Below are 144,179 nucleotides of genomic sequence, written 5' to 3'. Positions count from 1 at the left end.
TATCCTCTTTTCTCTCTCATTCCTTAGCCTTCTATCTTAGATCTAGGGAATTATAGGCGTCTTTTTGGGATTTCGGAAGTGGCATAGCGATCCAGGCGTCGTAACGGAGACGTGGCCTAGTTTTGTGGCAATTGTCATCAGCGGGCTGACGACGGACGCATGTATAGCTATGATCTCCTTAAATTATTTAGGAGTATGCAATAGCTTAGTTAAGGCTTTTAGAGCTTAATGAATGATGCATGGGTAATTTTCATAGTAGAGTTGATGATAGTCTTGGAACCTAGAGTGGGACTGCTAGGACTGCCTGTAGTAAGGTACGTAAGTACTGACTGAGATTGCCAGCGGGTATGCATGCTTATATGTTGCATTTATGTGTTTGCATGTTATTGCATGGATATTGTTATGTGGAATGTACATATCATATTGTGTCTGTACACCTTTTGAGATGAGCCAGTTAGGGTTGCTCAGCCCTGTTTGGACATTTTGATGTCGAGTACACTTGCAACCAACGGGCTTAGCCAGATACTGGAATCTAGAGGACTCCGTGGTCCGCATCCGAGGTTTGGGAGTGAGTGGTCACGCACAGTGGTTAGCGATACCGATGTGACGAGCTCATGTCCCAGGCGCCAGTCTAAGCAGTTTGTATACAGTTATCCTAGATATGGATACCCTATCATTTGCATGCATCATATTTGTATGTTTTACCCGTGCTTTGGTATTGAGCTTAGAGCTCACGTCCAGTATTTTCTGTGTATATGGAAACCCCATTCGACGGGGCAGATGTAGGTGAAGGGTTGAGCACCAGGAGCTTGGAGTAGCCAGTAACCTTGAAGACAGCAGGCTTGGCTGTAGGTTCTACCCTTAGGATTATTTGTAATTTGATTGGGTTGTATATTGTTTTATTTAACCGATTATATTCTGCCGGTCAGTTTTTATTTATGTCTTCCGCAGCAATTTATTTAATGCATGCTTAATTATGCTCTTGACTGATTAGGTAGTGGATCCGGGTAGGGTCGTTACATTTATGGTATCAGAGCTGCATGCAAGAGACTTTGGATATAGTATTGAGACTTTTGGGTTATTATTGTAGGATTGATGAGACATTTAATGAGATGATGACAAGGCGATTAAGTTGCCCAAAGACTAGCATCATCGGCAGGAATTTTATTGATTTAGCTTATGGGATTCCAGCAAGTGCGGATAGGAGCGATGGATCGTGTCCGAGCTTTCGAGACTTCTACTCATATGGATCCTAGCTTTGGATCGAGTACCGGATGCCAGAGGCAGTGCTAGAGGATTGGTTGGGACATACTTGATGTTTGCATCTGTACAGTCCATACCATGATGATACTACTCTGAAGATTCTCCAGTCATAGTTGGAGATATTGTCAGATAGACCTTCACCAGAGAATGCCTCAAGTGTTTAAGGCATGACTGGTTGTGAACGTAAGGTCATTAAATTCATGCAGGACATGATTTTATCTGTATTCTTGTATCGATGCTTTCGGTAGGCACACGGGAAACTTCATGTTCAAAAGCATGTGATGGATACAAGAAGAACGCTGACGGTAGATCGTGAGCAGAAGAGGTCGACTGACAAGAACTGATGCAGAGCATATCTGGTTAGCGAGCACGGATAATTTCTTCGGATGTCTTTGCAGGAGGACGGGTAGAGAGATTTGGTCAGGAGTACGCTAGCATTGATTAATGTGTCTATTAGAAGCTTCATGCTCAAGAAACGAAGATTAGTACGATGATTTAAATACTGTATTGTTGTAATTATAAATAGTATTTCAGTTGTAATGAATCATCAGGATCCGGTTGTATCATTCCAAGTTGTTGGTTGCACATTTTCATTGTATTTTGATATACTGTTACATGGGATGGTAATAAAGAAATTGTACATAACTTGAAATAAATGACACATGTATTATTTATCTAGCAATTGTGAATGATTTCAAGTGATTTTGCTAAGATTGGTTTGGTTCTAGTTGATTAGCGTTCAACTGTGTTACTCATAGGTTTTTAGTAGGCAGTTGTAACTGCTTGACGAGTGGTTAGTCTAGGTGTTTCCTAGGATTAACCTAGTTAGTCACTGGACTAAGTTAGTTCCTGGGATGAGTGGATTCATTTGGAGGCATGGGAATATGGTTCGGTTTGGGACTTTGGGCTTTTTCTAGGTTTTTTCCTTAGAACGGTAGTCTGTCTGACCTTCGTAAGGTTGAGACTAGTGATGATGGGTTTTCATCAGGATGCCAGGTCCAGTATATGCCGAGAGTTGTGGACTATGACCATGACTAGGTGTGATGGGGCGCGACCCTATGTCAGTATTACTCTGGGAGTCTTTGTACTTCGGAGGTTTCCTGGGAGCCTTCGTGCTTCAGGATTGGCGGTGGGAAGGCTACTCAGTCTAGAGTTTTGGTAACAGTCACGACGGGGTATGACCCTGGAGTAGATACCCGGTTTGGTATCAGGATTTAGATATCGTCTGGCTTTTGTCAGAGATATTAGTTTGAAGTTTATGTTTTGAGAATCAGTCTTGGAGGGATTTTGCTTGACAAGTGTGTACTCTGAGCATTAGGTTTGACCTGTGAAATACGGCTAGACTAGTGGATCTAGTAGATGATTGGATTCTCTTGTGATAGGGCTTATCCAAGAGATGAGATTGTAGACTGTCTGGAATGTTGACTCGGAAGTGAGTATTTTCCAGCGATGATAGTTTTCCTCAGTGGTGGATTATATCATATGCTAAGGATTTTTTAGGACTATTTAAGACGAGAGGGAAGCATGGCCTATGCCCATGAAGCCTTGGTGATTGTCTAGATGGGTTATCGAGGTAAGCTACCTCAGTATTAAATTGTTGCACAGTCTTAGCAAGGAATATAATCAGGAGCGTGTTCGGAGATTGTGAGAATCTTTTGGATTTATTAGTTGTAATTTTTGAACTTGATGAACCGTGGCGTTCATCCTGAATGAACGAGAAAAAGGATAGTGAGTCATGTGATTGCGCTAACCATTGTCTGATGTTTTCAAAATTAAGCGTAGTATTTTTTCCATGGAATGGAAAATGGTTTAGGTTGATAGATCGCGTGCGATTCTTGGGCTTAGTTCGTCTTGATGTTCGCCTGAGGTGAACAAGACAGTGATTAGTAGTGTTAAGGTGGCACGGGCATTGTGCTAATGATTATTAGTGGCTATTGGCTAACTCTGTCAAAGGTAGGGTGATTAAGTCAAGTGTACGAGGCAGCTGTCAGTAGTAAGGCGCGAGATTGTGTCGATAGACTACTAATAGCTATTGTCTAGCTATCGAGCGTAGGCGCATTGAAAGCAAAGTGATTTGGGTATTCCAAGTGTTGGAAATAGTAGACTTGTGACAGTTGAGTTAAGACTATTGATTGAGACACGTAAGTCTAGATGATCAATGGTAGTCTGATTTGATTTCACTACCCAGCTAAGGGTGGGCCATAGTAAATCGACGAGGTCGATAAGATGAGTCCAATCAGTGATGATTAGGACATAGCAAATCGAGAATATTTGGATAGTATTTTGTCGCATAGTGCTTAAGGGGGGAACTAATATTGATTCCAACAATTTCTTAGTGATAGCAATTTTATACTCGGGTTGAGTAACGGAAGGGATCAAGTTTCTGCTTCATGTAGGAGTTGTCTAACAATGATATCAAGGGTGTCAACCGAACATTTTGACGAAGTGTTCCTATGATGACATCTAAGTGTACTGTGGTGTTTGGGATCCGACGAGTTTTTGGAAACGCTAATGGACATTAGTAAGGAGACATCAGTTGTCTGATTGTGATATGTGACATTAGCTAGGATATAGTTCTCGAGATCTAGCTGGTTGTGTCACTAATCTTTCAGCGAGTGATGCGCAATGTCTATGGAGTGACCGAGATATTCGATGATCAACTTAGTATCCAACAAAGTTTGCCTTTGGGATTGAAGACTTCACAAGATCATGACGAATCGAATTCGTTATTTCCAGTCAGTGAGTCCCAACCGTAAGGACTGCTTGTCAAGGATATTGCATTTTAGCAATGGACAATGGTCGGATGTGTGTTAGGTAGCTAGTGATGATGGTGTCATCAGAGACTCCGATATGGGTTATACCAGATGCAATGACTATCGAGTTTCGAGACAGGATAGGAAGCGTTTCCATATGCCAGTGCACTGTGGAATGTCCCAGTCGAGTATTTTGGATGGGAGCTTGCCTTAGTCTTGATGTGTGTATAGTGATTGCTAATATGTATAACTATCAGGGGGATGTCCATCGATTTGAATTCATGGGTAAGTAACATGTGATCGAGATGATGGAAATCATCAGTGATGCGATGATTTCCATTGCGGCATATGCATATGAGTTCCACAGTACAATTAGTAAAGATGATGTAACGCCATGATTGACAAGTGATGATAGTAATCATCGGGGCACAATATTGAGTTATACTGAGAAACGTGAACTGTGGTTAGTATTAGACTTGGTGGTCTGAGTTCCTAAGTAATGTTTTAGAATCTTGTTGTTGCTTCAGGGGAGCATAGGAGGAATGAACCATTTTGGGAACCGTGAGAAACAGTTACGTTGAAGTATAGCCAGGTATCGATCAAACTCTCGTGAGGAGAGATTCGGGTATGCTGTGACAAGAGTAGCATTAGGGTGAGTGTTTCCTAACTATAAGTGTTCTGCACCCGTTATGGTTGAGGAACCAGAGAATGATTGGACAATGGTGTGAACCAGTTGGGGTTTAATACGTTCTCAAGGTTTTACCCTAGATTTCGAGGACGAAATATTTTAATGGGGAGAGAATTTAGTGACCCGTATCCAGAATTAAATATTAATTGTAATTAATCTTTTGATCATATTTAGATTAAGTAAAACATGATTAAGGAAATTCCAAATGGATTGAAGGAGTCCGGAAATGGATCCAGAACATTCAAAAATGGTCCCAAGGGTTGAGCAAGATCGGACGATCCGATCTGGGATCGGACCATTCGAAGTGGCTGTGTTCGGAGCTAGTTTGGAGGATGCGAGTAGTTTGGACGCTCTGAAGTCGGGTTCGGACGATCCGAACTGGAGCAAGGACACGTGTGTTTGTATCATTGGATGGCTAACATCACGGATGATGTAATATTGAGTTCGAACAATCCGAAGGGCCAGATCGGACAATCTGAACAGTGTATGGGACAGGTGTATGGTTGCATGCAATTGGTTGGATGCGTGGCGGAGATCGGACAATCCGATGGGCGATCGGACGGTCCAAAGTCACGATCGGACCATCCGATCGTGCTCTATAAATAGAGGGCCGAGGAGTTCATTTCAACTCGCCCCTCTCCTCTTTTCTCTCTCATTCCTTAGCCTTCTAGATTAGATCTAGAGAATTCTAGGCGTCCTATTGGGATTCCGAAAGTGGCATAGCGATTCAGGCGTCGTAACGGAGCTGTGGCCTAGTTTTGAGGCAATTGTCATTAGCGGGATGACGACGGACGTAGGTATAGCTATGATTTCCTTAAATTATTTAGGAGTATGCAATAGCTTACTTAATTCTTTTAGAGCTTAAAGAATGATGCATGGGTAATTTTCATTGTAGAGTTGATGATAGGCTTGGAACCTAGAGTGGGACTGCTAGGACTGCCTGTAGTAACGTACTTAAGTACAGACTGAGATTGCTAGTGGGTATGCATGCTTATATGTTGCATTTATGTGTTTTCATGTTATTGCATGGATATTGTTATGTGGCATGCACATATCATATTGTGTCTGTACACCTTTTGAGATGAGCCAGTTAGGGTTGCTCAGACCTGTTTGGACGTTTTGATGTCGAGTACCCTTGCGGCCGATGGTCTTAGCCAGGTACTGGCATCTAGAGGACTCCGTGGTCCGCTTCCGAGGTTCGGCCGGTGACATTGAAGACAGCAGGATTAGCTGTAGGTTCTACCCTTAGGATTATTTGTAATTAGATTGGGTTGTATATTGGTTTATTTAACCCGTTGTATTCTGCCGGTCAGTTTTTATTTAAGTATTCTGCAGTAATTTATTTAATGTATGCTTAATTATGCTCTTGACTCTGATTAGGTAGTGGATCCGGATAGGGTCGTTATAGTTTTCATCAGGGATTGGATTCATATTGGTTGGTTGTATGATTTCGATTCTAAGTATTTTTCCCTAAACCAGTTGATCGGATTTAACCTTAGGTGGGTTGCAAAGTGATGATAAAATGTCATCATGGGCAGAGTGATGAGTTATATCAATTAGTGTGAACTGTGAGGATTTATGACTAGACAAAGATGAAGCGCGACCTTATGCCCATATTACTCTAGAATCCTTTCGTGCTTCAGGGAGAAGGCCAGGTGTACAGGGGAGGCTACCTTAGTCTGATTGTTTTGCAATAGTCATGTAAGGGGTATAGCTGATAGATATTTGGATTCTCTCATAAGAGATATAGTTTGGTACTAGACTTTGTATAAAAGGAAATTATTTATCGACTGACTTCGTCAGAGATTCAGATTAAGAATTTATGTTGTCAGAATAGTATTGGAATGGTCCAAATGGATAATCCTCGACGAGTGATTGTTCTGAACAGATAAGTTATACATTTTTTATTGGGATTTAATTCCGCATTTACTCTGATTATGCTTATTTATAGATTAATTGCATTCTTAAGTTTCTGATTAGTAGGTGATCTTGGTGCGGGTTACTACATTTATGGTATCAGAGCATGCAATAGGATTATTGGGGACATAGTATTGACACTTGGGTTATCCTTGTAGATTAAGAGTTGGATTCAATGACGATAGCAGCGACAAGAGTTGGAATATCAAGATACCTAGGCTTTTCCGAGATAGTCATCACCAAGATTTTCATCAGAGACTCTCCTTATGTGGATCCCATCAAGATTGAGCGGGAATGGATGATCCAGTTTTGAAATCCAGGTACTTTTCGGGATTGGTTGGAGCGCATGAGACGACGATATCCACAATAGGGTATGTGAGCCACCTCTTGGTGCTACGGCGCAAAGTGCTACATACCTTGACGTCGAGTCTGTTTGATCAGAGTTTCTTGACCTTGAGTCTTGGTACCCCGTACACTTGCATTAATTCTTATATAGTATTTGTATACTTATCCTTGCGTGCTTAGCGTAGCTCACTCAAGTTCATTATTTTATGTTTCCTTGGACACCCCATTCGACGAGGCAAAACTTAGGTTGTATGAAGAAGAAAGCTCAATGAGGACTTAGTGCTAGTATTGGCAGCTGGTGGGAGTTTGTTCAGCAAAGATTCTATCTGTATTTTGCTGGTTGTTTGATTTTTAGATAGTTATTTTCAATTGGGTTATAATAACTTTAGTATTCAAATTTCTTTTGCTTGGGTTCGTTTAACTTTGATGTTTTCTGCTGTTAATGTTTGAGTAAGTTTTTAATTAAGATTATTTCATGTTTAAGATTTTGACTAGTAGGTGATCACGATGCGGGTTACTACACACATGGTATCAATACGGATATTTCCAGCGTGCTTATGTCCTCACTCACACACACCCTGAGAAACTTCTCAGGAGGTCACTCATCCTATAATTTCCCAAAGTCAAGAACACTTAACTTTGGAGTTCTTACATGATAAGCTCTCAAAAAAGAGATGAACGTTCTTGATATGAGTAGTATCTATCAAATCTTTTAAGCTTTCCTCAAACCATGTAGTCTCATACCTACACATTCTCAGAATCTCTCTCGTTCCAGAACGGGATCAGTTCATTCATGCCTCCCTTTGCCTAGAAGCTTGTTAGGAATCGCTCGTTGTCCATGCAACCTCTTGGCACCGACGATCACTCTCCGCCCTCTTTTCAATCCCGAATGTCAAAATTTCCATCTGCCCAAACTATTATTAAGGAACTTAACAATTCAAATGATATTTTCAAGACTATAGAACAAGTTTTCGAAAATGATGAGGTATAATTAAAATTTTATTTATAATTTATAATTGATGTATTTATTTGTATTATTTATAGGTTGGTAGTTTTTGGGTGCAAGAATAGTATTTGTGAAATCTAATGGAAATTGGTGGTATTTTAATGCAAAAAATGTCCTAAGAAAGTTAATGTGGTGGGTGAAAAATTTTGCTTTGAAAAGTGTGACCATTTTGATACTCAAGGAAATATTAGGTTTGTTCCAAAAAAATATGACCAGATATATCATAATTAGTGTATTTTACTCTCATATATGTATCAAACATATTTTTTTAAACATTCGTTTACTAGGTTCAAGATGCATTTGAGAGTTGTTGACATTACTGGAAATGCAGTTTTTTACTCTGGGATTAAGATTGCACTGAACTTATTGGAAAAACAACATTAGAATTGAAGACTGAAATGGAAAATCAGGTTTTCAATATAAGTTTTTCATAGTATAATGTGTTTTTTCTTTATAGATGTTTATAAAATAGTAATCCTTCATATATTATTTCAGGATATGGATGCTACAGAAATGCCAAAAAAATTGAATATATAGCTGATCGAAATATTTTATTCAAAGTTCAAGTGAGAACCAATCAGATTCGTGGATTTAATGGGACATATACCGTCATGAAAATGTTAACAGTCCCTAATATTGTGAAAAAATATTCTGGAGAATTTTTGTGAGCCACGTTTAATAATATATTGTCTTTGAATGTCATTATTTAAAATTTAATATATTATTTGTTAACATTCTCGAATTACTACATGAATTTGATTTGTTTTTAAAAGTAACGTGGGAGAAAATAAATTAATTTCTTATTTTTGTTGGAGTACAATACATGTATATATATATGTATAGTACAAGAATTATAATTAATCCCATAAATTAAGTATAATAAAATATTATCCTACTAAAAATAAAAGATAAATTATTTTCTAAATTATGCTGCATCGATATCAAAGATTTACATAATATTTGATGAGATTTATCTAAATCTACACTCCCCTCAAGCTTGGATGTAGATATTGATAAGACCAAGCTTGCCCACAAGAAACTCATGAGCTTGTTCTGAAAGTCCTTTTGTCAATTAATCAGCAAGTTGATGTGAAATGGGTACGCAGTCCACATTGATCATGCCTTGCTCCAGTTTTGCTTTAATGTAGTGTCGGTTGACCTCAACATGCTTTGTTATGTCATGCACATGGTTATGAGCTATATTGATTGTTTATTTATTATCACAATAAAGATTCATGGGACCTTTAAATTTTATTTTCAATTATTCCATCACTCTTCGTATCTAAATGAGTTTACATACTCCTTGAGCCATAGCTCGATACTCTGCTTCTGCACTACTTCTTGCAGCCACAGATTGTTTCTTACCTCTCCAAGTCAATAAATTTTACCATATGGAATTACAATACCCAAATTTTGATCTTATATCATTAATGGACCATTCCAATCTTTTTGTCAATGCTTTAACCCCTCGATCATCTGTTTTTTCAAAGAGAAGACCTTTCCTGATGTCTGCTTCAGGTATCTCAAAATTATGTACAATGCATCAAGATGACCTTGACATGGGGAATGCATGTGTTGACTCACTGAACTTACTTCAAAAGCAATACCTGGGCGAGTATGAGATAACTAAATGAGCTTCCCAACAAGGCGTTGATATCTTATTTTATCCACTTGCTTTCCCTCAAGCATTCTATTTTTATTACCTAGCTCAATTGGAGTTTTTCTAGGTTTACAGCCCAGCGTACCAGTCTCTTTAAGAAGGTCTAGTGTGTATTTTTGCTGTGAAACTGATATAACTCTTTTGCTTCTAGCAATCTCCATTCTTAAGAGTATTTCAATGGCACATCATCGATCCCTTTAAGGTCATTTCTAGTTACAATAATGTCATCAACATACACTATAAGAATAGTTATTTTCCCCTTCTCTGAATGTTTGAAAAATAGTGTATGATATGTTTGACCCTGGCTATATCCAAATTTCTTGATTGTCATGGAAAACCTGTCAAAGCATGCACGTGGGGATTGTTTCAACCTATAGAGAGACTTCTTGAGTTTAAATACAGTTTTATCCCTTATTCTCTTCAAATCCTGGAGGTTGACTCATATAGTCTTCTTCTTTGAGTTCTCCATTCAAAAAGGAATTCTTGATGTCAAGTTGATGTAATGGCCAATCAAGATTTGCCGCCAAAGACAAAAGAATCCTAATGGTATTGAAATTGGAAACCGGTGCGAATGTCTCAATATAATCAATGTCATAGGTTAGCATGAATACTTTGGCCATGAGGCGTGCTTTGTGCCTTTCGGTTGATCCATCCTCTTTGTATTTGACTGTAAACACCCACTTACACACCACTGCACTCTTTCCATGTGGCAACTCAACTAATCTCCATCTATTATTCAGTTTTAATGTATGCATTTCATCAAGAATAGATGCTCGCCACTCAAGAACAGTCAATGCCTCTTGGATGGACATGAGAATTATAAGACTGGACACACTCGAGTTAAAGGAATGAAATGTAGAGGATAAATTTGAGTAAGATACAAAATTATAAATGGGGTGTTGAGTGTAAGATCTCACACCTTTCCTGATTGGAATCTGAATATTAAGCTCAATGAAGGTACCTGAATGAGAATCTACCACTGGTTCATTTTATTGACCGTGGTTAGGATTCACAACATCCGCATCCACTTGAGATTTTTTCCGCCTTGAGTAGACTTGAAATTCTGGTGTTGGTGTTGATTCTCTCCCTAATTCTAATACAAGGCATGGATAAAAACAGGTGGATGAGGACTGTTTTGAATTGGTTCGGGGTGGAGAAAACCGTGGTGTCCAAATTGACACCAAGGAGAGTTAGAGTATCCCAACAAGTCTCTTGATCTGGTTTCTGCCATTGAAAAGAATTTGGAGAGAAATATGCCTGGTTTTCGAAGAATGTGACATCCCTAGAGAAAAAGTTTTTTCCAGTTTGAGGTTAGTAGAAATGATAGCCTTTTTGAGTCGGGGAATACAAAACAAAAATTATTTTTATGGCTTGAAGTTCAAGTTTACTGTGATTATGATGGATATGGACAAATGCACTTCACCCAAAATTTCTTAAGGGCAGTCTATGGGAAGTGGAGACATGCAGATATGACTTGTTGAGAAGTGACAATGGAGTATCAAAATTGATGATTCAACTGGGTGGACAATTTATGAGATAAAAGAAGTGAGAATGGCATCCCCCCATAGGTATTTTGGATAATTCATTGCGAACATAAGGGCACGAGCTACTTCTAGGATATGACAATTTTTCCGTTTGGAGACACCAATTGTTGTGGGGTATTGACGCAAGAGCTTTGATGAACAATTCGATTGTTTGACAAATAGTCACCGAGAACAGTATTGACATATTCTTTACCATTATCAGTACGAAGTGTCTGAATTTGAGTGTGAAATGGAGGTTGAATCATTTTATGAAAGGCTTAGAAAGTTTTTCTTGTGTCAGATTTGTTAAGAAGAAGATAGACCCATGTAGCCCGTGTATGATCATCGATGAATGTTATGAACCATCATTTGCCATTAGATTTAGTGACCGGTGAGGGACCCCCCAAATATCACTATGGATTATTGAAAAAGGAGCTGAAGGTGTATAAGGTTTGCGAGGGAAGTGGAGACGAGTGTGCTTAGCTAATTGACTGTAGTGACCCAACCCGGGATCACTAACTAATCAGAGATTTAGCATGAAATTAAGTCTTAAATGAATATTAACAAATCCAGCAAAAACTTAAACCATAAATACAACATACACAGGCAGAACAATCGGGCTAAATAAAAATATTATACAACCCCATCGAACGGAAGGTACTAAAAGTCCAATCTAACAACCTGAACAAAAATAGGATCTCCATGCAACCACTACAGCTCAACAACTGCTGCCACTGGGTCCGTCCAACCTAAGTCCTGCACCATCGAATAGGGTGTCCAACACAAACACTTGGATGAGAGAAAAAATGCTCAGTATAGAAGTACGAATATACATATATCATGCATGCACATGAAATATGAAAGGTACTGGAAAACCTATCCAGAATACTGCTCAGTCAAGGCGTCATGGTATGTAGCACGCTGGGCCGTCGCATCAAAAGGTGGCTCTCATACCATAAAACTCGTGGATATATCCGGATTCAAATCCATGGAATCCATCCACTAAAATACGGGGGTGAGCAACCCCTACTATAGGCTATGCAAATCAAAGCATAAATCTCAACGTGTACATGCATGCCGCATAATATCAATGCACATAATAATGCCACACAAAAAATGCAAACATAATACATGTATATTCAACCTGGTATCCCGGATAATACGTCCGCACCTCTATTGAGAAAATCCAAGCATTCTAGAAACTCTAGCAGTCCAGGTACTCAAAATCCACGCCTATAAGCAATAATAATTATATCACTTATTTTTCTCTAAAAGCCTTAACTAAGAATTTGCATACTCCCTAATCTCTATAGGGATCCAAAGTTATACATGCGTCCGTAGTCAGCCCACTGATGGAGACTGGCTCAAAACTTAGACACAGCTCTGCTGTTATCCCCAAAGTGCACCGCCACTCCCGGATTTCTAATATGACGCCTAGAAACCCCTAAAACTGAATAGAAAAAGCCAAGAATGAGAGAGAGAGAGAGAGAGAGAGAGAGAGAGAGAGAGAGAGAGAGAGAAGAGGGAAATGGGCAAGGGAGAATGAGCCTAGGCACCCCCTTTTATAGATGGCGATCGGAGCCTCCAATCGCACGTTCGGAGCCTTCGATCCGATCAGAGCTTCCGATGGACACATGCCAACAGTAGATCGGAGCCTTCGATCCCCCTTCGGAGCGTCCGATCTCTGACGTCACTGCTTACGCATTAATCCCGATAGCTGGCCACGGTGACGATTGGAGCGTTTGATCGTAGTACGGAGATTCCGAACTAAGCATAGATTTCAAACTTGGAACAATGGCTTCGATCTGTTCGAACCTTCCGAGCCCTGTTCGGAGCCTCCGATCTGCTCAATGATCAAAGCTCTTACCAGACCAATTTCTATCGTTCTATGTCCATTTTTAAACTCCTTAGACTCATTTGGATACCCCTTAATCATGTTTTAGCCAATTAAACATATTTAGGCGCTTGATTAACTTAATTTGGAGACTGTTTACTACATTCTTTCCAACTTAAGAGATTTTGTCCTCGAAATCAGGACTAGGATAACAGAACACAATGCTGAAACATCTTACTACAATACTTGTGACGCCTAGAATTTTCATAATTTGAGTTTTATGCCTAAACCTGTTTTAATATTTATAATTTTTTTAATTTTTGGTATTTAATTGCTTAGCTCAGTTTTAAATTTTATATTATTTAATTATTTTAAATTTTCGGTGTCAGTCGCTTTTAAATTTAATTTTCCCGCACTCTTGAGCTAACTCTTTTAAATTTATGCGAGGATTAGTATTTTAATTTCCGGGCTATCGAATTCGATCTTTTATATTTAATTGGAAATCCTAGTGTGTATTTTTGGTGCGAATTAATTTAGAAATGCGAGTTATTTCCTTAGTTTAACACTTTAAATTTTAATTGATATTTTGACCTAGGGTTGAGTATAACCCTAACAATTAAACTCACACACACGCACGCAATACACAAACTCACTCATCGCGCTTGAACCATTTCCGCCTCCCCTGTTCTTGAGCGAGTTCTCTGCCTCACAAATCTTCACAGGAGACCATCGATTTTTCCATCCTTTCCCTCCAAAAAATCGTTCCTGAGCAAGCTAGAATGGTGGTTTGAGCTCGGGACCAGTGATTCTCTTCCGTTTTCCCCCTCGCCTCACTCATGCCACAGCTCCATTTTCTGCTCGGGATTTTTGATTTCTTGTTTAATCCAGCTAGGCAAGATTGTGGTTTCGTTCTTGCATTTTATATACGATTTTTATGTGTTATATTGTGTTGATAGCTGCTGCCCTCCCCATTTTCGAAAATACAAAGCATATGCGTGCCCTGTTCTTCGTTCTTTTTTTTCTGTACGGTTGGATGATTTTTTTTGGGATTTTGATTATTAGTTGATTCAAAAATGTTCATATGTGAATATTTAATGATTTAAAAGCTTGGGAATGTCATTATAATCATGCTAGCTCATTTTCAAAATTTCTGAGTTTGCTGGGATATTGTTCTTCGAATTTGATGTGTGTATTTGTTTGTGGTGGATTGGTTTGGTGATTTAGGAACTACCACGGTTGATATGGAGTTCACGTGGTAGCCATAGAATGATTCGGTTGCATTTTGAGTTTGTGTTAGGGGCTGTTCGATTTATGGCAGCACTAAGAGCTGTTTTGGGGCTGTTCGGGATTGAGTTTTAGCAAGGGAGATTGGCGTCTGTTAAGGGGATTGATGGATGAGTTTAGATGATATTTGATGGTAGGACTGTGGTAGGGCAGCGGTATTAGGACTAAGGGACCATTTGGTAGGCCTTGGGTGAACTAGTTATAGGATGGTTGAAGTAGATTTCTGGGAGAAACCTTGCTGCCCAGATTTATAGGTCCGCAACAGGGTTAGTGGCTGAGCTTGGAGGAGGCTCGAGGCTGGTGGATACCTTATAGCGTTAGGAAATTGATGTTTTGAGCGGAATTTGAATTGGTTGAATTTCCTCTAAGCTTTAGGCCTTAAGTCTTAGGAAGAGTAGAATTCTAGGCAAAAAGGGCTTGCTGTTCGGGTTTGAATATTATAACTAGTGTTGGGTTCAGAATTTGGGTTTGGTTTCGGGGCTGGAAGTAACTCGAGAAGTTAGGATTATGTCGTTTCAAGCGGAATTCCCTTCGGGCAAGTATTGAGTTAGTTATAAGATTTGAGGGAGTACCGCTCCTTTTACCTAAGTGCGTTATTCATGGTTTAGAATCCCACCCCTGGTACTTTCCTAAATCACCAATTCCAGTCATTCACCATCGAGTCTCTTGCATGTACATTGAGTAAACAGATTTTCTTTGAATTCATTACTTTCACATGTGCTTGCTAAGTCCTATATCCAATAAAGAAAGAAAATTACTTTTCGAACGAGGTGAACTGATTGTGACTATAGAAATGACGTGTATGTGTGGGGTTGAGAGACTGTTGTGAAACTTCCTCGCAAGCGTACGAGTGTCAAGTTTTAATATAGTGATAAAATCAAGTATCGATCCCTCAGGGAGTAAAATGAAAATAATAGTGCTTGTAATTAGAATAGTCCAAACTTTATCTAGAAAATCAATAATCAAGAATTTTGCAATTAAAATAAATAATCAGTTGATTTAAAAGCACGCACACAACTTTCAGATTAAAAATCAATCAAAGAAAATGATCTAGAGGTATAGATTTCACCTGGTTTCAACAACAATCAATCCTAATTAATTAATCTTCATGAATTTCAAATAATTAATAGCCAAGAACACTTACGTGTATTATTCCCTCTCCCGAGTGCCGAATAAAATATATCAACTACAATTCAATTCCAATATCCCTATTAAGAATCTACTTGCAGTGATCGATTCAAAACTATGTTCTCTTTAAAAGCTCTGTTAAAATTATACACTCTCCCGAGCGATATAAACAATTAACAGTGTATTTTCCAATGGTCCTATTCAAAATCTCCTCTCCCGAGTGCCAGATTTCAAATAAATATTACAAATCAATTATTGATCAGATAATTGAAAAGACAATCAATTCTAGAAAAAACAATTAATCTAGAAGAAACTCAATTAAATAAAATCAAGAATTCAAGAAAGTGTCTACACCAGGTTCCATCCGACCTCTAGAATATAAAAATTAGTTCATAATAAAATTCTGAATAAAACAATAATCCATAAATTCAAACATATTCAGAATTAAATAAAAGATAAAAGAAACAAATCCGTCGTCGACGCCGTGTCCGGTCAATCAAACTCCGTCTTCGTTCTTCACGATAAAGCTCCAGAAAATCCTTCCCAAAAGTTCTCGATCAAATCTCTGATTCCTACGTACGTGTGTGGCGGCTCCCCTCCTCTTAGTCTGATGAAAAATTGCCTTTTATATCGTCTCCCACAGCCCACTCAAAAGCCCACAAAATATAGAAATTTCCTTCCGATAAAATATTTCCAAGTTCAGAAATTCGCGACAAGCGCCCGCTCATCAGTCCACACGCCCGCGTATAACCCTCTGATCTCAAGTTTCTCACCTTCATGTGTGTCTTGAGCGATAGCTCTTCTTTGAGCGCTAATGGGAAGCGCGGATCTTTTGGCCCAATAGAAGCCCATCACTGTTCCTTTCTTTATTGTCTGTACGTTTCTTTTCTTTTCTTTTCTTCTTTATCTTCTAAACTTCTTATTTTTCTCCTCAAAATTCCATAATTCACAAAATCTCCATAATTTCCTACAATTACAAAAACAACACAATACCCACATAAATCTGCTCGAAACAAATATTTAACAATTAAAATCATATATAAATTAAGTGTATAAAATACACTTATCAAATACCCCCAAACTTAGACTTTTGCTAGTCCCGAGCAAAACTATTAAATTCCAACAACTCATTCTATCAAACCCACAAAAATAGTCAAGAAATATTATGGAACAATGGCCTCAACAATGATTTCAAAAATATCAAATCCAAATCATATCCAACCTACTAACACTTGAAAGTTTTAGCCAATCACAAAATAATAACCGCATAAACTCACAATCTCCGCAAATCAAGTTCAAAACACCATTCTCCAAATTCAATTCAAACATTCATAGATCATGAGGACTTTTCAAGGATAGCATAGGATCAAATATAGGATATTAATCAAAAACACTCACAATTAGGTAAATGCAAAGAATAAACGTGTAAGTGTTTAGATCAAAATTCATAATCATTAAAAGCATCAATCAACAGTCCATATGCTAAATTCTCGCAACTCTTCTCCACTAGTATATTGGGCAACTGAGACTCGGTCAATAGGACTTATTCAGCTTATAATGTAAGGCCTGGCTCATGGCTACAAATGAAGGAAAAGAATTCAAAATAAGGAGTAATTCATATTATCAAACTCAATTACGACTTCTTTTTCATTCACAATTTCACATTCTTTCAATTCACTTCATTTCTCAACTTTTTCACAACTCTTCTTTTCAGAACTTTTTCAACTCTCTACCACATTTTTCAACTCTTTTTTTCTACTATCTTTTTTTTCATCTTTTCAATTCATCCACCACACCAATCCTTTTTTCACAAATAAAGCTAGGAGCATACAACATTTTAGCATTTAAATTACTCCCTTAAAGGTAGGAAATAGTGTTTAGGCTAATTAGGTAGTCAATGTAGGACCTTGAAATAATGACGAATGGGGGTATAATCACACGTTTACACGCATGCCATTCGATTTTCAATAAAGCTCAAACAAGGTACTAGGGATAAAATAGATAATTAGGTAGCTTGAAAGGCTCAAACGAATTCAGAAAAATCGCCTAAATCATTCCTAATCTCAGTTTTGCTCGTATTTCGCCTCGAAGAGTGTCCGAACTAGTTCTAGACAAGTCTCAATCCACAATTAAATTATACAAATTTAATCAGTGCAGAAAAAGAATAATCATCAGCAGTTAAAGATGATTTTCAACAAATTTCATATTTTTCGTACCTCAATGTACTAATATACAAGTGTAGCTCAAATGGGCAACTAAGGATAAATTCAATGAAAATTAGGCCCAAAAATTTCAAACAGTGCCTCAATCATATCTATGTCTGTATGTCTCAAAAATCAGATTCAAGCATTAATCACAGAGTATATAGGAAATTGTTCATCTAATTGGTTCCATTTTTTCAAAAATATTTGTTAGATAAGTGGACAATCATGGATTTCAGTTATAGCACAAAAATATTTTTCATTGGCCATGCATCCATTTCTTTCTCAACTCAACTCAATTCAACTCAATTCAACAAAAACAACAATTAAAAATTTTATCTATAAAGCACACAATAAAATTTAACTACTCAAATGTCAACCAAACAACTAAATCACTAAATCAAAAACTAATTCTCCCCCCAAACTTAATGTAATCATTGTCCCTAATGATTAAAAACAATAAAAAGAACAAGGGACTCATACCTTCGACACCGAGCATCAGGACTCGGCGTCATCATCATCATCTCCATGGAACGAAGGTGCAGCAGCAGCAGCAGTATCATCAGAAGACCACTGCGGAGGAGCTGGATAAGGCACAATAGTGGGCGGATAATTCTGGGCAAGAGCGGCAGTGAAGTCATGCATATATGTCATATGTGCTCGCATCATCCTCCACTGCTTCTTCATCTGAGAAAGCACGGACGTAGAATCATCACGAGTAGAATACTCAGGGGCCGGATGTGTCGGTAGTGACATAAGTCCTTCCAAATGGGAAGGTGCTGGCTCAAAGTGTGGTAGTGGCTCCGAGGGTTGCGGTGGTTCAGCTGCCTGTTCAGAAGTACTGCATTCTTTCTTCTTTTTGTCTCGTCTCAATGCACCAGTAATTCTTATAGGACCTCGAATTGGAAGAATCTGCTCCGTATCATCCCACACAACACCGGCTAACCGGCAAAGTTGAGTAATCAAGGACGAGTGGGGTAAACTGATAGTCGAGGAACCCCTAACTGCAGCAATAATAGACTCCTGAATTACTCTCCCAGCATCAACGGATTTCCCTGTCACAATGCAGTACACCAGTCCAGCTCTAACCTTAGTCACATCGGATGTATGCCCAGATGGCAACATCCTGGCAGCCACAAACTCATGCCAATTATTCGCTTCTCGTCGAAGAAATATGGATGGAAATGTAACAACTTCATCCTTCGCATTCTTCTTCCATTCCGCCCCATCCTCACACAAGGTCTGAAGTAAAATGTTATCTGGATATGACTGATTCTTAAATACCTTATACTCATCATCTGCAATGTCCAGATCCGGCATTTCATAGAGACGGTTAATTGTACTCTTATCAAAAGGCACCAATTTCCCTCGAACTCGAACTTTCAGATTCACGTCTTTGACCATCAAATTTGCATAAAACTCATGAATCAATGATATAACAGCATCTGGTGGACTCCTAACAAATGTCTCCCAACCTCTTCTCTTTGCTTCAATTAACGCCGGTGCACTATGCTCTCTCAAACTCATTCCTCTTTCTTTGTGCATCCCTCGCTCCATGACATCAAAACAATACTCCTCTGCTGTGGCATTCCAAAATCTGTGTCTATCATATGAAGCAGCAGAGGACGAAGAAATTGCTCCTTTCCCTTTGGTTTTTGGTGGCATTGTAACTCAATAATTCAACTCACTTCAAATCAAATGCCTCAAACAATGCAATAGACTCCCAACAATTCCAGCAACCAACGTTTAAATATAACTCAAGAAATTCAACAAACACTTGGTAGGCACTAATACAATGATATAGAATTTCACTGCCGCAAACGTACTCCAATCCACAACTCAGACAAAACTCAGATAACTCAATAGCCTCAAATCACAACATTTATCAAAAATCAAATGTAAGAGATAAAATTTCAGCTTTTGTACCGTTCACGAATACATTTTCCAAATTCTTCAATTTCCCATTTCTCGACAAGCTGAGATGGAGCAAGATCAATTTTGAGACTCTCTGCCTTGTAATTAAGATCACAATCCTTGAGCTGATGATATTTTGTTGAGTAGAAGATTTACGATGATCATGCCCTTGCGTGAGATTTAAATATGGACTGGGGATCGTGATTTAAGTCTGGGAGGAAGACTCTGCAATGGGATTTTAAACTCCTGGAGTAATTCGTGCGCGATAGCGCTGTTCAGTCGCGCGTTAGCGCTTGATGTTGCGCTAGTGAAGTAGCGCGATAGCGCTTGATGATGGCGCTATAGGAGCGCGTTAGCGCTTGATTGTTGGGTGAAGGAGCGCGATAGCGCTTGAGATAGCGCTGTTGGTGAGCTTGGAGCGCGTTAGCGCTAAGTGAGGCGCTAATGGGTAGTGCGATGGCGCAAGGCGTAGCGATGTTCGTGTAGCTTCAGTGCGTAGAGTGGAGGCGGGCGCGCATAAGCCTCTGATTTCAACTCCCAAATCTTGAGCGGACGCCTCCAATCTTGGGCGAGCGCCCATAATGCGCTGCAAGAAGACCAAAATCCTGAAAAATAATTCAACAATTTTAAAATTAGGCCTCCAAAATTATCAACAATAATTCAAAAATCATAAAATTAACTAATGAGCAAAAAATAAAAATAAAAATAAAATAAAAATTAAAGCAGAAATTTAAATAAAAAATTTAAAATAAATAAAAAATAAAACCAAAAAATTTTGGGTTGCCTCCCAAAAAGCGCTTGGTTTAGAGTCGCCAGCCCGACTTTCAAAGTATTAAGTCTTTCCTTTCTCTTTCACGCGCCAAATAAATTCCACGAACCGCCTTTTAAATTTTGCTTTTTTCGTGGCCTTCTTTGGTGGTTTTGGCGCTCTCTCATTCGATGAATCAACCGCAAAATCAGATCTTTTACAGTTCTCCCGGTTCATAACCGGTTCAATTGAGCATAAGTCTTCGATGGATGGATTAGATGTCTTCATGAATAAGTTGAACATCACTCTCTCGCCTTCCACACCCATCGACAACGCACCCTTTTTCACTTCTATCTTGGCATCAGCCGTGGCCAAGAATGGTCTCCCAAAAATGAGCGGAGCACCATGATCTGCTTCTATATCCAATATCACAAAATCCACTGGTAAGATGAATTTATCCACCTTGACTAGAACATCTTCAACAATTCCTAGTGGATATTTAATGCTCCGATCCGCCAATTGCAATGAAATCTTAGTCGATTTCATGTCTCCCAACTCCAAGGCCCTGTAAATAGATAATGACATTAAATTAATACTGGCCCCTAAATCACAAAGTGCATTATTAAAATGAGAACCACCAATAGAACAAGGAATAGTAAAACTCCCTGGATCCTTAAGTTTCTGTGGCATCCTCTTTTGTAGCACCGCACTGCACTCTTCCGTCAGATTGACCACCTCGTTCTCTAGCAGCTTCTTCTTTTTTGACATCATCTCCTTGATGAACTTTGCATAATTTGGAATTTGCTCCAAAGCTTCAGCAAAGGGGATGTTGATGTGAATTTTCTTGAAAACCTCCAAGAATTTGGAGAACTGCTCGTCCAATGCTTTCTTTTTGAACCTCTGCGGGTAGGAAAGTGGAGGCTTATACATCGGTTTTGGCTCCTTCTCCTCAACTTTTTCCTCAAATTTCTTCTCTTCAACAGCAGGTTCTTGAATTCCAACTTCTTTTCCACTTCTCAACTCTATGGAATTGCACTGCTCCTTGGGATTTACCTCAGTATTGCTAGGGAACTGGCCGCGGTTGTTGTCCTTCAGTGCGTTCGCCAACTGCCCTATGCTGGTTTCCATGGATTGCAACACATCACCCATGTTGGTCATGTGCGTCTCCAAACTGTCAAGTCGAGACTCAGTTCTCGCCATCCTCTTACCTGATTCCTGCACAAAAGTACTAACCACATCCTCCAACGACTGCTTACCCTCATCCTTGTTTGTATTGAATCCCGAAGGATTCAGCACATTTTTATTGTTAGCATACGAAAAATTTTCATGATTACGCAAGCTAGGATGATAAGTATTTGGGATAGGGTTACCTCTGTACGCTCCATAACCTCGGTAGCCATTAGGATTTATATAATTGACTTGCTCTATGGCCGGTGATCCTTCAACTCCCGTTGAATCTGCAACATTAATTTTATTCAAAGAAGCTACCTGTGTAGTCAGTGCAGATAATTGAGCAGTGATGGACGTGAGAGGATCCACTGCATATACTCCAGCCCGCTTCTTTACTCCTATATGCTCAGATGGCCATTGGAAACTATTGACCATCATCTCCTCCAACATATCATAAGCCTGAACATGATCCTTCGCAAATATAGTACCTCCAGCCGCTGAGTCCACATTCATTCTCGTAGGTGCATTCAGTCCGTTGTAAAACCACTCAATCTGTTCCCAATCTGCAAAATTGTGGTTAGGACAACGTCTTAATAATTCTTTATACCTTTCCCACGCCTCGTATAACTGTTCAGTGGCCATCTGTCGGAAGGTGCTGATCTCGATCTTCAGTTGGGTGGTTTTGGCAGGAGGAAAATATTTTGCAAGAAATTTTTCTGCCATCACCTCCCAAGTAGTGATGCTTCCAAGCGGCAGTGATTGCAACCAACTTCTGACTTGATCCCTGAGAGAAAACGGAAACAAGTGTAAGCGTATAGTATCCTCAGATACACCATTAATTTTTACCGTATCGGTTATCTCCAAAAAAGTGCGTAGGTGTAGATAAGGATCGGCAGTGGCGCTCCCATTAAATTGGTTCTGTTGAACCATGTTGATCAATGCAGGCTTCAGCTCAAAATTGTTTGCATTGATAGTTCCTCGAGCGATTCTAGAATAGTGAGCCTGGATCGTCGGTCTGAAGTGATCTTTAATAGGCACTAGGGGAGCTTGGTTTGCTTCTTGTTCAGCCATTCTTTCAAGTTCTTCTCTTCTAGCTCGTCTTAAAGCACGTGCAGTACGCTCGATCTCTGGATCAAACAGTAGAGAATTAGAACTTTGAGATCGTCGCATAGACTGCAATTAAAAATAAGAAGAAATTAATTAGCAACTAAAAAAATAAAAGAAAAAAACTCTAAATTAAAATCTAGACTAATTGGTAACAAGACTAAAAATAATCAAAATTTACTCCCCGGCAACGGCGCCAAAAACTTGTTGTGAAAATTCCTCGCAAGCGTACGAGTGTCAAGTTTTAATATAGTGATAAATTCAAGTATCGATCCCTCAGGGAGTAAAATGAAAATAATAGTGCTTGTAATTAGAATAGTCCAAACTTTATCTAGAAAATCAATAATCAAGAATTTTGCAATTAAAATAAATAATCAGTTGATTTAAAAGCACGCACACAACTTTCAGATTAAAAATCAATCAAAGAAAATGATCTAGAGGTATAGATTTCACCTGGTTTCAACAACAATCAATCCTAATTAATTAATCTTCATGAATTTCAAAGAATTAATAGCCAAGAACACTTACGTGTATTATTCCCTCTCCCGAGTGCCGAATAAAATATATCAACTACAATTCAATTCCAATATCCCTATTAAGAATCTACTTGCAGTGATCGATTCAAAACTATGTTCTCTTTAAAAGCTCTGTTAAAATTATACACTCTCCCGAGCGATATAAACAATTAACAGTGTATTTTCCAATGGTCCAATTCAAAATCTCCTCTCCCGAGTGCCAGATTTCAAATAAATATTACAAATCAATTATTGATCAGATAATTGAAAAGACAATCAATTCTAGAAAAAACAATTAATCTAGAAGAAACTCAATTAAATAAAATCAAGAATTCAAGAAAGTGTCTACACCAGGTTCCATCCAACCTCTAGACTATAAAAATTAGTTCATAATAAAATTCTGAATAAAACAATAATCCATAAATTCAAACATATTCAGAATTAAATAAAAGATAAAAGAAACAAATCCGTCGTCGACGCCGTGTCCGGTCAATCAAACTCCGTCTTCGTTCTTCACGATAAAGCTCCAGAAAATCCTTCCCAAAAGTTCTCGATCAAATCTCTGATTCCTACGTACGTGTGTGGCGGCTCCCCTCCTCTTAGTCTGATGAAAAATTGCCTTTTATATCGTCTCCCACAGCCCACTCAAAAGCCCACAAAATATAGAAATTTCCTTCCGATAAAATATTTCCAAGTTCAGAAATTCGCGACAAGCGCCCGCTCATCAGTCCACACGCCCGCGTATAACCCTCTGATCTCAAGTTTCTCACCTTCATGTGTGTCTTGAGCGATAGCTCTTCTTTGAGCGCTAATGGGAAGCGCGGATCTTTTGGCCCAATAGAAGCCCATCACTGTTCCTTTCTTTATTGTCTGTACGTTTCTTTTCTTTTCTTTTCTTCTTTCTCTTCTAAACTTCTTATTTTTCTCCTCAAAATTCCATAATTCACAAAATCTCCATAATTTCCTTCAATCACAAAAACAACACAATACCCACATAAATCTGCTCGAAACAAATATTTAACAATTAAAATCATATATAAATTAAGTGTATAAAATACACTTATCAGAGACGTTCTGACCTACCTTACCAATGGACGTGTATGTGTGGGGTTAAGAGACGTCTTGGCCTACCTTACCAAATATAGACATGTAAGCGTGGGGTTGAGAGAAATCTTGGCCTCCCTTACCAATCACAGGGCAAGATGAGTTTAGGAGACATCCTGACTTTCTTGCGGCATAATGCACTGCAGCCATGATCATGATCGAAACCACAGGGTCACAACTCAAGGATCTAAGTTTGCTATTTATATGTTTATGTTCAGAACCATGTTATGCAATTTATTGATTTATTTGACTTAGCCTTGCACTTGTCATACTCCTGCACTTGCATCTTTTACATGTTTATTACTTTTAAGTTCAGGGGCACTAACGGTTATTTTATTACGCACTATTTTGAATTCTGTGTGTGCTTGTAGTTATATAGTACTTGTTATCCCCCCCCCCCCCCATGATCTTCCTGGGTCTTTTAGACTCACCCCACTTCTTTCTTCCTTTCAGGTGAGGACGAGTATCAATGGACTGAGGGGCAAGATCCCATGGGTGAGGTTCCCGGGGGCGCAGGCCTGTGACCGTGGCTCCATTTATTTTCCGCTGTGTCCTTTCAGTCCTAGAGTCTGTAATAAATATACATTTCGTACTTTCTCGTTTACTTGGTAGCAGGATGTGTTTCCCTGCTTAGGAACTTTTACCTTGTTTCGCTTTTACATTTGGTCGCCCGGTGTGGCACTCTACTATCATGTTACTTGTTTGTGGTACTGGATGATTGTTTGAGGAGTCTTTATTTTGAATATTTTTGAACTGTTGTCTTTGTTGGTGGTTTGTTCTAGAAACAAGCGGGTCATGTCGAAATTTTTAGAAAATTTTAATTATTTAGAAAATCCGCGTATTATTATTTTCTATTTATTTTGAGTTTTAGTAGCTAGTCTTTACAGTTGGTATCAGAGCCTCGGTCTTGGTTGGGTCTGTGCCTACTACCGGTTGCCGAAACTCAAAGGGATCTCGCCTCAAAGTCTGTAAGATTTAAGTACAATGATTTTTATTTTAAGATCATTTCCGCGTATCCTTTTAATTTTCGAGCTTGTAAAAGTTTAAAGAAAACTTTTTTTAAGGCATGAAACTTGATTGTGGGAATTTGAACTTGCGTACAGATGGCCGCTCGTCGTGGACGTAACCACATCCACCGCCGCCACCTCCACCAGCTGGAGATGTTGGGACGCAGGTTCTAGCAGGCTTAGCCCGTATCTTGGAGCGACATGTGGACGCTCCGAGGCCTGGACTTGGGACTATTTATGAGCAGTTAAGGAAGATGAATCCGAAAGACTTTGCTGGCACCACTGATCCACGGGTAGCGGGGGGATGGATCCGATCTCTTGAGGTGATCTTCCACTATATGCAGTTGGGAGATCCGGATCGAGTCCGATGTGCTGTCTTTCATCTCCAGGACGATGCTGCCCTCTGGTGGGAGGGAGTGGTGAAGACAATAGACACAGCTAACCTGCCTTGGGCTGAGTTTAGAAGACTCTTCTTTGAGAAGTATTTCACTGCTGATGTGAGAGCCCGTTTGAAGACGGAGTTTTTGAGTCTGCAACAGGGAGACTTATCGGTGGCTGAGTTTGTGGTGAAATTTGAGCGAGGTTGCCACTTTGTGCCTCTGATTGGGGACGACAAGGCAGAGAAGCTCCAACACTTCATTGTGGGGCTACGACCCACTATTCGGCGAGATGTACTCATGGCGGAGCCAGCTGACTATGCTTCAGCGCTCAGACGAGCTTTGAGGTCTGAGCAGACATTGAGGGACATTAGTGATGAGGAGCAGAGTAAGAGGCCGCTTCCATCTCATGGCCCGCAACAGCAGCATGGGAAGAGGCCATTCACTGGGCCGCAGTGTCAGCAGGGACACTTCAGGCCCTAGGGACATCATGTTCAGCAACCCCAGGGTCAGCCAGCACCGAGACCCCGCTCCTCCCAAGACTGGGGAGAAGCCATTTTGCCCAAAGTGCAAACGTGCCCATTATGGGAAGTGTTTGGCAGGCGCTGGAGTTTGTTATCGGTGCAAGAAGCCGGGGCACGTGGTCACAGATTGTCCATGGCGTGAGATGTCGACTCAGGGGAGAGTGTTTGTGATGCAGGCCGAGGAGGCCGATCCTGATATCACACTCGTCACAGGTAATATTTAGAGCTTTTGGATTAAGGTGATTTAATTGATTCATAGATGCAATCTTCGATTTTGAGCTTTTCCTTTTCTTTTTTTTTTGGGAATAAAAACTTGTTATAGGTTGCATGCTCCGGGCTAATTGGTCGTGCTGAAATAGATAATTATGAGTGTGGAATTTGTTGGCTTAGAATGTGCCTTAGACTTGCCTTATTTGTTTTCAATCTTTTTGTGGTTGTAATCACCTTTAATGCAGGTAGAATTTTAGTAGTCGGTGTGGCCACTAGAGCCTTGTTAGACTCAGGGGCTACCCATTCTTTCATATTGGAAGCTTTTTCTCGCAAGCGGAGCATTGAGTGCGAGGATCTGGTTGGTGGATTCACAGTGACCATCAGGGAAGAACTGTCCACTAGGAGGATGGTGAGGAATCTTGAACTGCTGTTGCAAGGGCAACCAGTAGTTGCAGACTTGATTGTATTGCCCATGCCTGATTTCGACTTGATTCTTGGGATGGATTGGATGACAAAGAATGCAGTGGTGATAGACTTTCAGCTGAGGACAATGTTGGTCAGACCAGAGGGGGAAAACCGTTTCAGTTTGAGGCTATCAGGGGTTCGAGGAAGACACAGATCATATCTTTTATGCAAGCTAAGCAGATGGCGCATGAAGGATGTGAGGCGTTCTTAGCCAGTATATCTTTGACAGAGTTGCCACCACGTCCAGATATCTCAGATGTGGATATTTTCAGGGATTTTGAGGACGTTTTTCCAGACAATGTTGTAGGCATTCCGCCTGATAGAGAAGTGGAGTTCTCTATCGACTTAGTACCAGGTACTGTGCCAATTTCTAAGGCACCGTACATATTGGCTCCTACGGAAATGAGGGAGTTAAAAGAGCAGATTCAAGAGTTGCTTGACAAAGGTTTCATACGCCCTAGTTTCTCTCCTTGGGGTGCACCGGTCCTTTTTGTGAAGAAGGACGGAAGCTTAAGGCTGTGCATAGACTATCGGGAGTTGAATGGAGTTACGGTGAAGAACAAGTACCCACTACCCAGGATTTAGGACCTCTTTGATCAGTTTCAAGGAGCCTTAGTATTTTCGAAGATTGACCTTCGATCCGGTTATCATCAGCTGAGGGTGAAAGAATCGGATGTGTTTAAGACAACTTTTAGGACTCGTTACAGTCACTACGAGTTCCTTGTGATTCCATTCGGGTTGAAAAACGAACCAGCGGTTTTCATGGACCTTATCAATCGCGTATTCCAGCCGTTCTTGGACCAATTTGTCATCGTCTTCATTGATGATATCCTCATTTATTCCAAGGATAGAGAGGAGCATTCTCAGCTTTTGAGGACTGTTCTAGAGGTACTCCGGGGACGGAAGTTTTTTTCTAAGTTTGACAAATGCAAGTTTTGGTTGGAGAGAGTAGCATTCTTGGGCCATGTCATTTCCGAGAGAGGTGTTGAGGTAGACCCCTCCAAAGTTCAAGCAGTCAAGGAGTGGTCAGTACCTAGAAACGCTTCGGAGATTCGCAGTTTTCTTGGATTGGCTGGTTATTACATGAAGTTTATCAAGGGATTTTCATCCATTGTAGTGCCCTTGACAGCATTAACCAAGAAGAATGCTAGGTTTGTTTGGAGTTCCGAGTGTCAAAGGAGCTTTGATGTATTGAAGGAAGCTCTTACGACAGCGCCAGTATTGGCTATGGCATCGGGGCAAGGTGATTTCGTGGTTTACACTGATGCTTCCAAGTTGGGATTGGGAGCAGTTCTTATGCAGCGTGATAGGATTATTGCTTATGCTTCTAGGCAGTTGAAGGAGCATGAGAAGAATTATCCTACACATGACCTGGAGTTAGCGGCGGTAGTGTTCGCTCTCAAGATTTGGAGACACTATCTCTATGGAGAGAAGTGTAAGATATTCACCGACCATAAGAGCCTCAAGTACTTCTTCACCCAGAAGAATTTGAATATGAGGCAACGGATATGGCTAGAGTTGGTGAAGGACTATGATTGTGAGATCAGTTACCACTCGGGTAAGGCTAACGTGGTCGTAGATGCGCTGATCCGGAAGACGGCAGTGATTGCTTCCATGTCAGTGGCTAGACCGTTGCAGGATGAGATTCAAAGGTTTTTATTGGAGTTCTATGCTGAGGATAGGGCTCCTAGATTGTCAGCCTTGGCAGTGCAGACCACATTGTTCGACCGTATCAGAGTTGCTCAAGCAGATGATGAGCAGCTAAGAAAGTGGAGACAAAGAGATGAGGAGAAAGACAGTGGTTTGTATTTTGTAGTAGATGGGATTGTGAAGTTCAGAGATCGATTTTGGGTTCCTGTTGGTGACTCTCTGCGAGCTACTATCATGGCAGAGGCACACGCATCACCGTACTCCATTCACCCAGGTAGTACGAAGATGTATCGGGACCTTCAGCAGTTGTATTGGTAGCCGGGCATGAAGAGTGACATTGCCCGATTTGTGTCAGAATGCCTGGCCTGCCAGCAGTTCAAGGCGGAACATCAGAGGCCTGCATGATTGCTTAAGCCACTCCCTATTCCGGAGTGGAAATGGGAGAACATTACTATGGACTTCGTTGTTGGTTTGCCGAGGACAGTGAGGAATTCAAATGCTATTTGGGTTATAGTAGACCGACTCACAAAGTCGGCACACTTCTTTCCAATGAGGACGAACTTCATGATGACACAGTATGCGGAGTTTTATATCCGGGAGATAGTCAGACTACATGATATCCTTGTTTCCATAGTGTCTGATAGAGACCCACGGTTTACTTCAACTTTTTGGAAGAGTCTTCACGCAGCTTTGGGGATGAAGCTTTCATATAGCACTGTCTTTCACCTGCAAACGGATGGACAGTCCGAGAGGGTGATTCAGATTCTAGAGGACCTTTTGAGAGCTTGTGCCATTGACTTTCAAGACAGTTGGGAGTCGAGACTGCCATTGGTGGAATTTGCTTATAACAACAGCTTTCAAGCCACCATTGGTATGGCGCCTTACGAGGCACTCTATGGAAGACCGTGTAGATCTCCGGTGTTGTGGACCGAGATTGGGGAGAAATCGGAGTTGGGACCAGAGATTGTTCAGCAGACTGCCGAAGTTGTAGCCAAGATCTGTGACAGGATGAGGAACTGTGACGCCTAGAATTTTCATAATTTGAGTTTTATGCCTAAACTTGTTTTAATATTTATAATTTTTTTAATTTTCGGTATTTAATTGCTTAGCTCAGTTTTAAATTTTATATTATTTAATTATTTTAAATTTTCGGTGTCAGTCGCTTTTAAATTTAATTTTCCCGCGCTCTTGAGCTAACTCTTTTAAATTTATGCGAGGATTAGTATTTTAATTTTTGGGCTATCGAATTCGATCTTTTATATTTAATTGGAAATCCTAGTGTGTATTTTTGGTGCGAATTAATTTAGAAATGCGAGTTATTTTCTTAGTTTAACACTTTAACTTTTAATTGATATTTTCACCTAGGGTTGAGTATAACCCTAACAATTAAACTCACACACACGCACGCAATACACAAACTCACTCATCGCGCTTGAACCATTTCCGCCTCCCCTGTTCTTGAGCGAGTTCTCTGCCCCACAAATCTTCACAGGAGACCATCGATTTTTCCATCCTTTCCCTCCAAAAAATCGTTCCTGAGCAAGCTAGAATGGTGGTTTGAGCTCGGGACCAGTGATTCTCTTCCGTTTTCCCCCTCGCCTCACTCATGCCACAGCTCCATTTTCTGCTCGGGATTTTTGATTTTTTGTTTAATCCAGCTAGGCAAGATTGTGGTTTCGTTCTTGCATTTTATATACGATTGTTATGTGTTATATTGTGCTGATAGCTGCTGCCCTCCCCATTTTCGAAAATACAAATCATATGCGTGCCGTGCCCTATTCTTCGTTCTTTTTTTTCTGTACGGTTGGATGATTTTTTTTTTTGGGATTTTGATTATTAGTTGATTAAAAAATGTTCATATGTGAAGATTGAATGATTTAAAAGCTTGGGAATGTCATTATAATCATGCTAGCTCATTTTCGAAATTTCTGAGTTTGCTGGGATATTGTTCTTCGAATTTGATGTGTGTATTTGTTTGTGGTGGATTGGTTTGGTGATTTAGGAACTACCACGGTTGATATGAAGTTCACGTGGTAGCAATAGAATGAGTCGGTTGCGTTTTGATTTTGTGTTAGGGGCTGTTCGATTTATGGCAGCATTAAGAGCTGTTTTGGGGCTGTCCGGGATTGAGTTTTATCAAGGGAGATTGGCGTCTGTTAAGGGGATTGATGGATGAGTTTAGATGATGGTTGATGGTAGGACCATGGTAGGGCAGCGGTATTAGGACTAAGGGACCATTTGGTAGGCCTTGGGTGAACTAGTTATAGGATGGTTGAAGCAGATTTCCGGGAGAAACCTTGCTTCCCAGATTTATGGCTCCGCAACAGGGTTAGTGGCTGAGCTCGGAGGAGGCTTGGGGCTGGTGGATACCTTATAGCGTTAGGAAATTGATGTTTCAAGCGGAATTTGAATTGGTTGAATTTCCTCTAAGCTTTAGGCCTTAAGTCTTAGGAAGAGTATAATTCTAGGCAAAAAGGTCTTGCTGTTCGGGTTTGAATATTATAACTAGTGTTGGGATCAGAATTTGGGTTTGGTTTCGGGGCTGGAAGTAACTCGAGAAGTTAGGATTATGTCTTTTCAAGCGGAATTCCCTTCGGGCAAGTATTGAGTGAGTTATAAGATTTGAGGGAGTACCGCTCCTTTTACCTAAGTGCGTTATTCATGGTTTAGAATCCCACCCCTGGTACTTTCTTAAATCACCAATTCTAGTCATTCACCATCGAGTCTCTTGCATGTACATTGAGTAAACAGATTTTCTTTGAATTCATTACTTTCACATGTGCTTGCTAAGTCCTATATCCAATAAAGAAAGAAAATTACTTTTCGAACGAGGTGAACTGATTGTGACTATAGAAATGACGTGTATGTGTGGGGTTGGGAGACGTTCTGACCTACCTTACCAATGGACGTGTATGTGTGGGGTTAAGAGACGTCTTGGCCTACCTTACCAAATATAGACGTGTAAGCGTGGGGTTGAGAGAAATCTTGGCCTCCCTTACCAATAACAGGGCAAGATGAGTTTAGGAGACATCCTGACTTCCTTGCGGCATAGTGCACTGCAGCCATGATCATGATCGAAACCACAGGGTCACAACTCAAGGATCTAAGTTTGCTATTTATATGTTTATGTTCAGAACCATGTTATGCAATTTATTGAGTTATTTGACTTAGCCTTGCACTTGTCATACTCATGCACTTGCATCTTTTACATGTTCATTACTTTTAAGTTCAGGGGCACTAACGGTTATTTTATTACGCACTATTTTGAATTCTATGTGTGCTTGTAGTTATTTAGTACTCGTTATCCCCCCGCATGATCTTGCTGGGTCTTTTAGAATCACCCCACTTCTTTCTTCCTTTCAGGTGAGGACGAGTATCAGTGGACTGAGGGGCAGAATCCCATGGGTGAGGTTCCCGGGGGCGCAGGCCTGTGACCGTGGCTCCATTTATTTTCCGCTGTGTCCTTTTAGTCCTAGGGTCTGTAATAAATATACATTTCGTACTCTCTCGTTTACTTGGTAGCAGGATGTGTTTCCCTGCTTAGGAACTTTTACCTTGTTTCGCTTTTACATTTGGTCACCCGGTGTGGCACTCTACTATCATGTTACTTGTTTGTGGTACTGGATGATTGTTTGAGGATTCTTTATTTTGAATATTTTTGAACTGTTGTCTGTGTTGGTGGTTTGTTCTAGAAACAAGCGGGTCATGCCGAAATTTTTAGAAAATTTTAATTATTTAGAAAATCCGCGTATTATTATTTTCTATTTATTTGAGTTTTAGTAGCTAGTCTTTACAATACTGCAGTTAAAATTACAACTTAACTGCGGAAATAAAATACAATCAAAACAACTCTGGATGTTCAGAATGCATATGACTCTTGAGCTCCCAAGTAGCTTCCTCGGTACCTCGACACTGCCACTGAACCATGACCAGAGGGATGCATTTATTCCAAAGTACTTTTTCTTTCCTGTCAAGAATTCTGAGTGGTCTCTCCACATACAAAAAATCAGGCTCCAGCTGAACCTCTGTTGGATGCAAAATATGCGACTCATCTGCCACGTACAGACAAAGTAGCGACACGTGGTACACATTTTGAATACCGGATAGACACAGTGGCAGCGCCAAACGATAGGCCACATCCCCGACTATCTCAAGATCTCGAACGGACCAATTAATCTCGGCTCTAGCTTTCCCTTGAGACCAAACCTCATCACCTTCCTGAAAGATAAAACCAGAAAGAATACATGCTCCCCTATCTCAAAATTCAAAGGTTTGTGCTTGGTGTTGGCGTAACTGGCCTGTCTATCCTGTGCAATCTTGATTCTCCTCTTGATCAATTCAACTTTATCCACAATCTGCTGAATCAAGTCCGGTTCCTCAACTTGTCTCTCCCCTAATTCATCCCAAAATAAGGGTGTTCGACAACGAAGACCATAAAGAGCCTCAAACGGTGTCATGCCAATGCTGCGATGGTAACTATTGTTACATGCGAACTCTATCATCGACAAATGATCCTGCCATGATAATTCAAAGTCCATCACTGAATTCCTCAGCATGTCCTCCAATGTCTGAATAGTCCTCTCGCACTGACCATCAGTCTTCGGATGATATGATGTGCTGAGACTCAAGGTGTAGTACCTAAAATCCAATCTACTAATTCGCATATATTTAATTAAATAAATATTATGATTATTATTTTTTTAAGTTTAATTGATTTAAATTCTTTATTTGAATTATGTGTTAATAGAATATCATTTATTTATTCAAATGATTTTATTATGCAACTTATTTATTTTAAATATTTTAAAGGTATAAGCTTGCTTATTTAAATGATTTTCAATGTCTAGCTTATTTAGTTAAATTCTTTTATCTGTCCAAATCATTTTAAAGGTTTTTATACTGCTTGTGTATTTATTTAGATTACTTTTAAACGTTCGTCTGGTTTGTTTAAATTATTTTAATCGCTCTGTTTATTATTTAAAAATATTAATTATCGTTGCGACATCAAAATATTTAAAGTGTTGATTTTAATTCCTAAGATAGTGCCTAAATTCATTTTCAATAATTATGATTTTAATTGCTTGAAATTAATTGTTTAAGTTTCCTTTAAAGTTGAAGTGCAAAAATATTTGAAGTTATTTATTATTGAGATTTTTGAGGCAGTGACTTTCGGTTCCGGTGTTCGGCGATGTTGGATTTCGGCGGTAAACTTCAAGAGTTTATTTTAAAAGTTTAGTAGGAAGGTAGGATGATATTAGATGAGATTTTGAAAGTTAGAAGTTTCCGGGTATCAGAAAGCATTTTTTTTATTATTGAAATATTAGGCTTATTCTTTAGCTTTTTAAAAATTTAGAATTTTCGTAAACCCGGATTAGTAAAACCCGATTTAATATTTTTAATTTGGGGTGGTTTTTAAACTTAGGAATTTTATTAGTGTAAGTTAGTAGGTAAAAGTTGTAGTACTTTAAAGTTGTACTATTAAAACAACACTCACACCTACTTTTACATGCTTACACCTATACATATACACACTTGTTCACCTCACACACACACCTTTTAAACACAAAATAAAATATTTAGCAAACCCTAGCCCCCATTTCCCTTAGAAGCCGCCCCCTCTCTCCCATTTTTTTCTCAAAATAAATCGGCCAACTCCTCCTCCTTGCTCCAGCCGCCGCCGCCCTTCACCACCGTCGTCGTTGCCGGGAAGTCGTCTAGGGAGGTTTAGCTAGGGTGTGGTCAAGTGTTCCAGCCCTTTCCCCTCTTCATTTTCGTTTTTTTGGTTATTTACAAGTCAAAGGCAAGTATAAACATTTCCTTGGGCATTCTAGCAAGCTATTTATGTTCTTGTGCTAAACCTTTATTTAAATTTCAAAATGCCTATGTTTTTGACATGTATGGTTTTGTTTTAAGCATTTTTCAGTGGGGGTTATGTTTAAATTTTGGATTTTTAGCTATGCATGAAGTTTAAAGTGTTGTATTGGTAAATTGTAACTTGAGACATGAAAGGTTTGATGCATATAGCAAATTTTTGAATTTTCCAGAAGTGTGTATGCCCAAATTTTGAGTTTCATATGATGTTTGGGCTGTTTTTGAAGTATATAGGTGTATTTTATTGGTTGGCAATTGGTCTTGATTGATTACTCATGAGTTGGAGGCTTTTTGATGCATAATCTTGATATTTTGAATTGTGGTGTTGAAGTGTGGTAAGGGGCTGCCTAGATGTTTGTGATAAGTCCTAGAAGATGGTATGGAGTGTGTTTAGTTGTTTGGAAAAAAGTGGGGGTAAGGAAATAGGTCTTGGTGGTGTTTTCTCAAGGTAGAGGTGTTGTAGAGTGAGTTTGGCTTGGACAGGGCAGTTTGGTTTTGGGGCAGGGGAGGATCTGGACGAGGTCTGGGCATGTCTAGGGCTGGTCCTAAGTCAAGTTCAGGACGTTTTGGTCGTGTCGGTATAAAATGGGCTTGTTTCGGGTAAGATTTCATCAAGTTATGGATTTTTTAAATTAAGATGTCGGTGCAGAATTTTGAGGGCAAAAGTGGGCTGTCCAGATTGGGTTTTTGTTCAGGTTGTATAGGCTGTCAAATGAGATTGAAAACAGGTCATATGGTTAGTTTGTAATGTTTGGAGAGTGTCGGTTTGAGCGGTGTCGAATTTGGCTAAGGGATGATAGAGTTAAGGGCTTTACGGTTTGGTTGCTCGGTTTAAGGCAAGGTTGAGGAAAGTAAAGAATAGTTGGGCTTGTAGCTTAGGGGCAGCCACTCACCCACCTTGCACCCATATTTTTTATTTGAGTTCCATTTTATTATTTGCATATTTGTGTGCGTGAGTTTCATCTTTGAGCCAAACAATATTTTCAAAGGAAGTCGTTACAAGTTCTTGCATGCTAAGTATTTTGAGTCGAGTCAAGGAAGGAAAAAAAATATTTTTGAACAAAGTGAGTTTTTTGTGACTGGACAGGGCAATGTGGGCTGAGGGATGCCTCACCCACTTGCCATAGACGTGTAGTAAGCGGTTGGAAGACATCTCACCTCCCCTACCAAAAGAGACGTGTAGTAAGCGGCCGGGTTCATCTCGGCTCCCCTACCAAAAAGGAAAGTAAAGGGGAAAATCGCGTCGGGAGAAATCTCGGCGTCTTGCCGGCATAGTGCACTGCAGCCATGATCATGATCGAAACTTGAGTCACAATTCGAAGATCCAAGTTCTAAAGCAAAAAAAAAAAAAAAACAAAGTTAAAGTTTCAAGTATCAGTCGACTCGTCTCAATTTATTCAGTTTTATGTTATGCATGCGTTTCAGTTAAGTCAAGAAAGTTCAAAAGTTTCATAGCGTGAGTTGGCGTGAGTTCATACTTGCATTTTGTCTCATTTCCCTTATTTCACGCATGTTTACAGTTTAAGTTTCAAAGTATATTATGTATAGTAGTTTGAGTATTGCATGGAGTATTTTAAAACCCTTGTTATATCACTGTTTATACTTGATGGGTCATTAGACTCACTATGCTTGTTTGTTTGCCAGGTGAGGAGGAGTTTGTAGGGACCGAGGGGCAGGGTCCTTGAGAGGAGGTCTCCGGCGGAGCGAGGCCCTACGACCGTTGCTATTTCATGTTTCCGCACTAGTTTATGATTGTAATAAAGAGTTTAAACTTATGTACTTTTGGTAATAGCCAGGATGTGTTTTTCCTGTGCCTAAATTTTTAAGTCTTGAAACTGTTATCGCTATCATTTCCGCAACCGTGTGGGGTTGCTTTTACTTTGAAAGTTACGATTATCGAAGTGGTTATCTTTTTGCCACATTTATTGCGTTTGTTTAGATTTGTTGTCTGTGACAGGGAGGTTTTGCTTACTTTCAAACAAGTCATGGCAAAATTTTTAAAAAAATCTGTAACTTCTTTTATTATTTATTTAAGTATAGAGGTTAGGGTCGTTTCAGTTGGTATCAGAGCACGATCTTGGTTTGGGCTGAGCCTACTGCCGGTTGCCGAAACTCAAGGGATCTTTCCTCAATGTCTGTAAGTTTTAATGAATTTTATATGGTAGTCGTAATTGATTTATTGCTTTAAATGTTTTGATGTCATATTTTTAAGAATTTTTTTTTATAATAGATGTTTAAATCCTTTAAATGTGTAATTTCAGTGTTTAATTTTGTTTAAAAATGTCTTTTAGTAGTTTAAAGTTTGCCATTCAAATGTTTATTTTTTTTAGCATGCGACTTCAATTTAAACGGAGTTGGTGTACCAATATTCCTTCCAGTTTTGGACAGTACAGGAGAATTGTTTGAGTTATTAGGCAGTGTTAACAATTCTTGATGAGATTGTAGGAGTTGGTTGAAAACATTAAACTTGCGCATTAGGAAATATTAATTGATGTGTCCTTGTACTAATTTATTCTCTTATGGATGGAATTTAGTCGGATAAACTAAGTGTATAGTTTGCTTAGAAATTTATAGATGTATGTTTTGTCAGTTAAGTTGTGAATCGAACTGGTGTGAAGACTTGAGGTATATACTTTGTTTACATTATTATGGATAGTTTGGGTTTTTCTTTTGTTATATGGGCAAATATGATTTTGGAAATAGTGAGTCGGTTTCTATGAGCCTTTCAATTATATGAACTATTATTTCGATCATTAATTCTTTTTTCATCTTTTGTGTTCATATCCATTGCAATGAATACTTTTGAGTATCCGAAATTCTGTGTACATCCTTTGTTAATTTATGGATTCGTATGTCATCAGTCAACGTTGTATTCTGCTACTTTGACATAGGTTGAACTTTTAATAAGAATTTATTCTTATCTTACACTTCTTGAAATTTTTCTTCGGTTCTAGATTCACATGTTGATGTGAGTGAGATTCATTTTGTCCTTATTTTTGGTGATCTGCTTATTTTGTGGTTGACATTCGAATATATCTTGGGACCGTTGTTTCCCCTGATTATTGACTTGTGTGGACTTCTCTCGACTGAAGTCACATCGATTGCTCTTAATCATGCTTCGATTGTTTGAGCATGATTTCATTGCTCATGGACGAATGATCACGAGATTTGTATCTTGTTGGCTAATATTCATTATTCTTGGAGCCTCCATTATTATTCACCCATCCCTAGAATTTAATTATGAGTTGGTTGTTTTCACTTATCTAGATTTCCATTTTCAGCTCGTTTTGTTTGTAATTCTTGCATCATTTCATTTCACATTAAGCAGCATTACTTATATGTCTATTTCCTTTCATGATCCATCATGATGAGGATTTGGGTGGATCATAATTTCAATTATTATTTCAAATTCTTGTGTAGAGAATTGGCTCGTAGCCGCTTAGTGAGCGTTTAGACTGTTGGAATTTAGCATTCATACTAGATAAAATCCTAAGTTATTGTTGTGATCCTAGGAGTGGAGACTATCAATTGTATCTAGTTCTAGTGAGTAGGTTGCTAGGTAGTAAATTATTTGAATGGGTTGTTTCAATTTTAAATAGGATCGTTAAGAGTAAACAGATTATTTTTGGTAAGCTGAATGGGTGAACAGTTGCGAGATAGGAAATAGAGTTGTCCCTAGAGACTTTTGGGTACTTTATATTAGCATTCAAGGTTTTGTGAATGTCAACCGGTAGGACTATTGCACCAACTATGGGAACAAAATGACGAATAAAATATTCAAGCGGTTTACCGGATAAGCTGTAGATGTAATTACCGGTGAAATACTAAGGTACTAGGGAAATACTGAGGAAGCATATACGACCGGGTTACAAACTCTTCAAGGTGCCTAATTGGGTATTAAGTTCTTGAAATATAAATTCAGGTTGTAGATATAATAATTTGGGAATTTTGGATTTTCGAACTTGCTGTCGAATTGAACTAGGGATTTGAGAAATGTCTTCAGGCGATATGTAAGAATTGTTTGGTACTTAAAGGCTATCTAATCCAATAAGTGGATAATAACTCGTGGTATAATTTGACTTGAGGTGTAAATATGGATCTCCTAGTCGTTGCATCTGGGATAGAAAAGGTGGATTAATCCGTTGGAAGATTTTAACTAAGAATTAAACTTTCAGGAGAATCAAGAATGCCTAAGAGACGAAAGTATAAATTGGTGAATGAATAATTGGGATCTGTGTAGTTGCCTATTTGGATTCTTTATATTATTGGATAACATCTTGGAGCTGAGCAACAATGGATTATATGGTTATATTTTCTTATCAATGATTAATTTAGATTTATTTAGAGAAATGGGTCAATCAATCCTAAGTTGAGGAGAGTCATTTGTTCCACTTAAAGGTTAGCTGAACCAGAGTCGTTGCTTAAGGGAATTTTAATCATCCATAGAGGCGTTGTGGGATGTAGTAACTAATAAGGGATTGAGCATAGTCCAAGAGTATTAAGCAAATCATTGCTAATAAGTGGTGTAGACCTTTAGAATTTCAAAATGGTTGTTAGGTTGTTTTTAAAGGTATCATTGTTCGATTGTACTATTGACTTGGGTATATAAGAAAATTAACTCGATTTGTCGGTCCTTATGCAGTTGATTGAGGAGACAGGTAATTTGTTTTATCATTCGAGCTGGCACAGAGTTGTTAGTGATACATGATGGGTTTCCTGTATCGATGTTGGGAAAATATGGGTCAGATTCATATCTTATTTCGAGGTCTAATGAGGTAGAATTGTATAGTCACTTAGTTATCCTATTTAGAAAAGTTTGGTGTTTAGTTGCTAAGTATTCTGGGAACTTGTGGATTTCTCAAGAGTTCAAGTTCTGGATTATATGAGTTAAGTTTAACTGGTGAATAGACATTAAGCATAATTTCGTGGTTATAAAGCTTCTAATTTATGGTAAAGATCGACATAAATTCTTTATTGGGTATACAGAACTTTAATACTTAGAATTTGCGATCCAGGATTTAAGGTTATCGAACCAAGGCAGGTATAAGATATTTTAGGACTTTAGGTGACGAATTAAAACTTTTAAAGTCACAAGAGAGCAGTGATTTGAAATCTCTCTTAAGAAGCAATCATTTGGGAACAAATAAGAATTGTGAATATGTATTGCTGTAAGAATTAGTCCGATTCTTGATGATATAGACACTAATAAGTATCAGAGTATACATCGTAAGCTATTTAGCGTCAACTCATGTGGGCGCTCGGTAAGAAAAGTTAGTGCCAACTGGGTCTAATGTATCTGGACCTAGTTAGTAAATCCTGAATTTCGAGGACGAAATTTCATTTAAGGGGAGAAGGAATTGTAGTACCTAAAATCCAATCTACTAATTCGCATATATTAAATTAAATAAATATTATGATTATGATTTTTTTAAGTTTAATTGATTTAAATTCTTTATTTGAATTATGTGTTAATAGAATATCATTTATTTATTCAAATGATTTTATTGTGCAACTTATTTATTTTAAATATTTTAAAGGTATAAGCTTGCTTATTTAAATTATTTTCAATGTCTAGCTTATTTAGTTAAATTCTTTTATCTGTCCAAATCATTTTAAAGGTTTTTATACTACTTGTGTATTTATTTAGATTACTTTTAAAAGTTCGTCCAGTTTGTTTAAATTATTTTAATCGCTCTGTTTATTATTTAAAAATCTTAATTATCGTTGCGACATCAAAGTATTTAAAGTGTTGATTTTAATTCCAAAGATAGTGCCTAAATTCATTTTCAATAATTATGATTTTAATTGCTTGGAATTAATTGTTTAAGTTTTCTTTAAAGTTTAAGTGCTCAAATATTTTAAGTTATTTATTATTGAGGTTTTTGAGGCAACGACTTCCGGTTCCGGTTTTTGGCGATGTTGGATTTCGGCGGTAAACTTCAAGAGTTTATTTTAAAAGTTTAGTAGGGAGGTATGAGGATATTAGATGAGAGTTTGAAAGTTAGAAGTTTCCGGGTATCAGAAAGCATTTTTCTTATTATTGCAATATTAGGCTTATTCTTTAACTTTTTCAAAAGTTAGAATTTTCGTAAACCCGGATTAGTAAAACCCGATTTAATATTTTTAATTTGGGGTTTTTAAACTTAGGAATTTTATTAGTGTAAGTTAGTAGGTAAAAGTTATAGTACTTTAAAGTTGTACTATTAAAACAACACTCACACCTACTTTTACATGCTTACACCTATACATATACACACTTATACACCTCACACACACACACCTTTTAAACACAAAATAAAACATTTAGCAAACCCTAGCCCCCATTTCCCTTAGAAGCCGCCCACTCTCTCCCATGTTTTCTCAAAATAAATCGGCCACCTCCTCCTCCTTGCTCCAGCTGCCGTCGCTGCCCTCCACCACCGCCGCTGTTGCCGAAAAGTCGCCTAGGGAGGTTTAGCTAGGGTGTGGTCAAGTGTTCCAGCCCTTTCCCCTCTTCATTTTTGTTTTTTTGGTTATTTACAAGTCAAAGGCAAGTATAAACATTTCCTTGGGCATTCTAGCAAGCTATTTATGTTCTTGTGCTAAACCTTTATTTAAATTTCGAAATTCCTATGTTTTTGACATGTATGGTTTCGGTTTTAAGCATTTTTTAGTGGGGGTTATGTTTAAAGTTCAGATTTTTAGCTATGCATGAAGTTTAAAGTGTTGTGTTGGTAAATTGTGACTTGAGACATGAAAGGTTTGATGCAAATAGCAAATTTTTGAATTTTCCAGAAGTGTGTATGCCCAAATTTCGAGTTTCATATGATGTTTGGGCTGTTTATGAAGTATATAAGTGTATTTTATTGGTTGGCAATTGGTCTCGATTGATTACTCATGAGTTGGAGGCTTTTTGATGCATAATCTTGATATTTTGAATTGTGGTGTTGAAGTGTGGTAAGGGGCTGCCTAGGTGTTTGTGATAAGTCCTAGGAGATGGTATGGAGTGTGTTTAGTTGTTTGGAAGAAATTGGGGGTAAGGAAATAGGTCTTGGTGGTGTTTTCTCAAGGTAGAGGTGTTGTAGAGTGAGTTTTTCTTGGACAGGGCAGTTCGGTTTTGGGGCAGGGGAGGATCTAGACGAGGTCTGGGCATGGCTAGGGCTGGTTCTAGGTCAATTTCATGACGTTTTGGTCGCGTCGATATAAAATGGGCTCATTTTGGATAAGATTTCATCAAGTTATGGATTTTTGAAGTTAAGGTGTCGGTGCAGAATTTTGAGGGCAAAAGTGGGCTGTCCGGATTGGGTTTTTGTTCAGGTTGTATAGTCTGTCAAATAAGGTTGAAAATAGGTCATATGGTTAGTTTGTAGTGTTTGGAGAGTGTTGGTTTGAGCGGTGTCGAATTTGGCTAAGGGATGATAGAGTTAAGGGCTTTACGGTTTGGTTGCTCGGTTTAAGGCAAGGTTGAGGAAAGTAAAGAATAGTTGGGCTTGTAGCTTAGGGGCAGCCACTCACCCACCTTGCACCCATATTTTTAAGTTGAGTTCCATTTCTTAATTTGCATATTTGTGTGCGTGAGTTTCGTCTTTGAGCCAAACAATATTTTCAAAGGAAGTCGTTACAAGTTCTTGCATACTAAGTATTTTGAGTCGAGTCAAGGAAGGAAAGAAAATATTTTTGAACAAAGTGAGTTGTTTGTGACTGGACAGGGCAATGTGGGTTGAGGGATGCCTCACTTATTTGCCATAGACATGTAGTAAGCGGCTGGGAGACATCCCAGCTCCCCTACCAAAAGAGACGTGTAGTAAGCGGTCGGGTTCATCTCGGCTCCCCTACCAAAAAGGAAAGTAAAGGGGAAAATCGCGTCGGGAGAAATCTCGGCGTCTTGCCGGCATAGTGCACTGCAGCCATGATCATGATCGAAACTTGAGTCAAAATTCGAGGATCTAAGTTCTAAAGCAAAAAAAACAAAGTTAAAGTTTCAAGTATCCGTCGACTCGTTTCAATTTATTCAGTTTTATGTTATGCATGCATTTCAGTTAAGTCAAGAAAGTTCAAAAGTTTCATAGCATGAGTTGGCGTGAGTTCATACTTGCATTTTGTCTCATTTCCCTTATTTCACGCATGTTTATAGTATAAGTTTCAAAGTATATTATGTATAGTAGTTTGAGTATTGCATGGAGTATTTTAAAACCCTTGTTATATCATTGTTTATACTTGATGGGTCAATAGACTCACTATGCTTGTTTGTTTTCCAGGTGAGGAGGAGTTTGTAGGGACCGAGGGGCAGGGTCCTTGAGGGGAGGTCTCCGGCGGAGCGAGGCCCTATGACCGTTGCTATTTCATGTTTCCGCACTAGTTTATGATTGTAATAAAGAGTTTAAACTTATGTACTTTTGGTAATAGCTAGGATGTATTTTTCCTGTGCTTAAATTTTTAAGTATTGAAACTGTTATCGCTATCATTTCCGCAACTTTGTGGGGTTGCTTTTACTTTGAAAGTTATGATTATCGCAGTTGTTATCTTTTTGCCGCATTTATTGCATTTGTTTAGATTTTTTGTCTGTGACAGGGAGGTTTTGCTTACTTTCAAACAAGTCATGGCAAAATTTTTAAAAAAATCCGTAACTTCTTTTATTATTTATTTAAGTATAAAGGTTAGGGTCGTTTCACAAGGTAGTACCCAAGGCTCGCTAAAAACTACCCCAAAAACGTGAGGTGAACCTCGGATATCTATCACTGACAATGCTCAACGACACTCCATGCAAATGCACAATCTTCTGAATGTAAAATCTCGCCATGCGATCAAAACTGAACTCGCGATTGTACGGAAGAAAATGAGCAGACTTTTAAAATATGTCCACACCAACCAAATAGCATCACACTGTCTGGAGGTCAATGGTAAGTGAGTGACAAAATCCATCGTCACATATTCCCACTTCTATTCTGGAATCTCCAAACTATGCATCAAACCACACGATCGTCGATGCTCTACCTTAACCTGCTGAAAAACAAGGCAACGAGAAACAAACTGATACACACTATGCTTCATACCTTTTCACCCAAAATCTGGTAAGTAGATCCTTGTACATCTTGGCACTGCCTGGGTGCGCGGAAAATCTACTACGATGTGCCTGAGATAAAACTTCATCTCGCAGGGCTGAGTCATCAGGTATCATGACTCTGCCAGACAAACAAAATAATCCATCTGTCTTAAAATGGAAACCCGGTGTGTTGTCTCCCTGAGCAAGTCTTTCTAATTTCTGCGTCTTTGAATTATAGAAATGTACTTCTCGGATACGAGCAAATAAGGATGGCTCAATTAGCACTGAGGAGACTCATATTCCCTGTTGCCCTTTCTTATGCTGAAACATAAACCCTGAAGAACAAAATTCTTGAATGGTACTAGCCCTTGCACTAATATTGAGAGCACTGATACTCACGTTCCAGCTAAGTGTGTCCGCCACTAGGTTAGAAGTACCTGGATGGTACTTAATCTTGCAATCGTAATCTTTGAGAAGATCTAACCATCGATTCTGTCGCATGTTCAGCTTCATATGAGTGAACAAGTATTTCAAACTCTTGTGGTCCGAAAAGATCTCGAACCTCTCGCCATACAGGTAATGACGCCAAATCTTCAGCGCAAACACAATTTTTGCAAGCTCTAAATCGTGTACTGGGTAATTCCCTTCGTGGGTCTTCAATTGTCTGGAGGCATAGGCAATCACATGCCCATTATGTGTCAACACACAGCCTAACCCTTGAAGATATGCATTGGTATAAACCATATAGCCCCCCAGTCTGATGGCAATGCAAGTACAGATGCAGTAGTCAGTTGGCCTTTCAACTCGTCGAAGCTCTGCTGCACTCGCTTGACCAGACAAAAGGAACATCCTTTCTTGTCAGTTGCGTCAGTTGTCTAACAATTCGCAAGAAATTCTCGATAAATCGTCGATAATACCCTACCAATCCCAAAAGCTACGAATCTCTAAAGCTGTAGTCGAACGCGACCAATTCAAAATCGCTTCAGACTTACTTAGATCGCTTCAATCCCGAACTCGACCTCTCTGACAGGAGAAAACCATGGAATCTCATCTATAAAGACATCTGGGTACTCACAAACTATTGGTAACTCATCTACAGGCCTGTTACCTACGAATGTATCAACCACATGGATAAGGTAACCTTCCCCACCCGTCTCTAAAGCCTGACCAGCCCTCAAAGCTGAAACCAGAGGCATAAGGGGTCGCGCTCTCTCACCATAAAAAAAACCAACTATCGCCCTCAACCGGACGAAACTGAACAATCTTCTGATAACAATCCACCGTAGCTCTATAAGAGGTCAAGATATCAATACCCAAAATACAGTAAAAATATTTCATCGCCAGAACCATAAGGTTTGCTAACAACTCAGAGCCCACAAACTCTAGTATACACCCCAAGACTAAACGCTTGGGCAAAGCCAAATGACCAGTCGGAGTAGACACAGATAACACTACGTCTAGAGGTATGTATGACAACCTATAGCGCTTAAATAATCTTTCTGAAATGAAAGAATGCGATGCACCAATGTCGATGAGAACAAATGCAGGAATGCCGCATAAAAAAAATGTACCTGCTATAACGTCCTCGTTCTCTTGATGAATCTGATCCTGACTCAGCGCAAACACCTGTCTGAAAACATGAGTTCTCTGATTGGTACTCCCAATAGACTGTCCTTGAGACCTCTGACAAACGGAAGGGTGAGAACCAGATCTAGACGTTGATCCTCCGGCAGCCCGTGGAAAATCCCTCTTCATGTGGCCAATTTTGTCACATCGAATACAAGCTCCTGACCTGCGACATTTCTCAGTCGGGTGATGGCATCCACTAGTAGCACACTATCCCTGGCCCTTCTTTTTCCCAAAGTGGTGAACTCTACCTGAATCGGAGCTAGAAGAAGAAGAATACACGCCCTGATTTTTGAACGATTGAGTCCTCGGACCCAAAGAGCTAGCTGGCCTGGAAGAAGAGAGAAAGAACCTGTTACGCCGAAGGCTGTCCTCCGCCTGATGACATCGGCTCACCAACCCCTCGTAAGTCATGTCATCGCCAACCGCAACATGGTCATGGATCTCCGAACTGAGACCTTGCAGGAAAAGGTTATACTTAATCTTGGTGCTGGAATAGATCTCTGGGAAATACGATAATAGATCGAAAAACTTCTGCTGATACTCATCAATATTCATCGTGCCCTGACGCAAAATTATCAACTCACTGGCCTTCGCCTGTGGGAGAGCAGGAGGAAAATACATCTTGTGGAAAGCAATGAGAAACTCTTTCCAAGTAGCGGTGTCTCGCGCGGCCACAAAAGGAGTATACATGGACTTCCACCACTTTCGGGCACGACCCTCTACAAGAAAGTCAGTGGTCTCCATCTTCTGTTCCTCCGTGCACCGAAATTCACGGAAGCAATTCTCCATGCGTTCCAGCCAGTTCTCCGCATCCTCCGGTGATTCTCCTCCAACTAATGGATTGGGACCCATCTGCATGAAACGATGCATACTAATACACCTGAGATCATCTCGACGATGATGGTGGTGGTCCCGATGATTCCCGCTATCGTCCTCTTCACCCCAACGTGCACCACCGCTGTCGTGGCTTTCATCTTAATCAGCCATCTGATCAAAGGTAATAGAGGTTATCCCAAAACGGTCTTACTAGATCCCAAAATTAATGCATGCCCTGATACCAATAAATGTAGTGGCCCAACCCGAAATCATTAACTAATCAATGATTAAGCATGCAATTAATTCTTAAATTGAATATTAACAAATCCAGTGGAAACTTAAACCATAAATACAACATACACCGGCAGAAAAACAGGGCTATATAAAATATTATACAACCCCATCGAACGGAAGGTACTAAAAGTCCAATCTAACAACCTGAACACAAATAGGATCTCCACGCAACCACTGCAGCTCAACGACCACTGCCACTAGGTCCGCCCAACCTAAGTCCTGCCCCATCGAATAGGGTGTCCAACACAAACACTTGGACGTGAGCATAAACGCTCAGTACAGAAGTACAAATATCCATATACCATAAAACTCGTGGATATATCCGGATCCAAATCCATGGAATCCATCAACTAAAATACGGGGCTGAGAAACCCTACTACAGGCTATGAAAATCAAGGCATAAAGCTCAACGTGTACATGCATGCCGCATAATATCAATGCACATAATAATGCCACACAAAATATGCAAACATAATACATGTATATTCAACCTGGTATCTCGAATAATATGTTCGTACCTCAATTGAGAAAACCCAAGCACCCTAGCAACTCTAGCAGTCCAGGTACTCAAAATCCACGCCTATAAGCAATAATCAATATAACACTTATTGTGCTCTAAAAGCCTTAACTAAGATATTACATACTCCCTAATCTCTATAGGGATCCAAATTTATACCTGCATCCGTAGTCAGTCCGCTGATGGCGGCTGCATTAAAACTTAGGCAAAGCTCCGCTATTATCCCCGAAGCGCTCTACCACTCCTGGCTTTCCAATATGACGCCTATAAACCCATTAAACTGACTAGAAGAAGCTAAGAAAGAGAGAGAGAAAAGATGGAAATGGGCAAGGGAGAATGATCCTCGGCACCCCTTTTTATAAAAAGCGATCGGAGCCTCCGATCCGATCGGAGATTCCGAACCTTGCTTTCGAACTCCCTCCACCAACCACGTGTCTAAATTCTAGAGGACTCTTGCCGATAGTAGATCGGAGCCTCTGATCCCCCTTCGAAGAATCCGATCTCTGACGTCACTGGTTACGCATTAATCCCGACAGCTGGCCACGGTGATGATAGGAGCGTTCGATCGTAGTTCGGAGCTTCCGAACTCAGCAGAGCTTCCGAACTTGGAACAATGGCTCCGATCTGTTCGGACCTTCCGAACCCTGTTTGGAGCCTCCGATCTGCTCAATGATCAAAGCTCTTATCGGACCAATTTTGATCATTTTGCGTCCATTTTTCAACTCCTTAGACTCATTTGGAAATCCCTTAATCATGTTTTAGCCAATTAAATATATTTAGATGCTTGATTAACTTAATTTGAAGACGGGTTACTACATTGACATATCTTAAAATTAAGTAAATTCAGAGTTTTATTATCAAATAGCGAAGGAAAAAATCTCTTTAAATATGAAAAATTGGTATGACCTGATCGATGGTGCCATAACTAGATTTCCTTAGTACTGGAGATAGAGTTGGAAGCAAAACTCGACACCAAGGCTCGTGGATCATTTGGCAGAGTAATTTCAAGATATTAGAGGCCATTGTGAGTCCTAGCACTGCCAATCATCCTCCCCCGGTGGTAGTTCTTGAAACATACATGAAGAAGGCAGAAATTTAGCCATGCAATGAATATCATGAGTGAGTTTTTGTACAGAGATCAGATTTCATGTAAGGGAGGGAACATATAACAATTATTTCAGCACAATATCTTTGGACAGTCTAATGTTTTCAACCCCAACAACTAGGCTTAAAGAACCATATGAAATTTTAACATTAGCATGATTCGAGCAACGAGTATAAAAGTAAAATAAACTCGAGTCTCCTGTCATGTGATCGGAGGCTCCATAATAAATTATCCATGAGGTTGGATATGAAACATTTAGAGCTGGGTGGAATTTACCGGATTGAAGTAATGATCAGGACCCAACAGTGGTGTTTGAAGGCTGGTTAAGAGAATTTTGGCGAAGAAGACATCAATACTGTTCGATTTGCTCAATCTGCTCCAGTGTAAACGGATCAGAAATACCAGAAGTTGCAGGTTGTTCAATCTTGGATTGGGCTTTATAGGCATGCCTAGGATGCTTCTTTCGAGGATGCCAGTTAGCTGGTTTGCCATGAATTTCCCAGAAACTATATTTCGTATGGCCTGGACGATGGCAATGGTCTCACCATGGTCTTTTGGATGCACGCTGGTTATTGGTGGAAGCTTTATTGGACACCAAAGCAGAGATATCAGATTGAAGCAGAGGATATTCATCAGTAGGCATGGCCTTTCGACTTATTTTCTTACGATGAACTTCTGCAAACGCATCTTCAGGTAATGGAAAAGGATCCTTAGCCACAATATGGCCCCAAACATCATCGAGATTGCGATTAAGACCGGTCAAGAAATCGAAGACACATTCTTTTTCAAGAGCATGCCGATTTTTGACAACACAATCAGCGCATGAAGAAGTATCATCTAGAAAAAGGTCTAACTCTTGACAAAGATCTTGAAGGTCAGCAAAGTACTGGGTGAAAAAATTTTGGTCCTGTTTCATGTCTTTAAGCTTTTACAAGAGTTCAAACATTTGGGAAGAGTTGCCCAGGTCAGAGTACATCTTCCGTGTTGCATCCCACACCTCCTTTGCGGTCTGAAACCAGAGATAACGACGACTTATGCTCATCCCCATGGAGTTTGTTAACCAAGCAAGTACGATCGAGTTCTCAACTATCCATATTTTGTACGTTGGGTCTGTCGATTTTGGTGCTGAAGGATCACCCGTGAGATAGCCCAATTTGCCTTTGCCGCATATGGAGATCTTGACGGACTGGACCATTGAAAATAATTTAGGCCATTTAATTTATGGACCGTGATGTGGAGCGAAGAATTATCTCCCCAGAAAAGAGAGGGAACATCGGATTTCAGATTGTCGGTTGCATCGATGGTGGAGGAATCGAAAGATTTTGTTGAATCAGTGGACATCGTTGACTCTGATACGGAGGAAGAATGCGTTGATGTTGAACCCGCTAGCTCTTGATACCATAAAAGTAACGTGGGGAAAATAAATTGATTTCTTATTTTTGTTTGAGTACAATAAATATATATATATATATATATATATTACAAAAATAGAGTGGCACACAATATTGCTCGCTTTGTTTTTTTTTCTTCCCATTCATCCTTTGTATGGGTGAATGGTGATTTTCCATCTTGGTTAGTTAGACTTGTAATTGATGATTTTATTTAATAAAATTACGAGTTTTTCCCGTAAATATATATATATATATATAGTACAAAAATTATAATTAATCCCCTAAATTAAGTCTAATAAAATATTATCATATGAAAAATAAAAGATAAATTATCTTCTAAATCATGATGCAGATCGATATCAAATATCTAAAGAATATTTGACGAGATTTATCTAAATCTACAGTTTTCAAAATTGAAAAATACCAAAACTGGAGATGTGGAGGTGATTATCACGAAATTAAGTATAACATCTAGATGAATTTTATATATTACCAAATATAAATTTTTGTTTTGACAGGTTCTTTCGTCATAAGTTGAAGTTTCTACACACTTAAAATCTACAAGTAAAACGGGGATTTCACAAGATGGTTTGAAGGATTCTATGCTGAAAAAGAACACTGATTGATGAGTTCTCATCAACGACAACAGAAAAAAATTTAAAACCTACCATAAAGAAAGAGAAGGATTGAAAATATATTTCTTCCAATAAGAATGTTTATTTCCAATTTTATGTAAGGTTTGGAGTTTTAAGCGTCAGTGATTTAATTTGATTGATTTAGATGTTCTGGGATTTCGAGAATTTTTAATTTTACTGTTATTGTTCAAATAATTCAAGAAATAAAATTTAAATCAAAGTGTAGATAATTATTATATATGAATATCAATGAGACCGGCTCACTTCTTTGAAAAATATTTGTCTTGCAAATCAGTAAACTCAACATATTACCCTTAAGTCTCATTTATTGAATAAATAGACATGATATTAAATAAAAGAAAACAAAAACCAAAAAAAATTTAAAAAGGTTGTTGCAGCCGTTGAAGCCTTTAGCGCAGCCTCCGCTATCGATGGTGACGTTTAATTCAAGTGGTGGCGTCCACTTGCGTTACTTTTGAATTTTTTTTAATTTTTAATTAAAAAAAATTAGACGATCTGATGTATGCTTTATGTACCTGATTTGTTATAAAAGTAATATTATATGATGATTAGATATTTTCAGTGACAAATTGCACATACTAATTTCAATGTATTATGGTAAATTGAACATTCGTCAAATTTCACAAGGTTCGATTTGATATGAATCTTATGTATGAAAGGCAACACGATTTCAACGAATCGCACCTCAATTAGATAACAAAAGAATTCAATAATGTTGTCCCGACTTTGAAACAAGTAACAGATTTTGGAATCTCCACCTCTAGTTGAACCTGTAACTAGCAATAGAAAATTCACGATAAAAAACAATCAAAGATTCAATTAGACCTTCAAAGGAACCTGTCTTTGACAACCCAATTGAAAATCGATTGACAAACGCCACAAAGCTATGAAACTTTGATAAGTTTGATTTTGGGTAAAGCAAAAGTTTTGATAAAATTCTAAAGAGAATTTTGTATTGAATAATCAATAATCTGAAAATCTTAGTTATCATTAAAATAAGGAATGTTGTAGTATTTATATTACAATCCAAAATATTGAAAAATAACGCAAAATAAATCAAAAATATATCAAAGATGTCTCCTAAAGTTTCCTAGTAGGAATAAAAAACCTAAAATAAACAAAGTAAATCCAAAATATTAAAAATCCCGAACACACACAAAACACCCTCAGTGCTGTAAAAGGGCATGGCGCGGGCGCGCTAGAGAGAGGCGTGGGCGCACCGAAGTTGCGTAGACAATGGCGCGGGCGCGCGATAAGGTAGCGCGGGCGTGCCGAGAGTTCGCAAAAACATCGTCAATTTGGCATCCGTAAGCGCGGGCGCACTTCTTCTTTGCAAAATAATGGCGCGGGCGCGCCTTGGCTTCGAGCAGGGTCTTCAATTTCTTCACTTTCTTGACCTCCTTTGACCTCAATAAGATTATAACTTCCTCCAAATTGAATATCAAGAAATCCAACGCCCTCTTGTGTCTTCAACAACAAAGATTGAAGTGCTTCCTTAAACTTCTGAGTTCGGCCTCTCGTAACCGGTCCTCGTGGTATCTCCAACGGATCCTTAGTCACTTGATCAGCATGCGAGCCATCCATGATCGCATCATCCTTCCCTTTCTGAAAAGGATTTGTCCTCTAATCTTGATCATCACCTACATCAAATGGAGATAAATCAGAAACATTAAAAGTAGCACTGACATTATACTCACCTGGCAAATCTAATTTGTAAGCATTGTCGTTGATGCGTTCCAATACTTGAAACGGTCCATCGCCTCTAGGTAGAAGCTTTGAGCGCCGTTTTTCAGGAAACCGCTCTTTTCTCAAATGCAACCACACCAAATCTCCTGGTTCAAACACAACTCTCTTCTTTCTCTTATTTGCTTGCTTTGTATACTGCAAATTCTTTTTCTCAATGTTCGCCTTCACTTTTTCATGCAAATTTCTCACAAATTCCGCCTTTTTCTTACCATTCATGTTAACCCTTTCACTCATAGGTAAAGACATCAAATCCAACGGGGAATCGCTCCTTCCTCAAATTCAACCATACCCAATCACCGGGTTTAAACACAACTTTCTTTCTACCTTTGTTCGCTTGCTTTGTGTATTGCAAGTTCTTCTTTTCAATGTTCGCCTTAACCTTCTCATGCAAATTTCGCACAAATTCAGCCTTCTTCTTACCATCCATGTTAACCCTTTCACTCATAGGTATAGACATCAAATCCAAAGGAGTTAAAGGATTAAAACCATACACAATTTCAAATGGTGAAAAATTTGTAGTAGAATGCACACTACGATTATATGCAAACTCAACAAATGGCAAACATTCTTTCCAACTCTTCAAATTCTTTTTAATTATAGTACGCAACAAAGTTCCTAACATTCTATTAACAACTTCAGTTTGACCATCCGTTTGAGGATGACAAGTAGTTAAAAACAGTAATTTAGTACCAAGTTTGCACCATAATGTTTTCCAAAAGTATCTCAAAAAATGAGTATCTCTATCAGACACAATACTCCTAGGCATGCCATGCAATATAACAATTTCATTAAAGAACAAGTCCGCAACATGAGATGCATCATCAGATTTATGACACGCAATAAAATGAGTCATCTTAGAAAATCTATTAACCACAACAAAAATTGAATCCCTCCCCTTCTTAGATCTCGGTAGTCCTAAAACAAAGTCCATAGAGATATCTACCCACGGTTCACTAGGAACAGGAAGTGGAGTATACAAACCATGTGGTTGTTGTCTAGACTTTGTTTTCCTACAAGTCACACATCTTTCGCAAATTTTCTCGACATCATGCTTCATATGTGGCCAATAAAAATGTTCATGCAAAGTTTCATAAGTTTTAGCCACTCCAAAATGCCCCATTAAACCACCATCATGTGATTCCTTAACAAGTAATTCACGAATAGATGACTTAGGAACACACAACTTATCCTCCTTAAAAAAATACCCATCATGCATGAAGAATTTATCTTTTGGACCATGCAAAAATGACGCATACATCTCACCAAAATCAAGATCACTAGGATATAACTCTTTCACATACTCAAATCCTAAGAATTTAGAATCTAAAGTAGATAAAAGTACATACCTTCGTGATAGAGCATCCGCTACCACATTTTCCTTCCCTTGCTTGTATTTGATAACGTAGGGAAAAGTTTCCACAAATGCCACCCACTTGGCATGTCTCTTGTTCAGCTTTTGTTGTCCTTTGAGATGCTTCAAAGACTCATTATCTGTATGAATCACAAATTCTTTTGGCCTCAAATAGTGTTGCCATGTCTCAAGTACCCTTGCCAACACATAAAACTCCTTGTCGTAGGTAGGATAATTCAAGGACGCCCCACTTAGCTTCTCACTGAAGTATGCAATCGGTCTCCCACCTTGCATCAAGACACCTCCAATCCCTACACCTGATGCATCACATTCAATTTCAAAGGTATTAGAAAAATCAGGTAAAACAAGTAAAGGAGCATTAATTAATTTATTCTTGACAATATTAAAAGACTTCTCTTGCTCCTCGCCCCAATGGAATGGAACGTTCTTTTTAATCACCGCAGTCATAAGTGCCGCCAAAGTACTGAAATCTTTCACAAATCTTCTATAAAAACTTGCAAGGCCATGAAAACTTCAAACTTGACCAATAGAAGTAGGCGTTGGCCAATCTCGAATTGCACTTACCTTGTCCTCATCAACTCTGACACCTTGGGAACTCACAACAAAGCCAAAAAACACAAGTTCTTTTGTACAAAACACACACTTTTTCAAGTTAGCATACAAATGTTCAGCTTTTAGTGTGATTAGCACAATTCTCAAGTGTTCGACATGCTCATCCAAATTTTGCTATACACCAAGATATCATCAAAATATACCACAACAAATTTTCCAATATAAGCACACAACACATGATTCATCAATCTCATAAAAGTGCTAGGTGCATTAGTTAGTCCAAAGGTCATAACTAACCACTCATACAAGCCATATTTAGTTTTAAAAGCAGTTTTTCACTCATCACCTTCTCTCATCCTAATTTGATGGTAACCACTTTTTAAATCAATTTTACTAAAGACGCTAGAACCATGCAACTCATCCAACATATCATCTAGTCTAGGAATAGGATGCCTATACTTGATGGTAATGTTATTAATGGCTCTACAATCCACACACATTCTCCATGAACCGTCTTTCTTAGGAACCAACAAAACAGGCACTGCACAAGGAGACATAGACTCACGTACAAACCCCTTATCAAGAAGTTCACTTACCTGCCTTTGTAGTTCTTTTGTTTCCTCCGGGTTGCTCCTATATGCTGGACGGTTTGGCAACGCACTTCCGGGCACAAAATCAATTTGATGCTCAATCCCCCTCAAAGGTGGTAATCCTTGAGGCAAATCCTCCGAAAATAAATCTTCAAATTCCTGCAAAAGAGAAACAACATTGCTCGGAAGATTTTCGGCTATATTACTTGTGTTAAGGAGAAATTCCTTATAGAAAATCAACACAAGTGGATTATGCTCATGTAAAATCTCTTGCAACTCACTCTTTTGGGCCATAAATATTTTTTTATCGGCCTCTTTCCTCTCAATTTTTTTTTCATCTTTTTTTCTCTCAATATTTTTTTCTAAGGCCATCTCACTTTTTTGTTTACTCTTTTTTTCGGCCTCTTCTTTCTTTTTCTTTTTCAAATGGTCCTCCAACACTTGATTTGGAGTCATCGGTAACAATACAATAGGCTCCTTTTTCAATGTAAAAGAATAACGATTTTTAAAACCGTCATGTATCACCTTCCTATCAAATTTCCACGGCCTACCCAACAAAATATGACAAGCTTGCATAGGCACCACATCACACAACACTTCATCTACATACTTACCAATGGAAAACGGTACTACCACCTGCTTATGCACTCTCACCTCCGAGCTATCATTAAACCATTGCAATTTATAAGGTTGAGGATGCTTTATAACAGGCAAACTCAACTTTTCCACCAGCTCATAACTCGCTACATTAGTGCAACTCCCACTATCAATAATAACACTACATACTTTGTTATTCACAAAGCATCTAGTATGGAATAAATTCTCCATTTGAGTTTCTTCCTCCTCCTTTTGTTGTACATTCAACACTCTTCTGGTCACTAACAATTCTCCAACCACCGCATCATATCCATCTTCATCAAGAGCCTCCAACGCAGGCATACTATCATATTTCTCATCCTCACTCTCTGACTCAATCTCACAACAACATTCATAATCATAATTTTTTTATTAGGACACTGACTGGCAATATGACCAAGTCCTTGACATCTAAAACATTTAATATCCCTAGAACGAGTATTAGTAGTTTCAGGTGTATCTTTACCCACTTGTTTTGGTGCCTCCAATTTGGTGTCAAATTTTGGCTTGGACACCGACTTGTTGTCCTCCCGTTTTGCAACGCTTGGATGCCAAGGAGTTGACGATCCTCCACCGATAGGAAGTCGACCAGCTCCTCTCCTCTTGAGCTGCTGCTCCACCTTCATGGTTGTCTGCACCATCTCATCCAAATCAAAACAGTGGCGAAGCTCCACTTGATCTTGGATTTCTCTATTCAAACCGCACAAAAATCTGGCCATTGTAGCTTCATTATCCTCCTCAATGTTGGCCCGGATCATTGTGGTTTCCAACTCCTTATAGTAATCCTCCACGCTTCTTGGACCTTGCTTCAGAGTTTGTAATCGCCTGTACATGTCACGATACTAATATTTAGGCACAAACCGCTTCTTCATGACACGCTTCATCTCCTTCCACGTCTCAATAGGCGGCTCTCCACACTTCCTTCTAGTGGTCACTAATTGATCCCACCAGATTAACGCATAGTCTATAAACTCAACCATTGCCAACCTCACTTTCTTAAGGTCAGAATAGTGATGGCAATCAAACACAAACTCCACACGCTTCTCCCATTCCAAATACACCTCCGGGTCAGACTTCCCATGAAACGCTGGAATTTTCATCTTAATACTACTAATATTTCCATCCTCCTTACTGCACTCTGTATGTTTTTCTCGTACTGCTTCTCGCCTATGTCTAACCCCATGTACTCTTCTCTCTCCATCCCAATTCTCATCAAAACTCTCCTCATCTCCTTCAAAATTATTCCCCTTCCTATCTTTATTTTTTTTCCACTACCACTACTCTCCTCCAATCTACTCATCCGCTCATGAAGAGGTTCCAACTCCGACCTCATCACCCTTGTAAATTGTCCCATCAACGCCTCCATTTGAACCTTGGAAATTCCTTGGTTCACACTTTCACTAGCATCTTTATTAGGATTCATGGTACCTGCAAGAAAAAGGTTAGTAGTAAAATTCCTCACACAAGTTCTCACAGATCACTCCAAACGAATCACTCCAACACTCTTTTTCTTTCCACTCAATTTATGCAGGCTTTTGCTTTGTGTAAAAGTGAATCAAACTCTCAAGTTCACAACTTTTAGATGCTTGAAGATCGACTCTCGAAGATCGACAAAAACAAGAAGAAGAAATTTATGGATGCTCGAATTTTGACTCGCACCTAAGGATGAACAAGAACGAAAATTGTCCACAAGTTATCTTGCTTCTTTTATATTTTTCTTTTTTTTTTTGAAGCCCCTTTTTTTTTTTTTGAATTTATAACTTGTAGCACAAGACACGAGACTTGGATAACAAGTTTGAAAGAATGACACAGAAATTTGAGATGAGATAGATGAAGAACGAAGAATGACGAACGATGAACGAAGAATGAAGAACGAAGAAAGAATATAGATTAAAGAAGGATACGACTTACTTGAGTCAAAACCTTAAGCTTTGATACCAAATGATATGAATCTTATGTATGAAAGACAACACGATTTCAACGAATCGCACCTCAATTCGATAACAAAAGAATTCAATAATGTTGTCCCGACTTTGAAACAAGTAACAGATTTTGGAATCTCCACCTCTAGTTGAACCTGTAACTAGCAACAGAGAATTAACGATAGAAAACAATCAAAGATTCAATTAGACCTTCAAAGGAACCTGTCTTTGACAACCCAATTTAAAATCGATTGACAAACGCCACAAAGCTATGAAACTTTGATAAGTTTGATTTTGGGTAAAGAAAAAGCTTTGATAAAATTCTAAAGAGAATTTTGTATTGAATAATCAATAATCTGAAAATCTTAGTTATCATTAAAATAAGGAATGTTTTAGTATTTATATTACAACCCAAAATATTGAAAGATAACGCAAAATAAATCAAAAAGATATCAAAGATATCTCCTAAAGTTTCCTAATAGGAATAAAGGACCTAAAATAAACAAAGTAAATCCAAAATATTAAAAATCTCGAACATACACAAAACACCCTCGGTGCATGTAAAAGGGCATGGCGCGGGCGCGCTAGAGAGAGGCGCGGGCGCGCCGAAGTTGCACAGACAATGGCGCGGGCGCGCGATAAGGTAGCGCGGGCGCGCCGAGAGTTCGCAAAAACATCGTCAATTTGGCATCCGTAAGCGCGGACGCGCTTCTTCGCAAAATAATGGCGCGGGCGCGCCTTGGCTTCGAGCAGGGTCTTCAATTTCTTCACTTTCTTGACCTCCTTTGACCTCAATAAGATTATAACTTCCTCCAAATTGAATATCAAGAAATCCAACGTCCTCTTGTGTCTTCAACAACAAAGATTGAAGTGCTTCCTTAAACTTTTGAGCTCGGCCTCTCGTAACCGGTCCTCGTGGTATCTCCAACGGATCCTTAGTCACTTGATCAGCATGCGAGCCATCCATGATCGCATCACGATTGATCACACAAACATTAATAAAAAAAACCAAGGCAATTTGCGACATTAGACGTGTGAGATACAAAAGGTACTGGAAAAGGTGCGTGAGTTTGAAACTTAAAAACACATGGAGTTTCTAGCTAATACTTTTTCATAAGAGAGATTTGAGCAAAATTGAGATATCATGATGGTAGTTTATGCACTTTTTCTTAATTTATTTCTTTAATCTCATACATAAATTATTAAATAATAATAGAGGGTAATTTAGTAAAATCTTAACTACTTTGATCGTGTGTTTGAACCTGAGAAACGTGTGCAACTTCTATAAAAACACAAGGGCTAGGATGCCTATTTAATTTTCATAGGAGTGAAGCGTGTATTTTTGATATTTCACAGTGAGTTTGAGGACAAAAAAACTCATTTAAGGGTTATTACTTCTGCTTAGTTTATTTGTTTCGATATGTGATGTTGTTTTTCTTGGAAGCCTATTGAGAGTATTCCTAAAAATAGAAGTCTTGTTTTGTTTTTTTTATGGAAAAAGTAGAAGCAGTAATCTTAACGACAGTAATCTACTGATTTACCTTAACGACGGTAATCTATTAATGAATTTGGATCTAATTTATAACTCTATATAATATTTTTTCCTTTATATAAATTTTTGAATTTTAAATTATTATATCACACGTCATAAAATTATTGTAAAAAATCATTTTAATTCTATTAAATATTTTATTATAATTTATAGATTTTTTAAAAAAATTTATTTAACATAAATATGCTAATTTATATCGCGTGCTACGCGTAATAACAATATGACGACGACGATAATAATAATAATAATAATAATAATAATAATAATAATAATAATAATATTAATAATAATAATAATTCATTTTTACTCTCATTCTTTAACTAACATAATTGTTGATGTATGCTTCTATCAGCTCGACTGGGAAAGATAGGATCAATGAGTACAGATCAGATGAACTTAGTAATCAGATAAGTTCATGGTTGGATAAAATACTGGGATCAGATCGAAGTCTTTGAGTAGATTAGTTCTTCAGATGAGTTCAAGCAGATCGAGTGCTCGGATACTGGGACTTGATTAAAAGTCAGATCGATTGTCCATAAAGCTGGAGTGAAGCTTGAAGGCAGATCAATGTATAAGAGTAGATCAGACTGATGTTGGAAGATTTATCGAGTTGGACTATGTTGACTTTAAGATTGGGCCGTAGTAAGTTGTTGACCTAAAAGCCCAAGAAAAAATTCGGTGTATTTTCTCTATATAAGCAGATGAAAGCCAGCCTTGATGGAATAATGAACATAACAGATTCTTAAATCTCTAGAATAAGATTTCGAGAGAGAAGAGAAGAGAGAATTCAGAGAGAGAGAACTGAGGCGCAGATTGTGACGGGAAAATTCAAAGTCTTTAAGTTTGAATTGAGTCTGTATTTAGCGTTAGAGTTTTTTGATCTGGATTGTAATAATCTCTGACCTGAGTTTGGATTTCTCTGGTTCTTGATTAATAAAGTTGTTGTGTTTCTCTCCCGTGGATGTAGTCAAATTCCTTGTCGAACCACGAAAATACTTGTGTCGTTTAATCGTTGCCACGTGAGTCGGTGTTTGATCTGTGTTTTGTGATTCTGTCTTGGATTGTGTTCTTGAGTTTGCTGTGTGTGTTGTCTGGTGAGTTCTCTGGTATATCGAATTTGTTTTGATTGATTCCTAACAAGTGGTGCCATCCGTGGAAAACTAAGCAAAGATGGTAGGATCAATGAAATTTGATATTGAGAAGTTTACTGGAAAGAACGATTTCTCACTCTGGAGAATCAAGATGCGAGTGATCCTGATACAGCAAGGTTTGGTGAAAGCTCTCAAGAAGAAAGAAGAGATGTCTGACGATATCAAGAACAATGATGAATTTCTCGAGAAAGCACACAGTGCAATAATTCTCTGTCTGGGTGATAGACCTCTTCGAGAGGTGGCGAGAGAAGAGTTTGCAGCGGCTGTGTGGCTTAAACTTGAGAATTTATACGTGACAAAATCCCTGGCTAACCGTCAGTACATAAAACAGAGGTTGTATTCCTTTGTGATCAAGGATGATAAGAACCTTGAAGACCAGATCGAAGAATTCACCAAGATATTGGATGATTTAGAGAATATTGAAGTAAAGCTTGAGGATGAAGTTCGGGATTTGATACTTCTGAATGCAATTCCTAAAACCATGAAAACTTTAGGGATGCATTGATCTATGGAAGAGAACAGACAATAACGTTGGAAGAGGTTATGTATGCTATTCAATCCAAGGAACTTTAGAGAAAGTCAAACACAAACACTAAATCACATGGAGAGGGTCTTATGCTAAGGGGCAGGCATGATAAGAGGACATCCAATGGTAAATATAGGCCAAAATCCAGATCGAAGAGTCAAGGAAGATACCAAAACAGAAATTTGGGGAATATGAAGTGCTTTGCATGTCATAAGGTTGGGCATCTTAGGAGAGATTGTCCAGAAAAAAAAAGGGAAGCAACAAGAAAAACCCAAAGATGATGGTACTCTGGTCATAGCTTCAGATGGTATGACTCAGCAGAAATATTGGTGGTTTGTAAAGGTGATGTAAACCACAAATGGATACTGGATTCAGGGTGCTCCTTTCACATGTGTCCTATAAGGTCCTGGTTTGAAAAGTTAGAAGAATCTGATCAGGGCCTGAGCTGAAGAGAAACTTGATATCATTGGGAACACTTGATGCTCAGGGATACTCATTTAAATCAGGAGCAGAAAGTCTCTCAGTGTCTAAAGGGTCTCTGATTATTATGAAGGCAGTAAAAAGGAACCTCCTATATGTACTACAAGGTGAGATAGTCACGGGAAGTACAAGAAGTATTCAAGAACAGCAGCCAGCAGGATAGAACCAAGCTATGACATCTGAGGCTTGGATATGTAAGTGAGAAGGGATTACATGAGCAGTCTAAACAAGGTCTTTTGGGTGGAGACAAGATCGAGTCATTGGAGTTGTGTGATAACTGTGCTCTTAGGAAATCTAAAAGAGTATCATTTGGTCTAGGAAGTCACACAACTGAGAAAACATTGGCCTACATTCATTCAGATCTATGGGGTCCTTCTCGGACAGAAACTCATGGTAGAGGCAGATACTTCATGTCTTTGATAGATGATTACTCAAGGAGAGTATGTATATTCATCTTAAAGACTAAGGATGAAGCTTATGACAAATTCAGAGATTGACTGCTGGCAATTGAGAACAAGAGTGATCGAAGAGTTAAACAACTGAGAATAGATAATGGGCTGAAATACTTATCAGATAAGTTTGTTAAGCTATGTAAGGAGAAATGCATTATCAGACACAGAACAGTGGCAGAAACACCACAACAGAATGGCCTAGCATAGAGAATGAATAGAACTCTTCTGAAAAGGGTCAGATGTATGATGATAAATTCCTCTCTTCCTAAGTCCTTCTGGGGAGAAGCATTATCTATTGCTTGCTATTTGGTCAATAGGTGTCCATCCAGTGCAATTGGTTTCAAGACTCCAATGAAAAAGTGGAGTGGGACACCTGCAGACTATTCAAACTTGAGGGTATTCGGATGTCTTTCATATGATCATCTAAAATAGGACAAGTTGGAAGCAAGGGCAGTGATATGTATATTCATTGGGTATCCGGATGGTGTGAAAGGGTACAAAGTTTGGAACCTGGAGTCAAGAGGTCCAAAGTGTTTCAACACCAGAGATGTAAAGTTTGATGAAACCAAACTGGGATATAAAATGAATACAGATGGAAAGGACAGTCAGATCAGTGAGAATATTAAATTACCGTTTGAGGTGGAGTCTTCTGTGCCAGACACCGAGTCAGAAGAGATGCAAGATGAGAATGTGACAGCAAGTGATCCAAAAGAGGACTTGGGTGCTGACCGCTTAATTCGATATCTACTAGCAAGTATACTAGGTCAAGTAATAGTAATTGGATTTAAGTCCAAGTGTCGAACCCACCCTCAGAGACTGATATTTGTAACTACCAAAATATAATTATTCTAATTTAATCTAGACTAAGCAATAAAAGTGAGTTTTGAATATTAACTAGCAATTAAAATTTATAAATAAAATTAATTAAAATAAAACGCAACAATAATTTTAAGGTTTGATTCAATGATGAGAAATTCGATCAAGGACACGCGTAGGTACCGAACAAATCATGCAACAAGTAGTAAATTCAGGATCCAAATTAAAAACTTACGGCGAATTCTCCTAAATTATTTAACAGTTTATTTCTAGAACAGTTAAACCTATTTAAATATTTACGAATTAATTATTTTTAATTAATTCTAATCAAATTCAAACGCATTGAGAATAGTGAAAATTCAGTTTTCACCTAATGCCGCACAATGAAATCGAATACTATTTCTAGTCAATTTAACCTCGTGTTTATTATTGAAGTGATCAAAATCAATTCCTAACCTGTCGACTCGGAATCAATTAACATGAAATAAAATAATTGTCCAGATCATTCACAAGACAAATTTAAATCCAAAAATCAATAATATTAAAATAAAATCTGAAAATCCCCAACAAACATTCAAGTGTTCAACATAAATTTGTTCGGCCCAATCACGTGGCCTTGATCAAAAGAAAACGACTACTCTAAATCAAACAAAGTCTAAAACTCAAGTTGTTCAACCCAAAACATGAAATCAAAACTCAAAAATAAGAAAATAAGAAGAAGAATGAAGAAAATTTTCACTCCGAATGTTGTAGCCGCCTTTTCTATGCTAAAACGCATCCGAAACCCTCTTTCTGATGATAGAAGACTTATTTATACGCCCCCAAATCTTCAAAAAATTGCATCCTTCACGAATAAGAGTTTTCAAATATATGGAGTCTGCACGCCCGTCTCGCTCGAGCGGTAGAAAATTCTCGCTCGAGCGAAAATGTTTTTGCCACTTTTTTTCTTTTCCTCTCCGCTCGAGCGGTAATAAGTTGCCGCTCGAGCGGACAACTTTCTGCCCGAAAATTTCTTCCTCTCTCGCTCGAGCGGTAAATTCCAGCAGCTCGAGCGAGAATACTTTTGTCCGACTTTTAGCTTTAATTCCAAATTTTCTACGCATAAACCAAGGAACACGTTATGTAGACACAATGCATGATATATTAATAAAACTAATAAAAACATAAATAATAAAACATAAATGCATGCAAAACAACAATAAAACGACACAAAAATATGCACACAAAACACAGTTATTAATTCCCCAATACTTGAATCTTGCTCGCCCTCGAGCAAGACTAACAATACAATATGCAAACACAGACAAAAGTAAGAACGATTCATGGGAGTGCACAGTCTCAGAGAAGTTCAAACACCAAACAAAATCACACATATGCTCGCGATTTTTCATAATACACCATCGGTTTAGCTTGAACGTGTGTGTGTGTCATGTTATTTCAGTTACATGCAACTTAAAAAGAATCCGTTCTACGACTGCTTAGCGACCTATGACAAATCAGTGTAAGTTTCACAATCAAGTGTCCCTTCCTCCCACCAACTTCTAACACAAGCACACCTCCCTTGAGATAGTTTACACACCTCTGGATTTTACACCCGATTTTCTTAAGCACCAATAATTACCCGCAAACTTAGCTATAACTAGGATATGATTCGAATTTCAATCCCCTCGTCTATAGCCCGGATGGAGCCACAATCCCATTGAACCCGCAAACTTAGCTATAGATCGGTGATTAGAATTTCAATCCCTTTCCAGGCTCGGATAGAATTGCTATTGATTTTATTTAAAAAATTTAGATTTTTAAATTTGAAACCGCATTTAATCCGCATACTTAGTCAAGAACAAGGCGACTAAGATTTCAATCTCTTGCTCATAACCCGGATGGAGTTAAATTTTTTTCACAAAAATTTCCATAAAAACTTTGTTATTAAAATTTTTATTAGGTGCGCCCAAGATCATAAGTGAACTGCTAGAAAATCATTGGAACTTAAAGAACACAATCAAGATCAAAAAACACCTATTGCCGTGCAATGGTCAAACATACACGAACATCATCAATGATATCTCTAAACTTCAATGATCTAACATGTGTGCTTAAAAATATCCACTTCTCAACCTACGGTTTCTCATGTCTAATCAAGAGCAAAAACTTTTTAACATCAACTTCATCATCATCAGCTACCATTCCTCATCTTACTCATGCAAGATAAAAAAAATACTAAACAAATGAAATACAATGACATATGAAATGAACGATATGCAATTAACTAGCAACAATATGAATGCAACATAAACATAACAAACAATGCAAAACTAAGCTACCCCCCATACTTATCCAAAATATTGCCCTAAATGCTTTAGAAACACACAGACAAACACACAAACAAATGCAAAGTAACGAAAACAAAATGCAAATAAAAAACAAGACTCCCCTGGTTTATGCGTCGGCATCGTCATCCTCTTCAAACTCGGGTGGTGGCATTGGGAATACAGAAGCTAGGGTCATCACTCGAATCATGGCATCCATGGCCTGAAGATGGGCAGTAGTAGTGGTCATATACTCATTCTGGTAATGAGCAAACACAGTAAGCTCCTTGATAGAATCCACGGTGGGGCGACGAGCGGGCTGATATGGTCATGCAGGAGCATTACTAGAAGACGCTCCACCCCCGGGAGGAAAATCTTTGGCCCTCTTTGCTTTCTTGTTGTTGACGATGGCCCTGTCCACAGGTCGCTTCGGTTGCATCCACTCTTCATCCCCTCGAACTTGGACACCGGAGTGGATACACAACTCAGAGATGATAGTAGGAAAAAATAGGCCCAACGATGGAGTGTAGATAGATCTCCAGATCTCACTGTGAATGACCCGACCCACATTAATTGGCCAACCAAAATCCAATGCATATAAAAGAATTGCGCATTCAATGGTCACATCTCTGGTGTGGGAGATGAGCATCATACGTTTTGCAACAAAGGCGTACCATGTGGCCGGGTCCAAGATGAGGTAGCGCTCCGGGAAGTGTTGATAAGTAAACAGGTCGTGCCAAATTGGTGATTAAAAAAATGAGTTCTTCCATCACTAATAATGTCTCTAGGTGTGCCATATCTAGAAAAGACAAAGTTTTTCAAAAAATTTACAACCACTCTAGAGTCATTAGTTCTACAAGCTAGCGCCTCAACCCATGCATTTAGACATATAATCCACCGCTACTACATATATTTATTCCCTTCAGATGTAGGAAACAGCCCCATAAAATCAATGCCCCACACATCGAAAACTTCACACACAAGTATATTATTCAAGGGCATCTTATGACATCTAGAAATATTTCCTACTCTTTGACACTCATCACATGCAATCACAAAAGATTAAGCATCTTTGAACAGTGAAGGCCAATAAAATCCCGACTGTAGGACTTTAGCAGCAGTTCTACCCACTCCAAAATGTCCGCTAGTCGGGCCTGTGTGACAGTGTGACAAAATAGAACTTACCTCCTCTGCTGGAATGCATCTACGGATAATCTCATAAATACTACTGGGCTGGGTTTGAAGTTTGAGAAACAACAAGATGGAATTGATCCGGTGGTTGGATATGTGGATTCAGATTTTGCTGAGAATTTAGACACGAGGAAGTCATTGATATGATATGTGTTCACCTTTTATGGCACAACAATCACTTGAAAATCTAATCTACAGTCAGTGGTTTCCCTTTCTACCACTGAAGCAGAATTCATAGCTGTCACCGAGGCAATAAAAGAAGGATTGTGGTTAAAAAGGATGATAGCGGAGCTTGGTGTAAAACAAGATCAAGTTGTAGTACACTGTGATAACCAAAGTACAATACACATGACAAAACACCAAGTCTATCATGAACGTTAGAAACACATAGATGTGAAGATGCATTTCGTAAGAGATGTGATTGAAAAAGAAGATGTGATCCTTGAGAAGATAGCATCAGAAGAAAACCCTGCAGATTTTATGACAAAGTCATTGCCGTATGCTAAGTTCAATGTGTTTGGACTTAGTTAATGCGATGATTGGAAATAAGCCAAAGGAGGCTAGATTGGAGAGCAACAGTCAACCTGAAAGAATCAAGGTGGAGATTGTTGATGTATGCTTCTATCATCTTGACTGGGAAAGATCGGATCAAAGAGTACAAATCAGATGAACTTAATAATCAGATAAGTTCATGATCGGATCAAATAGTGGGATCAGATCGAAGTCTTTGAGCAGATTAGTTCGAGCAGATGAGTGATTGGATATTGGGACTTGATATAAAGTCAGATCGATTGTCCGTAAAGTTGGAGTGAAACTTGAAGACAGATCAATGTATAAGAGCATATCAGACTGATGATGGAAGACTTATCGAGTTGGACCATGTTGACTTTAAGATTGGGCCGTAGTAAGTTGTTGACCTAAAAACCCAAGAAGAAAGTCGGTGTATTTTCTCTATATAAGCAGATGAAAGTCAGCCGTGATGGAATAACGAACATAACATATTCTTAAATCTCCAGAATAAGATTTCGAGAGAGAAGAGAAGAGAGAATTCAGATAGAGAACTGGGGGTAAAATTCAAAGTCTTTAAGTTTGAATTGAGTCTTATCCAGTGTTAGAGTTTTCTGGTCTGGATTGTAATAAGCTCTGATTTGAGCTTTAATTTCTCTGGTTCGTGATTAATAAAGTGGTTGTGTTGCTCTTCCGTGGACATAGACAAATTCCTTGTCGAACCACGTAAATACTTGTGTCGTTTAATCGTTTTCGCGTGAGTTGGTGTTTGATATGTGTTGTGTGATTCTGGGCAAATTCTTTGTCGATCCACGTAAATACTTGTATCGTTTAATCGCTTTCGCGTGAGTTGGTGTTTGTGTGATTCTTTCTGGAATTGTGTTTTTGAGTTTGTTGTCTGTGTTTATCTGGTGAATTCTCTTCTATATTGAATTTGTTTTGATTGATTCCTAACAATAATATTACATACATCCCATATATTTTCGGTAGAGTGTAGTAATTTATTCACACTAATTGGTTGAACGAATTTAAGCTAACAAATCATGATAATCAGATTTTTTTAATGTATTTTAAATTCATTAATTTAATTATTTCGATTTTCGAGTATTTGAATTTTCATATTTATAATAAATTAATTTGATAATATTCTGTGTTTGGGTGCTTGTGGGCTATCCAATTCATCTAGAAATCGCCGCGCTGTTGTTGTTCTTGTCCGTTGGATAAAAGATAGATTGGTACACTAACCGTCTGCATGCCAGATTCAGTTGAATCCCTAAATTCCGGTCAAGAAACCCTAATTATCGTTTTGGTTCAGCTCCGTTCCCGAATTCGCATCCAAGATTCAATAATTTATTGGTTCGCGAAGAATAGCCCCAGCTGCTAGCAGTGATTCGCGGCTGCATTTCACTTAGGATCGAAATTTGCAGGAATCGTTAAGATGAATTCTTTGATTACCTCGACGGCGTTTTGTCCGAGCTCGTTTCAGCTCAAGTTCTCATTCAACCGCCGGAAAACCCCGTCGGTGTTTATCCGCTCGCGCTTTTCGGAGCTTGACCGGCGTCGTGTGAACTTGGTGTGGGTCGTGGTGAGGAGCAGTGGGGTGGAACGACGTCGGACTCAGGTTTCTTCGTGGATGAATCCTAAGTCTTCGTCTGAGGATTTCTCTGGTTGGGCCAATTCTGATGGGGAACTGCAGCCCAACAATTCGCGGCGCAAGCAATCTTTAGTCGGTAAGAACCTTTTTTCTTTCTTTTTGGTATTTTGTAACTTTAAGGAAACGTCACAGAAAACCTCTTCATTTATTTGTTAGATGCGTAAATAAGTTTTTATACTTAAACTTCAAGATATTTTTAAATTTAGGAAATTTTAATTCAATACTTTCGAGATGTTCATTTGCAATGCAACAATATCAAATTATGGTTGCTATTGTGCAAGAATGAAAATACATGGGAAATTAGCCATCCAGGATTTCACATTTCCTGTCACCTCCCTGGTGGTACATATGCATAAGAAATTGGACTGTTGAATGAACCCGTTTTTGGTTGCACAGAGGTTTAGCAGAAGTTGGCTAGTGTTTTGTGGAATTTATTTTTAAAAAAATTGCCTAATTAGAAGTTAAACGCTAAAATAAAAATAAAAATGCAAAAAATATGCATAAATTAGGGAATGATGGGTGTTATTTATGTTATCGGTTATTGTTCCAATTAAAATTTGTGCCACTGGTGTGCGTCGTTGTAGACTAATAACTCATGCTTGGTAGTTTGCTTTCAGGAATACTGGGAGCTGGAGCTGCGGGGATTCTTTTGGTTGCAGGCCTCACGTTTACTGCATTGTCTATAAGCAATAGAACCACTTCAAGTGAGTAATTTTTTCTTTCATACCTTGATTGTCTAGATTTTGTCGCATGAAATTTGGGCCAAGTATAGATCATTGTGATCTCTTAATTATGATCTGTTAGCTGTTGCTTCTTGGACGAATGTATTAGACAATGATTATGAACACTTTTTTAAAACAAATAATTGATTTCTTATGAATATTGCTATATTTTCAAAAACAAACAATTGATTTCTGATTAATATTGTTATGTTTTCCAAAATAAAGGTATGTCTTTACCCCATTTTCACGTTAGTTGAGTACATCTGTGTGCTTAGAGCTTATGTTTCTTTTAACGAATAAATATACAGTACTTCAAAATTTTGGGTTCATGATTTTTAATTTACAGAGGTTAAACAACAAATGGAACCCATGACAACACAACAAGAGGAGTCACTATCCTCTGATAATCACCAGGATAGCTTTGGAGAGATGAAAAATGAGGAGAAAGTTGAAATACTGCAAAGTGAAAGTGAAGATAGTAAAACAGGTACAAACAAGGATCTTCTTTTGCATAAAGAAAATAGTGAAGCTAATGAAAGTAGCATTAGTGATGATGTGGGTGCTAGTCAATCATCTGAGGTTGTTGATCTCACTGGTATTCGTTCCAATGAAAAAGTTGCCCAAAAGGAATCAGCTCTTACTGGCGATATAGTTTCTGTTGAAGCCGATGATTCCTTGGGTGTGCCAAGCATTCATAATAAAAATGGAAGCCCAGCTAATGATAATACCAATGAACCAAAAGCCGAGGGCCATGCCAATGGCAGTCTAGCTGCTGAAAGTACCAGTGTACCAAAATCATTTAATCATGATGCTGGCAAAATCTTGGTCCCATCTGTATTGGATAGTAAGTCGGAAAATGTAATGGCTGACTATCCGTATGGGATCTCTAGTAAAGTTGAGACACTGGTGGATGACGTCGTTGAATTAAACACTATCCTTGAAGAATATGAGGAGTCCAAAAGCATGCCTTTAACAGGGGATTTTGATATGGGAAATAAACTGTGGACAGTGGATGCTGACTCAGGCAAAATTTTTGGAGTTTCTGTTGATGGAGATGATAAATATCTGGAAAATTTAAATGGAATTGGCTCTGCTGGAGTATCCTTGATGCCGGAAATTGCCAATCAATTTGGAAATGAACTGCACGAGAATGATTATAGTGATGTCAATGTTAACAGATCCTTTTTTGATTCTACAAATCCTGGAAATTTTTTCACTTCAGCTGGCATACCTGCTCCGTCTGTTGTCTCTGCAGCTCTGCAGGCTCCACCGGGAAAGGTTTTGGTTCCTGCTGTTGTTGATCAACTCCAAAGTCTGGCATTATCTGCTTTGAAAGATTTGAAGGTATGTTACAGACTACTCGGGCTATTATTCATTTTGGCCACGACGGCCATATACGTTTCACACCCCTGAAGAGTTCAAAACTGCAGTTTCTTCTTTCATTTTTTTGGTTTCTGGCTGTGACACATGCATTTTCAGCTAGCTCCTGTTGAGAAATGTTCAAGAATCCCAAAAAGAGAGGGGAAAAAAACCCAATCTAATGCCAGCACATGGTGGCTTGCGCACGCGCAAACACACACTCAAGAGCATCATAATCTTAATACTATGATGATCTTTCTGATAATCTAGAGAATGAGCTGTAAATTTAAATTCTTGCGTGAAGATTCAAAACCCAAATTTTAATTTCGTTGCTCTTCTAGGTAATCGAAGATGATGTTCAACCTGGAGATTTATGTACCCGCCGAGAGTATGCGCGTTGGTTGGTGGTAGCTAGCAGTATTCTTTCCAGGTAACGAGTCTTTCTTTATTGAGTGTCACATGAGATATTCACATCCTGTTAGAATATTACCGGTGGAATGATATGGCTATGCATTATGATTTGTTGATTTATTTTAGGAGCACAACGTTGAAAGTCTACCCTGCTATGTACATTGAAAATATTTCCGAACTTGCATTTGATGACGTTACACCGGATGACCCTGATTTCCCATCAATTCAAGGTGAAAACTTGACTTTGGATAATGTTATAAAAGTTCTCATAAAATTATATGTTTTGGTACGTTGCATTATCTTCTAAATGAGTTTGGCTTTTGTTAGGCTTGGCCGAAGCTGGACTTATTGCCAGCAAGCTTTCAAGGCGCGACATGCAGTCATCTGTAGATGAAGACCCAAGTCCTTTATTATTCTCTCCTGAAAGGTGTGTATATTTCTCATGAGCCCACTGTCATCGTGCTATTTGGTTACTGTTCTCTTGAAGTTACTTTCATGGCAATTTAATATAAATTTATAAATACTGAAGAAGACAATCAGTTATTATGTGGGACCTGCATAATTCGTTTGTGATGATTAATTGATTTTCATGTACTTGCTTGAATATTTCTCCCCTTCACTTTTTGTAAGTCAAATGTCCTAAATATTACATGGTTCTCTGGGTTCATGGGTGGGTTAACTGAAACATTCTTTGAATTGTTTCCCAACTCAGTTTGTTTATACATCTTGGTGCTGCTCATTTTAAACTCAACCTCCTTATATCTCGCATTTCTCTGAATTCGAAAATGAAAATTTTCTGTTCTAAAGAATGAGCTTTCTGGCAAATTTTAGTCGTCCACCTTGTCACTTGTTGATAAAATGCGTTGCAGTCCTTTATCACGCCAGGATCTTGTGAGTTGGAAATTGGCTTTGGAGAAAAGGCAACTACCGGTTGTCGACAGGAAGGTTATTAGAATTTAATATTTAATTTGACTTACCTATTGACTATTGTCGATAGCGTTGATATAACCGATTAATTGATAAAAAAAGGTTGTCTTTTGCTGGAAGTAGACCTTGCAGCAGTTATCTGGTTTTATAGATATTGACAAGATTGACCAAGATGCATGGCCTGCACTGGTAGCTGACTTAGCAGCTGGAGAGCAGGGCATTATAACCCTGGCATTCGGTTAGTTTCTTCAATGTGATATGTTATCTTCTCCTGGCAGTGCTCATAAATGTATAGTTAATATGCTTTGCTACATAACAGGTTACACAAGACTTTTCCAGCCAGAAAAGCCAGTGACAAAAGCCCAAGCTGCAATGGCTCTTTCTACTGGTGATGCCGCTACCGTGGTTAGTGATGAACTTGCACGTATTGAGGCTGAATCAATGGCAGAAAATGCTGTTGCTGCGCATAATGCTCTAATTGCTCAAGTCGAGAAGGATCTCACTGCAAGTTATGAGAAGGAACTTTTACAGGAAAAGGAAAAGATTGATGCCGTTCAGAAATTGGCTGAGGAAGCTAGACAAGAAGTGGAGCTATTGAGGGCTGAGCGAGAGGAAAGAAATATCGCGCTAATGAAGGAACGTGCTGCTGTTGATTCTGAAATGGAAATTCTTTCCAGGCTGAGGCGGGAGGTTGAGGAACAGTTGCAGACCCTTACATCTGATAGGGTGGAGGTTTCATATGATAAAGAACGAGTAAGCAAACTTCGTAGAGATGCAGAAACTGAAAACCAGGAGATAGCCCGGCTACAATACGAGCTGGAAGTTGAGCGGAAAGCCTTGTCCATGGCCAGGTAAGAAAGTTAATTCCACCGTTATGTTTGAAGTTGGTATTTTATTTCAGATGATGATTTGAGGGATTTGGTTCTGATTTCCCGTCTTTGGAATTTGACTTTAAAGTTTTGATTTTATTTTTTAAAAACGCAATGACTGAACAAGTTGTTAATATAGTTATTTGTTTAAAAATTATACCAAAGGCCAAGGAAATGTAGAAATATATACTTATCATTTCTACTTGTGCATGTCTCTATTTTGTACAGAGCATGGGCAGAAGATGAGATGAAGAGGGCAAGGGAGCAAGCAAAGGCTTTGGAAGAGGCTAGAAACCGCTGGGAGAGTCAAGGCATAAAAGTATTTGTTGATAATGATATGCGAGAGGAAGAAGACGCTGGAGTCACATGGCTTGATACTAGTAAACAACTCTCAGTCGAAGGAACCATCGAAAGGTCTGAGAACTTGGTGGACAAACTTAAGACAATGGCAGCTCAAGTGAGTGGGAAATGCAAGAATGCAATACACAAAATCATCGATCTGATTGTTTCCTTGATAACAATTCTAAAAGAGAAGATGTTGAAGGTTGGCAAACGAGTTGGAGAGCTTAAAAACTCTGCTAAATCAAACTTGAACGTCTCTTTACAAGGTGTGCAGCGTGGCTCTGTAGAATTTGCTTCATCTGTCTCGGAAGGGGCAAAGCGAGTTGCTGGAGATTGTAAAGATGGTGTCGAAAGGCTGTCACAAAAGTTCAAGGCTTGATTTCGTGTTGTGCTGTTCAATTTCATTTTTGGGGTATCAGTTTTGCACCACCAACTGCCTCATTACTGCTTTTCGCCTTTTTTCACAAGTAGTCTTTTGACTAATGAGAATAAGAAAGAGTAGTATATAGTACTATACTGATTGAGAGAATAATAGGATCATTGTGTAACCTCTGTAGAGTATGTTGTATAGTTGTAACCCTTCATAATATGTACTTGACACGCAAAAGTTTATTTCTGCCATTCGGAATTGTGACATCTCTAATTATATATCCAACTGGAAGCTTCCAAATTTTGTGCTTCGTTGATTTTCATTGATCTCTAAATAGGTTATTGTAATATACTATGGGTTATTGCAAGATCACGTGTGAGTCAGGAAGAGCATTTTTAAGGCAATTAAACACGTGAATCTAGCAAGTCTTAAGAAGAACTATTCTTCTTGTTCATGTCCACAAGTTCTTAAGAGAGACAAGGAAATTTGTATTTTATGGAAAATAAAGATGTAAAATAGATTTGTTTGGCATCAATACATGAAAGCAATTTCAAGTCAAAAAACAACCAACAAGGCAAGTTTGTATCATAAGTTTCAACTTAAAGTCGAACCAAAATAAGACAAAGGCTGAATCAAAGTGTTCTAATCAAAATTTCTGATAAATGACCAATTTTGCTCTCAATAGAAAGCCTAAGATAACAGATTTCACTTCTTCTTCTCACCACCTCCAGCAGCCCTGCACAATTGCATGTACCATTTAAGCTTTAAGGAAGCATAGCATTATTTATATCCAGCAAATAACAGAAAAATCAGAAACATGTAGAAATATATATAAATCACTGTCGGAATCACGTTCACTAACTCAGAGTCAGACTAATAATTCTTTATTACATGCAAAAAGAAAATGTGATAAAAGCGGATCAAAAGGATGTAAATCAAGGAAATTACCGCATCTTCCTGAGTGCACTAGCCATTTCCTCTCTCTTCCTTTTTGCCCTCTTGTGAGTGCCCAATTTTCTCTTGGCAACCTTCAGCGCCCGCTTGTCCTTTCCAACTTTAAGAAGTTCGGTGATCCTTTTTTCATAAGGTGCAAACCCAGCAACTTCCCTTATGAGGCTCCTCGCAAAATGCACTCTCTTGCTAGTTTTCTGATCAGTTAAGGGAACGAGTGAACAAAAACAGAAACAAAGAGAACAAGTAAATAAAATGGATATATAACGCAAAATCCATTCTTTTCTCTGACCAGTGAACAGAAAAAGCTATCAAACAGAAACAAGAAAACAAACTAGTATCAATCCAGAGACTGGATGCCTACAACTGGAATGAAAGTTAACAATGATAGCACTTACGCCAGAGGTCCAAGCCCAACCAAAATGCTATCTATTTTGTTTGAACCAATCTACTGCTTCTGGTGTATCCGATTAATAGGGGTGGCACAAATATATATCACTTTAAAATGTAGCTACAGCCCGGTATCTGGATCAGAAAAATCCATCCATTTGAATGTAAAATCAAGAGAAAAAAAACTTACGCCTTTCCTATCAGATGGGCGTGGAGCTAATTCCTTGGGCGTGACAACATGCCCTCTCTTCAGCCCCACAAATAGACCGCTGTTTGGCTGCTTTGGAGCCATAACCTACAACGCAACAATCCATTAAACAAAAGATTTATTCTTCCGACTACTAACCCCTCAACTCCCCCATCCCACAAGAAATGAAGCCGAACAAATTTCTGAAACAATCAGAAAAGAGAACAAAAAACCTAGCCTAATAGGAACACAAGTTAATGCAGAAACAATATTTTTTTCTCATCTAAACCTAGTACTACACGAATCTGGGTTACCTTTCTTCGATCTGTTCACCGTGCTGCTGAAACCTGCGGCTGCTGAGAGTTTATGAAATTAGGGTTTTGCAGGAATGGTCAGAATTTAATTTATATGATGCTTCGGGTACCTGGAATTAAAATTAAAATAAAAAAAAACAAAAAAAAAAAAAAACGAATGGGGATAAAATTGGAAATTCAAATTATCTTAATTTTTAGTAGATCATTCGTTTGCTTGCGAATTAGGCATTTTATAGGCCCATCTAAATGGATATGGTGAGCTGGTTAGGATGAGTTGGTTACCGCTCAGATCACAATAATAGGTGTTAAAATAGGTAGGTTCATCAAATTAGCCCGGTTCGCGATATAAAATAGTTGGATTGAGACTTGAGTTGACGATTTTCCAACCTATCAATACCAAATTACGGGTCGGCCCGCCCCCACTCCACATAATGGCGGATGGAGTTTGTGTGTTCCCAACTCACATAAAAGACGTATTGTCTCATCCTATCTAATATGGAGAGTTATAATGGGTGTGGTCGGCCCGCCCACTAGCCGTTTTAACACATCTAATAATTAGAGTCGTCAACGTGGGTTAGGTCCATCGGGTTGGCCCACTCCACCTCACAATTCAAGTGGGTTGAGTTGAAAATTTTTCAATCCAACTAAAGTTGGGTTTAGATGGGTTGACCCGCCTAGGCCTACGACCCGCGCGGGCAAGGGCGGAGGCACGCTTAATGCACCCGGGCTTTTGAACCAATGTTATATTAGCCCAGGTAGACAAATTTAAAAAATTAAATAGCCCACATGTAGCCCACTTAAAAAATATTAAATAGCCCATATGTATCAAAATTGGGATTTTTCGTCTTTGTCATCTTGATTAGATTTGATTAAATTTAACTTTCATCTATGTCAATCTCCGTCTTTTAAATAATATTTTCACTTCTATAATGTAGATTTCTTCTTGCTGAGTAATTTTTTTATGCTTTGTGATATTGCTTTATTTTAAAATTGGCAGCATTGCAATAAAAGAATTTTTTTATAATTGCAATTTTTGATTTCATAAAAAAAGTTTAATGGTTTGTTCGGTTCAAGTTTCTATTTATATTACATTATGCATCGCGCTGATCATATATTTCTAATATGATGTCATATTGAAAACAAATTTGAATTGTGAATCAAAAAATTTTAATTCTTAAATACGATTCCATAAAAAATTATCCAAGATTTTATTAATGAAAAACTTTTTAAGACTACAATGAACAAGTATCTTATTCATCGTTTTAATTCTTATGCATTATTTTTTGTTTCTCGTTAAAAATTCTAGCCCGGGTGGATTTCAGATCCTGGCTCCGCCATTGCGCGCGGGTTAGCCCGCCATGGGCCTGGAGAATTATTATTATTTTTACTTTTATTATGTTATATGTATTTTTTAATGAAAATTGTGAATTTTTTTTGTATTAATTACTTTATATAAAATTTACACGTATGAAATTAATAATTAAAAATTTTATTAATATGTTTTTATTAATATTTATTTATAAAATAAAATTTATAATTAATTATAATAATTTTTATTTATTTTTATTTGTAGTGAGCCAACCCGCGGGCCGGTCCGCCTATCCTGCAACCCACCTTGGGTTAGGTTGGGTTGAAGATTTTCATCTCGTCGGGATGGTGGGCTGGCCCACCCTCAACCCGTCAAACAGTGAGTTTTTTGTGGACCGGCCCGTTCCGCTTTGGGTTGGCCCGTCTGACAACTTTACTAATAACCACGAGTAGTAGTAAAAAGAGTACTCGATCCGAAGTCCGAACCCAACTCATTTGGGTTGGGTTTGGTTAGCATGGGTTGGGTTTGGCTTTTAATGTTAAATGGATATGAATTGTATAATGGGTATAGAACTTTTGTATCAAGAGGGATGATAGGGTAACTTTTTCGATACTTGACTCATTTAAGTTTTTAGTAAAAGTATTTCTCTTAATTCTAAAATACTATTTATGGAAATGTTCTTTTGTATGTGATTTTACGGTTTATATATACACTAGCAGTAGGGACACGCGCAATGCGTGTGTAACAAACAAACATTATTTTATTCTCAAATGTGGAGGATGCGGGAGGTGAAAAAGTTCAAATGAGATGCAAATTAGCATGGTGGGTTTTGAGATAGTTTTATTGTGGCAGAAATTCTGATGGGAGAAAGTAGTTGAATAGAAACGTGGGTGTACAGAGGCATTTTTAGGCATTTGAAAAACAGATCAAGACACCAACCGTTTCTATAAGGTGGTCAAATTTAATAAATAGTAAAAGATTAATACCCAATGAATATTTTGTGAGATTTATTGAATTGCATAAAATCGTTATCTTTATTTTCTTTACTATTTTTTACTATATTATAATGGTTTCACCCTCTAGAAAAACTTGTTTGGTAATTTAAGCGTTCAGACAAAACTGCTCTTCTTCTAAAATTATAATTACATACATTGCTAACTAAAAAAAGAGTAAAAACATTTAATACACATATCCAAATTAGTCATAAAAATTCACATGTCCACGTCTTAATATCAAACGTGCACGTTCATACCACAAACTCACTAACTAACTTTCAATTTTTTTTATAGTTCATAGTATTTGTTTCTTCAACATTTTGAAATCATCTATTCTCATTTTTCAAAATAAATGTTATCGCAAAAAAATGCATGATTGTCTAAAATATTTTCACCATAATAATATTTTAAAACTAATATATATTTCAATTTAAAAAATAAAATTTTATATACATGCAACACGTGTGCTTCGTGGCTAGTTTTTATAATATTTCGTTGAAAGTGTTTTGACTTATTTTTTTATTATAAAAATACAGTTCAAAATAAAAAAAAACATCAAAAAATACTACAAATATAATTGTCTGATTATTTTAAGGGGAAATTTGAAAAAAAAAAATCTCTATCAAGTTATAGATTAGAATTCAGTCCTTACTTAAAATTTTTTTTATCTGATACCTGACCTAGACTAAAACTTATTTTAAACTCCCTATACAAACTTATTTTTTATTTTTTTAATTATTAATAAAAGTAATATTTTTATTCTAAAATCTCATTCCCAATTCCCCATTCTCAAATCCCTCGTTCTCATCTTCTCCAATCTTCCATATTCATCAACTCCTTGTCTCTCCGATCTCCCTCTATCGATGTCTTGCCTCATCCCCCATCTCTGTCTGGCCTCTTCTCCAACTGAAACTTTCTATTGACTCCCTTTTCCCATACAAAAACCTCAATCACGAGTCATGCCTCTTCTTCCTCTCTCGTCGTCTCGCCGGTTGGCGACCCACTCGAGTCTTGTGTAGTTTGAAATTTGAAGGCCGTTCTCTTTTGAAGCTGGAGTAATGTGAAGGGGTTTACAAACTGTAAGGAATTGTGTAAGGAAGCACCGTCGACTCCTTCACGGCCAAACAAACGACTTCTATCCCTCACAACCACTCCCTCACTCACCAACAAAAGGACTTCGATTTAAAGTTTGTCCATTCTATTTTCTGTGTTATTGGAACTATGAAATTTGATTGTGTAATTTGTGTATAATGTATTCATCTTTTTATAAATTTGGACACATTTTCCATTTTTGGGAGTTTCATTGGTTTAATAATTGTTTCAATAATTGTATGGTGAATTGATTTTTACCTGGAACAAAAAAAAAAAAAAAAAAAGAGATGCTCCTCTTGCGATGGAACATTGTGTGATCATTGGTTCGTGAAAGTGTGATTGTTTGCCCTGTTTTTGCTACACTTTTCCATGTCCTGTGTTTGTGTTTGTCGCTTAACTTTGTGGTTTTGATTACAAACCTTAAATCTTTGTTTTTCTGGGAAATCGTATCCTGTCCTGACTCAATCACCCCTTTCAGAAATGTTAAGAGTAACTTTCAGCAGATGTTTATCATCGATTTATACGAAATGTAAGGTTATGACGAAAAATAGTCCTTACAATCGTATCCAAATGCATGATATATTCCATTCTTTAAATGGGATTTTGCATTGCCGTGTGGCAAAATAGAGGAAATGTGGTGTTTACCTTGAAGAAATGCAATCGTGAAAGTGAATTTGTGGGTCTTCATTTAGAAAGTGAACAACATAATAGAATTATGTTGTTACTGCCAATTGGATGCAGATTCTGGTTTTTTACATCTATTTGCATTCTTGATTCCAGTAATTACATGTCTTTTTTTGTTTGAGTTCGTCCACAAGCGATAGTTGCTTTCATCAGTCTTCTAAAGTTTTTGAACCATTGTATTTGTGTTGAAATATTTGTACATATTATTACTAATTATTATTTTTTGAACTAAAAATGAGAAAGACTAAAAAAAATATGGATGCTAGTGATCGAGACATCAGAGAGAGCGGAAAAGAAGGTTATTCAAGGTGTTCTCCAACCAAATTTTTAAATGTGATGGAGCAGTTTGTTCCCAAAATGGGTGAATTACAGTTGAAGAGGATAGAGGCATCACCTCTTTCCCCTTGGTTGAAGATCAAAAAGCTTTATATAAGCACATCAAGAGTCCATGCTATGCTTAAACACTTTGAAGTAGAGACATGTAGTTTTTTTGTTTTGGAAACAATACTATGGTGTCATTCACTTCTCGGGATTTCTCGATCGTGATAGGTTTGTCTAACATTGGTCAACCGGTTAACATCGATTTAAAATTGGGTTCTAACTTCCTTAAACGTTGTTTCAAGGGAATGACATTTGTTCATAGAAATCTGATCGTTAAGAAGTTATTAGAGTTGGCAGATAATGGGCAGGAAATTGATGACTTTTTCAGAATTTTTACTTTGTTGCTTTTTAATAGTGTAATTTTTCCTATTAGTAATTTTGGCACGCTAAAGTTTATTTTCCCATACTTGGACAACTTGGAAACATTTTTTGAGTATGCTTGGAGAGATGCAGCTTTTAGGTTTTTGTGTGATGAAATTGAAGATCATCTTGAATTTTCTAAACTGAAAAAGAAAGATAAAAAGTATTTGGGAGGCTGCATAGTTGGTTTATTCTCTAAACCAATCATGGGATTGGTTCTTTGCATGATCTTCTATTATGACATTTCCCATTACACCTCCCACATGTTGTCACATGATGTTCAACTTGAGAAGGTATTCGTTTGGTCCTTCGACGTCCTGGCTGGCTGCGGGTTGTAGGAGCATAAATGGTATGTCTATCAACATATCCATAATTTATAGGATATGTTGGAATGAGATTAATGATTCCTTTGTAAGCTTGGCGGTACATGTCTTTCTTAAAATATCCATCACAGAATTGATAAACCGACAGGGACTTCGATTCTATGCATGCGCAAGCATGCTTGCATGGTAGCCCATATATCTGCCAGTATCGACATGAAGAAATACATGAATTCAAATCCACAACAAAACTTTTATCCCCATTTATAACCTCAAACTGAACTCCACAAGACTTATGCACCTTTAGTGTTCGAGATTTACCATATGCAATTGACACATCCTTTTCCTTTCTTGGACTTAATTCTTGTGTCATCTTCAATGTTTTTTCTCGTCTTTGGTATTGGAACACGCGTTCTCTGATCACGCGGATGTGATACCTGGAGCAGCGGAAGTTTAAAAATTTTATTTTTCGATATGGAACGATTCCATATCGTGGGTATCAAATCCTAACGATTAAAATTGTTGTAAGTAAAATAATAAACACAGTTAAATATTTTACCTATTCAAGCAAAGGCTTGATTATGGACTCCAACAAAATTTAATCTGCTCTTTTTGTAAATCCCGGGAACCGATGACTATCACGATCAACCTTCGGAATTAAGTCCACGAATAGAAAACTAAAACCCTCTGATTGATTGCACTAGAAATCAATCAGATGTTTATCGAAGAGAATAAACAGATTTGATCTGTCAATTCAGAATGTAATTTTTCACAAAAATTACAGACTGAATTATCTCAAAAGGGAGCAGAGGATTTTTGAAAATTCCTCTTGAAAATATAGGTGTAATTCGAAATTGCAAGACTTAAAACTTATGATTTTTGAACACTACACATGTATTTATAGATAATTTCTAGACTAGATTAAGTTATAATTGTATTAGGACTCTAACTCCTTAGGGCCCACAATCCATAACTTAAGCCCAACAAGCCAAGCCTGTTATTATAGAAATTAATATAAAATTCATCGTGACTCCGATTGATAAACTGATTTTACCAATGTGCACAGAAACCATTTCTGCATCTTTTAAAGTCAAGATAATTTTTCTGAATCCGAATTCAGTGATTTCCAAAAATGTCCATCCCTATGTCATTTTAGGAAATTCCACTCCCTTTTAGTTAAGAAGTCTAACTTCTCTTTCATTAAATTTAACTCTTTAAATTTAACTATCTCAACGGGATTTAGTAATCCATTACTTGTGTGACCCTCAATGGTTCAGGGATACAGCTAGCCGTGGGCTCACAACTCCTTGTGACTCGGAACAACAATTTCCGACTTGCCCAACGAATCATGGTAAGAGCGTCTAGCAACATCGCCCCATGATTCCCTAGGTATCACTGATAGCGCCTGCAAGAACCAGTAGATTTTGGTTAGCATATAGTACGGTCCCTTCATCCATATATCCCGATCGAATCAACAACCATTGGTGCATCGAGAGTCGTTCGAGATTCGATAACTATGCATTACATCTTGGAGATCAAATAGTGACATCGCATGTGTTACTAGGAAAACCGAGTAACCTAAAACACATCATGTACTCTGGCCAGAGATTCGTCACACTATTATCTCCTCAGATCGCATAGGATATCCACACTCGCAAGTATGTGGTGAATCCTTGACAACAAAGCATCGACTCCTATATGTGTCGTAACTGTACCCAATCCCGACACCTGATGACCCCAATAGAGTCGGTAAACGAGTCAAAGTACAGTACTAGCATATAGAGTCTCAATGATGTTTCAAGTAGTAAGGACTAATGGTGTACAACCAAAACCGCGGACTTTATCCACTCGATAAGTGATAGCCACTTGGAAAGTTCGAATAGGGTAGTTCGATCATTCATCATATGAATATCCATTTGCATGCTTTGAACATCTCCATGTCCATTACCAATGAAACATGGTACTTGTCATCACAAATGCTAGTCTCAATCTCGAGCGATCCTTATCCTTATTAGCGGACGGCTCAATTGACTAGGAACTGTTTAGAATATACAGTGACTATAAGATGTGTTTCATAATAGTGATCTCTCTTTATTCACTATCTCATCTTACTTACACTATAGTATATTCAAGGTCTTTATCAAAACAATAATAGTATATCACAATATAACAATATGAAGAAAGACAAAGAAAATGTCATTAAGGAATGTAAATTATATTAAACAAAGATTGTTTATACATAGAGTCATAAAAGTCCTTAGCCACAAGTTGGCTAACCGGGCACCCACTCTTTCATTTGGTGCATCATGCATGGTCATTATTTGAATGCGAATATTATCTACCATACCAACGATAGGCAAATAAAGAACAGGTTTTACCCAATTGTTCCAGCTTTTAACAATATTATTGTTAATGACACCCCATCGCTCACCCAAAAATATAGAATTAGCCCAATTTTCTGGGGATGAGCTCACAAGAAAATCCTGGGCAAGCGGCATCGAGTCAGTTATACTTTTTATATGTTGAGTAAACTCATGTCTTGATGGGGTGTCCGATGTTCTCTTCAAAACAGACGACCGATTTTTTTTGTTATGGAGAGGATACCTACGCATGACCTACAAGAATATATTTTAAAAAAATAATAGATAATTACCAATTCATAAAAAATAAACAAAACAAATTAGTAGAATATTAAAAAATCAACATATGACAAACCTGCTTGACAAAGTTATCGACCAGATGTCTCAGACAACACGAATGATGACTGCTAGGGAACACAAATTGAATAGCCTTGATCAATCCTGGATGTCGGTCAGAGAAGAAAGTGTAGTTACGATATATCATGATATATTGGGATGCTAAGACATGTTTCAACTAATAGCAAAACCATTCCCAATTACAATCGTTCTCTGCATCGACAATTGCATATGCCAGTGTAAAAATATCATCATTTGCATCCTTGTCCACATCGACTAATAAGCATCCCTTGTATTTGTTCTTTATTTGAGTTCCAACTAAAAATATTAATGGCCGAAAACCACTAATAAAACCAAAAAGACATGCATGAAAACATATGAATAATCGTCTAAACTTGTTTGTCATTGGGTCGATTTCACATTCAACAAAACTCTCAGTATTTGTTTCTTTGACAACATGACAATACCATCGCAATTTATCATAAGACCCCTTATCAGTTCCATAAATATCATGCATTGTCATCTCTTTTTCCGCCCAAACTTTATGATACTGAAGTTCTAAATCAAAATCTCTTTGAATGTCCTTCATCATCATACATGGGTGATATGATGGTTCTCCTCTTAACTTGTCTTTCACAATGTTAGCTACCCAAGATGAATAAGCTTTAGGATGACCTCTCGTCCGCAAATTGTCTTCCCCACAACTATGACTTAGATTGCACTTTCTTATGCCGAAAGAATTGTCCGATTGATGTCTGGAGGCATAAATTTTCCATTCACAATTTTTTTCATTGCAAACAACTGAGATCTTATCATGAACATTTTTCTTGTAAATAAAAGATCTTCGAGTGGCAACATCATAGTTTTTATGATATATCCTGAATTCTGCGGCATCTTTAAATATTTGGTCAACACCACGCATCCAATGGATCCAAGAATCAATAGAATTGTTTAAAGTGCTAACTTCAAGTTCGTGGCCTCCGTCCGAACAAATTTCATCATCGAAATCAAAACTTATCATTTTAAAACAAATCAATAGAATACATAAGCAACAAAATCAATATTCATTTAATGACAATTTAACTTTAACTACAAACTCTTGACACATTCATTAATTAACTAATATACACAATGGATAATAAAATCAATATTTAATTAACTTTTTCAACTTCTGAAAATTATAAAAGTGTATATGAAATTTGTGGTACAATAATAATTAATGTACGTGGTGCACCATAATTTTTTTAAAAAAAATTAGTGAGAAAGAATTTATCAACTTTGCAAATTCTAAAACTTGGAAAAAATAAAAAAAGTTACCTTTCAACATTTTTGTTACCCTGACTGCGATAATCTTTTCGAACCGCTCTTAGGTTGTTCATATTTAATTTCAAACAACTATGAAGGTTTATCATGTTTCGGACATCATCATCTTCGTTCAAGGACACTAAAATCTTCTCATGGGGTGCTATGTATTGCAAGATCAGAAATTCAGGATTAATAGCATCACATTTTTGTCCTAAACTCTGGAATATTTCTGATAGAGTGATACCATTGGGAATTGAAATCAATTAAATACATACTATTGATGTAGCGGCAGCTTCCAAGATATGAAAAAATTGCACTTTCGGATCCGGCTTCCATCAATAAAATGGCCGTGAATTTCCAAAAAATAAAAATATAATTTCATCGATTTAGCACGGTCAAAGGGTGATTGAGTCAGGACAGGATATGATTTCCCAAAGAAAAACAAAGATTTAAGGTTTGTAAACATAACCACAAAGTTAAGCGACAAACACAAACACATGTCATGGAAAAGTGTAGCAGAAACAGGACAGACAATCATACTTTCATGAACCAGTGATCACACAATGTTCCATCGCAAGAGGAGCATCTCTTTTTTTTTTTTTTTTGTTCCAGGTAAAAATCAATTAACCATAAAATTATTAAAATAATTATTAAACCAATGAAACTCACAAAAAAATGGAAAATGTGTACAATTGCATAAAAAGATAAATACATTATACACAAATTACACAATCAAATTTCATAGTTCCAATAACACGAAGAATAGAATGGACAAACTTTAAATCGAAGTCCTTTTGTTGGTGAGTGAGGGAGTGGCCGTGAGGGATAGAAGTCGTTTGTTTGGCCGTGAAGGAGTCGACGGTGCTTCCTTACACAATTCCTTACAGTTCGTAAACCCCTTCACATTACTCCAGCTTCAAAAGAGAATGGCCTTCAAATTTCAAACTACACAAAACTCGAGTGCGTCGCCAACCGGCGAGACGACGAGAGAGGAAGAAGAGGCATGACTCGTGATTGAGGTTTTTGTATGGGGAAAGGGAGTCAATAGAAAGTTCCAGTTGGAGAATAGGTCAGACAGAGATGGGGGATGAGGCGAGACATCGATAGAGGGAGATCGGAGACACAAGGAGTTGATGAAGATGGAAGATTGGAGAAGATGAGAAATCCCTGAAGATGAGAAACGAGGGATTTGGGAATTGGGAATGGGATTTTAGAAATAAAAATATTACTTTTATTAATAATAAAAAATTAAAGAAGAAATAAGTTTGTATAGTTAGTTTAAAATTAGATTTAATATGTGTCAGGTATTAGATACCAAAAAAATTTAAGTAGGGACTGATTTCTAATCTATAACTAAACAGAGGTATTTTTATCAAATTTCCCGTTATTTTAATTGATTTATTATGTAGAACCGTTAACTTTCGGGCAGGTCTCGTGTATATCAATTTTCAAAATTGTAACAGATTGAGTCTGAAACTCGATCTATCGACTTTCCTAATTGCGAATATATTAGGCACTCGTGCTTCTTATCAATCAGAACTTTTAGTAAGTTCTTTAACGAATCAATATAAGAATATTAATTTATTTTATACTTTAGATTACATTGATTAATTAAAGTTCAAAATTAAATTTCACTAAAAATTTCAGTCTCAACTTCAGATATAAAGATATAATCAGTTTCATACACGAAAAGTAATGATAAAAAAATTGATAACTACTATAAATTTGGAATTGTAGTAGAATTTTATTTATTTATTATTTGATTTTAGTTGGCGAGGCATTTATATAATTGGATTTCGAATCATATATTTGTCTCAAAATTGGGATCATAGATATAGATGAGTGATAAGTACTCATCGATGAATTGTCGTGGAATTTTGTGAAGGCAAAATGCTTGAGATGTAAACAAATTTGTTTTTCAACAATAATGAAGACTGAAGATGAGCGTGACTTTAAATTAACTATTTAAAATTTAAGAGTAAATCTTTGCATATATTCAGCAACAGGAAATTCAACTAGTGATGTAACAAAAATTGATGCTGACTGATTGGAGAAAATATTGGTAATCTATGGAGATTCGGGTGATCGGATTAATATTCGAATAGTTCCGAAGAACGAACTTCGTAGGTTGTTACCATAATCACAAATCAAAGTGAGTGGCGTCGGGCAAGAGTGAAAGGTGGCACAATTTATTTTAAAATTTTTTATGTTTTATAATTGGGCTAGATTTACTTTAGCCCGGTGGCCCAATGGGAAAGAAATAAAAATTCCATGTTTTATTGCCAAAAGTGGGCTAGCTATTCTCACTTCTTTCAGCTTCTTCCTTCCTCGTTTATGTAGTAACCCGATCCAATTTTACAAGATTAAATGCTTAATAATAGTTAAATATAGATTAAGGTATTAATTTGGAATTAATATTAAATTTAGAAAATTGAACTCGGGTGAGTTCGGATGGTCTGAACCCAGTTTGGAAGCTCCGAAGATGCGGAGTTCAGATGCAGCGAAGCAGTTTGGAAGGTGGGATGAGTTCAGGCGATCCGATCCCAAGATCGGAGCGTTCGGATCCAAGCAGTTAGGTGTCCGATGTGTTGTCAAGTTGAGATTGACACGTGGCTTAGATCGGATCATCCGAAGTGCTAGATCGGATCGTCCGAAGATGTGGCACAACAGGTGTCATAGATCAAGACACATGGTCTTGCATGCAAGAGATCGAATCGTCCGAAGAGGAGTTGGGATCATCCGATCAGGGCTTTTAGACACATGGCCATGCATGCAGGATCGGATCGTCCGAAGATGTGGCACAACAGGTGTCGTAGATCAAGACACATGGTCTTGCATGCAAGAGATCGAATCGTCCAAAGAGGAGTTGGGATCATCCGATCAGGGCTTTTAGACACATGGCCATGCATGCAGGATCGGATTGTCCGATCTTCGCCTATAAATAGGGCATCCGAGATCACATTTTCTTGCCAATTCACCAGCTCTCTCTCTCGACTCTTTGATAGGTTTAGGGATTTTCCAGCCTTCATTGGCTATGGGCGAGTCTTGGCAAGGCGTCCGAAAGTCGTAGCGGAGTTATGCCCAAGTTCTGGGGCATTCGACATCAACGGACTGAAGACGGACGAAGGTATAACCTAGATCCTATAAATAGTTAGGGAGTATCTATTAGCTTAGTTAAAGCTTTTAGATGTTGTTTAGTGATATAGTAATCTCATGATTATAGGCTTTTACAGTAGAGCAGGAGTTGTCTATCTGTTGAGTATTTGAGGTACGAAAGTACTGTTTGAGATTGTAACGTCCCAATCCTTATTGAAGCATTACTCAACATACATACTTCATAATCAAAATTATAGTACAATTTAAAACTTCGCGGAAGCATAATATCTTTATTAAATAAGAGTAATAAAAGTGCACAAAATAATAGAAAATAACATTCAAAAAACTTTGCCGAAAATGACCTTTACAGAAATAATTAAACTTGTTTTCCCGTCAAACATAAAAATTTGTTTAAACTATTCTCATTCATAAAAACTCGCATTCATGCATCGCCCGCTGGACCGACCCCTTCCTCTTCTTTATGTCTGCTCACATAATCATCAATGAATGCATCAACATCGTCGTTACATGCACCATTCAAGTATAGTGAATCTAAAAACTCAGCAAGGAAAATGCAATAAAAGGATTTCTTTCGTAAACTTAAAAGAGAAAACGTTATCATAAAAATTTCTTGCTAAACGTAACATAAATGCATCACCATAAAGCCAATCATAAACATTTAGGGGTGATGAAATATGTGAACTGTGGTAACCGTCATAAAAAGTCATTCATAGGTTCATGTTGTACAACAAGCATATGACATTACGCCTGTAAACTTCCATTCTTTGGATAGCCGCTCCGGAGCTCATCCCAAAGTGCGCTCCCTGTGTAATCACCACAATACGCATAAACCATCAAAATGTTTTCCATGCCACATAACATTCATCTTATCATATCATAACATATCATGTCATTGTTATGCATCTCGAAACTTCATAAAATCATGCTTTTAAAACTTTTCGTGTTAACTTCATGCGTGAACTGCTTCAAAAAATTTCATGAGAAATAGCTTTCATGAGAAAATCACATAATCATGCGATACATAGTTTAACCGATCCACGTGAGCCGTTCCGTCCGTCTCGAACAATCTATTTTGAAACTTTTCCCCATACAATGTCTTAAAAACATTTAAAAGAGCTTAAAAGATCTTAAAATTGGATTACAGACTTGAAATGATTCAACTCAAAAATTTGAGGCAGAACCCTGCTCGCTCGGGCGCACAAAGTACCCGCTCGAGCGAGGCATGTCTCTCGCTCGGGAGCACCTTTATGCGCTCGAGCGAGAGGCAGTCTACCAAAAATCCCTGGCGACAAATTTTTGATCCTTTTCTACCTGATTTTCTCAACTTGAAACGATTCTTCTTCACCCAAAAATATTGACATTTGAAAAGAAATCGTTTCTAGACATGAAAGCTTCAAAACTTGAAAAGAAGTTTGCCCCAAAAAAACCAACATCAAAAGTTTGATTCAAAAATTACAAAAACACCATATCATATAAAAATTTCTGTATCTTAACTTCAAAACCCATCAAACCTCAATACATCTACACCCAAGACATTAGAAACATCTCACGCTTCACGTTTAAACATCATACATCATGAACTTTACAAAGAAACATGCATCAATCATCATACAAACCACTTAGGGTTACAACTTCAAAATAGATATAGTCTTGAATGAGTTTCAAAACAGTAAAAACTTGCCTGAATTGATTTATTGGAATTAACCTGAGCGATAGGACGATCTAGCCTTGAGAACTCAAAGAACCTTAGCCTTGAGATCGCAGTGTTTGAGCGAGAGAGCTTTTGAGAGAAATTAGAGAGCGTTCAAAAATGAGAATTCAGAATAAAATTCTGAACGCTTATTTCTTTTGTGACTAATGGGCTCCATCACGGCCCATTAATTACACTTGAAAATATTTTAAAATTTTACTCTCTCAATAAATAAAATACACTGCATCCAGTTAAACTTTAGTTAAAATACTATTCATAACTCGTTTCATGGCTAGACTCATCTCTACAACCGAAAATTAAATACAAATGTGAAAACTTTAAAAATCACATCACATCACCTAAAATTTCAAGCTTTAAATAATTCACATTTAATTCACATAATTAAACATAACAATTAATTATTCTAAATAACATGCATTAAATCATATAATTTAATTAATTTATCGTGATTAAGCTAGTGGACTTTTTGGACCTTACAACTCTACCCTCCTTAAAAAAATTTCGTGCTCGAAATTAGACTTACCAAACAACTCAGAATAGCGTGCTCGCATACCCTGCTTGGTTTCCCAGGTAGCTTCCTCAACCAACTGGTTACGCCATATGACTTTCACCATTGGGATCTCTCTGTTCCTCAACCTACGAACTTGTCTATCCAAGATTTGAACAGACATCTCCTCATAGGACAAGTCTGGTGTCCATTCCACTGGATCATGACAAATATCATGGGAAGGATTCGCCATATACTTCCTTAGCATGGAGATATGGAAGACATTGTGTACACCCTCCAAGTTTGGCGGTAGAGCTACTCGGTAAGCTCGAGCCCCAACTTTCTCTAGGATCTCGAAAGATCCTATATATCTTGGACTCAATTTACCTCTATTTCCAAATCTCATAACACCCTTCCATGGTGACACCTTCAAAAATACATGGTCACATACTTCAAACTCCAAATCTCTACGCCGCTGATCGGCATAAATTTTTTGTTGACTTTGAGCTGTCAACATTTTGTCTCTGATCTTGGCTATTACATCTACTGTCTGAGTCACTATCTCTGGCCCCAAAAAAAAATCTCTCTCGAACTTCATCCCAGTGTAAAGGAGTTCTACATCTTCTTCCATAAAATTCCTCATATGGAGCCATGCTAATAGTTGTTTGATAACTATTGTTGTAGATGACCTCCACTAAAGGTAATTTCGATTCCCAATTACCTCCAAAGTCGATCATACAAGCCCTCAACATGTCTTTGAGTATCTGATTTACTCGTTCTAACTGACCATCTGTCTGTGGGTGGAATGCTGTACTGAAAACCAACTTCGTTCCCAATCCTCCATGTAAACTTCCCCAAAAATTTGATGTGAACTTGGGATCTCTGTCAGATACTATTCTCGCTGGAATTCTATGCAATCTGACAATTTCTCGAATATACAGCTCTGCATACTGATTCATCGAGAAATTATTCCTCATTGGGAGAAAATGCACTGACTTCGTTAAGCAAACTTGGTATCACTGTTAAGGCTGATAGAGTGCATACCTCCATTGGTTCGGATACCTCCAAATTCATCCGCTCAAAATCTGAAATTAATTCTTGTTGAACTGTCAACCGGTTCAATGCCGCAGAATTGCGACTCAACGCATCTGCTACTACATTAGCCTTACCTGTATGGTAGCTAGTGTCATAGTTGTAGCCCTTTACTAGTTCCAGCCAGCGTCTCTGCCTCATATTCAACTCCTTTTGAGTGAAAAAGTACTTGATAATCTTGTGGTCGGTGAAAATATGGCACTTCTCACCATACAAATAGTTTCTCCACAGCTTCAAAGAAAAAACAACCGCAGCCAACGCAAGATCATGAGTCGGGTAGTTTTTCTCATGGAACTTCATCTGTCGAGATGCATAAGCTATCACTTTATCATCCTGCATAAAAACAGCCCCTAATCCACTCTTAGAACATCGGTGTAAACCACAAAAAGACCTGTGCCCTCTGAAATTTCTAGCACTGGCACTGACATCAATATTTCCTTCAACTCTGCGAAGCTTTTCTCACACTGCTCTGACCAAACAAACTTCACACCATTCTCGGTTAAAGATGTCAATGGTAGATCTATATTAGATAAATCTTGAATAAACCACCTGTAGTAGCCAGCTAAACCCAAGAAACTCCGTATTTATATAGCATTCTTTGGAGCAACCAAATTCCAAACTGCTTCGACCTTAGACGGATCAACCTCAATCCCCTTCGCTGAAAAATATATACACCAAAAATGAGATCTGCTCTAGCCAAAATTCACACTTACTGAACTTAGCATACAACTGTTTCTTTTTCAGAATATGCAATACTATAAACAAGTGTTGACGATGCTCCTCAAGACTGCGAGAATAGATCAATATGTCATCTATAAAAACTATGAAAAACTGATCTAAGAAAGGTTGAAACACCATGTTCATTAGATCCATGAACACTGCTGGTGCATTAGTCAACCCAAACGACATTACGAAGAACTCATAGTGGCCATAGCGAGTCCTGAATGTTGTTTTCTGCACGTCCTCATCCTTCACCTTCAGTTGGTGGTAGCCTGATCGTAGATCAATTTTAGAGAACACCACTGCTCCCTGAAATTGGTCGAACATAACATCTATCCTGGGCAAGGGATATCTGTTCTTCATGGTAACTCTGTTCAGTTCTCTGTAGTCGATGCACCGCCTCATAGACCCAACTTTCTTCTTGACAAACAACACTGGTGCACCCCATGGCGATACACTCGGTCTGATAAACCCCTTATCCAACAACTCTTGTCCAAGGGTTTTATCTATGCAACTAGCATGAGTTGAGTATATAGTTAAAGATGTGCCAAATTAATTAATTCAAATATTATTAAAATAAATATTGTCATACAAGATTTATTAGAAGGACCATCGGCCAACACTTGGCTCGACAGACACCTACTCTAACATATTTGATGTTGTTTATCTACTTCAGTTAATCACATGCTTAAAGTTCTATTTGGAAGGTGATCCGGGTTGGGTCACTATAGTTAGATTGCTGATCTAAGTTTGAAAGCTTGAGGATAGAAGAAAACGAGACAATCATGGAGTATGATCGTCGGTTGAGGAATCCAATGAAGCATACAACCTTGGAGATCCAACTTCAAATGAAAGACTTGTTAGCAAAGTCCTTAGTTCACTTTCGAAACATTTTAACATCAAGATTTGTGCAAGTGATGAATCAAAAGACACATCTAAACTTGGATATGATGACTTGATGAGTTCCTTCGCACCTTCGAGATGGATTTGGAATCACAAAAGAATGATAAAGATAAGAACATAGATTTTCAAGTCTCACATGATTCTTAAAACGATTTGTTAACATTTATCACAGGAAGTCAATGCGTCATACTTGTGTGAAAAATCAATTTCCTTGAAAACCAAAAATTTTGGATCAATGAAATTAGGACAAGCAAAAGTTCTCGAGTTATCCAACATAGAAATTCTTATCGTGAACAAAACAATGAATTACAATTGAAACGGATGGAGCAAACTGAACGAAAATTAGAACAAAATGAAACAAAAATAGAACAAAATCGACAAATGTTGGATCTGACTCGGTTTCAAGAAGAAAACAAAATTTTAGTAATAGATCTCAACTCTATTCAAGATCGATCTTTGCGTGAAACTTTTCGGGCCGAACAATCAAGAATTTTGAATGAGAGGGAAGAAAGAAAATGTGCACGTCATAGTCTCAACTATGGTAAATATTTTGGAGACATTGGAGGATCCGGATCTAGCTTACCGCCTTTTTAAAGTTTCATTAATGCTTCATCCAATGTATTTTTTTGTATTGTGGTGTGATTTTTAATAATTTGTTGTTTATTATCTTGTTTAAGTTTATGTTATATCGTTATCTTTGATTTTAAGTGTTGGTTAGATTATTTTATTTAATTTTATGATGTATTGTATTATGATTTTCAAAAATTTAATGTTTTGTTATGTTTGTTTATTTAATTTTGTATCATTATCATTGATTTTAAATAAATTTATTGTTTGTAATCTTAATTTTTTTTTCTCAAAATTGTATTTTTCTATTCGATGTTAATTAATTAAATTAAAGTTACATAATTTAAAGAATTAAAATTATTATTAAAATACATTACACATAAAAAAATAATATTAAAAACAATTACATACAACATTCATAATTATCAAATTAAACTTTTATTATTTTATTCACCTAATAATATAATTCAAAACTTAAATTTACTTATTTATTACCAAATAAATTTTTAACTAATTTATTTCATAAATATTTATAAAGACAATAATTTACATATTTATTAATTAATATTGTATTATAAAATAATAATTAAGTAATGTGGTTATCAATAAACAATTTTTTAAAAAAATTAATTATACATTTATTAAAAATATGATAAGATTATTCAAATTTTAAATCAAAATATCTTATAATTAATAATTACAACAAATAAACTGTAATGGTAAAGGCATAGAAATTAAAAAAAAGGTATAAAATAAAAGAAGAACAAACCATATTATTTTTTTTAAAGAAAAAAAAGGGGAAAAAAAAGAAGAAAAAGCTTACACTATTGCAACAGTGCTCCACCGAATTTGGTGCAATACTCTTTCAATACGCCAACCTAGCGCTAGAAATAGTGCTAGGTTGGAGAAGAAACCCAACACTATGTTGGTGTTTTACGCCAACATATTGTTGGGTTGGAGGTGTCTAAAGGCCATCTCCAACCCATTACGCTATCTTGATGTAACACTAACTTCAAGATAGTGTAATTCCTACACCAAATACAAAAATCATCTCCAACCCATTAACTCTAAACTATACACTAAAAAAAATATTCTCGAAATATTTTTTATTATTTTATTCAGAACAACTAATTCATTCCACCAAATATTTTTAACATAATAATTAAATATCATTAATATCTAAATAATAATTTCTATATAAATACACATTAGAAATATTAACGAATTAAAAATTTTAACTAAATATATTAAGAATTATTAAAATATTTAATTTTATTTATTTTAATATTTAAACTTATTATTTATTTTATGATTTTTAATTTTATTTTAAATCATTAAACTTCATTAATAATTACAATCACACATAAAAATAATCTGAAGATAAATTACGAGAATACAAAAAATATTAAAATGATGCTCACAAAATAGAAACTAAACATAAATGAGTAAGTTTTAATTAATCGAATTACTATATAAATCCCATAAATGGTCAATTAGTGCATCTCGTAATGCGATGTGAGCCTCTCTATCTCTTACTTTTTTATATCAAGCAAGAAATTCTTGAAATCTTATATTTTGATCTGAAACCACTTCCACATTCGGAGTCGGAGCTTCCATCGCATCTTGTATTGGTGTATCCAAGTCACGCTCATCCTCGATGATCATGTTGTGCATTATAATACATGCAGTTATTATATCATGCAACAGTTGCTTCTGCCAAGCACGTGCTGGAGATGCTACAATTGCAAATTGTGATTGAAGTACTCCAAATGCGCGTTCAACGTCTTTTCTACACGATTCTTGTTTCATTGAAAAATATTTTTTTTTTGGGACCACGTGGATCATGAATAGTTTGCACAAGAGTTGACCATTTAGGATATATACCATCAGCTAAGTAATATCCTAGATGATACTTTTTTCCCCCAATAAAGTAGTTTGCCGGGGGAGCGATGCCTTGTGCAAGATTTGAAAATAGATTGGATGCCTCGAGAACATTAATGTCATTGTTAGACCCCGGCATAGAAAAACATGCATGCCATATCCATAGATCATAATCAGAAACTGCTTCTAAAATAATGGTCAGAGAACCACTATGGCCTGCATATTGTCCTGCCCATGATGTTGGACAATTTTTTCATCTCCAATGCATACAATCCAAGCTTCCCAACATTCCAGGAAATCCACGTTTTTCACTAATACGCAGTAGTCTATCAATATTAGTGGGGGTAGGTGACCTTAGGTATCGCTCTGCAAACACCTCTACAATATCTCGAGAAAAACGTTGAAGACATTGAATTGTAGTTGATTCTCCTATCTTAATATATTCATTAGCAGCATCCGCAGGTGTACCGTATGCCAACATCCGCATTGCAGCTGTAATGTTTTTATTAGTAGAGAGTCCAATTCGACCAAGACCATTTACCCATTGTGTGAAATAGTGATCGTGATTCTTCACAGCATCAGCAATACGAGAAAAAGGCATCGTGACATTCGAAAACATAAACATTACTTCATTTTATCTTGGATTCTAGCGAAATAATCGTTGAATAGATTACGATCAGTCATTTCTCTATCACGTCAAATTACGATATGCCCGGGAATCGACCCTCCATGTTTGACTTCAAATTCATATTGCTCAGCATATGAAGCTGCTAAAATTGTGTTATTGGTGGCTAGGCTCCCTTATAAATTTTCTGTTTCATTAATGGGCTCAATGTGATCTTGTATATGTGAATCAATTTCATCAGATGAGCTGGATGATGCTGAATGAAAAAAATGGAAATTTTTAAAATTCATGTTGTATATTGATAGTTGAAAATTGGTACGTATGACATCCAACTCTCTGTATGATTTACATATATAGCAAAACTAAAGCTATTAACATTATCTTCATCAATAATCCAATCCGATTTATACACCGTCATATTGGATTTCATTTAATCGAAACCGTGTGATCTTTATCTTATATCCAATAAATCTTTTACATTGTCAGAGCACATTGAAGTTGTTGTTGCATGGATACCAATGCCACTCCAATTATGTTTTTCTCTTTTTTATATATATAAAAATATTTTTTAATATATTCTTTATATTAAAATATTATTAAAAATTTATAATATAATTATTTAATATTATATAATAATGTACACAAAAATATGTGTAGCAATAAATTTATAATATAATTATATATAAATTAAAATTATTTCATAAATATTTATTTATTTATTTATATCTTTATCCTATATCCAAAAAATCTGATCATATATATTAACCGTTGGATTAGATTTCATGTAGATAGAAATCATAGGATCTTTATCTTATATTTCGGAAATCTGATCTGATTTATACACCTTCTGATTAGATTACATTCAATCACAACCATCAACTTCATATCATCTTGCTTCAATAAATTGATACGACCTAATTTATTTTCGATTCACCATTTCCATTTCTTATCTCTTAACATATTTTACTTTCAATGGCTACGAATGCACGATCTGCTTCTTATTCATTTCAAGAAGATATACACCTTTGTCATGTTTATCATGACATTTTCGAAGATCCTATCATAGGCATAAACCAATCGCGAAATCAATTCTGGGATCGTGTCGAGCAAAGCTACAACAATTCCAGAGCACCCGACATTACAGAAGTTCGCAACAAAATATCTGTGCAATCTCGTATGGGGTTCATATTATCAACAATTAGTAAATTAAGAGCATGCATCCAACAAGTTGAACTACTCCATCCAAGCGGTGCTTCAGAAATGGATATTGTGAGTTTTATGTCATGGCATTTCTACACTTATATATTACTATAATTACTTTATTATATTTATCTTTACTTTAATTTCATGTATAGATAATCTGTGCGAAAGAGTTAATGAAACAGGATGCTAATTTCAAGAAAGATTTTAAGTATTATGAAAGATATGGAGAAATTTACAGCTTCACCTAACCCGTCACGGACACCAATTCGAAGAGTTATTGAATTTTTCGAATCTCCACAATCAGACACAAAAGCAACAGATTCCCCCAAACAGCGTCCACTCGATTATCAACATCTCAGATTAACTTAAGTGATGAAAATAGTGGTGGTAGTTCATCACAGCGACCACTTGGAGTGAAAAAATCCAAATTGAAAAAGAAAAAAGATGAATATATGTCACAAACAATTGAATCAATGAAAGTAGGACAAGAAAAAATTCTTAAGATTTTCCAACATGGAAATGCTTATCGTAAACAAAACAATGAATTACAACTGAAACGAATGCAGCAAACTGAACAAAAATTGGAACAAAATGAAACAAAAATAGAACAAAATCGACAAATGTTGGATCTGACCCAGTTTCAAGAAGAAAACAAAATTTTAGTAATAGATCTCAACTCTATTCAAGATCGATCTTTGCGTGAAAACTTTCTGGTCGAGCAATCAAGAATTTTGAGTGAGAGGGAAGAAAGGAAACATGCACGTGATAGTCTCAACTATGGTAAATATTTTGGAGACATTGGAGAATCCGGATCCAGCTTACCGCCTTTTTAAAGTTTCATTAATGCTTGTCATCCAATGTATTTTGTTGTATTGTGGTGTGATTTTTAATAATTTGTTGTTTATTATCTTGTTTAAGTTTATGTTGTATCGTTATCTTTGATTTTAAGTGTTGGTTAGTTTATTTTATTTTATGTTATATTGTATTATGATTTTCGAAAATTTAATGTTTTGTTATGTTTGTTTATTTCATTTTTATCATTATCTTTGATTTTCAATAAATTTAGTTTTTGTAATCTTAATTTTTTTTTCTCAAAATTGTATTTTTCTATTCGATATTAATTAATTAAATTAAAGTTACATAATTTACAGAATTAAAATTATTATTAAAATACATTACACATAAAAAATAATATTAAAAACAATTATATATAACATTCATAATTATCAAATCAAACTTTTATTATTTTATTCAACTAATAATATAATTCAAAACTTAAATTTAATTATTTATTACCAAATAAATTTTTTAACTAATTTATTTCATAAAATATTTATAAAGACAATAATTTATATATTTATTAATTAATGATGTATTATAAAAGAATAATTAAGTAATGTGGTTATCTATTAACAATTTTTTTAAAAAAAATTAATTATTCATTTATTAAAAATATGATAAGATTATTCAAATTTTAAATCAAAATATCTTATAATTAATAATTACAACAAATAAAATGTAATGGTAAAGGCATAGAAATTAAAAAAAAGGTATAAATTAAAAGAAGAACAAACCAGATTATGTTTTTTAAAGAAAAAAAAAGGAAAATAAAAAGAAGAAAAATCTTACGCTATTGCAACAGTGTTGCACCAAATTTGGTGCAACACTGTTGCAATATGCCAACCTAGCGCTAGAAATAGCGCTAGGATGGAGAAGAAACCCAACACTATGTTAATGTTTTACGCCAACATAATGTTGGGCTGGAGATGCTTTAAGATCATCTCCAACCCCTTACGCTATCTTGGTGTAACACTAATTTTGGGATAGAGTAATTCCTACACTAAATACAAAAACCATCTCCAACTCATTCACTCTAAACTCGGAATATTTTCTATTATTTTATTCACAACAACTATTTTATTCCACCAAATATTTTTAACATAATTATTAAATATCATTAATATCTAAATAATAATTTCTATATAAATACTCATTAGAAATGTTAACGAATTAAAAAATTTAACTAAATATATTTTAAGAATTATTAAAATATTTAATTTTATTTATTTTAATATTTAAACTTATTATTTATTTTATGATTTTTAATTTTATTTTAAATCATTAAACTTCATTAATAATTACAATCACACATAAAAATAATTTGAAGATAAATTATTAGAATACAAAAAATATTAAAATGATGCTCTCAAAATAGAAACTAACCACAAATGAGTAAGTTTTAATTAACCTAATTACTATATAAATCTCATAAATGGTCAATTAGTGCATCTCGTAGTGCGAAGTGAGCCCCTCTATACCTTACTTTTTTATATCGAGTAAAAAATTCTTGAAATCCTATATTTTGATCTGTAACCACTTCAACATTCGGAGTCGGTGCTTCCATCGCATTTTGTATTGGTGTATCCAAGTCACGCTCATCCTCGATGATCATGTTGTGCATTATAATACATGCAGTAAATATATCATGCAACAGTTTCTTCTGTCAAGCACGTTCCAGAGATGCTACAATTGCAAATCGTGATTGAAGTACTCCAAATACGCGTTCAACGTCTTTTCTACACGATTCTTGTTTCATTGCAAAAAAAAAATTTTGAGACCACGTGGATCATAAATAGTTTGCACAAGAGTTGACCATTTAGGATATATATCATGAGCTAAGTAATATCCTTGATTGTACTCTTTTCCCCCAATAAAGTAGTTTGCCGGAGGAGCGATGCCTTGTGCAAGATTTGAAAATAGATTGGATTCCTCGAGAACATTAATGTCATTGTTAGACCCCGGCATACCAAAATATTCATGCCATATCCATAGATCATAATCAGCAACTGCTTCTAAAATAATGGTCGGAGAACCACTACGGCCCGCATATTGTCCTACCCATGATGTTGGACAATTTTTCCATCTCCAATGCATACAATCCAGGCTTCCCAACATTTCAGGAAATCCACGTTTTTCACCAATACGCAGTAGTCTATCAATATTAGTGGGGGTAGGTGACCTTAGGTATCGCTCTGCAAACACCTCTACAATATCTCGAGAAAAACGTTCAAGCCATTGAATTGTAGTTGATTATCCTATCTTAATATATTCATCAGCAGCATCCGCAGGTGTACCGTATGCCAACATCCGCATTGCAGCTATAATGTTTTGATTAGTAGAGAGTCCAATTCGACCAAGACCATCTACCCGTTGTGTGAAATAGCGATCGTGATTCTTCACAGCTTCAGCAATACGAGAAAAAAGCCTCGTGACATTCGAAAACGTCTTCGAAACATTACTTCATTGTATCTTGGATTCTCAGCGAAATAATCGTTGAATAGATTACGATCAGCCAATTCTCTATCACGTTGAATTACGATATGCCTGGGAATTGACCCTCCATGTTTGATTCAGATTCATATTGCTCAGCATATGAAGTTGCTAAAATTGTGTTATTGGTGGCTAGGCTCCCTAATAAATTTTTTGTTTCATTAATGAACTCAAAGTGATCTTGCATATGTGAATCAAATTCATCAGATGAGCTGGATGATGCTGAATGAAAAAAATGGAAATTTTTAAAATTCATGATGTATATTGATAGTTATAAATTGGTACGTATAACATCCAACTCTCTGTATGATTTACATATATAGAAAAACTAAAGCTAGTAACATTATCTTTATCAATAATCCAATCCGATTTATACACCGTCAGATTAGATTTCATTAATCAAAACAGTGTGATCTTTATCTTATATCCAATAAATCTTTTACATTATCAGAGCACATTGAAGTTGTTGTTGCGTGGGTACCAATGTCACTCCAATTATGTCTTTCTCTTTTTTATATATATAAAAATATTTTTTTAATATATGATTTATATTAAAAATTTATAATATAAATATTTAATATTATATAGTAATGTACACAACAATACGTGTAGCAATAAATTTATAATAATTATATATAAATTAAAATTATTTCATAAACATTTATTTATTTATATATCTTTATCCAATATCCAAAAAATCTGATCATATATATTAACCGTCGGATTAGATTTCATGTAGATAGAAACCATAGGATCTTTATCTTATATTTCGAAAATCTGATCTGATTTATATACCGTATGATTAGATTACATTCAATCACAACCATCAACTTCATATCATCTAGTTTCAATAAATTGATACGGCCTAATTTATTTTCGATTCACCATTTCCATTTCTTATCTCCCAACATATTTTACTTTCAATGGATACGAATTCACGATATGCTTCATATTCATATCAAGAAGATATACACCTTTGTCATGTTTATCTTTACATTTTCCAAGATCCTATCATAGGCATAAACCTATCGCAAAATCAATTCTGGGATCGTGTCGAGCAAAGATACAACATTCCAGAGCACCCGACATTACAAAAGTTCGTAACAAAAGATCTGTGCAATCTCGTATGGGTTTAATATTGTCGGCAATTAGTAAATTAAGAGCCTGCATCCAACAAGTTGAACTACTCCATCCAAGCAGTGCTTCAGAAATAGATGTTGTGAGTTTTGTGTCATGGCATTTCTACACTTATATATTACTATAATTACTTTATTATATTTATCTTTACTTTAATTTTATGTATAGATAATCCATGTGAAAGAGTTAATGAAACATGTGACGACCCGAGTTCTAATCTCTCATTTAATCAAATCATCATAATTAATAGTCAAAGAATCAAAGACTAAACAAAGTAAAAAAAAAAAAATTTAATCAAATCATCATAATTAATAGTCAAGGAATCAAAGACTAAACAAAGTAAAAAAAAAAAAAAAAAATTTTTTTTTAAGAATTGAGCACCTCGCTCGATCGGTGAAAAGCTACCGATCGAGCGAGCCTACAGCTCAAACTCTCGGGTTGAACAAAATGTGGCCTCGCTCGATCTGCAACAATTCACCGATCAAGCGAGCCACAATCTTTGAGTTTTCTGTCCCTGCAATAATGGCCTCGCTCGATCCGTGATAATTCACCGATCGAGCGAGAGCATTTTCCAAAAAAAGAACAGAAGAACTTTTGCTGTCAAAAACGAGTTTCTTCATGCATTTTTTATCCAATATCAACTCATACAAAACCTATTCAAATATCATAAGCCAACATGCATTCTCACATGATAAAGTTGATAGAATTGAATCATCAAAATGCCTTAAAATCATCTCAATATAAACACATGAACCATAGAAGATTCATTATGATAGTAAAAACATTAAGCTACAACAACATGTTGTCTCAAGGATTTACACATCTTTCTAAATCCTATATACATAAACAAGACAACAACTTATTATCAACAAATCTTGGTACAAGTAGCTATATCATGTTCATGTGTTTGGACTCAACACTATCATTGACAGCACAAGAAACCATCTATACTCGGATCATCACGCTATTCTCTCATCTCCTTGTTCTTCATGTTCGCTTTTGCCCTGTTCCAATCCCGCCTATTGCCATGACACATACAACACAACAATAGCCGGATAACTCCGGTGAGAAATAGATTTCCCAGTAAAAGCAACTAAACATGCATATTAAACATATATCAAACTCATGATATAAAAGATCATAACTTCCATGCATGTTTTAAAACAAGGTTCATCTCTTATCTCGTCGGTTGGGATCCCGAGAAGAAGATATCATAGCTAACCACCGACTCTTCCAATCGAGGTGGGGCTACTTATCTTACTTCTCTAGACTTTGAAGCCACTACATATGCATTTCAGACGCTAGGCTATGTCAACCACCCAGGCCATACATATATAATCCCTCAAATCGTCTATTCGAACGTTTCCGTTTATTTAAAAATCAAAGAATAAGTCTTTCAAGATGAATGCAATATATATCATCACAAGAGCATTCATTAACATCTAATACTCATTCAATAAATCATAGAAGAGCATAGAAAAGCAATTAAGCAAATAAGTATGTGATTTAGGGAAATCTATACAAACCATCTCGAGTTATAATCCCATTCAAGTAGTAGTCCACTTTTACCTTTCAAATGTGAGGTTTAGGATGTCTTCTAGCTTGTCAAAATCTATACAAGTATCAACCATAAGTCTTAACTCAAAATCTGCTCAAAACCATACAACTTGAATGTAGAATAGCTTCAAACCTTGTTCCTTCTTCTATCAGTTTCGAAGTCGACGTTCTCGAGTTTACGTGCCCTGTTTATGCGCTGAAATCACAGCATACAAACCAAGGAATCATCAGCTAATAACCCAACAACATCTTAGTCCAAGAAACAATAGCAAATCACTTCAAATCTTATGTTCGACAGCATATCAGTATAACTCGGCAATCCCGAACGCAACTATAATCAATCTAACATTCACATAAGCTGTATAGGATTCAAAACAGCATAATCCTCAACATATCAGCAATCATATACATCGAATAATAGCTGGGAAATCATAAGAACATGATACAACAATCATTCCTCAACCCAACTTCAATAAAACAAGGTATAGAAGCTCATCAACACCATTCCATACACAAATCTGATGTCTGTCAATTTCGAATTCCCAAAACCTGATGAACTAAGAGAAAATTACATCAATTCAAAGGTCTCGTTGTGAGGATTCCAGAACATCTTTCGGAATCGAAATCGGATAACCGGATCAAAAGATATCTCAATTTGAAGATGAAGAATGAACTTGGTTTCTTTGTTCTTGCACTCTCGTTTTCTTCCTCTGATTTTCTGATAGAAGTTGATGAATCACACGTGAATAAGCTTAGGAATAACAAGTGTCCAGCTCAAAATAAATATTTTGCACTTTGGCCCCTCAAGTTATCAATAATTGCAATTCAGTCCTCAATTTCTTATTTCATTCAATTTCAATCCTAAATAATTTAAGAATGTTAGAATTTAAATCAAAACTCCAAATATTCCCAAATTAAATATTCTCGGATTAAAATTAAATAATTTCTGGCGTTACAATTCTCCCCCACTAAGACTCGATTTCGTCCTCGAAATCTCAAGTAGTTTCAACAGATCATATAATAGGAAGAACAGAAAGACTAAAGGAGACTCACATCATTGAAACATCTCTGGAAATCACTGTCGCATATCTGATTTTGTCTCCCAAGTAGCTTCATCAATACCATGACGACTCCACTGAACTTTCACAAGCGGAATAGTCTTCGTTCGAAGTTGCTTCTCCTTACGATCAAGAATCTGAATTGGCTTTTCGAAATAACTCAAAGTCTCGTCGAGTTCAGCCTCATCAGATTGAAGCACATGAGATTCATCAGCAAGATATTTTCGAAGCATCGATACATGAAAGACATCATGTATTCCAGATAAAGCCGGAGGAAGAGCTAATCGATAGGCAAGATTGCCTATTTTCTCCAGAATTTCATACGGACCAATGTAGCATAGAGACAACTTCCCTCGCTTGCCAAATCGTACGGTGCCTTTGAACGGAGAAATCTTCAGAAATACACGATCCCCCTGTTCAAAAGACAAAGGTCGACGTCGAATATTGGCATACTTCGCTTGTCTGTCCTGAGCTGTCTTCATTCTTTTCTGAATAAGCTTCACTTGTTTTGTCATATCTCGAATCATATCAGGCCCAATGTCAGGTACTTCAGAGATATCATCCCAATAAAGAGGAGATCGACATTTTCTACCATACAGAGCTTCAAACGGAGCCATCTTAATATTCGATTGATAACTGTTGTTGTACGAGAATTCACAAAGTGGTAGTGATTCTTGCCAACTAGTGCCAAAATCAAGCACTACAGCTCTCAACATGTCCTCCAATGTCTGAATGGTACGCTCAGACTGTCCGTCTGTTTGTGGATGATAGGATGTGCTCAAATGTAGCTTAGTACCTAAAGCACTCTGTAAACTGTGCCAGAAGTGAGATGTAAATCGAGGATCGCGATCTGATACAATAGACTTCGGCACTCCATGTAATCTGACAACTTCTCGGACATAAATCTCTGCCATCTGATCGTGTCGATGTCATACGATATGGAATAAAACATGCTGACTTCGTTAATCTGTCGATAATCACCCAGATAGCATCACAACCTCTGGAAGATCGAGGTAACTTCGTCACGAAGTCCATGGAAATATGATCTCATTTCCATTCTGGCATTGATAAACTCTGTAACAAACCAGGCGGTTTCTTCCTTTCAGTCTTCACCTGTTGGCAATTAAGACATCGAGACACAAAATCAGTAATATCAGACTTCATTGATTTCCACCAATATCGAGTCTTCAGATCATTGTACATCTTCCTCCCTCCAGGATGAATGCTATATCGACTACAATGCGCCTCTGTCAGTAGTTTTTGTCTCACATCAGAAATATCAGTCACTACAAGGCGATTATGAACATAAAGAAGATCATCTCGAACCTGATATTCAGACACATGCCCTGATCGGACTTTCTCAATCGAATTCTGCACATTCTGATCAAGTTTCTGAACTTCTCTGATTCTCAAAAGTAACTCTGGTTCAACTTGAATTTGATAAAGTCGCAGAGGCTGATAATTCGTATCAAATACCAATCCAGAAAGACAACAGTTTTCAATCAAATTTGATACACCAATCTTCGATAAGGACAAGGAACATACCTTTCGACTCAATGCATCAGCTGCTGCATTCGATTTCCCCGGATAGTATCTAATCTCACAATCAAAATCTTTCAGCAAATCAAGCCATCTCCGCTGTCTCATATTCAATTCTGACTGTGAAAACAAATATTTCAGACTCTTGTGATCAGAATAGATTTCAAACTGTTCCCCGTACAGATAATGTCGCCAAATCTTCAAAGCAAATACAATGGCGGCCAATTCAAGATCATGAATCGGATATCTGGTCTCGTGAGGCTTCAATTGTCTCGAGGCATAAGCAATCACATGCCCTCGCTGCATCAAAACACACCCCAAACCTCGATGAGATGCATCACAATAAACAGTAAAACCACCAGTACCTGAAGGAATCGTCAAGACTGGTGCACTGGTCAGTCGTTTCTTCAACTCAAGAAAACTGGATTCACAAGCTTCAGACCAGATGAATGGAGCATTTTTCTGAGTCAACTGAGTAATCGGCTTCGCAATACTGGAAAAATCTTTAATGAATCGACGATAATACCCAGCCAAACCCATGAAACTACGTATCTCAGGAACAGATGTTGGTCTCGACCAACTGATCACTGCCTCGACTTTACTTGGATCAACAGCTATACCATTTCCGGATATAATATGTCCAAGAAAAACAACCTGTTTCAGCCAAAACTCACATTTCGACAGTTTAGCATACAGTTTCTCAGCTCTTAAAGTCTTCAACACAGTTCTCAAATGCTCAGAATGATCAATCAAATTCTTTGAATATATCATAATATCATCAATAAAAATAATCACGAAGTCATCGAGATATTTCTGAAACACTCGGTTCATTAAACCCATAAACACAGCTGGAGCATTCGTCAGACCAAACGGCATAACTATAAACTCATAGTGACCATACCTGGTTCTGAAAGCGGTTTTCGGAATATCAGAATCCTTAACTCTCAGCTGATGGTATCCAGATCTCAGATCGATCTTGGAATACACAGAAGAACCCTGCAACTGGTCAAATAAATCATCAATACGAGGCAAAGGGTATTTGTTCTTTACCGTTGCCTTGTTCAGTTGCCGATAGTCAATGCACAATCTCATTGAAACGTCTTTCTTTCTGACAAACAGTACTGGAGCACCCCAAGGAGAAACACTGGGTCGAATGTATCCCTTGGCCAGTAAATCTTCCAACTGCTCTTTCAACTATTTTAATTCAACTGGTGCCATTCGATAAGGTGCTTTCGAAATCGGTGTTGTACCTGGCATCAGTTCTATGTTAAAATCAATCTCACGGTACAGAGGTAGTCCTGGAATCTCATCAGAAAAAATGTCCGCAAATTCACTAACCACTGGCAAGTCAGCCAGGTTCGGACTAGCTTTCAAAACATCAACTGCATAAACAATAAATCCCTCCGCTCCTTTCTGCAAAAGTCGGGTTATGGATAATACAGAAATCAGAGGAATCTTAGCACGAGAACCATTACCATAAAACTTCTATTCTCCAGCCATCTCAGGTCTGAACCTCACCACTTTCTGAAAACAGTCCACTGTAGCTCTGTACTTGGTTAGCATATCAATTCCGATAATGCAGTCAAAATCAGACAAACCAAGCACAATACAATCTATCTCTATTTCATTACCGTCGTACTGTAATTAACAATCCTTAACTGTCTGAATTGATATAAGACCTCTCCCCAAAGGAGAAGAGACAGATACAACAACAAGTAAAGATTCAGCAGGCAAAGCATGTAATGACACAAATCGTTCAGAGATAAATGTATGGGATGCACCTGTATCTATCAATACATAGGCAGGATAACCATAAAGAGAACAGTTACCTGCAATAACATCATCCGGTGCTCCCTGTGCCTGTTCCTCTATCAGTGCAAAGACATGAGCCTGTTGTCTCAAAGGCTGGCTACCTGTCTGACTCCCTCCTGGCCTTGGTTGTTGCTGTGGGTGTGGTGGTTGGAAGGAATGGACAGATGAGGCTTGCCTTGCAGGTTGAGCCACTGATCGTGATGACTCTGTACCTCGTGACTGTCCGGAACCTCTCTGAGGACACACTCTCGCAAAATGTCCTAGCTGATGGCATATATGGCAACTCCCAAATACGCCTCGGCACTGATCAGTCGGATGACTTCCACCACAACTGTTACAAACCATGCCAGACTTTGGTTTCGACCCACTCGAACTCGAAGAACTGCTCCCAGATCTCTTAAACTGCTTTCCTCGAGCTTGCCAAAATTTCTTCTTGCCACTGCTACTGCCACCACTTTCAAACCGAGGAGGTTGTTGTGAGATTGAAGCTGAAGATTGTGGCTGTCTCGGAGGTTGAACAGAATACAAAGCTCCTCGCTGTTGTATCAAACCAGCTTCTGCTCCTTTGGTACTGTTCAAGGCATCAGCAAATGTATTTGGTCGCCTTGTGTTCACCAAAGTAAATACCTCTGGATTCAGTCCATTAATGAACTGATCAGCCATAGCCTCATCACTGTCAGCAACGTGTGGAGCAAAACGTAGCAATGTAGAGAATTTTGCAACATAGTCTTCAATATTCAAATTTCCCTGCTTCAAATTAGCAAACTCTGCACCCTTATCTTTGCGGTAAGACACCGAAAAGAATCGTTGATAGAATTAAGTTTTGAAGACTGTCCAGGTGAATACTGTTCCTCTACGCTCCAGAGCCTTCTTAGTCGTGAACCACCAGCTCTTCGCAACCTCATGCAATTGGTGCCCAATTAGTCTGACTCTCCGCTCATCACCATAATCGAGTGAATCAAACAACATCTCCATATCATCAAGCCATCCCTCACATTCGATTGCATTCTCAGTACCCTTCAGTGTAGGCGGATGGTATGATTGAAAACATTTGAGCAGTGTTTCCATCGGAGTAGCTGACATATCAGTCATATCTCGAGAAGTACTTCCCTGTTCATTACTCAGAATTGCAGTAGTTTGAGGCACTATCGGAGGTACTACTATTTGTTCTGGCAGAGGATGCACTGTCTGCTCTGGCCTAGGAGTAGGAACCTGTGGTCTGAGAGGAGGTCGGCCTGGTCGTCGAGACATATCTGATTATCAAAAGGGTTAGGATACCAGAATCATCAAATCTATTTCAGTCCTCCTCTGATCATCTTACCTCTGATCAATACTCGGTTCTGATTCAATCGTAAATAAATAATCGAGGTATTCAGATAACACATGCTTCCAATCGACTCAGATAATCAGGTAGCATGTCGTAAACAACAGATCACATGCTTGTATCATGTCAGATAGTGCAATAAGCATGCATCTTTAATCATTATAAATCAAACTTTCAAATAAAATAAATACAACATCATGTAATAAAATACTTGAAAGTATAACATGCTAGCATTTATACCATGTAAGTCAAGCATGTAATAAATCATAGCATAATAAACAAGTAAGGAAGAAGACTCGATCTACCCCACTCGCTATCTATCTTAGTCCAGAACTTTCTTGCTCTGATACCACTTGTTGTGATTACCCGAGTTCTAATCTCTCATTTAATCAAATCATCATAATTAATAGTCAAGGAATCAAAGATTAAACAAAGTAAAAAAAAAAAAAATTTAAGAATTGAGCACCTCGCTCGATCGGTGAAAAGCTACCGATCGAGCGAGCCTACAGCTCAAACTCTCGGGTTGAACAAAATGTGGCCTCGCTCGATCTGCAACAATTCACCGATTGAGCGAGCCACAATCTTCGAGTTTTTTGTCCCTGCAATAATGGCCTCGCTCGATCCGTGATAATTCACCGATCGAGCGAGAGCATTTTCCAGAAAAAGAACATAAGAACTTTTGCTGTCAAAAACGAGTTCCTTCATGCATTTTTTATCCAATATCAACTCATACAAAACCTATTAAAATATCATAAGCCAACATGCATTCTCACATGATAAAGTTGATAGAATTGAATCATCACAATGCCTTAAAATCATCTCAATATATACACATGAACCATAGAAGATTCATTATGATAGTAAAAACATTAAGCTACAACAACATGTTGTCTCAAGGATTTACACATCTTTCCAAATCCTATATACATAAACAAGACAACAACTTATTATCAACAAATCTTGGTACAAGTAGCTATATCATGTTCATGTGTTTGGACTCAACACTATCATTGACAGCACAAGAAACCATCTATACTCGGATCATCACGCTATTCTCTCATCCCCTTGTTCTTCATGTTCGCTTTTGCCTTGTTCCAATCCCGCCTATTGCCATGACACATACAACACAACAATAGCCGAATAACTCCGGTGAGAAATAGATTTCCCAGTAAAAGCAACTAAACATGCATATTAAACATATATCAAACTCATGATATAAAAGATCATAACTTCCATGCATGTTTTAAAACAAGGTTCATCTCTTATCTCGTCGGTTGGAATCCCGAGAAGAAGATATCATAGCTAACCACCGACTCTCCCAATCGAGGTGGGACTACTTATCTTACTTCTTTAGACTTTGAAGCCACTACATATGCATTTCAGACACTAGGCTACGTCAACCACCCAGGCCATACATATATAATCCCTCAAATCGTCTATTCGAACGTTTCCGTTCATTTCAAAATCAAAGAATAAGTCTTTCAAGATGAATGCAATATATATCATCACAAGAGCATTCATTAACATCTAATACTCATTCAATAAATCATAGAAGAGCATAGAAAAGCAATTAAGCAAATAAGTATGTGATTTAGGAAACTCGATACAAACCATCTCGAGTTATAATCCCATTCAAGTAGTAGTCCACTTTTACCTTTCAAATGTGAGGTTTAGGATGTCTTCTAGCTTGTCAAAATCTGTACAAGTATCAACCATAAGCCTTAACTCAAAATCTGCTCAAAACCATACAACTTGAATGTAGAATAGCTTCAAACCTTGTTCCTTCTTCTATCGGTTTCGAAGTCGACGTTCTCGAGTTTACGTGCCCTGTTTATGCGCTGAAATCACAGCATACAAACCAAGAAATCATCAGCTAATAACCCAACAACATCTTAGTCCAAGAAACAATAGCAAATCACTTCAAATCTTAAGTTTGACAGCATATCGGTATAACTCGGCAATCCCGAACGCAACTATAATCAATCTAACATTCACATCAGCTGTATAGGATTCAAAACAGCATAATCCTCAACATATCAGCAAGTATATACATCGAATAATAGCTGGGAAATCATAAGAACATGATACAACAATCATTCCTCAACCCAACTTCAATAAAACAAGGTATAGAAGCTCATCAACACCATTCCATACACAAATCTGATGTCTGTCAATTTCGAATTCCCAAACCCTGATGAACTAAGAGAAAACTTACATCAATTCGAAGGTCTCGTTGCAAGGATTCCAGAACATCTTTTGGAATCAAAATCGGATAACCGGATCAAAAGATATCTCAATTTGAAGATGAAGAATGAACTTGGTTTCTTTGCTCTTGCACTCTCGTTTTCTTCCTCTGATTTTCTGATAGAAGTTGATGAATCACACGTGAATAAGCTTAGGAATAACAAGTGTCCAGCTCAAAATAAGGATTTTGCACTTTGGCCCCTCAAGTTATCAATAATTGCAATTCAGTCCTCAATTTCTTATTTCATTCAATTTCAATCCTAAATAATTTAAGAATATTAGAATTTAAATCAAAACCCCAAATATTCCCAAATTAAATATTTTCAGATTAAAATTAAATAATTCCGGGCGTTACAAAACAGGATGCTAATTTCAAGAAAGGTTTTAAGTTTGATCATGTATGGAATATTATGAAAGACATGGAGAAATTTACAGCTTTACATAACATGTCACGGACATCAATTCAAAGAGGTATTGAATTTTTCAAATCTCCACAATCAGACACACAAGCAACAGATTCCCCCAAATCAGCGTCCCCTGGATTATCACCATTTGAGATTAACTTAAGTGATGAAAATAGTGGTGGTAGTTCATCACAGCAACCACTTGGAGTAAAAAAATTCAAATTGAAAAAAAAAAAGATGAATATATGTCACAAACAATTGAATCAATGAAATTAGGACAAGAAAAAATTCTCGAGATTATCCAACATGGAAATGCTTATCGTGAACAAAACAATGAATTACAACAGAAACGGATTCAGCAAAATGAACGAAAATTGGAACAAAATGAAACAAAAATAGAACAAAATCGACAAATGTTGGATCTGACACGGTTTCAAGAAGAAAACAAAATTTTAGTAATAGATCTCAACTCTATTCAAGATCGATCTTTGCGTGAAAACTTTCGGGCCGAACAATCTAGAATTTTGAATCAGAGGGAAGAAAGGAAACGTGCACGTGATAGTCTCAACTATGGCAAATATTTTGGAGACATTGGAGGATTCGGATCAGCTTACCGCCTTTTTAAAGTTTCATTAATGCTTGTCATCCAATGTATTTTTGTTGTAATGTGGTGTGATTTTTAATAATTTGTTGTTTATTATCTTATTTAAGTTTATGTTGTATCTTCATCTTTGATTTTAAGTGTTGGTTAGTTTATTTTATTTTATGTTGTATTGTATTATGATTTTCGAAAATTTAATGTTTTGTTATGTTTCTTTATTTTATTTTGTATCATTATCTTTGACTTTCAATAAATTTAGTGTTTGTAATCTTAATATTTTTTCTCAAAATTGTATTTTTCTATTTGATGTTAATTAATTAAATTAAAGTTACATAATTTAGAGAATTAATATTATTATTAAAATACATTACACATAAAAAATAATATTAAAAACAATTATATATAACATTCATAATTATCAAATTAAAATTTTATTATTTTATTAAACTAATAATATAATTCAAAACTTAAATTTACTTATTTATTACCAAATAAATTTTTTAACTAATTTATTTCACTAAATATTTATAAAGACAATAATTTATATATTTATTAATTAATATTGTATTATAAAAGAATAATTAAGTAATGTGGTTATCTATTAACAGTTTTTTTAAAAAAATTAATTATACATTTATTAAAAATATGATAAGATTATTCAAATTTTAAATCAAAATATCTTATAATTAATAATTACAACAAGTAAATTGTAATGGTAAAGGCATAGAAATTTAAAAAATGTATAAAATAAAAGAAGAATAAACCAGATTATGTTTTTTAAAGGAAAAAAAAAGGAAAAAAGAAAAAGAAAAAGCTTACGCTATTGCAACAGTGTTGCCCCAAATTTGACGCAACACTGTTGCAATACGCCAACCTAGCGCTAGAAATAACGCAAGGTTGGAGAAGAAACCCAAAACTATGTTGGCGTTAGTGTTGGGTTGGAGGTGCTCTAAGGTCATCTTCAACCCATTACGCTATCTTGGTGTAACACTAACTCAAAGATAGTGTAATTCCTACACCAAATACAAAAACCATCTTCAACCCCTTCACTCTAAACTCTACACTAAAAATAATATTCTCGAAATATTCTCTATTATTTTATTCACAACAACTAATTTATTCCACCAAATATTTTTAACATAATAATTAAATATCATTAATATCAAAAATAATAATTTTTATATAAATACTCATTAGAAATTTTAACGAATTAAAAAATTTAACTAAATATATTTTAAGAATTATTGAAATATTTAATTTTATTTATTTTAATATTTAAACTTATTATTTATTTTATGATTTTTAATTTTATTTTAAATCATTAAACTTCATTAATAATTACAATCACACATAAAAATAATCTGAAGATAAATTACTAGAATACAAAATATATTATAATGATGCTCACAAAATAGAAACTAAACACAAATGAGTAAGTTTTAATTAACCGAATTACTATATAAATCCCATAAATGCTCAATTAGTTCATCTCGTAGTGCGAAGTGAGCCTCTCTATACCTTACTTTTTTATAACTATAAGAAATTCTTGAATTCTTATATTTTGATTTGTAACCACTTCCACATTCGGAGCCGGAGCTTCCATCGCATCTTGTATTGGTGTATCCAAGTCACGCTCATCCTCGATGATCATGTTGTGCATTATAATACATGCAGTTATTATATCATGCAACAGTTGCTTCTGCCAAGCACGTGTCGGAGATGCTACAATTGCAAATCGTGATTGAAGTACTCTAAATGCATGTTCAACGTCTTTTCTACACGATTCTTGTTTCATTGCAAAAATTTTTTTTTTTTTGACCACGTGGATCATGAATAGTTTGCACAAGAGTTGACCATTTAGGATATATACAGAAAATTTCATCCTAGCCCATGGGTATTATCCCATGGGACATGTGTATGTATCTTATTTGTTCAAATCATGTGGGCCCCATATAATTTAATGAAACCCACATGATTTAAACCAACCCGTGATTGCCATCTACCCCATGGGGTAGGATCTAACCTACCAGATATATACCAACGGCTAAGTAATATCCTTGATGGTACTCTTTTCCCCCAATAAAGTAGTTTGCCGGAGGAGCAATGCCTTGTGCAAGATTTGAAAATAGAATGGATTCCTCGAGAACATTAATGTCATTGTTAGACCCCGGCATACCAAAAAAATGCATGCCATATCCATAGATCATAATCAGCAACTGCTTCTAAAATAATGATCGGAGAACCACTACGGCCCGTATATTGTCCTTCCCATGCTGTTGGACTATTTCTCCATCTCAAATGCATTACAATCCAAGCTTCCCAACATTCCAGGAAATCCACGTTTTTCACCAATACGCAGTAGTCTATCAATATCAGTGGGGGTAGGTGACCTTAGGTATTGCTCTATAAACACCTCTACAATATCTCGAGAAAAACGTTGAAGACATTGAAATGTAGTTGATTCTCCTATCTTAATATATTCATCAGCAGCATCCGCAGGTGTACCATATGCCAACATCGGCATTGCAGCTGTAATTTTTTTGATTATTAGAGAGTCCAATTCGACCAAGGCCATCTACCCGTTGTGTGAAATAGCGATCGTGATTCTTCACAGCATCAGCAATACGAGAAAAAAGGTCTCGTGACATTCGAAAGCTTCTTCGAAACATTACTTCATTGTATCTTGGATTCTTAGCAAAATAATCGTTGAATAGATTACGATCAGTCATTTCTCTATCACGTCGAATTACGATATGCCCGGGAATCGACCCTCCATGTTTGACTATAGATTCATATTGCTCAGTATATGAAGCTGCTAAAATTGTGTTATTGTGGGCTAGGCTACCTAATAAATTTTTTGTTTCATTAATGGACTCAAAGTGATCTTACATATGTGAATCAAATTCATCAGATGAGCTGGATGATGTTGAATGAAAAAAATGGAAATTTTTAAAATTCATGATGTATATTGATAGTTGGAAATTGGTACGTATGACATCCAACTCTCTGTATGATTTACATATATAGCAAAACTAAAGCTATTAACATTATCTTCATTAATAATCCAATCCGATATATACACCGTCAGATTAGATTTCATTTAATCGAAACCGTGTGATCTTTATCTTATATCCAATAAATCTTTTACATTGTTAGAGCACATTAAAGTTGTAGTTGCGTGGGTACCAATGCCACTCCAATTATTTCTTTCTCTTTTTCATATATATAAAAATATTTTTTTAATATATGCTTTATATTAAAATATTATTAAAAATTTATAATATAATTATTTAATATTATATAATAATGTACACAACAATACGTGTAGCAATAAATTTATAATATAATTATATATAAATTAAAATTATGTCATAAACATTTATTTATTTATATATCTTTATCCTATATCCAAAAAATCTGATCATATATATTAACTGTCGGATTAGATTTCATGTAGATAGAAACCATATGATCTATATCTTATATTTCGGAAATCTGATCTGATTTATACACCGTCTGATTAGATTACATTCAATCACAACCATCAACTTCATATCATCTAGCTTCAATAAATTGATACGGCCTAATTTATTTTCGATTCACCATTTCCATTTCTTATCTCCCAACATATTTTACTTTCAATGGCTACGAATGCACGATATGCTTCTTATTCATTTCAAGAAGATATACACCTTTGTCATGTTTATCTTGACATTTCCCAAGATCCTATCATAGGCATAAACCAATCGCGAAATCAATTATGGGATCGTGTCGGGCAAAGATACAACAATTCCAGAGCACCCGACATTACAGAAGTTCGTAACAAAAGATCTGTGCAATCTCGTATGGGTTTAATATTGTCGGAAATTAGTAAATTAGGAGCATGTATCCAACATGTTGAACTACTAGATCCAAGCGGTGCTTCAGAAATGGATATTGTGAGTTTTGTGTCATGGAATTTCTACACTTATATATTACTATAATTACTTTATTATATTTATCTTTACTTTAATTTTATGTACAGATAATCCGTGCGAAAGAGTTAATGAAACAGGATGATAATTTCAAGATATGTTTTAAGTTTGATCATGTATGGAATATTATGAAAGATATGGAGAAATTTCAGCTTCACCTAACCCGTCACGGACACCAATTCAAATAGGTATTGAATTTTTTGAATCTCCACAATCAGACACACAAGCAACAGATTCCCCCAAATCAGCGTCCCCTGGATTATCACCATTTGAGATTTACTTAAGTGATGAAAATAATTGGGGTAGTTCATCACAGCGACCATTTGGAGTGAAAAAATTCAAATTGGAAAAGAAAAAAGATGAGTATATGTCACAAACAATTGAATCAATGAAATTAGGACAAGAAAAAATTCTCGAGATTATCCAACATGGAAATGCTTATCGTGAACAAAATAATGAATTACAACTGAAATGGATGCAGCAAACTGAACGAAAATTGGAACAAAATGAAACAAAAATAGAACAAAATCGACAAATGTTGGATCTGACCCGGTTTCAAGAAGAAAACATAATTTTAGTAATAGATTTCAACTCTATTCAAGATCGATCTTTGCGTGAAAACTTTCGGGCCGAACAATCAAGAATTTTGAATGAGAGGGAAGAAAGGAAACGTGCACCTGATAGTCTCAACTATGGCAAATATTTTGGAGACATTGGAGGATCCGGATCCAGCTTACCGCCTTTTTAAAGTTTCATTAATGTTTGTCATCCAATGTATTTTGTTGTATTGTGGTGTGATTTTTAATAATTTATTGTTTATTATCTTGTTTAAGTTTATGTTGTATCGTTATCTTTGTTTTTAAATGTTGGTTAGTTTATTTTATTTTATGTTGTATTGTATTATGATTTTCGAAAATTTAATGTTTTGTTATGTTTGTTTATTTCATTTTGTATCATTATCTTTGATTTTCAATAAATTTAGTGTTTGTAATCTTAATTTTTTTTTTCAAAATTGTATTTTTCTATTCGATGTTAATTAATTAAATTAAAGTTACATAATTTAGAGAATTAAAATTATTACTAAAATACATTACACATAAAAAATAATATTAAAAACAATTACATATAACATTCATAATTATCAAATTAAACTTTTATTATTTTATTCAACTAATAATATAATTCAAAACTTAAATTTACTTATTTATTACCAAATTAATTTTTTAACTAATTTGTTTCATAAAATATTTATAAAGACAATAATTTATATATTATGTAATTAATATTGTATTATAAAAGAATAATTAAGTAATGTGGTTATCTATTAAAAAAATTTTTAAAAAAATTAATTATAAATTTATTAAAATATTATAAGATTATTCAAATTTTAAATCAAAATATCTTATAATTAATAATTACAACAAATAAATTGTAATGGTAAAGGCATAGAAATTAAAAAAAAGTATAAAATAAAAGAAGAACAAACCAGATTATGTTTTTTAAAGAAAAAAAAGGAAAAAAAAAAAGAATAAAAAGCTTGCGCTATTGAAACAGTGTTTTCCCAAATTTGGCGCAACACTGTTGCAATAAGCCAACCTAGCGCTAGAAATAGCGCTAGGTTGGAGGTGCTCTATGGTCATCTCCATCCCATTACGCTATCTTGGTGTAACACTAACTCCAAGATAGTGTAATTCCTACACCAAATACAAAAACCATCTGCAACTCATTCACTCTAAACTCTACACTAAAAATAATATTCTCGGAATATTTTCTATTATTTTATTCATAACAACTAATTTATTCCACCAAATATTTTTAACATAATAATTAAATATCATTAATATCTAAATAGTAATTTCTATATAAATATTCATTAGAAATATTAACGAATTAAAAAATTTAACTAAATATATTTTAAGAATTATTGAAATATTTAATTTTATTTATTTTAATATTTAAAATTATTATTTATTTTATGATTTTTAATTTTATTTAAATCATTAAACTTCATTAATAATTACAATCACACATAAAAATAATCTGAAGATAAATTACTAGAATACAAAAAATATTATAATGATGCTCACAAAATAGAAACTAAACACAAATGAGTAAGTTTTAATTAACCGAATTACTATATAAATCCAATAAATGGTCAATTAGTGCATCTCGTAGTGCGAAGTGAGCCTCTCTATACCTTAATTTTTTATACCGAGTAAGAAATTCTTGAAATCTTATATTTTGATCTGTAACCACTTCCACATTCGGAGTCGGTGCTTCCATCGCATCTTGTATTGGTGTATCCAAGTCACGCTCATCCTCGATGATCATGTTGTGCATTATAATACATGCAGTTATTATATCATGCAACAGTTGCTTCTGCCAAGCACGTGCCGGAGATGCTACAATTGCAAATCGTGATTGAAGTACTCCAAATGCGCGTTCAACGTCTTTTATACACTATTCTTGTTTCATTGCAAAAAAAAATAAAAAATTTGGGACAACGTGGATCAAGAATAGTTTGCACAAGAGTTGATCATTTAGGATATATACCATCGGCTAAGTAATATCCTTGATGGTACTCTTTTACCCCCAATAAAGTAGTTTGCCGGAGGAGTGATGCCTTGTACAAGATTTGAAAATAGATTGGATTCCTCAAGAACATTAATGTCATTGTTAGAACCCGGCATACCAAAAAATGCATGCCATATCCATAGATCATAATCAGCAACTGATTTTAAAATAATGGTCGGAGAACCACTACGACCCGCATATTGTCCTGCACATGCTGTTGGACAATTTTTCCATCTCCAATGCATACAACCCAAGCTTCCCAACATTCCAATAAATCCACGTTTCTCACCAATAAGCAGTAGTCTATCAATATTAGTGGGGGTAGGTGACCTTAGGTATCGCTCTGCAAACACCTCTACAATATCTCGAGAAAAACGTTGAAGACATTGAATTGTATTTAATTCTCCTATCTTAATATATTCATCAGCAGCATCTGCAGGTGTACCGTATGCCAATATCCGCATTGCAGCTGTAATATTTTGATTAGTAGAGAGTCCAATTCGGCCAAGACCATCTACCCGTTGTGTGAAATAGCGACCGTGATTCTTCACAGCATCAGCAATACGAGAAAAAAGGCCTCGTGACATTCGAATACGTCTTCGAAACATTACCTCATTGGATCTTGGATTCTCAGCGAAATAATCGTTGAATAGATTACGATCAGCCATTTCTCTATCACGTTGAATTACGATATGCCCGGGGATCGACCCTCCATGTTTGACTTCAGATTCATATTGCTCAGCATATGAAGCTGCTAAAATTGTGTTATCGGTGGCTAGGCTCTTTAATAAATTTTTTGTTTCATTAATGCACTCAAAGTGATCTTGCATATGTGAATCAAATTCATCAAATGAGCTGGATGATGTTGATTGAAAAAAATGGAAATTTTTAAAATTCATGCTGTATATTGATAGATGGAAATTGGTACGTATGACATCCAACTCTCGGTATGATTTACATATATAGCAAAACTAAAACTATTAACATTATCTTCATCAATAATCCAAACCGATTTATACACTGTCAGATTAGATTTCATTTAATCGAAACCACGTGATCTTTATCTTATACACAATAAATCTTCTACATTGTCAGAGCACATTGAAGTTGTTGTTACGTGGGTACCAATGCCACTTCAATTATGCCTTTACCTTTTTTATATATATAAAAATATTTTTTTAATATATTCTTTATATTAAAATATTATTATAAATTTATAATATAATTATTTAATATTCCCTAATAATGTACAGAACAATACGTGTAGCAATAAATTTATAATATAATTATATATAAATTAAAATTATTTCATCAACATTTATTTATTTATATATCTTTATCCTATATCCAAAAAATCTGATCATATATATTAACCGTCGGATTAGATTTCATGTAGATAGAAACCATAGGATCTTTATCTTATATTTCGGAAATCTGATCTGATTTATACACCGTCTGATTAGATTACATTCAATCACAACCATCAACTTCATATCATCTAGCTCAATAAATTGAAACGGCCTAATTTATTTTCGATTCATCATTTCCATTTCTTATCTCCCAACATATTTTACTTTCAATGGCTACGAATGCACGATCAGCTTCTTATTCATTTCAAGAAGATATACACCTTTTTCATGTTTATCTTGACATTTCCCAAGATCATATCATAGGCATAAACCAATCGCGAAATCAATTCTGGGATCGTGTCGAGCAAAGATACAACAATTCCAGAGCACCCGACATTACAGAAGTTTGCAACAAAAGATATGTGCAATCTTGTATGGGGTTAATATTTTCGGCAATTAGTAGATTAAGATCCTGCATCTAAGAAGTTGAACTACTCCATCCAAGCGGTGCTTCAGAAATGGATATTGTGAGTTTTGTGTCATGACATTTCTACACTTATATATTACTATAATTAATTTATTATATTTATCTTTACTTTAATTTTATGTACAGATAATCCGTGCAAAAGAGTTAATGAAACAGGATGCTAATTTCAAGAAAGGTTTTAAGTTTGATCATGTATGGAATATTATGAAAGATATGGAGAAATTTACAGCTTCACTTAACCCGTTACAGACACCAATTCAAAGAGGTATTGAATTTTTCGAATCTCCACAATAAGACACACAAGCAACAGATTTCCCCAAATCAGCGTCCCCTAGATTATCACCATTTGAGATTTACTTAAGTGATGAAAATAGTGGTGGTAGTTCATCACAGCGACCACTTGGAGTGAAAAAATTCAAATTGGAAAAGAAAAAAGATGAGTATATGTCACAAACAATTGAATCAATGAAATTAGGACAAGAAAAAATTCTCGAGATTATCCAACATGGAAATGCTTATCGTGAACAAAACAATGAATTACAACTGAAACGGATGCAGCAAACTGAACGAAAATTGGAACAAAATGAAACAAAAATAGAACAAAATCGACAAATGTTGGATCTGACCCGGTTTCAAGAAGAAAACAAAATTTTAGTAATAGATCTCAACTCTATTCAAGATCGATCTTTGCGTGAAAACTTTCAGGCCAAACAATCAAGAATTTTGAATAAGAGGGAAGAAAGGAAAGTGCAGGTGATAGTCTCAACTATGGCAAATATTTTGGTGACATTGGAGGATTCGGATCCAGATTACCGCCTTTTTAAAGTTTCATTAATGCTTGTCATCCAATGTATTTTGTTGTATTGTGGTGTGATTTTTAATAATTTGTTGTTTATTATCTTGTTTAAGTTTATGTTGTATTGTTATCTTTGATTTTAAGTGTTGGTTAGTTTATTTTATTTTATGTTGTATTGTATTATGATTTTCGAAAATTTAATGTTTTGTTATGTTTGTTTATTTCATTTTGTATCATTATCTTTGATTTTCAATAAATTTAGTGTTTGCAATCTTAATTTTTTTTCTCAAAATTGTATTTTTCTATTCTATGTTAATTAATTAAATAAAGTTACATAATTTATAGAATTAAAATTATTATTAAGATACATTACACATAAAAAATAATATTAAAAAAATTACATATAACATTCATAATTATCAAATTAAACTTTTATTATTTTATTCAACTAATAATATAATTCAAAACTTAAATTTACTTATTTATTACCAAATAAATTTTTTAACTAATTTATTTCATAAAAAATTTAATAAGACAATAATTTATATATTTATTAATTAGAATAATTAAGTAATGTGGTTATCTATTAACAATTTTTTTAAAAAAATTAATTATAAATTTATTAAAAATATGATAAGATTATTCAAATTTTAAATCAAAATATCTTATAATTAATAATTACAACAAATAAATTGTAATGGTAAATGCATAGAAATTAAAAAAGGTATAAAATAAAAGAAGAACAAACCAGATTATATTTTTTAAAGAAGAAAAAGGAAAAAAAAAAAAAAGAAGAAAAAGCTTACGCTATTGCAACAGTGTTGCCCCAAATTTGGCGCAACACTGTTGCAATACGCCAGCGCTAGGTTGGAGAAGAAACCCAACACTATGTTGGCGTTTTGGGTTGGAGGTGCTCTATGTCATCTCCAACCCATTACGCTATCTTGGTGTAACACTAACCCCAAGATAGTGTAATTCCTACACCAAATACAAAAACCATCCCCAAACCATTCACTTTAAACTCTACACTAAAAATAATATTCTCGAAATATTTTCTATTATTTTATTCACAACAACTAATTTATTCCACCAAATATTTTTAACATAATAATTAAATATCATTAATATCTAAATAATAATTTCAATATAAATACTCATTAGAAATGTTAACGAATTAAAAAATTTAACTAAATGTATTTTAAGAATTATTAAAATATTTAATTTTATTTATTTTAATATATAAAATTATTATTTATTTTATGATTTTTAGTTTTATTTTAAATCATTAAACTTCATTAATAATTACAATCACACATAAAATTAATCTAAAGATAAATTACTAGAATACAAAAAAAATATTAAAATGTTGCTCACAAAATAGAAACTAAACACAAATGAGTAAGTTTTAATTAACCGAATTACTATATAAATCCCATAAATGGTCAATTAGTGCATCTCATAGTGCGAAGTGAGTCTCTCCATACCTTACTTTTTTATACCGAGTACGAAATTCTTGAAATCTTATATTTTGATCTGTAACCACTTCCACATTCGGAGTCGGAGCTTCCATCGCATCTTGTATTAGTGTATCCAAGTCATGCTCATCCTCGATGATCATGTTGTGCATTATAATACATGCAGTTATTATATCATGCAACAGTTGCTTCTGCCAAGCACGTGCCGGAGATGCTACAATTTGAAATCGTGATTGAAGTACTCCAAATGCGCATTCAACGTCTTTTATACACGATTCTTGTTTCATTGCAAAATATTTTTTTTTTGGGACCACGTAGATCATGAATAGTTTGCACAAGAGTTGACCATTTAGGATATATACCATCAGCTAAGTAATATCCTTGATGGTACTCTTTTCCTCCAATAAAGTAGTTTGCCGGGGGAGGGATGCCTTGTGCAAGATTTGAAAATAGATTGGATTCCTCGAGAACATTAATGTCATTGTTAGACCCCGGCATACCAAAAAATGCATGTCATATCCATAGATCATAATCAGCAACTGCTTCTAAAATAATGGTCGGAGAACCAATACAGCCCGCATATTGTCTTGCCCATGCTGTTGGACAATTTTTCCATCTCCAATGCATACAATCCAAGCTTCCCAACATTCCAGAAAATCCACGTTTTTCACCAATACGCAGTAGTCTATCAATATCAGTGGGGGTAGGTGACCTTAGGTATCGCTCTGCAAACACCTCTACAATATCCCGAGAAAAACGTTGAAGACATTGAATTTTAGTTGATTCTCCTATCTTAATATATAATATTCTTCAGCAGCATCCGCAGGTGTACCGTATGTCCGTATGCCAACATCCGCATCGCAACTGTAATTTTTTGATTAGTAGAGAGTCCAATTCGACCAAGACCATCTACCCGTTGTGTGAAATAGCGATCGTGATTCTTCACAGCTTCAGCAATACGAGAAAAAAAGCCTCGTGACATTCGAAAACGTCTTCGAAACATTACTTCATTGTATCTTGGATTCTCAGCGAAATAATCGTTGAATAGATTACGATCAGCCAATTCTCTATCACGTTGAATTACGATATGCCCGAAAATCTCAGCGAAATAATCGTTGACTTCAGATTCATATTGCTCGGCATATGAAGCTGCTAAAATTGTGTTATTGGTGGCTAGGCTCCCTAATAAATTTTTTGTTTCATTAATGGACTCAAAGTGATCTTGCATATGTGAATCAAATTCATCAGATGAGCTGGATGATGCTGAATGAAAAAAATGGAAATTTTTAAAATTCATGATATATATTGATAGTTGGAAATTGGTACGTTTGCCATCCAACTCTCTGTAATATGATTTACATATATAGCAAAACTAAAGCTATTAACATTATCTTCATCAATAATCCAATCCGATTTATACACCGTAAGATTTGATTTTATTTAATCGAAACCGTGTGATCTTTATCTTATATCCAATAAATCTTTTACATTGTCAAAGCACATTGAAGTTGTTGTTGCGTGGGTATCAATGCCATTCCAATTATGTCTTTCTCTTTTTTATTTATATAAAAATATTTTTTTAATATATGCTTTATATTAAAATATTATTAAAAATTTATAATATAATTATTTAATATTATATAATAATGTACACAACAATACGTGTAGCAATAAATTTATAATATAATTATATATAAATTAAAATTATTTCATAAACATTTATTTATTTATATATCTTTATCTTATATCCAAAAAATCTGATCATATATATTAACCGTCCGATTAGATTTCATGTAGATAGAAATCATAGGATCTTTATATTATATTTTGGAAATCTGATCTGATTTATACACCATCTGATTAGATTACATTCAATCACAACCATCAACTTCATATCATCTAGCTTCAATAAATTGATATGGCCTAATTTATTTTCGATTCACCATTTTCATTTCTTATCTCCCAACATATTTTACTTTCAATGACTACGAATGCACGATCTGCTTCTTATTCATTTCAAGAAGATATACACATTTGTCATGTTTATCTTGACATTTTTCAAGATCCTATCATAGGCATAAACCAATCGCGAAATCAATTCTGGGATCGTGTCGAGCAAAGATACAACAATTCCAAAGCACCCGACATTACAGAAGTTCGTTACAAAAGATCTGTGCAATCTCGTATGGGGTTAATATTGTCGAAAATTAGTAAATTAAGAGCCTGCATCCAACAAGTTGAACTACTCCATCCAAGCGGTGCTTCAGAAATGGATATTGTGAGTTTTGTGTCATGGCATTTCTATACTTATATATTACTATAATTACTTTATTATATTTATCGATACTCCGTGCGAAAGAGTTAATGAAACAAGATGCTAATTTCAAGAAAGGTTTTAAGCTTGATCATGTATGGAATATTATGAAAGATATGGAGAAATTTACAGCTTCACCTATGGCAAATATTTTGGAGATATTGGAGGATCCGGATCCAGCTTACCGCTTTTTAAAGTTTCATTAATGCTTGTCATCCAATGTATTTTGTTGTATTGTGGTGTGATTTTTAATAATTTGTTGTTTATTATCTTGTTTAAGTTTATGTTGTATCGTTATCTTTGATTTTAAGTGTTGGTTAGTTTATTTTATTTTATGTTGTATTGTATTATGATTTTCGAAAATTTAATGTTCTGTTATGTTTTTTATTTCATTTTGTATCATTATCTTTGATTTTCAATAAATTTAGTATTTATAATCTTAATTTTGTTTCCTCAAAATTGTATTTTTCTATTCGATGTTAATTAATTAAATTAAAGTTACATAATTTAGAGAATTAAAATTATTATTAAAATAAATTACACATAAAAAATAATATTAAAAACAATTACATATAACATTCATAATTATCAAATTAAACTTTTATTATTTTATTCAACTAATAATATAATTCAAAACTTAAATTTACTTATTTATTACCAAATAAATTTTTTAGCTAATTTATTTCATAAAATATTTATAAAGACAATAATTTATATATTTGTTAATTAATATTGTATTATAAAAGAATAATTAAGTAATGTGGTTATCTATTAACAATTTTTTTAAAAAAAAATTAATTATACATTTATCAAAAATATGATAAGATTATTCAAATTTTAAATCAAAATATCTTATAATTAATAATTACAACAAATAAATTGTAATGGTAAAAGCATAGAAATTAAAAAAAAGGTATAAAATAAAAGAAGAACAAACCAGATTATTTTTTTTAAAAGAAAAAATAGGAAAATAATAAAAAAGAAGAAAAAACTTACGCTATTGCAACAGTGGAGTGCCAACCTCACGTTATAAATAGCGCTAGATTGGAGAAGTTATGTCAACATAGTGTTGTGTTAGGAGGTGCTCTAAGAATGACAACATGATCTGAGAGTCTAATCGATGTTGCGCAATGTGTTGCACAATTTCTACCGCAACACCTCCCACAAAAACCTACTTTTATTTTAAAGTTTCATAGAAATAATAAAAATAAACAAAGAGTGAAAAAAACAAAAGAGAAATTGGTATTCCCGCAGTAATGGTAAGTAGAGGCTGATCGCTCCTTCTTTCTTTCTTTCTTTCGGTTTGCCGAGGCCATCAATGGCGACCCGCTTACCAATTCTCCTTGTACTTCTGGTTGCAACTTCTTTTGGTGGATCTTCCTCTCAAACGTAAGAAAACCCCTTATAATCTCGACTTTATTTAGCTTGTTTTGACATGTAAAATGCGTGATCTGGAGTTGCCTTTCTGTTGCAAGTGGATTTTACTCTCGCGGGTTCGTGATTTTTGTTCCGGTCCTACGTTTCAGCATCGGTGTTGTCAAAAATTTGAAGATGGAATTAGTTTTTATTTACTGGTTTTTATGAGAGTTAGCATCATATTCTTGGAGGGCAGTTGGATTCTGGCTGGAGTTATATTTGTACTTGATAAACATGCTGAGTTTGGATGATTTTGTTGAATTTATGGCACTTCTCTTCTAAATGAATGCCTTAGGAGAGATGCTTGTTTTAAATTTGCCTTTCGATGTATCTGTGTTTTATTTGCAATTTCAGTGGTCGAAGAGAATTGAGATCCTTGGAGATTAGCCAACAGCAAGGAGTTCAAATGAATCTTCGAATGCAGCCAAAAAGTATCGACCCATCACAAGTCATTCAACTCTTACGGCAACCAAGGTCAGGTAATCCAAATAAATGGTGACTCCATTGACATGGTATTGCCACCATGTTCAGAAACTTGGGTATTATATGCATTTTATTGTTTGGAAAATGTTAAGTATTATCTTGGTGTCATGGTTTGGTTCTAATTGATGTGGTTTGGAATTTTAATTAGGTGATTATGACTTTATACTTTTATCTGTTCTGAAATTGAAATTTCTATTGGATTGATGACATTGTTCTGTGGACAGGTTTTTCCTCTATAAAAGCTTTCTATCCGATGATGAGTGTGATTACCTGATTTCTCGGGTAAATCCCACTTGTCTTACTTATGCTACCTTTGTGATTTTTCGCTTATTCATTGTTTTTAAACTATGTATTGGGATTACACTGTGCAGGGTGAAGCAACATCGAAAGTTGACAAGATTAAGGTCAATTTGGATGTTTCTTCAGAATCAAACGTAAGTTTTTCATCTTCTGAGATCTAGGAAGCTATGGGCTGTTTATGCATTAAGGGATCTTAGAACTTCTTGCCATATAACTTATTCGGGTGTACTTGCCTCCTATATGTTAAGATAATTGCAAAAAGAAGTTTAAAATACTTTCCTGAGTTTTTGTTGTGCCCCTTCGTGCATAATCATCTATATGGCTTGTAGGATGAAATTGTTTCAAGAATTGAGGAAATGATCTCTGCTTGGACTTTCCTTCCTAAAGGTATATTCATATGGATGTTGGTAGACGCTTTTTGTCTTGAGGCTCTTGTTCTGTTTGCTCTTTGTGTGTCGACATTTTTAACAGATGTGTAGTTTACATAACAGGCTGTTTTTAATGTTTTCAGAGAACAGCAAATCCTTGAGGGTTCTGCACTTTGGGCCTGAAGACTCGAAACAAAGTTATAATTATTTTGATATTAAATCTTCAGAGAAATTTGGGGATCTTTTATTTGCCACAGTTATATTGTATATCTCAAATGTTGATCAAGGAGGTCAGATACTCTTCCCTGAATCAGAGGTAACAGAAAACTCCCGATGACTGTCATTTTTGCTATTTTCGGTTAAATTTTTTCCAGTTGTACAGTCAGCTGTAAATTTTCCGCAGTACAAAATGTGGTCTGACTGTGCAAAGAGCAACAATATTTTAAAACCTAGTAGAGGAGACGCCATCTTATTCTTCAATCGACATCCCAACAACACTCTTGATCGGAGTAGTTTCCATGGCAGATGCCCTGTCCTTAGTGGTGAAATGTGGTGTGCCACAAAATTATTTTATTTAAAAGGCATAACCATTGAAAAGGATACGTTGCAATCCGACGATGCTGATTGCTCTGATGAAGATGAAAATTGTCCTCGGTGGGCTGCTGCAGGAGAGTGTGAAAGGAATTCAGTTTTCATGACCGGATCTCCTGATTACTATGGTACATGTAGGAAGAGCTGCAATGCATGCTGATAGTGATATTGAAGTCAAGTATGTTGATCTCGTGGTCACTTATTATGTATCGTGTTTTAAACTTTACATTGAAGTAGACTAGAATTTTCCAGTTAATGATAATCTGTGTACATTCCTAGACAGTGTAGTTCACCTAAAGTTGACCAAGTTTTCTTGTTCTTGTAAATTTTGTTTATTGCTGTAACTACTAGCTCTGAAACAAGTTGCAAATACTAAATAAGTAGTAGGAACTAGTCTTCCCTATGACGCAAGGTGGAAATTTGTGCATCTATTTTTTCTTGATTTATATGGACATTTGTCAAGTTATACTCAATTCTGAAACTCTTGAGGGTTGATTCTATTAAGTTTTAGTGGAAAGAATTAAAGGCGTATATGCAAGGTTGTGTGAATGACATGAGAATGCTAAATGCAGTAAGATTAAAAGTTAACCTACTATCTTGCTCCCATTTCTTGGAACCTCAATAATCTGTACGAACAGAAGGCTTATATATCCTTAAGGCGCCATCTCCCACCACATCTTTTGGCGTCAAATTCATCTTTTCTTCTTCAAAATTACCAGAAGAGCGCAAAGAAGAATTCATTCAGGTCTTGTCTTTGGGGCAAAACCCTGTGCTCGGATGACCTGGAATTTCCATTGCTGCTTGCATGCAATTAGTCACCAATGCTCACCATGACTATGTTGGTGTGTGAATTTATGCCCATCCACTTCCTTTCCTTGGGCCTTACTTGGATCCAGCAACGTCATCTCTGTAAATTTCGATTATGCAACTCATGTCAGTAAGCCCTTCAATTTCTAGATCCTTCTTGGAGTTAGATGAGAATGATTGTTTGTTCTTATCTTACAGTTCTTGAATTCAGATAGGAACGCCATCTTAATACCTGTTCCTAGAGACTCGATTACCATTTCAAGAATGTTTTTTTTTCCCCCCGAAAAATTTACCCTTAGTGGTGCAGCTAACATATATATATGCCAATTACTATTTGTTTCGATCTTGAAGCTTGGATTTATTTTCATTTGAAGGAGATCCCTGCCCCCTCTAGCCCCTCTTATGAGAATGATGCAACTTATATGTTAGAATCTAGGAAGATGAGTTGGTTTTTCTTTGGCTTAGATATTATTGTTTAGAAAAAAAGTTGAGATGTGCTTCTTAGAAGCTCACCCAAACACTATCTAATTTTCTTTTGACTATTACTTTTAAGTTCGAGAGATGACAACTCGGGATCAACATATGAAAGAGGCAAAGAATTCGATTATCAGGAGGTTATGAGTCTAATTTCTCGACTATTCGGTTCGAGATAATTGAACGACAGTGACATAACATCGTTGCATGGGATATTCATCTAAAATGCCAATTCGTTGCAACGGTTGGTTAAATTAAATTAGATGTTATTTTGAAATTTAAATTAAACGAAATGTTATTATATCTTTTCTCGTTAATTTCCATTGAATTTAAGTAACTTCTTCAGGACGCCTACACAATATCATTTTAGATAGGTTAGCTCTCCGGGTCCAACTTCCAACGGACATTTTCTTCATATAATTATAAAATAATGACAAATAATATTCTGCATAAAATCGTCGCCATCAGGCTTTATAGCAATAATTTTCACAAATTTCTCAAGCAATAATTTTCACAAATTTCTCATAGTTATGGGTCGTATATATATAAATATTATTATCCGTCTCATTCATTTAGGCTATATTTCAAAGTTATATTTTTTACTTTTTTACCGATTTACCCTATTAAATTAATATCATTAATTACATATATAATTATTTCATTTTATTAAATTATTCATTAAATAAAGGTAAAATAGAAAATTACTTTCCATAATTACTTTCTAAAACAATTTTTTAATTTGTATGAAAACACACACTTACCTATATTAATATTAATAGGACAGACGGAGTATTTGTTTCCTAAATACATTTTTAAATTTCAAACAATTGTTTTAAATATAAATTTTTATGTTTAAATGATGGTTAAATATATTATAACATGATTTAGAAATTAGTAAGAAAAACATGAAGAAAAGACTGGGGAGTTATCGTGAAAAAGTACCGATGATATGATACTATCTATTCTATATTATAAAGAATGAATATGTTAGAGTAACTATCATCTTGAGGATACCAAAATAATTTATTTCAAAATTACCCTTTTCTATCAAATATTTTACTAAAAACTTCCCACTAACTCCATATTTGTTTTTAAAAAAATAACTTCTTTTTTACACACACAAAGTGTGTGCATTTTTAACTAGTTTATATAGAATGTTAGAAACAAAATTGGAAAGATTTTTGGTTTGATATGTTAGGCAAAAACTCATATGAGACGGTCTCAAGGGTCATTTTCTTGAGACGGATCTTTTATATGAGTTATCCATTAAAAAATATTATATTTTATGTCAAAAGTATTACTTATTATTGTAAATATGGGTAGGATTGACCCGTCTCATTTGTGAGACCATCTCATAAGAGTGTTACTCGATATGTTATACTAAAATAGTTATTCTAACGTCTTCAAATAAATACTTTTAGTATTTTTTGAAACTACAAATAACGTTTTTTTTTCCAACAACACGAAAAAACAATGATAAGTACATATAATTAAAAAATATACAATTTTCGATTTTTTTTTAATAAAAAAAAAATTAACTTCATTTAAACAAGCGAGAGCGTCATCCGAAGCGCCACAGAACAATAGAATTCGAAAATCTCACCCCCAACGACTCCTTTTTCCCCATTTATCATCAAATCCTCAGTTCTAGCTCCGCCTCTCACACAATTTCAATTTCAATTTCAAGAATTTCCTGCTTCAATGGCTTCTACAGTTGCAGATTCAGACAGCATGCGATCCAGTAGGTGCTCGAAGCCCGCAAATCGAGTGCGGATAGTTGGGAGGATTCGAGGATTTACGGATCAAGAATCCCAGTCCTCGACCCGAGAACGGAATCCTTGGATCACTGTTCAGAAGCCCCAAGAGAATGGACCGCTCTCTAAAGTCACTGTTTCTTTCGACACCCAATCAACTGGGTAATTTGTTGGATTTGGCTTTGAGTTTACCTTCTTCATTTTCATGCTTAACAACTGGTACCGCATAATTTGCTGTGGTTTTTAGTTTTTAGCTTATGATCGTACTGTTTCTTTGTGATTAAGAAGATTTTCATTTCGAGATATGGGCTGGTGTTTCCACTTTCTCCCAACTCACAATTTCGGAGTCTTTATTATGTGGACATATTTTCAACCGTAGCAATTGCAGCTTTGTTTGTTGGGTTTTTCTTGAGCACGTTGGCTTTTGCACATGAATCTTTGATAAATAATTTTAAGATTGTTGGTCATTAGTAGACTTTAAAAAGTTGTGAACTTGACAAAAAAAAAAGTTAACTTAGGTGAGTCATTTATTTAGTAAATCAGATTCCAATTTAAGACGTGTTTTCAAATTTTCTCTGTTTTATCTCGTCAGCCGCAAAAATTCTTATGAACTGGATCACTGCTATGAGCCAGATGAACATATTGACCTGATTTACTCAAGAGAGATAAGCCACATGATTTCGGAAGTTTTTAATGGTCAAAATGCATCTGTAATTGCCCTGGGAGCAAGAGGAAGCGGAAAAACCTTTACTATACAGGTAGATTCGTATTTTTTTGGTCTCTTTCTTGTTTGCCTTCATAAGAGATTTACTATATTTCTTGGATCATCAAACTCAAGCTTGATTTACATTCTTTGTTACATTCAAGGGATCTACAGAGAAACCAGGTTTAGCAACTCTTGCAATGTCTGAAATTCTTTCTAAAGCTAGTGAAAGCAAGAAGACGGTATCTGTATCTCTCTATCAGGTTGCACAAGACCATGCTTTTGACCTTTTAGATCCTGACTCTGCTGAGGTTCAAGTACTGGATGACACTCGAGGCAAACTCAACTTGAAGGGGCTTTCTCGGGCAAGAAAATATGTTTCTGTTTTGCTTAATTGATGGAATTTTCTGAAGCTGAATTTTACTTATATTTCTTTGCTAATGTTGTTTTGTAGGTCATGGTGAAATCAATTTCAGAATTCGAAAATACATACTTTAGACATCTCAATTTGCAGAAAAGCCAAAAAATATCAATGGACCCTCGACGCTGTCACAAGGGTTTGATTGTGCATATATCATCTGAAGATGACAACATAATACCCAAGTTGGAGAACAAGATTAATTTTGTTGATCTTGCAGGTTTATATAACTAATAATGTAATTATATGCTCTTTCTTTCTATTAGTGCGAGGATCATTCATGAAAACTTCTGTTTCATGTTGTCCAGGCTATGAGGATCCTCGCAAGAGTAGCAACGACAGAATCACACTTATTGAGAATTCCAGGAGTAACAAATCATTATTTGCATTGATAAATGTCGTCAATGCTCTGAATTCCAACGAGATCCGTGTGCCATATCGAGAGAGTAAGCTCACTCGAATCTTGCAAGATTCTCTCAGTGGTACAAGTCACGTATTAGTGTTTGCTTGCTTGGTAAGTTTCTACTAGTAATTTATGTTGAAAATTTGTTGCAGATTTTTAAATATTTTTATATGTCAATGGTTTTATTTTTTGTTTTTTTATGATGTAGAACCCTTTCTTTTGCAAAGACTCCATCAGCTCACTAAGTTTTGTTTCACGGTCCTGTCAAAGCATCAAGCAAGTTTTGACGGACTCTACGAATAGATGTCAGAGTTCAGCCAAATCTAAGGTGTTTTCGTCGTTGAAAAGTGGAAAAAGTACATCTACTTCTTTGATAGAGAAAAAGCAAATTGGTCGTTGCCAATTTCTTTCTGGAAAGAAGGTTAACTGCATTCTAAAGGGAAGGTAAAAACTACCTTAATATCGTATTATTTTATAGGCCAAATTACTTCAAATCGACAGAGTTTACTAAATTTCTGGCTACCTTTTGCAAGGAAACTCTTTGATGAAGAAAACATACACAATCCTAAGCAGGTAATATGCATTAATTTATCTTATTCATCAACTTGTTATGCCGGCAGTTCTTTCTTTTTCCATCAAAACGTCCTCCTTCCAGTGTGTCTATATCGTTTTCTTTTTGTCTTCATACAGTAATCATTTAAATGATTTCGTTTTTGTTTTTACCTTTTAGCAAAGGGATATGCATTTTTTGCATCACAATTATTAGAAACTTAATCCTCGGAAAAAAAAAATTGCCCATTTCATTCAACTATACATTGAATTAAAATGTGATGCAGTTGATGTGCCTTTCTGAAGACACTTCATCACACAAATATAATGTCCTTCAAGATCATGCTTTGGCTGTTGCCCCATTTTCACTGGAAGAGGTAGTTTAACCACTCAATTGCTTCTTTTAGTAGCCCATGTAAATCTCGAATAGCATTTGATTCATCATTTGATTTTGAATCGGGAAAATGTATTGCCCTGTGCCTCTAATGATGAAGCTATCATCCAAGAAGAAAAGGTTATAAATTTTTAGCATGAATTGTAAAAGATAATCTACTATACTTTTATTATGCCATGCATTTTTGCTGTAAAATGATTTACAGGATTTCAAGAACTTTGTCATTCATGCACTCTTAACATAAAACTTTCCTAAACATCCATTTTTATTTCATAGGATTTTTCTGCACACGGTCTCCGTTCTCAAGAAAGTATAAATGATAGTTGTTGTGATGGAAGCGATCATATACTTTTTGAAGATGGTATGTCTTAAAACCCAACATATTCGCTCATTTGGTATAACGACTTGATAATTCTTAGTGGATGATTCACCGTTCCAGGTAAGCCATTCGAACGGAACAACAATTCACTCTGTGATGGATCAATGCCACTTAGTCAGAAAATCAAAGAATTATCTAACAACTTAAAGTTGTTGTCTTCATCAACTCCAATGAAGTTGAAGATGCCGGAGAAGGAAATTACCGATTCATCTTGTGGTCAATTAAGCTGCAATGACACTACTTCAATGGTGAAATTTGATGGAACGAAAAATCACAGCCCAAGGGGTGGTACCTTCAGCATCTATGGTTCTAGTTTGAAGGTTTGTTAGAATGAAATATATTATCATATAATCGATTAATTGATGTATTTTTCTCATCAACCACTTTTTTTATTGCAGAATTCTCTTGTTAAAGAGCAACTGAATTTTCTGAATTCGGCTAACAAGTAAGTGAATATGCCAAAATTCACACTATGCTCCATATACTACTTATATAATTTCTTTAGTTCATCTTACTTGTTGTTATATGGACTAAAAAGTTGATTTATACTATAATAATAGGGTCATCCATTGAATTCTTAAATATTGATCATATGGTACAACCACACTAGGCAAAAGTTATTCGCAAGTTTGGCAAAAATTTATGATTATACTTTCATCACTGGTCAAGTAGGCACTATATATATATTTGAAAAAGGTGTTGCTAGACTTGTGATTTGATTTTTATTGAGAATATGTAGTGCTTAATATGCTCGAGGACAGACAACTCTTGCTATCATGCAAATTTAGTCTAACAATTTACTTTTTCCTTCTATTTGCAGGGAAGATTTGAAAAAACTAAGAGTATGTGTCTATGTTTCATCATCTAAATTCTACTAGAATAAGCTAGGGCAGAAATTTCACACTATGTATTGATACATACAGGGTATTGGAGAAAAAAGGGCTTCTTACATTCTCGACCTTCGGGATGAATCACCAGAACCATTCAAGAGTGTAAGTAACATTTTTTGCAGTATTTGTTGCATTGGACTGAATATAATAATGGAATTTTAATTTTTTTTTTTTTGGGATCTCTAGCTTGATGATTTGCAAAATATCGGCATGTCAGCGAAGCAGGTATCATTGTAATTGAAGATAGAATTTTTTATTTTTATTTTTAATGAAAGTCAACTTTCCAAATCTGTAGTTTTGTCAGTATTATCTCTTCTTTGTGTTATACAGATCAAAGACTTGATGAAAGGGGTGGCTGCCGAGCTTTTCAGTTAAGTGAAGTTGCTAATTATTTCTTATGTCCATGCGATGCCGAGCTTTCCAGTTAAGTGAAGTTGCTAATTATTTCTTATATCCATGCGATGCATTCCATTCCGTTGTTGTAAATCCAAATACTCTTTTCTTATCATATAGTTTGTATTAAATTGTATCGGTTCTGAATTAGTTGCAAATGGAACATTTACGACTTTAACTTTTCATGTTCTAATTCTGAATATAAATCTTACTCTATTGTTGAATAAAAATTTTGACTATTTCATTTTTTTTTGTGTTAAATTGTAATATAATTCATGCAAAAGTTATAACCACCAATCATAAGTGAGCTATCAATACTCAGGAGTAGTGATCGAGTTTGAATTGAAGATGATTGAATTTCTAAGTTTGAGTTTCCAACTCAAGATCACATCAATTAACCTCGGTTTGAGCGCATAGTTCGACTTTATTCGTTTTGGTCTTGTATTAACGAAAGTATACGTTGATTGAAACTTTAGTTTACTATTGAAATATGCAGTGTTTAAAAAAAAATAAGATTAATAAATTACATCATTCATAATAATAAAAAAAGTTAGCTTCCATACAAATGGAGGAGTGGAAACGGGTCTCTATAGTGGAGGTAATACCCCTATTGCAATTTTAAAGGCCAAGATTTGCCCACATTTCTTGTGGGGGGTGGAGATTCTTCATGTGGGCCTCCACAAGAAAATGGCAAATCATGGCTTTCAAAAGGCAAATACCTTCTCTATAGGGTCGAATAACCCGAGTGGAGACAATAACCATTGAAGATAGAAATCTTTTAAATATATGGATTTCAAAGGTTGGAAAGTGGTTTAAAAATTGATGTAAAAATATACTTAGATAATAAAGGAATTTCAAATCCTTCATTTTATTTTTGAGCAAGATAGATTTGAGATATTGTGAGTTTCAAATCAATTCTACTCAATTTCATTGATCTTAATTAGGAATGTCAACGAAACGAACGGTTTGCGAGCTATTCGGAGGTTGGTTCGATAAAAAGTTCTTTCGAACTCGTTTGTTAAGCTTATTGAGTCGAGCCCGAGCTTGATTTCAAGCTCGACAATTTTCACGAGCCGAGCTTGAGCTTCAAGATGTTCGGCTCGTAAGCTCACGAACATTTTTGTTAATAGGCTCGGGAACTCGAGCTCGGGCTTGGCTTGTTTAGGAGGCTCACGAGCTCGAGCTTGGCTCGTTTAGGAGGCTCGCGAATATGTTCATTTAATTTATTTGGCCTGCAATCCCGAATTCGGATCCTTTATCTAGTTTAAGTTTGATTCTTATATATATTGTGAATATGCTATATGACTTGTGAGAAGCTCATGCTCGGCTCATATGAGTGGGCAAATAAAAAATATTAATACTGATGCAAATAACATGATTGAAACACACTAATTTGTTGAAAGAAATATGAATTTACAACACATAGGACGTGTTACAATATGTTTTTTTTATTTTAACTTGAAAATCATTGTATTAAAGTGATTTTAAAAATAGAATAAATAAAATATTTATATTTGCAATATTACTAATAAATGAAAATTCAATCATTAAATTTTTAGCGAATTGAAATAAAAATTTTATTTAAAATGTCTTACAAAAATTAGAACTATATTTGATAGATGAATGATATTCAAAATTTTAGTTAAAAGAAGTCGTGAAAATATCTAAATTAAATTTGTTGAGTTAAAACTTGTTAATTCAATATATGTATATGCACAATATTTTAATTAAGTTATAGAATATCATTAAATAAAATATTTCATATACTAGCAGATCGTGTCACAGATAATGCTTATATCTCGTTAAAAAAATAAGAGTGTAGTGGTTTTTTATAAATATTTTAAAATAAATTTTTAATCGATTTTAATTATGATAAATTTTTCTACTTTTAAATTTTCTTAATATAAAGTTAAAAAAGAACTACATTGGCTTGTTAAATTATTATTTTTTTCTTATATGTTAAATATAAAATTAAAAAAATTATATAAGTTTTAGCAAGATAAAATGTTAACTTGAATGACCGATAACGTATAACTAATTTGATACCAATAACAATGAGACTCAATTATAACAAAAATCTTCAAATCCAAATTAAAAAAAAAAAATTATTGAGTTGAATTGAATGTGTCTAATTATGATTTATGACTAATTAGGCCATGTACAAGGGGCGAGGAAGCCCAACCAAGAAGTGGGCTTTCTCGCGAAGTGGTGGGCCCCGCGCGGATACCCTCTTTCGTGCGGTGAAGCCCACTGAATTTTATTTATTTTTTAAATTTTAAAAAAAATTGTTGGTTGATCTAACGGCCAGATTTTTATCTGGCAGTTAGAACGGTCAGATTTTATCTGGCCGTTTTAAATTATTAAAAATAATTTAAAAATTTTTAAAAATAAAATTAATAATAAAATATTTTTAAATTAAATATAAAAAGGTGGATGAGATTAGGGGTGCAAACGAATCGAATCGAGCCGAATAATGGTAAAATTTTAAGGTTCGAATTCGGCTCGATAAGAGTATATTCGAGTTCGAGCTTGATTCGAAGTTCGATAATTTCAAATATTTTGGCTCGAGTTCGGCTCGAAATGAAGTTCGAGTTCGAGTTCGGTTCGAAATATTCGAACCTATTCGTGAACTATTCGGATATTATGGTTCGAAAGCTCGAAATGTATATATATTATTATATAATTATATTATATTAATTAAATATTAAGACTCGCGAACTATTCGCGAACTATAGAACAGAGTAATTTCGGCTCGAACTCGGCTCGAAAAAAAGTTCGAACATGTTCAAATTCGGCTCGAGTTCGATAAGCTCGAATACGAATCAAATATTTATCGAGCGGACTCGTAAAGCTCACGAACAGGTTCAGTTCATTTGCACCCCTAGATGAGATGATTTAGTTTTTGTAGATCAATGGTCAAATATTATTTTGCCTTCAATTTTTTTTAAAAAATAGAAAAATCTTTTCTTAATTATGTGTGTTTTTATATTTATGTGTGTTATTTTTTTAAATTTGGTTTTTAAAATTATGTGTAAACTTTTAAATTTTAATTATGTGTAATTTTAATTTTTGTTAATTGTGCAAATTCATTTTGTGTTTAAATAAATATATATTTAATGAAATAAAAAATTAATATTTCAACATACTCTCTACAACATCATTTCATTTTCGCGAAACCAAATAATTAAATTATTATCGTTGAAATCATCATGCAATATCAACTTTATCTCATCATTGAACATGCTCTAAGATGAGTTGTCCCTACCTCTACTCTGAGATGAGACTCAGGGTTTGGCCTACTCCATCCCTACATGTGGCATGTGGTTAATAATAAAAAAAATGTCTTTTTTAATATTATTTTTAAAGTGATTTTTGGGGAAAAAGAGAAAAAGACGGGGACTGTTTACTGGAAGACACGTAGCTCTCCAAGACCCCAAGTCTCGCCACTTGTTATTTGACCTCCACAAATACCGTCTCCCATCACTTTTTGCCTCTTTCCATGCTCCTCGCTGTCCAATTATCAACCTCGTTTATTTCTTAAAATTAAATTTTGTCGTACCTCTAGAAAGAAATCAAACCCATTTCCCATTTAAATTTGTTGCTGGTTCGAATTCCTTGAAAGTTCAAGAAAATGTCCGGTGGAGTGGGTGCATCCAGTGACATATCCCCACCTAAAGAAGAATCGGTTACCGGAAGACCCCCAAAAGTTATGGGTTTCTTCTCTTTCCGGCAGCTCAACGCCTTTGCGGTCGTTCTGGTTCTCTCCGCCAGCGGTATGGTAAGCGTCGAGGACTTTGCCTTCGTCCTCTTTTCAGTCATTTACATGTACTTCATATCCAAAGTGGCCTTCCCTCCCAACTCCCCCGCCGCGGAGCCGCCGGTTTTCGGTCCCAAAAACAGGATCCTAGGCATTTACGTGTTCGTGGCTGCGGTGATCGGATTGTATCTCCCCATAGCTTACATCTTCCAAGGCATATTCGAAGGGGACAAAGAGGGGATCAAGGCAGCTGCCCCACATGTTTTTCTACTGGCCAGTCAAGTGTTCATGGAGGGGATTTCGTTCTCCGGCGGGTTTTCGCTGCCGATCCGCGTTTTCGTGCCGGTTTTCTACAATTCCAAGAGGATTTTCACGATTGTGGAGTGGGTGAGGAGTGAGATCGATAAGGTGGAATCGGAGTATGGAGGGAGCCTGAGGAGACTCCATGTGGGGAGGCTTCTTGCTATTGCTAATATGGCTTTTTGGAGCTTTAACTTGTTTGGGTTTTTGTTGCCTGTCTTTCTTCCCAAGGCTTTCAAGATTTACTACGCTAATCGCAAGTTTAAGGATTGAAATCCTTTGTGTGTGTTTTTTTTTTTAAATGTTTTTGATGATGTTTGGGATTGATCTGGAAATTTGTTGTCCGATGTATTTTTCTTGGTGTTAGACATTTAACTTTAGATTCCACTAATGTAATCGAGGTCGATTGAGGTTGTGGTTCCGTGCAAATATTTGGGATTTGTGGGGATTTCAAGATGACAAGTTATTAGTTTTCACTTATTTTTTGTTATATATGGAGGAACACATGTTATAATTTATCTCATCAATTAATCAACCCAATACAAATATAAATAAAATAAAACTTATGAGAATGATCCAAGTTAAACAATACGAACACAGGGGACTGCGTTTAAGTAAGTCAACAATTTTATCTAAGAATTAAAAATTTTAAAAGCACAAAATGATTAATTATAAATTAAAAACTGAAAATATGTTAATTTGATTTTTTTTTGTGACGTGGGAATCCGCAGTCGTTATCTTTCGGTGCGTTTTGGGTAAATCTTCGGACTAACGTAATAGCCTGCAAATTACGCTAGTCAGGTAAACCACATTGGACAAATCTTGTGTGACAGGTTAGTCCAAGAAAATGTTGGCAGGAATGAGAATCGAACTTCTAATCTCTTGCCAAGAGTTCACATACTCCATCAACTTTGACACCCTTGGGCAAAATGTTAATTTAGTTGTTTCACAAATTAGATGAACTAATTAATTACAGATCTATTTCAAAAATTAAAACAAAAAATAATTACCGATCTGAAATATTGTTCAGAAATATATCATACAGATCAAAACTAGTTGATCAATCAAAGCTATTTCTAACAACTAAAAAAAATCATCAATAATCACGAAAAATAGTTTTTTTAAAAAACAAAAAACAAAAACCAATTGATACTGAAATATGAAATCAGTAAAGTCTACCATCTTTAATTAACGCATGACACACGACTTTCCCCACCAAACACACAAGGAGCCAATGAGCTTCTGACTCATATAAAATGAGGTCTCTTTTGGGTTCAACCTTTTTTTTTTTTATACAAGGAGACATGCCTCTTTTTTTTTTTCTTTTTCTTTTTCCCTGTTCTCTTGAGCAATTTTTATGGATATATGGTCCAAGGACAGTAGCTCCTAGTTCACCATTTGAAAAATTTTCTGCTCTTCAGTTGATGTTAAACATATATCAATAATATGTTGGTCGGATATGAAAAGAGGAACAAATTTATTAGTAATAATATATTTAATTTCAACAATTAAATGAAATTACATTTTTAACTGTATAAATATAAAATAATCAGAAGAACAAGTGTGGTAGGCTTCAGTAAATTGAACAAGTAGGTGATTGGGGCCTGTGAAGAACACGATTTCTTTAAAACAAATTCGTCCCCTCACCGATATGTTTTGAGGATCGTATAGGCGTTTGTCTCTCAAAATACAACGATAGTACAAGTAGCAAATAAACACAAACTTGCTATGCCGACGAACAAGAAGTATACCTGATCTGTTGGGATCGAAACAACTGTTGGGATAACCCTTTCAAAGACTTGCCTTCATGAGTCTTTCACAGTTCACTTGATAAATTCCTTCTTTATGAGCAGTTGATGTTAAACAACTAACTCTATTCTTTCTCGTATGTCAATGTTAATTGACCAACAAATATATGTGCGAAAGAAGGCCAAATAACAGATAGAACAAAGACAAATGAAGCTTGACATAAATGTAAATAACACCAAGATGTTTATGGATGTTAAGAGACTTAACTAATCCTACGTCACCCCTTCTTCCACAAGGAAATGATTTACTAGAAGACTTTGGCTTATACAACGTCTTGTATACAACTCACTCTATTTTTACATCCATTTGGAGTACTTTAAGATTCCGCAAAGCAGCAATTGCAAGTATCACTCGAACTGAAGTTATTCTCGTTACCGGAGAATAAGTGTCAAAGTAGTCAAGCCCTTCCTCTTGACAGTATTCTTTAATTACTAGTCGGGCTTTATAATTATCTATCGTTCCATCTGATTTCATTTTTCGCTTGAAAATCCATTTGTAACCTAGTGGTTTGCTTCTCGGTGGAAGATCCACTAATTCCCATGTATGATTTTGCACAAAAAAAAAAAATCAATTTCGGATTAATCGCTTCTTTTCATTGAGGTCCCTCAGATGAATTCACATACTCTTTAAAGCTTTGAGGTTCACTTTTTAACATGAAAGCAATAAAATCCACACCAAAGGATTTCTCTACCCTAGCTCTCTTGCTACGTCTGGGTTCAACCTCATAGTCAACTTCACTTTCTTGTTCTATTGTTTTATATGATCTTTTAGAAGAACTTGATTCTTCTTTAGACTTTCATGGAAATACATGTTCAAAGAACGAGACATTCCTTGATTTCATTATCGTATTCCTGTGGATATCAGGTATTTGAGATTCATACACAAGAAAATGATAGACACTAATATTTTGTGCATATCTAATAAAAATGCAATCAACAACTTTTGGTCCTACTTTTACCCTCTTCGGAGTAGGTACTGCCACTTTGAAAGACATCCCCACACTCACAAGTATTGGTAAGAAGATGTTCTTTCTTTTCATAACTCATATGTACTTTTATCTTGCTTATTTCGAGGCTCTTTATTTAAAATGTAATTTGATGTTAAAACAACTTCACCCCACATGTTTTGTGGTAAAACAGAACTCAACAACAATGCATTTACCATTTCATTCAAAGAACGATTCTTTCTTTCTGCAATGTCATTTTTTTGAAGAGAATAAGGTGTAGTTCTTTCATGTCTAATTCCATGTTTAACACAAAACTCAGCAAATGATGTTTCATATTCACCTCCACGATCACCTCTTAGCACCTTGATTTTCTTGTTGAGTTGATTTTCAACTTTGCTTTTATAGAACAAATTTATCTATGAATTCGACTTTACTTTTGAGAAGATACACATAACAAAATCTTTTACTATCGTCAACAAAAATAATAAACTATTTATTTTTATCACGTGTTTGCACTGATTTTAAATCACATACATCAGTGTTAATTAAAAATCAATTCGTTCACTATTTCTTTCAATAGTTTGGAAAGATGATTTTGTCAGTTTTGCCTCAACACAAGTCTGGCATTTGTGTTTTTTTTTATCAATTTGAAATTCAGGAATGTTTTTCAATTTAATTAATCTACGAATAGATCATAATTAACATGTCATAGTCTACCATGTCATATATTGAAAGACTCGAGAAAGTAAGCGGAATCATTCACTTTATTTATTTTAGGATTCATAACCATTACATTGAGCTTAAAAAGCCCATCACTTTCATATCCCTTACCAACAAACATCTATATTTATACAAAAAAAAAAATTATCCGACTCCAAAATAATATGAAATCCATGCTTATTCAAAAGTGAACCGGACACAAAATTCTTTCGAATTTTTGGAAGATACATCACATTGTTAAGATTCAGCTCTTTCCCAAAAGTCATTTTCAATATCATTTTCCCCTGACCCTTGATATCAGAGGTAGAAGAATTCCCCATGAACAAAATTTCTCCGATATCAAATTCCTCAAGAGTCACAAACATCTCCTTATCAGAGTATATGTGATGAGTAACACCAGTATCAATCCACTACTGGAACCCAACAAGTTCACTTCAGAAATAAAAACACATAATTTCATATTAGAAACCTCTTTAGATATGGACTCCACCATATTTGTCTCTATATTTTTATTTGATTTCATGCATTCTGAAGCTTTATGACCTGGACCGCCACATTTTTAACATTTCCCAGAGAATTTTCTCTTGAAATGATCTTTCTTGAGTCCTAGCTTGGAACCTCTTACAAATGGTCCAGTATTTTTCTTGGCCTTCGATATCTGACCATGCTCAACCACACTGTCTTTAGCCAAATCAAGATTAAAAAATCTTTTCAGAACCCTTGTTTTCTTCTTCAATGTGAAGCCTAACAATAAGTTCGTCCACATTCATTTCCTTTCGTTTGTGTTTCAAATAATTTTTAAAATCTTTTCAAACAAATGCAATTTCGCAATAATAGCTGCAACTTGAAAAGATTCACTTAGCACCATACCTTCGTGTTAGGATCATATATGCTTGCTTTGGACCTCAACTGATTGCTATTCCAGTTGTGTTGGCAACTGAACTCTAGTAATTCTCGTGTATCGATGTTAATTAACCAACCAATGAATGTGAAAAAAGATGTCAACTAACAGATTGAACAATTATCAAATGTCTTGGACCTACAGAAATAAAATGCTTGACTGAAATGTAAAGAATATGGAAATTGTTTATGGATGTTCGAAGATTGAAAACTCCTATGTCGTCCCTTATTTCGCCTTGAAAGGATTAAATCTAGAAGATTTGAGCATTACAACAGCTTCCAACTCCACGATCCAAGATTTGGATTTATCCCTGCATATTTCAGAACTCCTAGCTAGACTTAACTTGAGAATTACAGCCCTCGACTGAAATATCTTACAACAATAGTGTTTGACAGAACACTCAACTGATTTAAGATAGTGAGTAGCACAATATGATCTTATACTTGATTAAATATAACTTGAGGCATGTGCTTGATCAGTTGCTTCAATGGTTCTCTGAAGCTCTTAAGCTTGACTGATTGAATAGCTTGTATGCTTCTATTGTTGTAACTCGTGCGTGTCTCTTCTTATAATTCAACTGATATAATTCTACTATTTATAGATTTGTATTGCAACGATCATGATCTTCAAAATTTCCGTTCAAATATATAGTCGTTGCTTTGTCTTTTAGCTCCTGACATCCGTACTCTGTTCTTGTGGCATCTGCATTTCTGATCCATTGTACGGTACGCAAGTTCTTTGATTCATATATATATATATATACACACACACACACACACATATATATATATACATATATCGATAATTGTCTTTGTTTGATAGAACAATCAAAATGTAATGTTTAAATTGTTGTATTGTTTAAAAAATTTGATTTATAGTTCAAAATATTTGAGTTGCACTATTACTAACACAATTTATTTATAACTTTTGGCAAAAAGAAAAAAGCTCGTTCTAATTAACTGTGAAAGTTCATATAAATATATCACTTTTCATTGTCAAAGTTCACATATGACTTTAATTATATATATAATGATATTGTTAACGTACATATATATATATATATATATATATATATATATATATATATATCGATATATGCGCTTGTAAATTTAACTATGCTTTCATATGATTGTAAATTTAATGTTACTCACTTATTAGTGATTCTATGTACTTATGCTTTCATATATGCGCTTGTAAATTTAATGTTATTAGTTTTCTATGGGCCTTTTTCGTATATATTCTACATTCCTCTTGTATGCTCTTATACATTTAATTTCTATATTTAATTTATTTAAGTTATGAAATGTCAATTTAAATTAAGTTTGAAAATCTTAAATGACTAATTAATATTTGGCCACTTAAATTATGTGATATATATTAGACAATTAGTTTCCTACGATTTCCCCTTATTCTGCATGCTTGCATTCTTAATTTTGCTTGTTTATCTTCCAATCTTTTATATGGCTATCCAAAATTTTTCCCTTCTATGTTTTCTGTTATTTAAGAAGTATTCCGAATTCTGAACCAACGGGAACAACGATAATGAGTCAGTCGAGGCGACAGATTCTCTTTTTCCTCAAGATGAAATTGTCCGTTATCAGTGCTAAACATTGGCGGCAATCATCTCTAAGATACAACAACTCACGAACGAGATATAACAGCACAACAAATATCTCGAACTTCAACGAACTAAAATATGATGCAACTTTCTCACGTTATAGAAAGAGTGGGAAAACTTGCAGAAATCAGAAATATCACTTTATATGTTATGAGATATCAACGTACTCATTTCTGCATATATAATAAGTCATATATATAGACTGAAGTTCAAGAAACATGTCTTTTGGTCTAAAGATGCAACCCATGGCGGAAAAAAGCCCAAAAAGTTATACTTTTTTGGGAAAGATAGACGGCGCGCTCGAGCGCCAGGCTTTTTGCCTGGCTTTGGAGGCTCGCTCGAGCGGCAGGTTTGCGCGCTCGAGCGGCAGGTCTTCTGCCTTCTACTACTTTTGTAG

General features: G+C 35.9%; 10 protein-coding genes across 15 annotated transcripts; 5 read left to right on the top strand and 5 right to left on the bottom strand.

The window, feature by feature from the left end:
* Positions 1 to 66,679: 66,679 nt before the first annotated feature.
* On the top strand, positions 66,680 to 72,424 carry LOC140860248 (uncharacterized). 3 transcript variants are annotated; one of them, XM_073263173.1, is made up of 11 exons: positions 66,680 to 67,220; positions 67,762 to 67,848; positions 68,213 to 68,353; positions 69,122 to 69,210; positions 69,567 to 69,655; positions 69,763 to 69,866; positions 69,964 to 70,063; positions 70,506 to 70,581; positions 70,687 to 70,801; positions 70,883 to 71,414; positions 71,661 to 72,424. In XM_073263173.1, the coding sequence occupies exons 1-11, from the start codon at positions 66,929 to 66,931 to the stop codon at positions 72,151 to 72,153; spliced, it is 2,118 nt and encodes a 705-aa protein (XP_073119274.1). In that variant the 5' UTR covers positions 66,680 to 66,928; the 3' UTR covers positions 72,154 to 72,424. The 3 variants fall into 3 exon arrangements, with proteins under 3 accessions (XP_073119274.1, XP_073119272.1, XP_073119273.1); XM_073263171.1 differs by having other exon boundaries at positions 68,213 to 69,210; XM_073263172.1 differs by having other exon boundaries at positions 67,081 to 67,220; positions 67,751 to 67,848; positions 68,213 to 69,210.
* Positions 72,425 to 72,608: 184 nt separating this feature from the next.
* Positions 72,609 to 74,125, bottom strand: LOC140865801 (large ribosomal subunit protein eL36y-like). Its single transcript, XM_073270575.1, has 4 exons — positions 73,987 to 74,125; positions 73,676 to 73,780; positions 73,093 to 73,292; positions 72,609 to 72,880 (listed from the first exon to the last, which is right to left on the bottom strand). The coding sequence occupies exons 2-4, from the start codon at positions 73,775 to 73,777 to the stop codon at positions 72,850 to 72,852; spliced, it is 333 nt and encodes a 110-aa protein (XP_073126676.1). The 5' UTR covers positions 73,778 to 73,780; positions 73,987 to 74,125; the 3' UTR covers positions 72,609 to 72,849.
* A 7,876-nt stretch (positions 74,126 to 82,001) lies between these two features.
* Positions 82,002 to 82,844, bottom strand: LOC140862695 (uncharacterized). Its single transcript, XM_073265727.1, has one exon. The coding sequence runs from the start codon at positions 82,842 to 82,844 to the stop codon at positions 82,002 to 82,004; it is 843 nt and encodes a 280-aa protein (XP_073121828.1).
* A 4,142-nt stretch (positions 82,845 to 86,986) lies between these two features.
* On the bottom strand, positions 86,987 to 90,660 carry LOC140862694 (uncharacterized). Its single transcript, XM_073265726.1, has 5 exons — positions 90,391 to 90,660; positions 89,488 to 89,868; positions 89,037 to 89,393; positions 88,480 to 88,870; positions 86,987 to 87,048 (listed from the first exon to the last, which is right to left on the bottom strand). Exons 1-5 carry the CDS (start codon positions 90,658 to 90,660, stop codon positions 86,987 to 86,989), a joined length of 1,461 nt encoding a protein of 486 aa, XP_073121827.1.
* A 2,610-nt stretch (positions 90,661 to 93,270) lies between these two features.
* On the bottom strand, positions 93,271 to 94,207 carry LOC140862693 (uncharacterized). The gene is made up of 2 exons (XM_073265725.1): positions 93,877 to 94,207; positions 93,271 to 93,461 (listed from the first exon to the last, which is right to left on the bottom strand). Exons 1-2 carry the CDS (start codon positions 94,205 to 94,207, stop codon positions 93,271 to 93,273), a joined length of 522 nt encoding a protein of 173 aa, XP_073121826.1.
* A 19,874-nt stretch (positions 94,208 to 114,081) lies between these two features.
* On the top strand, positions 114,082 to 115,162 carry LOC140862692 (uncharacterized). The gene is made up of 3 exons (XM_073265724.1): positions 114,082 to 114,378; positions 114,465 to 114,579; positions 114,633 to 115,162. Exons 1-3 carry the CDS (start codon positions 114,082 to 114,084, stop codon positions 115,160 to 115,162), a joined length of 942 nt encoding a protein of 313 aa, XP_073121825.1.
* A 1,614-nt stretch (positions 115,163 to 116,776) lies between these two features.
* Positions 116,777 to 117,656, bottom strand: LOC140862691 (uncharacterized). Its single transcript, XM_073265723.1, has 2 exons — positions 116,968 to 117,656; positions 116,777 to 116,816 (listed from the first exon to the last, which is right to left on the bottom strand). The coding sequence occupies exons 1-2, from the start codon at positions 117,654 to 117,656 to the stop codon at positions 116,777 to 116,779; spliced, it is 729 nt and encodes a 242-aa protein (XP_073121824.1).
* Positions 117,657 to 124,373: 6,717 nt separating this feature from the next.
* On the top strand, positions 124,374 to 126,977 carry LOC140865384 (probable prolyl 4-hydroxylase 12). 2 transcript variants are annotated; one of them, XM_073270008.1, is made up of 7 exons: positions 124,374 to 124,798; positions 125,180 to 125,304; positions 125,533 to 125,564; positions 125,680 to 125,742; positions 125,938 to 125,995; positions 126,120 to 126,292; positions 126,380 to 126,977. In XM_073270008.1, the coding sequence occupies exons 1-7, from the start codon at positions 124,728 to 124,730 to the stop codon at positions 126,725 to 126,727; spliced, it is 870 nt and encodes a 289-aa protein (XP_073126109.1). In that variant the 5' UTR covers positions 124,374 to 124,727; the 3' UTR covers positions 126,728 to 126,977. The 2 variants fall into 2 exon arrangements, with proteins under 2 accessions (XP_073126109.1, XP_073126108.1); XM_073270007.1 differs by having other exon boundaries at positions 124,375 to 124,798; positions 125,180 to 125,299; positions 125,533 to 125,590.
* A 2,468-nt stretch (positions 126,978 to 129,445) lies between these two features.
* On the top strand, positions 129,446 to 133,881 carry LOC140866170 (kinesin-like protein KIN-10C). Of its 3 annotated transcripts, XM_073271078.1 has the most exons (15): positions 129,446 to 129,764; positions 130,195 to 130,360; positions 130,470 to 130,670; positions 130,760 to 130,943; positions 131,032 to 131,237; positions 131,335 to 131,570; positions 131,660 to 131,699; positions 131,963 to 132,052; positions 132,346 to 132,430; positions 132,509 to 132,768; positions 132,847 to 132,893; positions 133,269 to 133,290; positions 133,372 to 133,440; positions 133,525 to 133,563; positions 133,669 to 133,881. In XM_073271078.1, the coding sequence occupies exons 1-15, from the start codon at positions 129,550 to 129,552 to the stop codon at positions 133,711 to 133,713; spliced, it is 1,905 nt and encodes a 634-aa protein (XP_073127179.1). In that variant the 5' UTR covers positions 129,446 to 129,549; the 3' UTR covers positions 133,714 to 133,881. The 3 variants fall into 3 exon arrangements, 2 of the variants coding, with proteins under 2 accessions (XP_073127179.1, XP_073127180.1); XR_012144811.1 differs by lacking the exon at positions 133,669 to 133,881 and having other exon boundaries at positions 133,188 to 133,290; XM_073271079.1 differs by lacking the exon at positions 131,963 to 132,052.
* Positions 133,882 to 137,243: 3,362 nt separating this feature from the next.
* On the top strand, positions 137,244 to 138,237 carry LOC140867121 (uncharacterized). The gene has a single exon (XM_073272196.1). The coding sequence runs from the start codon at positions 137,363 to 137,365 to the stop codon at positions 138,059 to 138,061; it is 699 nt and encodes a 232-aa protein (XP_073128297.1). The 5' UTR covers positions 137,244 to 137,362; the 3' UTR covers positions 138,062 to 138,237.
* The last annotated feature ends 5,942 nt before the right edge of the window (positions 138,238 to 144,179 follow it).

The sequence above is a fragment of the Henckelia pumila genome, chromosome 4 (assembly GCF_033568475.1).
Source record: "Henckelia pumila isolate YLH828 chromosome 4, ASM3356847v2, whole genome shotgun sequence".
Classification (NCBI taxonomy): domain Eukaryota; kingdom Viridiplantae; phylum Streptophyta; class Magnoliopsida; order Lamiales; family Gesneriaceae; genus Henckelia; species Henckelia pumila.
The sequence above is the reverse complement of the archived record's forward strand: the minus strand, read 5'-3'. Positions and strand labels throughout refer to the sequence as shown.

What these genes read in the sequence shown, in the direction of transcription:
- LOC140860248 (XM_073263171.1), top strand. Translation starts at nt 66,929, where the DNA reads ATGAATTCTTTGATTACCTCGACGGCGTTTTGTCCGAGCTCGTTTCAG. An exon ending in GCGCAAGCAATCTTTAGTCG is followed by an intron (nt 67,221 to 67,761) that starts GTAAGAACCTTT and finishes GTTTGCTTTCAG; the next exon opens with GAATACTGGGAGCTGGAGCT. An exon ending in CTGCTTTGAAAGATTTGAAG is followed by an intron (nt 69,211 to 69,566) that starts GTATGTTACAGA and finishes TTGCTCTTCTAG; the next exon opens with GTAATCGAAGATGATGTTCA.
- LOC140865801 (XM_073270575.1), bottom strand. Translation starts at nt 73,777, where the DNA reads ATGGCTCCAAAGCAGCCAAACAGCGGTCTATTTGTGGGGCTGAAGAGA. An exon ending in GCCCATCTGATAGGAAAGGC is followed by an intron (nt 73,293 to 73,675) that starts GTAAGTTTTTTT and finishes TTAACTGATCAG; the next exon opens with AAAACTAGCAAGAGAGTGCA. An exon ending in AGTGCACTCAGGAAGATGCG is followed by an intron (nt 72,881 to 73,092) that starts GTAATTTCCTTG and finishes GCAATTGTGCAG; the next exon opens with GGCTGCTGGAGGTGGTGAGA.
- LOC140862695 (XM_073265727.1), bottom strand. Translation starts at nt 82,844, where the DNA reads ATGATAAGTTTTGATTTCGATGATGAAATTTGTTCGGACGGAGGCCAC.
- LOC140862694 (XM_073265726.1), bottom strand. Translation starts at nt 90,660, where the DNA reads ATGAGGCGGTGCATCGACTACAGAGAACTGAACAGAGTTACCATGAAG. An exon ending in TCATGGATCTAATGAACATG is followed by an intron (nt 89,869 to 90,390) that starts GTGTTTCAACCT and finishes GTTTTTATGCAG; the next exon opens with GATGATAAAGTGATAGCTTA. An exon ending in ACGCTATTCTGAGTTGTTTG is followed by an intron (nt 87,049 to 88,479) that starts GTAAGTCTAATT and finishes GTGATTACACAG; the next exon opens with GGAGCGCACTTTGGGATGAG.
- LOC140862693 (XM_073265725.1), bottom strand. Translation starts at nt 94,207, where the DNA reads ATGCCTTTTTCTCGTATTGCTGATGCTGTGAAGAATCACGATCACTAT. An exon ending in AATGTTGGGAAGCTTGGATT is followed by an intron (nt 93,462 to 93,876) that starts GTATGCATTGGA and finishes TTGCAATTGTAG; the next exon opens with CATCTCCAGCACGTGCTTGG.
- LOC140862692 (XM_073265724.1), top strand. Translation starts at nt 114,082, where the DNA reads ATGGCTACGAATGCACGATATGCTTCTTATTCATTTCAAGAAGATATA. An exon ending in GTGCTTCAGAAATGGATATT is followed by an intron (nt 114,379 to 114,464) that starts GTGAGTTTTGTG and finishes TTTTATGTACAG; the next exon opens with ATAATCCGTGCGAAAGAGTT. An exon ending in ATTTCAGCTTCACCTAACCC is followed by an intron (nt 114,580 to 114,632) that starts GTCACGGACACC and finishes CTCCACAATCAG; the next exon opens with ACACACAAGCAACAGATTCC.
- LOC140862691 (XM_073265723.1), bottom strand. Translation starts at nt 117,656, where the DNA reads ATGGCTGATCGTAATCTATTCAACGATTATTTCGCTGAGAATCCAAGA. An exon ending in AGGATATTACTTAGCCGATG is followed by an intron (nt 116,817 to 116,967) that starts GTATATATCCTA and finishes TTGCAATTGTAG; the next exon opens with CATCTCCGGCACGTGCTTGG.
- LOC140865384 (XM_073270007.1), top strand. Translation starts at nt 124,728, where the DNA reads ATGGCGACCCGCTTACCAATTCTCCTTGTACTTCTGGTTGCAACTTCT. An exon ending in GGTGGATCTTCCTCTCAAAC is followed by an intron (nt 124,799 to 125,179) that starts GTAAGAAAACCC and finishes TTGCAATTTCAG; the next exon opens with TGGTCGAAGAGAATTGAGAT. An exon ending in TACTCTTCCCTGAATCAGAG is followed by an intron (nt 126,293 to 126,379) that starts GTAACAGAAAAC and finishes AATTTTCCGCAG; the next exon opens with TACAAAATGTGGTCTGACTG.
- LOC140866170 (XM_073271078.1), top strand. Translation starts at nt 129,550, where the DNA reads ATGGCTTCTACAGTTGCAGATTCAGACAGCATGCGATCCAGTAGGTGC. An exon ending in GAAAAACCTTTACTATACAG is followed by an intron (nt 130,361 to 130,469) that starts GTAGATTCGTAT and finishes GTTACATTCAAG; the next exon opens with GGATCTACAGAGAAACCAGG. An exon ending in TAATTTTGTTGATCTTGCAG is followed by an intron (nt 130,944 to 131,031) that starts GTTTATATAACT and finishes CATGTTGTCCAG; the next exon opens with GCTATGAGGATCCTCGCAAG.
- LOC140867121 (XM_073272196.1), top strand. Translation starts at nt 137,363, where the DNA reads ATGTCCGGTGGAGTGGGTGCATCCAGTGACATATCCCCACCTAAAGAA.